This window comes from Carcharodon carcharias, chromosome 23 (assembly GCF_017639515.1).
Source record: "Carcharodon carcharias isolate sCarCar2 chromosome 23, sCarCar2.pri, whole genome shotgun sequence".
NCBI lineage: Eukaryota > Metazoa > Chordata > Chondrichthyes > Lamniformes > Lamnidae > Carcharodon > Carcharodon carcharias.
The window spans coordinates 30,295,576-30,439,754 of record NC_054489.1 but is presented as its reverse complement, the minus strand read 5'-3'; the positions used below and the strand labels follow the sequence as shown (position 1 = coordinate 30,439,754).

The window sequence follows — 144,179 nt, the reverse complement described above, 5'->3', positions numbered from 1 at the left end:
AATATTCTACTCCCTACATAAACATCTCCTACCTCATTGTTGTTCAATCTGTGGCCCTCCATGGTAATTCAAATCCTCGAAGCCTAGACCTATTTGCTAATCTCCATGCTTTTAAAGCATTACACTCGAAATATGAAGAACTGATGGATTTGTTTATTTTAAATTATCATTTGCTGCCTTAGTCTCTTCCCCCTCCCCCAGGGCCTACCATATTACTGTTATGTGATTCCACATTTAGGCAGCATTTATTACTTAACAACTTGCTCCAAACCTTTAACAAGCACACAGCCAATCCTAATTAGCCCAATGCTTCAGCATTCTCCCGTCAATCTTATCTCGCCCATACTTCAAGACTCCTGTCTTCGCCATGTTCTTAACAAACACCCTTTATCCTTCTGTCCTCTTAGGTTACCATCTTATTTTCCAACCACCTCTTCCCTCTTTAAAGACCTCAAATTTGTTGTTACAGCCCATTTCTCAATGAGCTACTCCCCTGTCATTCTCTCTTCAAATCTATTAAATTCAGTTTCTGCCTTGACCTTAGACTTCTGTGCTAAAAGTTACCAATGACATACTTTGTAAATTTGTCCATGGTGAGTTCTCCTTGTCCCATTTAAACTTTCATCCTGACAGGGCTAATTTACTCTGAGAATTACTGTTGGTAATGTCTGGTAAAGGCATTAACTTATATAACATTGCTCTGAATGCTATTTTAATGAAGCAATATCCTATTTAAAATAAAGCAGTTAGGGATCTCTATTAAAATACTGGGCAAGGGAATGCCAAACAAACGTGTCAACTGGTTATCGACTAATATCACCAACAATCAACATTTCATACATCTCATCTCAAATTGCATCACAGAACATAAATAATCTTAAGACCCTTCAGTAATGCACTGCTGTGGTCCACATTCTTAAAATAAAGCTAACAGTACCATTACTATTTGCCTCTATTACGACAACAATAATAATCAAAACAGCAGCATATCTGATATTGGAATGAGGGCTCCGAGCTGTTTAAAACACATACTTTATTCCTACATTTCTATTTCAACAAGACTTTAAAATTTTCATTGTAACATTAATCTTAAGTAGTAAAATAACTTGTATTTTAATAACATTTCTCAAGTCAAGATAATTAAATCAATATATATTTAAGTCCTTGCCCCACATTGAGACACAGTTACATAAATAGTTACAAAATGTCTGTTTTGTATGAAACAATTAAATCCCTGCAGTATCACTAAAGCATCATCCAGCAAGTCGTATCTCTGCATTAATCTTTCTTCCAGAGCCCTGAGGTTTATCAGGAGTAACATGGGACCAGGGGTAACTGCATTGCCTTCTTGACTCAGTAAGAGATGGATGAATGTAGAAAATACATGAGGAGGAGCTGAGGGATGCAATTCATTTTCTAGATGTAGGCTCAACCAATAAACATGACTGAGTGTAAATTATGCTCAACATAAGTGGGATGTGGATTACACTGCATGGTTCAATACTTACTCTATTAGCTCAGTAATTAAAATACGAATTCAATAAAAGTTTTACGCTGTAGCTGAATTAATGAAAGATTTTGGTACTGCAAAATTCTTAGCTATACATCTTCATAGAAATAAAAAAGTATACCATAAAAGTCAGACTATCACAGTCTAAAAATTACCTTTGTGCGAGTGGGCAGGAGGTAAATCAAAGGAGTTTTTGATACCTGGCAGGTTATTAAGCATCAAGTGCCTGGTACAACACATGCTGTGGTTATAGCCAGTCTACCCGATTTAGATTTTATGGGTTCTTTATAGTAGGAAATAAACTCTTCCACAGTTAAGAATTGTTCCTTGATGAATGGACAGTTTTCAACAGTCCAGATTTTTGGAAACATCTCATTGTGATTACAGTACCTTATATACCCCACCCTTGAACCATCTCAGTTGATTTCTATACCAATTCAAAATTCTTGCTGTATACTATTTTCACAGCACTTTTTTTCAGAGTTTGATGATTCTGTAATTCTGCACCACTGGAGTTTAAGACATTGGATTCCAGGAGGTTTTATGGCCACAGTATCGTCTAGAATGACCATGGCTTTGCCCACAGAGCATTACTCTGGTCAAGTTGCCAGAGTGGTGCAAATCCCCCACTGATGGTTCCGTAAAATTGAAACGTTGTAAACTCTGCTGCCCTTCCGCCCCGCCCCAATCCCTCCATCTGAGGGGTTGGGCAGGGGCAAACACTTCGAGTTCACAATTCTGCCCATTCAAAGGAGATTATGTTGCCCGGCAATGGGACGGATTGTACCCAGACCGTGAAGAGGGCTCGGCCTCAGTGCTGCCCAGCCCCGAGCAAAGCTTCCACTGACACAGTGGCGCGGCGCGACCCGGTCCGGTCCGGTCCGGTCCGGCCCAGCCCTCCGCTGCAAACCCGGATAACTGCACACATAGAATACAACTCCCCCGTCCGTCGCTCCGCAGCAGCCTCCCCGCCTGACCTCACCTGTCCCCTAACACCATGTTCCCGGGCCGATGGGAGTCGAGTCCCTGCGAAATGTCGGCTCAGCAGATTCCTCCCAACCTCCACCGCCACCATCAACACACACACAACACGACGTCACCGCAACCTGCGCTCCTCTCACCCAGCCGGGCAACGCCATGACGTCACCGCAACCTGCGCTCTCGGCTCTCCTCTCACCCAGCCGGGTTGCGCCATGACGTCACCTCAAACTGCGCTCTCGGCTGCGCTCCCTCACCCAGCCGGTCTGCGCCATGACGTCACCGCAACCGGCACTCTCGGCTGCGCACTCGCACAGCCGGGCCGCGCCATGACGTCACCGCAACCTGTGCCCTCCACGCACAGACGGGGCTGCGCCATGGAGTCACCGCAACCGTGCGCGAAAGCGAAATGTGTGGGTTGATCTCCCGGACGTTTTGAGCCAATAGCAGCTTGAATGAAAACTTGCTGAGGGGATTGGCCATAGACAGCAGCTGGGAAGATCCAGTTAAAAGAAACACCGGGACCTTTCTGCCCTTCGAGTTTAGTGAATCCCGCCAAATTTGCTTTTAGGTTGTAGCTGGATGCAGCACAGCAAAGCCATTAGCCCAGGTCTTGTACCATGGAAAGAAGGCTTTTGTAACTGCATTTCCGCCTATTAATTATTTTAACCCAATTACCCTGCTCGTTGGCTTAGGATATTGCGCTCTTACTTTGTAATTATTGTCACTCTGCATTATTCCTTTGTACAACTTTTATTCTGTTTAATAAGACTTGCTGACGTACCCTATTTATACTTGGTGTATTATGTGTGGGATTCTCTATTCTTTACTTGATTCATTATCAGTCGATGTTATTCGTTTTATCTGTACCTTTATGAAACAATGTAACTTCATCTGAATAGGAACAGATGGAAATGTGTTTGTACTCGAAAGAGTTACCCTAACTGTCCTTGTTATTCTATTCTGTTTGTTTGCTTTGTCTTAATTACTGAATGTTGAACTGTGCATCTAGTAATCTGATTTTTTTCTTTGTACTAATAACCAAAATCGTTCAATTCAATATATCACAGCTCCTTTAATAGAGAGAGTCATGACTGTTGTAAGGTTGGCCGAGTTGCTTCTATTGTTATAAAAATAAAAAACTGCAGATGCTGGAAATCCAAAACAAAAACAGAAATACCTGGAAAAACTCAGCAGGTCTGGCAGCATTGGCAGAGAAGAACAGATCTTCTCCGCCGATGCTGCCAGACCTGCTGAGTTTTTCCAGGTATTTCTGTTTTTGCTACTATTGTTGATAGACTTAATCAGCAGACACTCCTTGGGTGGAAACATTAAGTTTATTTACAGGTACACAGCAGCAACTACAGGTGTGCTTTCAATTCCAACTCTACACTGACTGCTGAGGTAGCCCATGCTACTCTCCTATTGGTTATTACAGATCATGTGTTCTTCCTTAACAGGTATTATTCTTAAAGGTATGTTACACTACATAAAATCATAATTACTACATTCCTCCCCCTTTAACTTGGCCATACATATATTTGCAAGTACATATTTTTCAAGACAACATAATATTTACACTGGGTAAGGAATTTACAAGTACAGTCTTTCTGGTGGTTTCCTGATACATGTGGAACATTGCAGCTCCACAACTTTCAGATTCTTTGTCAGGAGACTCCTTTTCTGGAGTTTTCAGAGGTGCTTCGGTGGGCATTTGCATTTCTGTATCCTCAACTCTTACAGGAATATCAGACATGTCTGTCCTGGGCAGAGTATCCTCAAGAGGAAACAGACCCGGTCATGATCACTGGTAAAACCAAATCTTGGTGATTTGCCTCTCCCTAAATGGTCAACATGTTTACAAATAACCTGTCCTTCCACCTCCACGTGGTAATTTAGAGGTCCAGTCACCGAACTTATTTCACCCGGTAACAACTTTGGTCCTTCTCCGAAGTTCTTCATGTATACCGACTCCCCCACATTAAATTTCCTCTCACGACTATGGCAGTCCTGTCTAGTTTTCTGGCTTCTTGACTCCTTTCCACCTTCCCCTCTAACTTCAGCATTATTAATCTCAATCTCATCCTGAGACAGCGTTTCAAAATAACTGCAGATGTGACACCTGTTGTTGTGTGAGGGGCTGTATTGTAATGGAAACGAAAGTGTGTTTAGCTTGGTTGCCAAAGAATCACCAGTTAGCTTTTTCATGCCTGCTTTGAACGTTTGAACCGCCCTTTTGGCCAGTCCGTTTGAGGAAGGTACGGTGCAGTTTTTACGTGAGTGATACCGTTGAGACTGATAAACCATCGAAACTCAGCACTCATAAATGTCATGCCATTATCAGAAACGACTAATTCTGGAAGGCTGTGAATGGCAAAACCTTGACGTAGTTTCTCAATTGTAGCAGCCGACGTTGGTAACTTCACCTCATATACGTCCAACGATTTTGAATGGACAATGAGCGGAAACATTATTCCCAGGAAAGGTCTGACGTAGTCAATGTGTAACCGCACCCAGGGTCTACCTGGCCACTGCCATGGGTGGAAGGGAGCTGTCACTGGCAACTTTTGCAGTTTCTGATATTACACACTGTGATTTACTAAACTCTCTATTTCGCCATCCATCCTGGGCCACCAAAGATAGCTGCATGCTATGGTCTTCATTCAGGAAATTCCTGGATGTGCACTGTATACTTCAATTAAAAGTGGCTCCCTTCCTGTTGGAGGAACAATCACATGTGCATCCCACAATAAGATGCCATCCTGGCTGGCTATTTCATGCCTTTCATGCTGAAATACGGTTTCATTCATTCAGATACGGGCTCCTGTGACCAGCAATGCAGCACTTGTTCTCATGCTTGAGATAGGACTGGGTCCCGACTCGTCCAGCCTCTGATCTGTCGAGCACATACCGCTGAGGAATCTAAGAAATCTAACAGTAAAACATGTTCTGGTGGAACTGGGGAAGCTCATCATTTGCTTGTAAAGGCAAACGACTAAGGGCATCTGCATTTGCGATTTGATTGCCAGGCCTATGTACGAAAGTGTATTCGAATGCTGCCAGAATTAAAGCCCCATTAGTATTTCTGTATCTTCTTTCTATGTGCCTTCTTCTTTCTAGCGCAGACTTTAATCTTGGCCTTATATTTGACTTCACTATTGACCAGACTTCTCTCAGATGCAAGTTCAACTTGTCCGAGCTCAGTAGCTGAGTCTTCTAAAATTACATTATCTGTCTGCTTCTTGGAAAATTCTGCGACTTTAGCTTCCAAAGTCTCTTTGGCTTCATTTAGCTGATTCTTCAGCTGTTTTGTCTTTTTTTTGTATTTGTTTTCTGCCTCCTGCAAAATTGAACATTGTTGTGTCTTCTCTGCCAACTCATTCTTCAGTTTGTTCAGAGAAGTGCTGAATTCTTTCTGTTTCTCTTCATACTTTTCCAGAGGTATAAACTTTGACCTAAGGGAGTCTTGTAGTGTGTGAAGGTCTTTTAACAGCTTTTCTTTTTCCCTGCAAAGGTTGCTCACTTCATCTCAAACTCTGTCATCAAGTGGGGTCTCGAGTTTCTTCTACTGTTCTTCCAGGTTCTGGCTGCAGACAGACAAGTTATTTCTTCAGGTTGTTGAGCCCTGACACACACATTTTTCAAAACACGAATGCTTCCAGCTTCCTTTTGGAATCTCAGTGGCCAATCAAGGTTGATTTCCCTTAGCCAATTTCACCTTAGAAGGTTTGATCCTCTGCCTCTCAATACCAACACTGGTAGCTTTGCCGATTGGCTTCCATAATAGATAGTTACTCTACTTATGCCTTTTACTTGAATATCTTCACCCATCTATGTTTTGAGCTTGGCAGCTGTTTCTTCTAAACTTAATTGATGTTCACCATTATTCTGATGTCTGGAGGTATGTTCCCCAATTACTGTGGTGGAAGCTCCTGTGTCTACTTCCATTCTAACAAATTTGCCATTTACCTTGACTGTGACAAATATTGGCTCTGTCTTTCCAACTTTCAGATTAAACAATGAATAAATTTCTGCATTTGTTGATGTTTCAGGCTCTTCTACGTTGTAGATTTCATTGGGCTGCTTCTTTCGTTTACACGTCTGCTTGAATCTTTCGTTGCACTGCCTCATTATTTGTCCATTTCCATTACAGTAAGAGCATTTGATTTTTTTAAACTGCCAATCGCTAAAAGACTACTCGTTTCCACCTTTATTGAAATTATTCTTCAGTTTCGCTGCTAAGTAATTTTTCTTTATTCTTCCGCTAGCAGGGGCTGTTTCCTGCTTTTCAGCAGAGTCTTGCATTTTCATGCCCTTTTCGGCAGGGGTTTCCCACCTGATGTGGAGGACAGCGTCATTTTGCGCACTCTGTATTGCTTTCGAATCTCTTCCATGGCTAGTGCCATTTCTGGTGCCTTCTTGAAATCCAGATTCACTTCGGACAATAATCTTTTCTGAATAGAGTCCTCATTCATACCATGCACTAAACGATCCCTGAGCACATCATTCAGAGTCATACCGAACTCACAATGTTCCATTAACTGCTTCAAATTTGCCACGTAACATGCAATTGTCTCACCTGGGGCTCTACTTCACGAATTAAACCTCAGCCTCTGCATCGTGACAGAGGGCTTTGGTTGAAAATGACCCTTCACAAGGTCCACCAATTCGTCAAATTTTTTGAGTCACTGGGTGCCATCAAATTTGAATCAGATTGTAGGTTTTACTCCCACAAGTACTCAAGTGGATCACTTGCCTCTTCTCTTCACCTGCAATCTCATTCGCTTGAAAAAAGGATGTGAGGCTTTCTATGTAATGAGGCAAATCATATGTGGCTGGTTCAAAAGGATCAATTCTCCCAAATTGCGGCATTCTCTTTAATTCTAACAGAGCTTGCTACTTAGAATCACTGGGCGAAGTACAGTGCCAATTTCTTTTTAACTTTATTTCTTATGTTCAATCCTGTTATCCTCATTGCCAGTTTGTTGTAAGGGTGACTGAGTTGCTACAATTGTTGATAGAGTTGATCAGCAGACACTTTTTGGGTGGAAACATTAAGTTTATTTACAATGTACTCAGCAACAACTACACGTGTGCTTTCAATTCCAACTCTACCTTTACACTGACTCATGAGGTAGCCTGTGCTACTCTCCTGTTGGTTACTACAGATCGTGTGATCTTCCTTATCAAGTATTATTCTTAAAGATACATTACACACCAAATAAAATCATAATTACTACAATGACAAACCACTGAAGTGGATAAAATGATTTACATACATACATTACAACTCTAAAAGGATCTTAAAATGGAGACATTAACCTGCCTTTTCTATTTACAGATAATGACTGACCTGTGTATTTCCAGCATTTTCTGTTTTTATTCCATATTATGCTCCAGTTCTAAAATACAATATTACATTGCTGGATGGCAGAGTTTCCTGGAATCCTTAATTATGACAGTTTTTGATTTTATGCTTTATATGAATCCCTAATTGCATTTGTTATTTAGATTAGCTTTCTAATCTTTGTGCTTCTCCATAAAGGAAATACTTCCATAAAACACACAGAAGCATCGGACGCTTATTCTATTTTATTGAAAATATTCTAACCTAGCTATTCAGTTATAAGCCATTTAGTGAAGCACTTTACGCAGATAGCAATTCCCCATTGAAAAAATGTTTAACTGGGAACAAGTTAGACTGTAATACGTGAAGGCATCAGGAGATTAGAAAAACATTCGCAGAACCATTGCTGCAAGGTTTCTTGAGCAACAAACCAAATGTTTCTATATCCAACTGTGGGAAGAGCTAATCTCATTAAAATTTCCCAAGGCAGGTGTTTCCCTTTGTCAAACTAGACTCCCTGCACACATTAAACAAGTGGACCAGACTGCATGGCTGCACATTGGAAAACAGGGCGAGCTAGCATTTCTGAAAGGGCTCATGTTCTCCCAGAAATGCAAACATCCCCCACCCTAATTTGTTTTGCACCCAAAGACGTTGTGCCCTCATGAGTTGGTACTTCTCACTGAAGTCATGCCACGCTATGGGAAAGCCCAAAAGGGTTCCAATTGTCCCTTAGCTGAGTAGTTGCTATAACCTTTATAAAAAAAGAGTCTTGGCATAAGGAAATCTTAAACAAAAAACAAAATCACTGACAAAAAAAATGTCTTCCATATGGAATCAAAAAAAAGCTAACTAGCTATAAATAAAAACAGAAAATGCCAGAAATACATAGCAGGTCTGGCAGCATCTGTGGAAAGAGAAACAGAGATAACATTTCAGGTCCAGGAACTTTCTTCAGAACAGCAAACTAGCCTCCAGAAATGTAGGAAAGTAGGCCAGACCATTTCCTGTCTTGTGCCAATTTTATATGGGCAAACAGCAAGTTGGGAGTGGATCCTCATCTTAGCACATGGAAATTCAGTGTAGGACCTAGTATGCCTAATTAATGTACGGTTGTGTGGGCTGCCCCTGTCTGCAAGTTTTCATTCTAACAAAATGTGAATTGAGCATGCAAGGTAGGGGGTTGGATTGTGAAACCATCACCCATACCCATGAAGTTCCTAATCACAGAGCTAAAATTCCAAATTTGTCATAATCTCTATGAACAAATACAAATAAAATTATTTGAACAAGGAAAATTGTATACAATTTCCAATGTAATTTGCACTGGTCATCAAATAGAGATTTTTTTGTTCTCTGGCCTACTGCATCACAATCAAATCAGTTTAGTCAATGTCTTTCACATCCGTAACTGAATATTCTAGATATTGGTGAATGAATTTCTCCTGGGAATATAGGTTGTAGATGATGCACCACTTTTCAAAATGGTCAGTGAGACCTCTCACATCAACACAAACTAGTCAATTAGAGAGTGTTAGACACATCTGAGACCATTGTAGCAAGAGACCAATAGAAGAGACCTATATGTCAAGTCTGATTCCTATCTTGTGCCGGGTTATTCAATCTCAGCAGGACAACAATCTGTTACAATGCCTTCAGCATCATGAGTTGCAGAAAGGAAGGAAAACTAATAAGCCAGGGTTCTGATGTCTATCACTATAAAAAATTCATTTGTGCATGTCTAAAAGTTGGGGAAGGACAGAATTAGGTTTAGCTCACTGCCAAAGTTCACACATGAATAAATGTCATGTGGATACTAAAGGAAATGGTAACATAGTGGTTTTGTTACTGGACTAATGATCTGGAGACACGAGTTCAAATCTCAACGTGGCAGCTGGGGAATTTAAATCTAATTAAATAAATCTGGAATAATAAAGATAGTATCAGCAATGGTGGCCATGGAACTATTAAATTGTCATTAAAACCCATCCAGTTCACTAAGTCCTTTACAGAAGGAAATCTAGCATCCTCACCCAGTCTGGCTTACATACGACTTCAGACCCACAGCAACGCAGGTGACTCTTAACTGGCCTAGAAAGCCATTCCGTTGTATCAAACTGTTATGAAAAAGTCTAGCCAGGTGCTCGGGAACACCACCATCTAAAAGTTCCCCTCCAAGTTATATATTACCTTGACTTAAGAATACATTGCTGTTCCTTCATTACCACTGGCTCAAACATCCTTGAACTCCCTCACTAACAGCATTGTGGGTGCATCTACAGTACATGATCTGCAGTGGTTGAAGGCCCTCACCAACATCTTCTCAAAGGCATTTAGAGATGGGCAATAAATACTGGCCTTGCCCACATCACATGAATGACTCAAAAACTTAGGTGAGGTACTCGATGATGACTGGCACACATGATACAGAAACCTAGCAAGGGTAACAGTCAGTGCCTTCAGCAGAGGAGAAACATTGGCAGGCTAAATATTTTTAAAACTATAATTAGGAAGCAACTGCCACTCTTACATGATATGCCAAGGGAAAGAGGGCAGATATTGTGGGCTCTTACCAGAACACACGCTAGTTTTCCCATGTTAGTTAAATAGTCAATAAATAGGCATAATAAATTTTACAGATTGTGAAACATAATCCAAAGTACATCACAGCAACGCATTTTAGTCGCTGCATTCAACCTGGAGTACTCAATCAATGAACTATAAAAAAGTAACTAAGGATTCTAAGCTTTTTCACTTGATATAGCTTTCAAATTTCAAGAGCAAAAACTCCGTAAAACTATTTGGAAGCTGTAGCTGTGGTATGACTGAATGGCATCTTGTTCCAAGATAGTTTCTTAAGGTACAACGTGCAAGATGTTGAAGAGAACGAGGTTTGTCGGTCATTTGTATAATGGATTCGTAGAAAATTTGATGTTTCTGTAAAAAAACAAAAATGACCTCATATAAAGCTGATTCTGTGACCATTGAATATTATCACAAATTAGCTCGATAGGCAATATTAGAAACATTACAGAATTATAAAATTTATAGGACAGTGGGAGACCATTTGGTCCATCATGTCTATGCAATGCTAGCGCTATATCTGAAACTTCTACTCAAATACAATTCCCTAACCTATCCCTGTATCCTTTTTCAGTTTTCCTTTTCAAATATTTATTGAATTCCCTTTAAATGAACTTATACCCTCTGACTCAGTAGATACTTGTGGTTAAAAAATTACAGATTCTATTAACCCTCTTAAGTAGAAAACAATTCTGGCTTCTCCCTTTGGTCTTCTAATGATAATTCAGAGTCCTTGGCCTAGAAATTTGTGTGTGTCCATATTAAAGGCACGTGGAGGGTGCAAGTATCAAGTGAGGGAACGACACTGATCAGTAACGTGAAATTGGTGTCCAATGGAAGAAACTAATTGGCCCATTGGGTCCATGCTGGCTCTTTGCATGAGCAATTTAGCTAGTCCCTCTCCCCTGGCATTTCCCCATAGCCCTGCAAATATTCCTTCTTCAGGTGCTTAAACTATTCCTTTTTGAAAGCCTCAATTGAATCTGCCTCCATCATACTGTCAAGCAATGCATTCCAGATCCTACCTACTTGCAGCGTAAAATAGATTTTCATGTCACCGTTGTTGCTTTCGTCACTTTAAGCCAGTGTCTTCTAGTTTTCAACCCTTCCCCCAAATGGGAAAAATTTCTCTCTACTCTGTTCTAGACCCCTCATGATCTATCAAATCTCTTCTCAACCGTCTCCTTTCTAGGGAGAACAGCCAAGTTCTCCAACCTATCCTCTTAGCTAAAGTCCCTCATCCCTGGAACCATTTTTGTAAATCTTTTCTGCACCCTCCCTAAAGCTGTCACATCCTTCCTAAACAGTGTTGCCCAGAATTAGACAAAATACTCCAGTCAATGCCAAACTAAAGGTTCAGCAAATCTTCCTTGCTTTTGTACTTTATGCCCCTACTTATAAAGACCAGGATCCTGTATGCCAGAAATATCCACACTCACCTAATTTTGGCCTCTTGAGCATCCCCGAATTTAGTAGCTCCGTCATTAATGCCACACTTTCAATTGCATTGGCCCCAAGCCTTGGAATTCCCTCCCTACACGTCTCCGTCTCTCTCTGCCAAGCTTTCCTCCTTTAAGACACTCCTTAAAACCTACCTCTGTGACCAAGCTTTTGTCATCTGACCTAATACCTCTTTATGAGGCTCCATGTCATGTTTTGTTTTATAGTGCTCCTGTGAAGTGCCCTGGGACCTTTTATTAGATAAAGGCTCTGCAGAAATATAAGTTGTGTTGTTCATATACACCACATCAACTGCATAAATTATTTACATTTATCCCTCACCACCTGCCTTTAACACTTCCAGATCATAGAGTCTTACATTAAAGGAATGGGGGGGTGGTGGGTTGGGGCGGGCACCCTTCAGATCAGCAATGGTGAAGCCATTTATATCTCAAGCAATTCCTATGTTCTGAAGTCTGTCGACATTTACACGGAAATGACTCATTTGATTTTTTATGTTCTTCACGAATTGCGTTTTATCTTTTAAAATGCACCCCTTAAAATTAAACATATCTCGTGGTCAGTAACAAATTCAAACCCAAAATTCCACTTGACAAATATATTGAATACTTATTTCTCTCTGTGATTCATTGGTTGGTGATTGGTATCCCTCCATCTGCAAGAGATAATGAGAAATCAGCCCCAGAACTTTCGTGAGGTCAGATGAGATAATTTACGGCACTTCTTTCGATGGCTGAACACGTCAATTCTGGAAAGTAAAGTCTGTCACAAGTGCCGCAGGTGAAGTTGTTCCCTGCTGGTGGTGCAGGATGAACTCTGTTGGTGTCTTGTTTGCAGGGCTGGTGTCAGCATTGGAGCTTCTGAAACCACATATTGTGATGGTGACGAATTTCTGCCTATGGCTGATGTTGCCACTTGTTTGGATTGTCAGCTGGAGTTTCCCACTTGTCCTGACTGATGTTGTGGGCTTTCGTGTCTCTTTTGACAGCATCCTTGATGCGGAGCTTGGGTACAGGCCAGTTGGTCTTTTGGTACAGGCCAGTTCCCCATATACCATATCCTTGGGGATGTGGCCATCTTCCATCCTGTGCACGTGCCCAAGCCAGTAAAGCCTTCTTTGCTTGATTAGCACTAGCATGCTCAGCATGTTGTGTGCAATTAATTACTCACTAACAAAACTGTGGAGCATATGACTATAAAATGTGATTTAACTTGCTGATTACTAACAGGGCCAAATGAACATTCTTCCATCTCTTTCTTGGTAGAATTTCATTTCATTCATGCCATGCTGCCATTGAATTTTACACTAGTCATATTTTTCACTGAATGCTTGCTTCTTGTTATTTATTCTCATTTGGTCAACATGTTTAAAGTTTATTAAAAACAAAACCAAAAATTTTGAGAGTATTTGTGGCACAAAAAATATCCGTATTTGAGTGCATTTGTTTCCTCCACCCATAATTTTTAACTTGATGAATTTTACAATCTGTTTTCAATAGTCAATTTGTGTGTTGCTATCTTCAGATTTAAAGTCCACATGTTGCAGCAACAGGAAACTGAATCAGTATAGGACAAACTGCAGTGCTAATCTTCCGGTTAGTCTTTTACGAGTTTATCATTCATGTAGGTTAGTTATATTTAGTGATTTATTCTGAATTAGTTAAAAATTAGTTTCTTTGGTCAATCTCCAGTGTAATTGTAGGATATATAGAGATTGTTAATGAATGCGTTGTTCCACTATACATACCCGCCACACATCCAGGGGAACTGCCTCGATCCAAGAGTTACAAAGTGGAACGCTCTCATAGGTATTTAACAGAGCTTCCATTGTCCAGGGAGACATTGCACATTGTTTAAGTATCTGAAAGATAAACAAACTCTGCAACATTACACTTGTCCTAATCTGTTGAGTATTTGTTGGTTACTGTATATATATTAGATTTAATGGAATAACACAATTGTTGGAATTGTGAGCATTATGATGTTAGGGCAAATTGTATAAGTAACATGGTCAATGAGTTCTTCAGGTTCCTTTTTGTATGCCATGATGGCTTGATTTAAAAGATAAAGATCTCCCGATGATTAAGTGAAGAGCTGAGCCACACAGACCCAGAAGCTCCCAGGTTTGATTCCTGATCTGCACTCAGACGGTGAGGCAGCAAGTGCCACAATTGATCTCTCAGTGCCCTGGGTAGAGGGGGACAAAGTATCAGCCTGAGTTCTACCCAACGACACTTACTGGAAATGTATATGTATGGACATCAGGTGAGGACTGGACTGGACTGGATCACAAAAAGTTATTATGCACGTATAGTAAGTGATTAGGAAAGCAAATTGAATGATGTAGTTTATTGCAGGGGGAATGGAATATAAAAGTAAGAAAGTTTTGCTACAGTTGTATGGGGAATTGGCGAGTCCACACCTAAAGTACTGTGTATAGTTTTGGTCTTCTTATTTCAAAAAGTGCATAATAATATTAGAAGCAGTGCAGAGAAGGTTCACTCCACTGATTTCTGGGATGAAGGGGTTGTCTTATGAGGAAAGGTTGGACAAGTTGGGCCTGTATCCATTGCAGTTTAGAAGAATGAGAGGTGATTTTGTTGAAATGTAAGATCCTGAGGGGATTTGACAGGGTGGATGCTGAAAGGATGTTTCCCCTTGTGGGAGAGACTAGAACTGGGGGACACAGTTTAAAAATAAGGGGTATCCCATTTAAGATGGAAATGAGAAGAATTTTTTTCTCTGAGGGTCATTTGTTTGTGGAATTCTGTTTCCCAGAGAGTGTGGAGGTAGGATCATTGAATATTTTAAAGTCTGATTAGATTGTTTCTTGAGTGATAAAGGAGTCAAAGGGTATAGCGGGTAGACAGGAAAGTAGAGGCCACAATCAGATCAGCCATGATCTTATCAAATGGTGGAGCAGGCTCAAGGGGCCAAATGGCTGACTCCCACTCCTAGTTTGTATGTTCATATGGCTTGGCTGTGAAGCTTTATATAGTTTAATATCCTGTCAGCACTATGAGGTTCAGAAATGGATAATAGTAATGTTGAGAAGATGCAAAAGTGCATCCACATATAACAATAGCTAGCAAGGAGCCTTTGGGAGAATAGGGGAGGGAAGAACATACATTAAAAGGAAAAACTGCATTTTACTACGTGACAAATAATCACATCATTACTTCAGCACTAGTCAGACTCCATGGGGCTAATTATAAAATTTAACTTACAAGGCACAAAACCAATGGGATTGGGTATAATGCCAGTTTTACAACCTGCCCAATATTACTCTGGATGGGGTGTAAAACTAGCATTGCAACTGATCTTGCTGGTTTGCTGACAGCCAGGTTAAGTTAAATTTCATACCCGCACCCCCCAATGCCTGTTGTTTCTCAGCCTGATAATTTGTTTAACAGCTCCCTGACCCAAGTTAGCATTCACATCACATATTCATTGCAAAGTCTGAATACCTTAGGGTCAACTGGAGCTGCGCCATGGTTCAACAGAGCTATGACAATTTGCTCTGGATGATGTTCCAAATGATCTTCAACAGCCTGTAAAATGCAGTCCATCGGTGTGTAGCCAGCACAGTTCTTGGCATTTACAGAGGCACTGTGTAGCAGCAAAAGATCCACAATCCCAGGGTGCCCATTCCCACAGGCATTGTGGAGTGGTGTGTGATTTTTTTTCCCAGCAGTTTTCACATCAGCTCCACAATTGATCAGCATTTCACAGACTCTGTAATATCTGCCAAAAGCCTCAGGTTTCTCCACATATGAGCAGGCAGCATTTAGTGCAGTTTCTCCTTCTCGGTTCTTCTTGTGACTGTAGGCACAGTAGCTCAGGTAAAGGTCCACATGTTCGTCTAAACCATGTTTTGCAGCCACATGAAGTGGAGTATTCTCTCTGTCTTTGGTCTGCATATTAACTCTGGCACCATGTTCCAGCAGGAGTTTAGCACACCTGAAGTAGACATAGAATTCGATGATCCTGTATCATATGCATTTCCTTAATTTCTGTCATGTTCTCTTACTGTCACTGATATAGGTATTATATGTTGATGTTCAGGTAAATAATAAAAGGACAGTACAAAAAATTCTCCTGACCACTGATATTATATATTACATTTGGTATTTGCAGTATTTTTGTATTCATTTACAAGATGTGGGAGTCATATTTATTGCCTATCCCTGATTACCCCTTTATACAACTGGATAGCTTGTTAGGTCATGTCAGAGGGCAGCTAAGCATCAACCGCTATGTATCTGAAGTCACAGACCAGATAAGGACCAAAGTTTTCTTACGTAAAGGACATTAGTGAACTAGTTAGAATTAATTTCATGGTCACCATTACTGATACTAGCTTTTTATTCCAAATTTATTTAATTAACTGAATTTAAATTCCTCAGCTGCAATGATGGGATTTGAACTCATGTCCCTGGGTTATATTGTCACTATGCTACCATACCCATGGGAATTGTAAGCATGCACTATTTCACTCATGTATTTATTCTACAACTGCCAACTTAAATTCATTAATAACCAATCTAAATTCACAAAGGCTGACAAAGACAACTCGCCATCTAAACTTATATTTCCCTCAGTTGCCCAAAGTTTAAATAGGGCACACTGTAATTAATTAAGTCATAGTTATACAAGGAAAAGTGATTAGGGACTGGGTGACAAAATATGGAAGATTACAGGACTGGATCATACCACTTTTGACAATATTACCACTAATTGGTTACACTTTGGTTCAGATTTATTTTGCACATGTTCTCATCTCCATGAACTAGTCGCTGTGTGAGATGAAAGATGAGCAGCTAAGGAATGTCCGTGTCAACTTGACTCAGTAGTGGCATTCTTGCTTCTGTGGTACAGGGCTTGAGCACATACCCTAGGCTAGCTCTTCAACAGAGTACTGAAGGAGCACTTCATTGCCACAGGTGCCATTTACTGAACAGGATGTTACACCAAGGCCCCTGGCTATTCAGATTATGTAAAGGTGCCTCTAGCACTCTTCAATGAAGGGGAAATTCCTCTAGTGACAAAGCAACCAATTATTCCTCAACCACCAAAATAGATTAATTGGTTATTTATCTCATTTGCAAGACCTTGGATCTATGAAAATTGGCTCCATATTTGGCCACTTGACAACTGTGACTATACTTTAAAATTAATTAATTTGCTGTGAGGCACATTGAGACATCCTTACAATATGTGGCACTCTTACAAGATTGAGTTGTTGTTCTTGCTACCTTTATCCCCAGAAACAAAATAATATGCAGCAGCATCCCCTTCCTCACTTTCCAAGGAAACACATCATCCCACCTTGTTTTGTACACAAGCTGCTTTGGCTGGGCTCAGGAAACTGAGTAAGGAAGTATTGGGAAATGTGCATCTTACTGCCCGATAGTAATACCAATGCATCAATAGGGAACATTTTTATATTTGTAGATTTATTTTGCTGATAAATACATTGACTTACAATTATATTTTTATTGGTGCTTTGACGATATAGTAATTGAAAGGTTAATATCATCTCTGTTACTTGGTTTTTCAATACTGTGTTATATTTGTGTACAGATACATTACACTGTGCATTTCTCCAATGTCTTGAGTTCTAAATCTAAGCACTCAGGGAAAGAGCACACTATACTAGGGATCAGTTGCAACATAACCATGTATAACCAAGAAATAAACTTACAGGAAGGTCTGGGGACTAGTGCACAGGTGCAAAGGAGTATACCCTTCTTCAGAGATTGCATTGGGATTAGCACCAATGCTAAGCAGAAGCTGGGCACATTCTGCATGTCCACTGGCACAGGCAGTATGCAAGGCAGTTGCTCCTCCAGGGGCAGCATTTACATCAGCACCATATCCCAGCAGGTGCTTCACACAAGCAGTGTGCCCTCGCGCTGCAGTGATATGGAGTGCAGATGTCTGCTTCTGTTTAGAGATCAGTGACCAAAGACCTGCAATAGAAAAATAGATCATATATCCATTAACGTGCTTTGCTCAGCATTTCTCATGAGGCTTCAAACAACCACTTGACACAGCAATTCTATTTAATTGGTCATGATAAAACAAAATCTCCTATATGTAAAAAACTTCCTGAATGTACAGATGAACCTTAAGCCAATCAGTAAAACTTCACAATGAAAAGGCACTCTAGTGTAATAATACTATAACTGCAAAATGAGATGAAGTTTGAAAAAGTGCTGTTAATGTAATTACTGCACAGGAATGCTCCAGAAACTCTATAGCAATGTTCTCAGAATTGTAAATATAATGGAAATCATACAATCTATTGACCCTTTCTCTTGTCTAGGATGATGTCAGTCAAAATGTCCATCTTCCTGTTCACCATAGCTCTTTTCCACTTTATTAATGAACTGACACTCCATCTGCACATAGTAAGAATAGCTTTTTGACAAAAAACAATGTAAGATCATCCACTCACTTACCAGCAAACTAATCAGGTTAAAAGAAAAACGTTGTGTTTATAGTTCACTTTTCACAGCTATTGAAGGACTTTTGAATTATTTTATTCTTTCACAGTTGGGTGTCTCTGGCTGGACATGAATTCATTCACTCCCTCCATAAGGGATGGGCAATGTTTAAGGTGGTGGATGGGGTGCTAATCAAGCGGGCTGCTTTGTCCTGGATGGTGTCAAGCTTCTTGAGTGATGGTGGAGCTGCACTCATCCAGATAAGTGAGAGTATTCCATCATGCTCCTGACTTGTGCCTTGTAGATGGTGGACAAGCTTTAGGGAGTCAGGAGGTGAATTACTTGCCACAGAATTCCCAGCCTCTGGCCTACTCTTGTAGCCACAGTATTCACACCGTATGTATTTGGCTGGTTCAGTTAAGATTTTGGTCAATGGTAACCCACAGGATGTTGACAGTGGGGAATTCAGTGATGGTAATGCCATTGAATGTTAAGGGGAGAAGGCAAGATTCTCTTTAGTTGGAGAGAGATGATTAGATTCACTTTTGTTGAATGTAGTCACCTTCGTAACATAGAGAAACACGGCAGCAAAATTGCTCCCATCAAGTTCCTGCAATGAGATAAATGACCAGATACTCTGTCTTTGGTATATTTAGTTGAGGGATGCATGTTGTAGAATAGTACAGCATAAGGGAGCCATTTTGGCCCATTGAGTCTGTGCCAGCTCTTTCAAAAGTGCAATCCATCTAGTCCTACTCCCCCACTCTTTCCCAATAACCCTTCAATTTTTTCTTTTTCAAGTATTTAATTGACGATGAAAGTGGGAGAACTTCCCTTCCCTTCTTCAAATAAAGCCAGGGAATCTGTTACACCTACCAGAGAGGACAAACAGAGTTGAAAGGCAGAATTTCTGATATATTGCACTGAAGTGTTAGTCTAGATTATTTGCTCAGGTCTAGAGGGAAGCATGCTACCACTGAGCCAGGACTGACACCTTAGTTGTTACCATTTTTAAAAATAAAACTCATTACATTACTATCTATTGTTATATTCTAGAAAGCCAGTTGGTGAAGGATAGAATGGAGGCTAATCTTCACGCACTTTTATAGGCATTTATTTACAAAGTTACACATTAAAAACATACACTTTCTAACCCAAACAACCATAGTTTCATCCTTGTCTATTTATAATCTTTAGAATGATAGACCTAAACAGAGTTGGTGTATTTGGTGACCGGTTTCGTGCCTTCGGAGATGGTGTACTTGGCCAGTTCCCCTGGCAGCAAGAAGCGAACAGTACTCTGGATCTCTCTGGCTGAGATGGTGTGACGCTTGTTGTAGTGAATGAGGTGTGAAGCCTCAGAGGCAGTGCGCTCGAAAATGTCGACAACAAAGAAATTCGTAACACTCACGGCCTTGGATGAGATCTTGGTGGAAGGGTGGACCTGGGTCAGCATCGTGTACACATAAGTGGAATAGCTCTGCTTGCGGGATTTCCTCCGCTTCTAGGTGACTTTAGTCAGCGGCTGCTTTGACACCTTGCAGGATGCACTGCCCTTAGCCGCAGCCGCCACCTCAGGCATTTCTCTCGACTTGGACCAACTAAAGTCAGGTCTCTTTATAGGAGTGAATCCCCAGCTAATGACCATCACCAGCACACAATTAATATACATTTAACATCTATGTACATTGTATGGGCACCTAGGATAATATTTATCCTTCTCCCTTCTGTCCTGAGCCTGGAACTAGTTGACTAAAGCCCAGTTATGCAAAATTGCAGCAATGAAACTCTACATTTGAAGCCCTTAACTATGGCAAAATGAGAAAAAACAAGTTTGAAATTATAAACCCCATCATAGCCTTGTTCCCTCCCCATCGCCTTTCTGCAGGGTACATACAAGACCAATCTAATCTGTCCACTAAACTTTGCCAAAAGTAACTATTCAGTATTTTTCATTCTCCTTCCCTGCCACCTAAATGTCTACTGTCCAATGGCATGGTTAGTACAAATGACACTATTTTCAGTAATAGCTGGGCAACTTTGATGAAATATCAGGAAGCCACTTTTCATTATTTTCTAAAGGCTGCCTCCTTGATTTCTTAGCTGTGTGTATTACCTATTGTGGCCATTAATTAATAAAAATGTAAACTGCAGTTGCTTGGTTATCTGTTGAGTCACTTGTTTGCATCTGGCAGAACAGAAATCATTCTAAGTGCCTGTATCCAGTCATTACCATTAGTGTGCATTAACATTTCAAAGCCATAATAAACCAGCCACATAAACAAGACCTGAATGGTTTATCATTAGACACTAAAGTTAAATGATGGTTGGCTGCATTCTCATTAAGCTAAAAGATAGCTTTGTATTTTGTTCCCCTCTGTCCCAACACCAAGACAAAAGAAAAACAGAATTACCTGGAAAAACTCAGCAGGTCTGGCAGCATCGGCGGAGAAGAAAAGAGTTGACATTTCGAGTCCTCGTGACTCTCTCTCTCTCTCCCTCTCTTCCCCACGCCCCACCACCCCCCACCCCCCCCCCCCCCCCCCCCCACCCCACACACACACAGACACACACACCTTAAACCAGCTTATATTTCAACTCTTTCTTGGACTCGAACTCAAGTTCTGTCGAAGGGTCATGAGGACTTGAAACGTCAACTCTTTTCTTCTCCGCCGATGCTGCCAGACCTGCTGAGTTTTTCCAGGTAATTCTGTTTTTGTTTTGGATTTCCAGCATCTGCAGTTTTTTTGTTTTTACCAAGACAAAAGAGCTGTATGTTTCTGCACAGCTACTGGGAAAGCAATTTTAAAACACATTATCTTTTTTATTCTGACTTCTAAATCAGATGACAGACCTGCAGGCTGTTTGACACTGCATCATACTTCTGCTACATCAAAAGTGAATAATATTCTTGAGGGAGGCAGAAGTAGTTTGATTTGGAGTACTGGGCCAAACTCGACCCTCTTCATGAACAAGTTCCTGCTGAACAAAAAGTTTACGACAGCTCCTCTACAAAGCAAAAAAAAGTCAGTGCTAAGAAGGTCTGCCCAGTAATTAACGTCTGCCCAGTTCAATTACAATAACTAATAAACACCTCAAAAAGTATTGGATAGAAAGTTGAACAGTACACTCTGCTCTTTTTGTCATCTGGGGGAGGGGGTGGGGGTACAGTCAAAGGTACCAAGTAACATCCAATAATAGCAGTAGCGAATTCAAAATCAGTCAGTATGGGGCATTGGCTTAAATATTGATGTCGCTAGGACGAGAAAGGTAATGTCTGACTGAACAGGAGAGATGGGGGAGCAGGGTGAGAGTAGGAAACGCAAAAAAAAAACAAGATTCTGAAGCAACAGGAAACAAGGGGCACATACACTAAGAGATATGATGGAGAGCACACTGTCCCAATCAGAATTCTATGAACAGGCCATTCATCTTAACTCTGGTATAACCAGAAAGGATAAAATCATAAAGCTTTGCCACAAGCGACAGAACTTACACTACCTTACGCTGGAAATTTTAGCGTGGAGTATGGAAAAGTATTTATACCTAGCTCTGCAGACCAGCTTAGTTCATGACTGGACGTCTCTATAATCACATTGACCGAGTCCTTGCTTTTGAAGATGCTTCTGATCTTGTCCAAATCTCCATTGCACAGAGCGTCGTGGACAGCAGGATCGTTCGAGATCTGCGGTCCCGTTCTCGATTCCCTGAATGCGGTTTGACTGACAGCCGTAGTTAGCCTGTTTCTGGGAAATCTGTACAAAGCTCTCCTTTCATCCTCCAGACCCTGCAACTCTCTCTGTAACCTCAACGACCTGAGTGTCGAAGCAGTGAAAGGAAATGTGTCCCTGAACATGGTGGAACTGGAGTTGCTGTTAAAGTTTCTCAAAGCTTCCCTGTTCAGCTGCTCTGTGCCCTCGGGGTTGGCTGAAGCCAATGTTGAGTCATGAGAGCAAATAATTTAAAAACATGATCACAAGATCAAACGTCCAAGGGCCACTGATACATTTGGTAGTCTGTGTAACTGTGATATAAACAGATCCAGCAGCGTAGCTGTAATTACTGGTGTCACTACATGCATTTAGGATAGCATAACATAGTCTAACTGAGAGGCGAAAGTAAGTGTTCCTGAGGCCCTGCCTACTAAATCTAAAACATTTTTACTGCCAGCTGGAAACGTTACTTACTCGTGGATTGAATACTGTAATTAAAAGTTTACTTGTGGCTGGGAAATTATATTTTAAGTAATAACAAATCTCGTCATTTTCTAGATTGAACCACACCACAAAAGGAAATGTTCAGATATAAATGCAGGTTTCTAGCCATGTGTGTGAATTAATAGCAGAAAAGAAAATAACACAAATGTACCAATGAATGTCAAGTATACCTCCATCCCGCCACACACCTTTTTCTGTGTGCAAAATGGCAGCAATGCTTGTTTATACTGCACTTTAACATAATTTGTTAAATGTTTGCAAAATCTTGTTAATCTAATGTATTTGCAGCGTTTTGGGATATTTATGAAAGGTGCAATAAGGCATTATAAAAATCCAAGTTCTTCCTTCGACGTCATCCAGCAAAAAAACGTCATTCTCAGCATGGTGTCCACGTTCCTGATTGCTGACCAGTTCTAATACACAGGGATTCAAAAAATCTACGTAAGCTTCCATTATCTGCCTAAGTGCAGAAACCCCTAAAAGTTCATAATTCCCTTACTTCCTATTTTCATGAAGAATAACCCTATTTTTATAGTAGATAAACAGTTCTTGGTGCTGTCCTAAGTGGCAAGTAACATTCATGCCACACAAGTGCCCGGCAATGATCATCTCCAACAAAAGAAAATCCAACCCCTTGTCATGCAATGATATTACCATTGCTAAATCCCCACTGTTAACAACCTGTTGGTTACCATTGGCCAGAAACTGAACTGAACCAGCCAAATAAATAGTGTCAACAAGTGCAGGTCAGAGGCTGGGAATCCTGCGGCGAGTAACTCACCTCCTGATTCCCTTAAGCCTGTCCACCATCTACAAGGCACAAGTCAGAAGTGTGATGGAATACTCTCCATTTACTTAGATGAGTACAGCTCCAACAACACTCAAGAAGCTCGATACCATCCAAGGCAAAGCAGCCTGCTTGATTGGCACCCCATCCACCACCTTTAACATCCACTCCCTCCACCACTTACAGACCATAGCAGCAGTGTGTACCTTCTACAAGATGCACTGCAGCAACTCACCAAGACTCCTTTGACAACACCTTCCAAACACATGACCTCTACCACCTTGAAGGACAAGGCCAGTAGATGCATGGGAACACCACCACCTGTAGGTTCCCTTCGAAGCCACACACCATCCTAACCTGGAACTTATATCATCGTTCCCTCACTGTCGCTGGGTCAAAATCCTGAAACTCTCACCCCAACAATTATGGGTGTACCTACACCATGTGGATTGCAGCAGTTCAAGAAGGCGGCTCACCACTACCTTTGCAAGGGCAATTAGGGATGAGCAATACACCCATGTCCCATGAAAGAATAATAAAAGAGTCTTGCCTTTTGTTAGATAAGAAAGGCTGTGATATCTTAGAGCCAAATATTCTCTGAAAAGCCTGGGCAGGAGGGGGGTTAATTCAAACCACATTAATTTGTCCACTCACACCTTTCTGTTTATGGACGGACAGTTTTTGATTTGCTTCCCCCTCTATAAGCAATGTTGTTTTCTCCAACCCTTCAGTTTTGGTGTGATACAATTTTCTATTCATAACCCCACAGCAAATTCGAGATAGGATGAAATAAAAGTGTAATTTTATTTGCATACATTCAAACTAAGGAGGGTCACAACATTGCCTCCTTTGTGCCCATACAGTAAAGTGGGATAGAGAAAAGAAAGCTTTAGAATGTAGAGACCACAGAGAAAATAAAGATTGTTCCCCATGGGTCCAGAGTCTAGAATCAAAGTCCAATGAGGTCTCCCTTCACTGAGGTCAGTGGGCTGAAAACCCGATGCTAGTTAATTCACTTTTCTGGTGATGTTGACTTCAGATGATGAGATAGGCATGCAGAGCTAAATCAGTCTTGGAGGCAATGGCACAGAAGTTCCAGTAGAAACAGTGTAGATGGGGCCAGATATTCAATCTGGGCAGAGTTTCTTTTCTGTGATGCTGTTAGTTAGGTGGCAAAATGGCAGACTGAGATTTTGCAGTGCAGCAAGGCAATATTACTGATTACACAAGCTAAGGTCCATGTCACAATACTCCTACATATCCAAATTTTCTTTGACAAGGAATGTGTATCCCTCATCTGGGTTCCTGAGATGGTTAAATATCCTTTCAATCCTTAATGATTGGGAAGATTGTGGGGCCCTTTGTCCTAGCCTGGGTTGGCCGGCCTGGGTTATGAAATGCAGATATCCTTTGTCTAGTTCTCTTTCAATTTGTCTCTTCAGAGATAATGAGGCACCAGTTTCTGTGATACTGCCAGCTAGCTCCTTTTGTTTGAGGGTCATAGACTGACATAGCTTCAGCTATTTTAAAAGGTCTTTGTCTAGTTTTTAAAATTTTAGAAATAGCCATGAGGATATCTACAAGTATTTTATAAAAATATACAGGGTGAGGTCTTAGTACCCTCACAAGCCATAAATTGCAAAACCTGTCAAAACCTTCATGAGTGTTGTCATACTGATAGATTTAGCTTTCATAAACAGTAATACATTAGGGATTGCGCTACATTAACACAGAGCTAATTAGTACAAATAATTGTTTCCATGAAATGCAAATCAGTAAGAATGAATAGTTATGCCCACTATGAAAGTATTCAAATGTCAAAAAGGAGTAAACACTTACAAGTGTTTCCAAGACCAGGGTACTGAGCTGAGCTTAGTGTTAAACTGAGGTTCTTAGTATATCTGGTTCAACAGATGGAAGTTTCATCCTGTGGATTCCTTGCAAAATCAAATGATTTTAAAAGGTGTGTATATATGAATAAAGCTATTTCTATGGGGATCATAGTCATCTTTATTACAAAATAATCCCATTAATTGCAAACATAAGAGAAGGAAGCTTTCCTGGAGTCTTGGGATGGTGAGAAGGAAATACCTCTCGTAAACGCCTGGTTATGAGCCAACAGGCCAGACACTTCCAGGTTTGTTTCCAGCTCCATATTGTTAGTTGATCTTTTCAAAGACAGCAACTATTACTGGCTCAGTACCTCTGGGCTAGGGTGTGGGGAAAAATCAGTTAAAGTCCCTCCATCACATTGCTATTTCCTCTTGGAAAGAGTGTTTGTGGGGTCATTGGGTAAGAATGGTTCAAATGTGACGCCCTCAACAGTTAAGTAATCTGCAACACTGAACAATGAAGACATGAGTAAGGTTTTGGATGTTAGCAGCAGCTGTGGAACTAGATCCAGGAAAAACCAATGTCCTTAGGATAGTGGGAAAGACAATGAGTAAAATGAAGTGGGGCAGGAAAAGGAAGACTAGAAAAACCGGTGGTGCTAAAAAGTCAATAACAAAGAAAATACTCAAAATTGAAAAGCTGAATATTGTAGATGCTGGAAATCTGAAATAAAAACAGAAAATGCAGCAAACTCAGGTTAGGTAGCATCTGTATGGAGAGAGAGAAACAGAGTTAACATTTCAGTTCTATGACTTATCATCAAGATAAGTACTCAGCTCCCCTTTAAACTACACCCAGTTCACTGCTTCCTCGGATCCACAAAAGTGACAATAATCCAAGCCCTTGGGTTTTCTACTGCTGCAGCCTGACAACACATCCCTACACTTGTGACAGATGTAATATGACCTTTATTCCTAGCCTATTGCCTATAGCAAACTTCCAGGCATGCAACACAACCCAATATGACAAAAACCTGAGATGCAAACCTTCCAATTTGGAGGATGAACAAGGGTGTACATTTGTTTTTCTGACATCATTGTTGGCTAGTCATCATAGTTATAGAACATCACTGCAGGACCTCGTCAGAGAAGCATCCCAAGTCTAATCATCTTTGGCTCCTTTTGCAAAAAGCTTTCCTTTATCATAAGGCGCAGAACGAGTCTGTTTGCTGATGATATCACCATTATCTCCATTCACAACTTCTCTGATAATGAAGCGCCCACATTGGCTTACAGCAGGATCCAGCCTTATGTTAACAAATGAAGCATGACACGTGTCACATAAGAGCTAGGCAATTACAATCCCTAGCAAGAAGAAAACCAGTCATTGCCCATTGATCTTTAATGAAACTACCATTGCTGAGTTACTCACTATCAACATATTGGAGTCACCAGAAACTTCATTGGGTCAGCCATATCAATGCTGTGGTTGCAACAGCAAGGCAAATGCTGGGCACTCTGCAATCAGTGGTAAACGTGATGACCCCTCAAAGCCTATCTACTAGCTATAAGGCTCATTGTAAGGATGAAATATTCAGCACTCACCAGGATGGCTCCAACTGCAAAAACACTCAAGAAGTTCACCATCATTCAGGATGGATCAGTTCATAGGAACCTAGGAGCAGGAGTAGGCCATTCAGTACATTGAGCGAGGTCTGCCATTCAATATGATCATGGCTGAGCATCTACTTCAATGCCTTTTCCCCACACAATCCCCATATCCCTTTATGTCATTGACAGATTTCTAAATACTAATCTCTGCTTTAAACATACTCAAAGACTAAGCATACACAACCCTTTGGGGTAGAGAATTCCAAAGATTCACAACCCTCTAAGTAAAAAAAATTCTCATCTCAGTCCTAAGTGGCTTCCCCCTTATTTTCAAATTGTATTCCCTGGTTCTAGGCTCCCCAACCATGGGAAATATCTTACCTGCATCTACCCTATTTCTTTAAGTATTTTGTAGGTTTCAATGAGACCATCTCATTCTTTGAAACTCTAGAGAATACAGGCCGAGTTTCCCCAATCTCTCTTCATAGGACAGTCCTGCCATCCTGAGAACAAGTCTGGTGAACCTTTCTTGCACTCCCTGTATGGCAATAATATCTTTCCCAAGGTAATGGGACCAAAACTGCACACAGTACTCCAGGTGTGTTCAAACCAAGGTTCTATACAATTGAAGTTAGACTTCACTACTCCTGTACTCAAATCCTCTTGCAATAAAGGCTAACATGCCATTAGCCTTCCTAATTGCTTGCTGCATTTACATGTTAGCTATCAGTGACTTATTGATGAGGAAACCAAGGTCACTTTGTACATCCACACTTTCTAATCTCTGACCATTTAAGAAATACTCTGCATACATGTTCTTCCTACCAAAGTGGATAGTTCACAATTGTCCACATTATATTCCATATGCCACGTTCTTAACGACTCACTAAGTCTGTCCAAATCCCTCCCAAGCCTTCTTGTATCTTCGTCACAAGCATTCCCACCTAGCTTTGTCATCTGTGAACTTGCAAATGTCACATTTGGTCCCCACATTCAAATCATTGATATATATTGTGAACAGCTGGGGCCCTAGTGCCCAAGTATGATCCTTGCAGTACCCACTCATCACAGCCTGCCAGTGAGAGAATGACCCATTTATTCCTACTTTGTTTTCTGCCTGTTAACCAATCCTTAATCCATGCCATCCTAACCCATGTGCTTTAATTTTGCTAATCAAAACTTTATCAAAAGCCTTCTGACAATCCGAGTACACTATGTCCATTGACTCCCCTTTATCAATTCTGTTAGTAACATCCACAAAATACTCCAACAGGTTCGTCAAAAATGAATTCCCATTTATAAATCCATGTTGACTATACCCAATCAGATCATTATTATCTAAATGTTCATTTATTACATCCTTTGTAACAGATTCCGGCATTTTCCCTACTACTGATGTAAGGCGACCCCATCTGTCATTTCCAGTTTTCTCTCTCTCTCTCCTTTTTTAAATATTGGAGTGACATTTACCACCTCAGTCTGCAGGAACTGTTCCAGAATCTATAGAATTTTGGAAGATGATCACCAATGCATCTATTGTCTCCATAGCTACCTCTTTCAACACTTTGGGATGTAGAATATCAGGTCCTGGGGACTTCTCAACCTCCAGTTCTATTAATTTCTCCAGTACAACCTTCTTAAGAATACTAATTTCCTTCAATTCCTTATTCCCTCTAGTCCCTTGGATCTCTAATTCTGGAAGATTTCTTGTATCATCGTCAGTGAAAACAGACACAAAGTAATCTTTTAGCTTCTCTGCCATTTCTCCATTCCCAATTCTAAATTACCCTGACTCTGCTACATTTGTCTTAGATAACATGAGTATCAGGACAGATGATTGGTCAGAATATAAAGAACAGCAGAGAATGATAAAAGGTTAACCAGGAGAAAAAAATTAGAGTATGAGAGGAAGCTAGCTAAGAATGTAAAAACGGATAGCAAGAGTTTCTACAGGTATTTAAAAAGGAAAAGAGTAAGTAAAGTGAGTCTTGGTCCTCTAGAGAGTGACAGTGGGGAGTTAATAGTAGATAATAAAGAAATGGCGGAAGAAATGAACAAATATTTTGCCTCTGTGTTCATTATAAAGTATACAAAAGACATTCCTGTAATAGCTGCAAATCAGGAGGTGAAAGGGAGAAAGGAACTTGGTGAAATTGAAATCACAAGGGAAATAGTACTGAGCAAATTGATGGAGCTGCAGGCTAGCAAGTCTCTGGGTCCTGATGGACTACATCCTGGGGTCTTAAAAGAGGTCGCTAAAAAAGGTAGTTGATGCACTGGTGTTAATTTTTCAAAATTCTTTAGATTCTGGAAAGGTTCCATCAGACTTTTCAAGAAGGGAGGGAGGCAGAAAACAAGAAACTATAGGCCAATTAGTTTGACGCCTGTCCTGGAGAAGTTATTAGAATCAATCATTAAGGAGGTTATAACTGGGCACTCAGAAGAGCTCAAGACAATAGGGAAGAGTCAGCATGGTTTTGTGAAAGGAAACTCACATTTAACCAATTTATTGGAGTTTTTGAAGGAGTAACATGTGTGGTGGATAAAGGGGAGCCTGTAGACGTAATGTAATTGGATTTCCAGAAGGCATTTGATAATATGCCATATCAAAGTTTATTACAGAAAATAAAGGTGCATGGAGTAGGGGGTAACATGTTATCATGATAGAAGATTGGCTGGCTGGTGGAAAGCAGAGAGTATGCATAAATGGGTATTTTTTGGATTGGCAGGATGTGACGAGTGGAGTCCCACAGGGGCCTGTACTAGGGCCTCAACTTTTTATGGTTTGCATCAATGACTTAGATGAGGGGAGTAAATATATGGTAGCTAAATTTGCAGATAACACAGAGATAGGTAGGAAAGTATGTTGTGAAGAGGACATGAGGAGGTTACAGATGGATATAGGTACGTTGAGTGAGTGGGCAAAGACCTGGCAAAATGGAGTTTAATGTAGGAAAATGTGAAGTTGGTCACTTTGGCAGGAAGAACAAAAAGGCAGAATGTTACTTAAATAGAGAACGGCTGCATGATTCTGACGTGCAGAGGGATCTAAGTGTTCTAGTACATGGGTCACAAAAAGTTAGTATGCAGATACAGCAAGTAATTAAGAAGGCTAATGGAATGCTATCCTTTATTAAGAGAGGGATTGAACATAAAAATAAGGATGTTATGCTGCAGTTATACAGGGCATTGGTGAGACCACAGCTCAAATACTGCATGCAGTTTTGGTCTCCTTATTTAAGGAAGGATGTAAATACATTAGAGGAGGTTCAGAGGAGGTTTACTAGATTGATACCAGGATTGAGTGGGTTGTCTTATGAGGAAAGGTTGGACAGGCTGGGCTTGTTTCCACTGGAGTTTAGAAGAGTGAGGGGTGATTTGATTGAAGTATACAAGATCCTGAACGGCCTTGACAAGGTGAACGTCAAAAGGATGTTTCCTCTTGTGGGCTAGTCCAGAACTGGGAGTGCTGTTTTAAAATTAGGGGTTGCCCTTTTAGGACAGAGATGGAGAGAAAGTTTTTCTCTCAGAGGGTTGAGCAACTTTGGAACTCTGCCTCAGAAGGCGGTGGAGGTGATGTCATTGAATATTTTAAGGCAGAGGTGGATAGATTCTTGTTAAACAAGGGAATCAAATGTTATCGGGGGTAGTTGGGAATGTAGAAATCGAAATACAAGAAGATCAGCCATGATCTTACTGAATGGTGAAGCAGGCTTGAGGGGCCAAATGGTCTACTTCTGTTCCTATTTCTTATATTATTATGCTTCCTTTTTACATCCCTATAGAAGCTTTTACAGTCCATTTTTAAGTTTTTTTACTAATTTACATTCATACTCTAATCTCTCTTTTTCAGTTTCTTGGTCCTCCTTTGCTGTATCCTAAAATGCTCCAAATCTTCAGGTTTACTACTATTTCTGGCAACTTCATAGGCCTTTTAATCTTACACAATCCTTAACTTTCTTTGTTAGCCACGGTTGACAGACTTTTCTTTTGGGTTTTTGTGCCTTGAAGGAATGTATAATTGCTGTAATAATTCTTTAAAGACTATCCATTCACACATTCCATTCCCTATCTAATTACATTGGGAGCACCAGCATCACAAGGACTAAAATGTTTAAGGGGAAAAGACTCACCACCATCTCATGGGAAATACGATTTGCATTAAATATTGACAAGAGTCGCCTCCTATGAATAAAGTTGAGAAAATGACCAATAATATCAACTGTAAAGTGTTTACTGTAATTACAAAATAATTGCACAATAAAATTTTGAAGTTACCCTTTAAGGCTTGAAATAGCCAATTGTTATGTGCATGATGCAAGACCAAAGCCATACAAAGAAATGCTATATCTACATCTCAAATAGAACAAATATGGCAGCCCTAAACCAGAGGCCAGCCATCACAAGGTAACCAATGTAAATTGTATTCTTATTCTTAAAAAAGTAATGAGTTGGAGTTTAATTTGGAAATGATTATGAGGATTTTGTCGCAACAGAGTGTTCAGAGGAAAAATAATTGCACTTAGGTTTGCCAAATCATAAAATGAGAGACAAAATGAACTTGCTTTCACTGGACAGAGAAACGAAAAAATATATTACCTGGGCACTTGAAACAAGATCAGAAAGAACTTGCAATATATTGCATCTTTCACAACTACAGGACACCACCATGCACTTTAAAGCTATTTGAAGTACTTGGACACTGTGTAAAGTGAGAAATGCAGCAATCAATTTGTGTACAACATGGGTCTCACAAACATTTTTGATTGTCTGATCATCAATCTCGTTTAGTTTGAATATTACCCAAAACACTAGCAAAACTTGCTTCTTCAAATAGTGACATAGATCTTTTATATTCAGCTGAGAAGGCAGATGTCCAACAGTGCAGCACTGCCTCAGCATTCGTTTAGATTATGTGCTCAAGTCTCAAGAGTAGATTTTGATCCCACAGGTTTCTTATTCAAAAAGCAAATGCTACCTGAGCCTAGGTTGGCACTTCAAGAAGGGCCTTCTTCTTCTTAGGCAGCCCCTCAGGATCTAGGATGACCTGCTTCCACTCTGGTTAGATGAGTTCTGAGATGGCTGCTAAGTCTAATGTGCAATATGCAGACTCTGCCACATGCAGGGCAGGTGCTGTTTGAAGAGTTGGGTAGATGGGCTGTTTGGAAGTTAGTGCGCTCTCTCTGATGCCTCGACTTCACTGCTGCATGCCCCTAACAAAATCTCTCGATGTGTTTGGTGCCTTCCCAAATGAGCCTTCTCCATTTTGGTCGGTCACAAACCTGGGTCTCATGAGATGGCAGGGCGTTTGACCTAACATACGACATAAGAATTAAGAGGAGGTCATTCAGCCCCTCAAACCTGCTCTGCCATTCAATAAGATTATAGCCGATCTGATTGTGGCTTCAATTCCACTTTCCTTCCTACCCATTATACCCTTTGATCTCCTTGTCAATCAAGAAACTAATTCAGCCTAAAGAATATTCAATGACCCTGTCTGCTTCATAGACTCATGACCCTCTGAGAGAAGACATTTTCAACTCCATCTTAAATGGGAGACTCGTTAATTTTAAACTGCATCCACTATTTCAAGTCTCTCCTTATAAAGGGGAAACATCCTTTCAGCATCCTGTTGGGTCCCGTCAGGGTCTTATATGGTTCACTAAGATAGTCTCTCATTCTTCTAAACTCCAACAGATACAGGCTCAACCTGTCCAACCTTTCCTCATAAGATAACACCCTTGTTCCAGGAATCAGTCGAGTGAACTTTCTCTGACCTGCTCTAATGCAATCATATCCTTTCTTAAATAAGGAGATCAAAACTGTACACAGTACTCTAGATGTGGTCTCAATATTCTATACAACTGTAGCAAAATATCCTGACTTTTATATTCCACTCCCTTGCAATAAACAACATTCCATTCGCCTTCCTAATTACTTGCTGTACTTGCATACTAACTTTGAGATTCATGTACTAGGACACCCAGATCCCTTTGTACCTCAAGAGTCTGCAATCTCTTCCCAATTAAATAACATGATGCTTTTTTATTCTTCTTGCCAAAATGGACAAGTTCACAGTTCACACTTTCCCACATTATACCCCATCTACCAAATTTTCATCTACTCACTTGACCTTTCTACATCCTTTTGTAGCCTCCTTATGTCCTCTTGACAACTTACTTTCCTACCTATCTTTGTGTCATCAGCAAATTTAGCAACCATAATTGCAGTCTGGTCATCCAAATCATTAATATAGATTGTAAATAGTTGAGGCTATAGCACTGATCCCTGTGGCACTCCACCTGTTAAACCTGACCAACCTGAAAATGACTCATTTATGCCTACTCTGTTTCCCATTATGTAACCAATCCCTTATCCATGCTAATATGTTACTCCCTACTCCATGAGCTCTTATGTTTTGAAACATCCCTAAAGTGTTTCCACTGTCTTCTGGGAGTCTACAGCTGCAACTGAGTTCTGGGTAAAGCAGTTGCTTCGAGAGTCTGGTATCAGGCATACAAGCGAAGTCTTGCACAGCAGAGCTGGTTTAAGTGATTAGCGCCTCAATGCTGAGAAAGTTGGTTTGGGAGAGGACACGGCTGTTGGACTGCCTTTCTAACCACCAGGTTTGGAGGACCTTATTGGTACTTCTCCAGTGCTTTGAGATGCCTGCTGTAGGTTGCCCAAGCCTCTTAAGCATATAAGAGTGCAGGGATCACGCTGCTCGGTAAACAATGACAGTCTCAGGATTGTGATCCTTGTCCTCAGTCTGCTGAAGGCAGTTTTTCTTCAGTCTGCTCAAGGCTGTTGTGCTGTGCATTCTGGTTGGAGGACCTTAGCTTTCCACGTGTTTAGGAAAGGACCATTTTCTCATATGCTTTAGAGAAGTCATTGACAATGATCTGGAGCTCAGTTGCTGAGTGAACACACACACAAACATCGTCTGCATACTGAAGATATATGATGGAGTTTGGAGTGGTTTTGGATTGAAGGCGGCATAGGTTGGACAGTTTCCTGTCTGTTCTATAGATTATTTCCATGCCTGTGGGTAATTTGCTGGAGGTGAGGTGCAGTCTTGCAGAGAGAAAAATGGAGAAGAGAGCTGGTGCCTCATTTGACCCCAGAAGACTCCCAGAAGACAGTGGAAACACTTTAGGGATGTTTCAAAACATAAGAGCTCATGGGGTAGGGAGTAACATATTAGCATGGATAAGGGATTGGTTACATAACGGGAAACAGAGTAGGCATAAATGAGTCATTTTCAGGTTGGTCAGATTTAACAGGTGGAGTGCCACAGGGATCAGTGCTATAGCCTCAACTATTTACAATCTATATTAATGATTTGGATGACCAGACTGCAATTATGGTTGCTAAATTTGCTGATGACACAAAGATAGGTAGGAAAGTAAGTTGTCAAGAGGACACAAGGAGGCTACAAAAGGATGTAGAAAGGTCAAGTGAGTAGATGAAAATTTGGTAGATGGAGTATAATGTGGGAAAGTGTGAACTGTGAACTTGTCCATTTTGGCAGCCTCATTTGACCCCAGTCTTCACAGAGATAGTAGTGTGGACAGTAAGGAAATAAACAGAACCAGTAAACAGGCCTGAAACATGAATATAAATTACTCCTTCCCATAGAGCAGTAGATATGTGAGATACTCCAATCCTTACCTGCCCCCATCCACCCCTACCCAGAAACAGTTAATGGTACATCCATAAATTAATTCTTTAAGAAGGATAAAATATCTGAAGGTTAAGAATGCGCACAGATGATTAAACATTGCATTTTGGAATGTGATTCTTCCTATCCTGCTTCAATTATGGATGATGCCTTTGTGGAACGTATTTGGAACTGAACAGTGTCAACTTTAATATTCTGGCATTTAGATGAATTACCGTTTGGAGATTGGGCAAAACTTTCCAAGAACATTTTTCTCCAAGAATCTTTTTTGTAGTTTGTCAATTCTATCAAGAGATTGATTGGATTAGGATAAATCTGCAAGTTGCTCAAGAAAGAAATGGCTGGAGAGGTTCTCAAAGTCATTGCTCTTATCCATTGGAAAATTTCATAAGAAAGACTATTTTAAAAATTTAAAGTTGCATCATTTCCTCTGCAGCTGGTGCAAAGAAACTGAAAAACACAATAATTGTGCATGATGGCCACCTTAGACACCAGATTAAGGCACCCATTAAATGTAGGATATTTGTTTGACCTGAGTCTCAATATCAGGAACCAATATCAGATAGCAATCAACAGACATATCGCTGCTAAAACCGACCATCTTAAATAGCATTACAAATTCTGGGAATAAAAGCCAATTTCACATTGATCTATTATTCTATAAAAGGTGAGTGAAAACCTTTACTGATATGTTTCATCTCCCTATGGAGTGGCTGTATGTTGCTTGCTTAAAACGAATAGTGACCCCTGCCATTTCACCATCATGGGTTGAGTTACCTCTGCTGACACTATTTATAAATCCAGGCCAAATAATCCCAAAATAGAATAGACATATCTCTTCTAAAACAACTTAGGAGCCTGCATTCAATGCACAGTATCTGGGGTGGGGGTGAATGCATAATTTTTTCAATATATGTTCCCAATACTTATGTTTGATCAATATCGCAAACTCAAACTGATCCAAATCTTGATAAGAAAAGATTGTTGATAAATATTAGTGTATGAAAAGCAGATAAGTTAAATTATCCTTGTAAAATAGATCTTTAAAAACCAAGGATCAGCGACTAGTTAGGAAAAGGGGCTTCCTCTGCAATATGAACATTATATAGTCTGTCCTGTTTTAAAGCCACCATGGCACCTTGTTAGAGTTTCTGCCCACTGTATTGAAGAGAAAAACATTGAAAGGTCTATTCTGCAAAAAGATAAAGTGATTTTGCATTTATATAACATCTTTCATGACCATAGGGTGCCCCAAAGAACTTCACAGCCAATTTAGCCCTTTTCAAGTTTAACAAAAGGAATGTGCACAACAAGCTCCTCTAAGCAGCGATATAGCCAGATAATATGCTTTTTCAAAAGTGACGCTGATTGAGGGATAAATATTGGCCACACACCAGGCATAGCTCCCTTGAGTTGTTTCTTTTCACACTCACCTGTCGGGGCAGACGGGGCCTCGGTTTAAACATTTCATCCAAAAGACACACCTCTGACAGCAGAGCATTTCCTCAGTAGCACTGGAATGTCAGCCTTGGTTTCAATACTGAAGTCTCTAGTTTGGTATTTGGATCCACATTGCTGTGACTCAGAGGTTAGTGTATTACCAACTAGGCCATGGCTGACACACTACATTTATCAAAAAAGATATTTGATGTATCAGAAATGAAACAGCCAGGGCTATTACCTAAAGGAAACCTTGTGAGGATCAATTACTCCCCCCATTGAAGAGAGAAGGGGCTTGGGAAAATAACACTGTTGTTGTAGTTGAAAGCTTTAAATGGAGAGAAGAAAGCAAATACAGTTGTCACCTTTTAAAGCAGGAGTATTGATATTGACAGGGTTAGATAATGTAGGGTGGATCAGTTAGAATGTACAGGGCAGAAACATACCATGTAACATGATTTGTCTGCTTATGCATGGTGCACCAAAAAGATTAAGTAACAATCTTTTTAAAAACAGGAAATTAAACCTTTCAATGGCTCCTAATCATTAGCAGTTATATCCAGAATCTCATTCACTAAAATAATCACACTTTAACAAAGTGCTAAGACCTGACTTTGCTTGAAATCAGCACAGACTTTTACATGGGCAAATACAATAGAGTAATAACAGGTGATTGATTTTTCTTGATGATCTGATTTTGCCTGAAATCAGCAGGGCCAAGTACTTACTAAACTGCCCAAAATAGACAGCAGTTATTACGTTATAAGCAGTGCCTTTGTAATTGATTCCTATAGTAATGACATGTTGTTGACGTCCATTGCTGCTACCTGTTGATGTGCCAATGTAACTTGGTTCCTGGAAATAGGAACACCACTAAAGGGAAGTACTTTCTAGGCCATTGCCACATTAGATGGGAACACTATGGGGTAGATTTTATACTTGATGCCAGCTTTACCACCTACCCCAAAATTTTCTGCCTCTTGCAATGAACTTTTTTTTTGCATAATATTTCAAATAATGTTCTCATATTGCATAATCTATTGCTGACCATGCCATATCATATGACTGCTACAGAGGCAGATTTTATGTTGAGATTAGCTTGATAACTAAGGACTTTCCACTGAAAGATTCATTAAGCAAATCCTCTTTTAACGTACAAAAGCAAAATACTGCAAATGCTGAAAATCCTCACAACTTTGATAGCATCTCTGGAGAGAGAAAGTAATGTTTCAGGTTCATGATCTTTCATCAGAACTGGGAAAGTTAGAAATGTAAAACAAAAACAAAAATACCTGGAAAAACTCATCAAATCTGACAGCATCTGCAGAGAGGAATACAGTTGACGTTTTGAGCCCGAATGACTCTTCATCAGAACTAAGGAAATAGAGAAATGAGGTGAAATATAAGCTGGTAGAGGGGGGGTGGGACAGGTGAGCTGGTTGCCACTGGGATGGTCTGAGGGATCTCCACTTCTCCCTCGAACATCCCCATCCACCACTACTCTCCTCCGTCTGGCTGAACTTGTTCTCTCACTGAATAATTTCTGTATAAAATCGTCTCACTTCCTCCAAATAAAAGGTGTGGCTAAGATTATGCCTGTCTCGTTATGGGGTCTGTGGAACATTCCTTGTTCCAGTCCTACTCAGGCCCCCTCCCAAAACTCTTTCTCCGGTACATCGATGATTGCTTCAGTGTTTCTTCATGCTTTCTTCTGAACTTGGAAAAATTTATTAATTTTGCTTCCAATTTCCACCCCTCCATCATTTTGACATGGTCCATTTCTGACACTTCCCTTCCCTTCCTTGACCTCTGTCTCAATTTCTGGTGATAGACTGTCCACCAATATTCATTACAAGCCTATTAACTCCCACAGCTACCTCGATTACAGCTCCTCACACCCCGTTTCCTGTAAGGACTCCATCCCATTCTCTCAGCTCCTTCACCTCTGTCGCATCTGTTCTGATGATGCCACTTTCAAAAACAGTTCCTCTGACATGTCTTCCTTCTTCCTTAACCGAGGTTTTCCACCCTCGGTGGTTGACAGGGCCCTCAACCGCGTTCAGCCCATCTCCTGCGCATCCGCCCTCACACCTCTCTCTCCCAGAACCATGATAGGGTCCCCCTTGTCCTCACTTATCAGCCCACCAGCCTCCGTGTTCAAAGGATCATCCTCCACTGTTTCTGCCAACTCCAGCATGATGCCACCACCAAACACATTTTCCCTTCACCCCCACTGGCAGCTTTTCGCAGGGATCGCTCCCTCTGGGACACCCTGGTCCACTGCTCCATCACCCCCTACACCTCTACCCCCTCCCACGGCATCTTCCCATGCAACCAAAGGTGCAACACATGCCCCTTTACTTCCCCTCTCCTCACCTTCCAAGGGCCCAAACACTCCTTTCAAATGAAGCAGCACTTCAATTGCACTTCCCTCAATTTAGTCTACTGCATTTGCTGCTCCCAATGTGGTCTCCTCTACATTGGAGAGACCAAATGCAGACTGGGTGACCGCTTTGTGGAACACCTTCGGTCTGTCCGCAAGCATGACCAGACCTCCCCATTGTCGCTTGCCATTTCAACACTCCACCTTGCTCTCTTGCCCACATGTCCGTCCTTGGCCTGCTGCAATGTTCCAGTGAAGCCTAACGCAAACTGGAGGAACAGCACCTCATCTTCCGACTAGGCACTTTACAGCCTTCCGGACTTAATATTGAGTTCAACAACTTCAGATCATGAACTATCTCCTCCATCCCCACCCCCTTTCCGACCCCCCTTTTTCCAATAATTTATAACTTAAAAAAAAATCTTTCTTTTTCCATCTATTTTTAAATTTATTTCAATCTATTGTTTTCTCTCCACCTTTTAGCCCATTGCGATCCCTTCACCCCACCCCACCCCCACTAGGGCCATCTGCCACTAGCTTGTCCTGCTTGCTACCCTTAATGTCCCCATTAGCACATTCCTGAGATAATATCACCACCGTCAACACCGCTTTGTCCTTTTGTCTATGACATCTTTGGCAATCTCTTCTTTGCTTCCACCTATCACTGGCCCCCTATCCAGCTCCACCTGTCCCACCCCCTCTACCAGCTTATATTTCACCTCATTTCTCTATTTTCTTTGTTCTGATGAAGTGTCATTCGGACTTGAAATGTATTCCTCTCCGCAGATGCTGTCAGACCCGCTGAGTTTTTCCAGGTATTTTTGTTTTTGTTTCAGATTTCCAGCATCCGCAGTATTTTGCTTTTAAGTTAGAAATGTAATTAGTTTAAGCAAGTGGAAGTGGAAAGAGGATAGGGGGAGAAAAACAATGTCTGTGATAGGTTGGATGACGGGAGATTAAATGGCAAAAGGCTGGTGGTGCAAGCCAAAGAGACTGGTAATGGGACAAGAAAGAAATAAAGACGTGAACAACAGAATGCTGAACAGCAGCCATTTGAAAACAAAAAAACAGCCAAGAGTAAAACTCAAACATGCAAAGAAAATGGAAACAAAATGGGGACAGAGGTTACGTCCTAAAACTGTTGAACTCAATGTCGAGTCTGGAAAACTGTAATGTGCCTAATTGAAAGATGAGGTGCACTTCCTCAAGCTTCATTGGAACACTGCAGGAGGCAGAGGACAGAGACCAGCATGACACCAAGGTGGAGAATTAGAATGACGGGCAACAGGAAGCTCAGTATCATGCTTGCAGACTGAACTGAAGTGTTCCGCAAAGCAGCCACTGAATCTGTGTTTGGTCTCCCCAAGGTAGAACCAACTGCACTGTCAACACATGGTAAAAAATGGCTTCAGCATCTGTGGAATTGCTGGTAATATTGAACACTGTGCAATCATCAGCAAACATCTGCATTTATGACCTTATGTTAGAGGAAAGGTCTTTAAAGGAGCTGAAGACGGTTGGGTTGAGGACGCTACCCTGGGGAACTCCTGCAGCGATGTTCTGGATCCAAGATGCTTTGCCTCCAAAAACCATAACCATCTTTCTTTGTGCCGGGTATGATGCCACCCAGTTTAGAATACTCTGCCCCACCACTGGGGACTTCGGGAGGAGACAGAGGTGGATCATCCACTCTGCACTTCTGGCTGAAGATGTAAATGCTTCAGCCTCGCCTGTTGCAATGACGTACTGGGCTCCTTCAGCATTGAGGATGGGGACGTTCGTGGAGCCTCCACCTATTTTTCATGGTGGACGACACTAGTACCACCCCAATAGCAACAGGTAGTGCAGAGGATATAGAGGAGGAACTTAGAACAATCACCATCACTAGAGAAAAAGTACTGAGCAAACTATTGGGATTAAAGGATGACAAGTCCCCAGGGCCTGATGGTCTACATCCCAGGGTCTTAAAGGAAGTGGCAGCGGAGTTAGTGGATGCATTGGCTATAATATTCCAAAATTCCCTGGATTCTGGAAAGGTTCCAGTGGATTGGAAAAATGCTAATAAAGCGCCCATATTCAAAAAGGCGGGGTGGATAGGAAACTATGGACCAGCTAGTTTAACATCTGTCGTTGGGAAATTGTTGGAATCCATTATTAAGGAAGTAGTAATGGGGAATTTGGAAAGTCAAAATGCAATCCATCAGAGTCAGCATGGTTTTATGAAGAGTAAATAGTGTTTGACTAATTTGCTAGAGTTCTTTGAAAATGTGTCGAGCAAAGTGGATAATGGGGATCCTGTAGATGTAGTATATCTGGACTTCCAGAAGGCCTTTGATATGGTGCCACACAAAAGATTAATACACAAGATATGATAAGATCACACGGAGTTAGGGGTAATATAATAGCTTGGAGAGAGGATTGGCTAACCAACAGTAAACAGAGTTGGGATAAGTGGGTCTTTTTCTGGATGGCAAACAGTAATTGTGGGATGCCACAGGATTCAGTCCTTGGGCCCGAACTATTATCAATCTATATTAATGATTTGGATTCAGGGATAGAAGGTACTATAGCTAAGTTTGCAGATGACACCTGAATAGATAGGAAAGTAAGTTGCAATGAAGAAATTTAAAAAATGGATATGGAAAGGTTAGGTGAATGGGCCAAAATTTGGCAGGAGTTTAACATGGATAAGTGTGAGGTTATTCATTCTGGTCAGAAGAATAAAAAGGCAAATTATTTAAATGGAGAGAAACTTCAAAATGCTTCAGTGCAGAGGGACCTGGGTGTCCTCATGCATGAATTGCTGAAAGCTAGTATGCAGGTAATAAGAAAGGGAAATGAAATTTTGGCATTTATTGCTAAAAGAAGAGTATATTAAAATAGGGAAGTGTTGTTGCAACTGTACAAGGCATTGGTGAGACCGCACCTGGAGTACTGTGCACTGGTTTTGGTCCCCTTACTTGAGGAAGGACGTAGTTGCATTGGAGGCAGTTCACTAGATTGATTCCAGAGATGCAGGGCTTGCCTTATGAGGAGAGATTGAGCAGTTTAGGCCTATACTTGCTAGAGTTTAGTAGGATTAGAGCAGATCTAATTGAGGCATATAAGATGCTAAAGGGGATAGACAAAGTAGACGTGGAGTGGACGTTTCCCCTTGTGGGGCATTCTAGAATGAGAGGCCATAGTTTTAGGCTAAGGAGTCGTAGATTTTAAATCAGAGATGAGGAGGAATTACTTTTCTCAAAGGGTTGTGAATCTGTGGTATTCACTACCTCAGAGTGCAGTGGATGCCAGGACACTGAATAAATTTGAGGAGATAGACATTTTTAATTAGTAATGGGTTGAAAGGTTATGGGGAGAAGGCAGGAAATTGGAGTTGAGGCCGAATTGAGATCAGTCATGATCATATTGAATGGCAGGGTAGGCTCGAGGGGCTGAATTGCCTACTCCTGCTCCTAGTTCTTATTACAGGATTTAAGACCTTTGATCTCATCCATTATTTACAAGATCTCTTGGCTGTCTGTAGCATGCATGCCAGTCCTGTATGATAACTCACTAGATTGGAATATCATTTTTAGGAATGCCTGGTGCTGTTCCTGGCATGCTCTCAGGCACTCGTCAAACCAGGGTTGGTCCCCTGACTTGAAGGTCATGGTAGTGTGAGGAATTTGCTAGGCCACAAGTTACAGATTGCTGTTGAGTACAATTCTGCAGCTCTGTCACACTAAATCTGTTCTGAATCGCTCTCATTTATTCCTGTTTTTATTTGCATGCTTATATGTTACACTGACTTCTACTTCTCAGTGCTTTAGACTTTCCTGGCCTGAATGGTTAAGTTTATTTTAATAAGCAAATAATTTTTAGTAATTGTCCAGGCCTGGGACGTTTAAAATAGCTTTGAAGCAGGAACTTAAATTTCCGTGTGTTCAAACTTTGTGTGGCAAGAGCAAAGGACAGATTCAGTACCATGCACATACTGAAAGGCAGCAGAAGCCAAGTAGAGCAGAGCATAGCTGATGGTAGGATAACAGAAAGAACAGAGAATGGTGGCAATGATCAGACCATGGAAGTTAAGAGCAAAACAAGGAAGAACTAATTTCTGAAATTTTAATTCACTCATTGGGTGTATCATCTGGATTTACGACTTGGTGGAAAAGGTTGGTCACCTCTGATGACCTGACAGCTTGTTTGCTGTTGATGAAGTGCATTAGTCTTTCCTCTTAATAGTGCATTCATAAATGTGAAATTCACAAACTAAGTTTCAGAATAGAGTTTGTAAATTGTTCACTTTAGTAACCAGGCATGTCTGACAAACACCAAGGCAAGACAGGTCCTGGGTTCAAGCCCAGGTATTGAAAATCAGAATGGCTGGAAGAAGCAATGATATGCACACACTCTGACCACTAGCTGGTGCTATTGTCCTTAATGTCAGTCTGTACATTAGTGCAAATGCTTTGCAGCTGCAGAGAGTTCTTAAAATTACCATGCGGTTTTCAGCTTCAAAAGCTAGCCATACAAAAAACAGCTTTAAAATCAAAAGGAGCTGGTGGAACGAAAGACATTCTCAAAACCAATCAGAAGAGGCCAAGTTAACATTTATTGTTTGTCATTATGTGCATCCGTTAATCTCAAACACGTAGGACAACTGAGTGACAAACAGAAGACCAGACACAGTCCATGCGCCAGCTACTCAGTGGAATATCCTTAAGGACATTTCTGTTAAGACAGAGTTCCAGTTCATCTTGCCTAAAGGCAAATGGGTCTTCAGCTCAATGAATGCAGAATGGCATTGGAATCCATGGCAATACCCCTAACAGGAGCAAAAACTACAGAACAAGGAGTCTGGAGGAAGAAGTACAGAACAGCAGAATTTGGTTTAGGATCAACTAATTTTCATTTCCTGTTAATTCAGAACTTGGTCTGCCAATACAGGCTCCAAGTACTTCCAAAATAAAAAGGAACAAAAATATCTCCGACAAAATCCAGATTTTAATAAATGTCAAAAATCAGCACTCTTTTCTCATTCAATATACAGCAAGATTTAGCAAAAAACCCTCAGGCTTCAACTAAACAATTACAAATTGTAAAGTAGATTAACACTTCAGTTCATTTTAAATGCACCAAAAGTATATGTTACAGTAATGTAGGAAGACTGTTGCAGCATATCTGAACAGTGGCATCACCTCCAAGCCTGATTCCTAATCCAGGAGAAAATGTCAGGTCCTAAATGAAGTAATTGCGTAGTCTCATATTAATCCAATTCCCAGTGGACATGGAAGCAGACTTGTAGTTCACAATTATCGGTTTAAGCAGAAACAAAACAAATAAATAAGCTATCCTGGATTCAATTTTGTGTTTCTCACAGGGACTTCTAATGAGGCTCTAAAGCGTGGTGAAGAATTCCTCTGGCAGTTCAGCCATCAGGCAATCAAGACCATCTGCAAAAGAGAGAAACGAAATTTCAGGCAGATAGACTACTTATAGGAAATAAGCGAAGCTACAATCCATAGGTTTCTGCAACTGATACCAGAAAATATCCATTTGCCCAATGGCATTATAGGCAAGGAAGTGGAATTTCTAGACATACATGGATGAAAATCGAGGGCTAAATATTTCTTTGTTGCATAATATTCATAAATTCCTTTAAATTCATACCATCAAACAACCTTGAGCCTTTGAGTGAGAATACTTTGCATTGAAGTGACAAATGGGTGGGGAGGGGCATGCTATGATGCAAACTAAAAGTGAAAAGCACAGACAAGGTGCCAATTACCTCTAGTACAGTACCTTATGGCAATGAGAAACTTGCAATTAGAAATGAACAGATCGCCAATTATCTGCTTGTCAAAACAAAAATGTAAAAGGGAACATCTAGACCCACAGTTCTTGGAGAATCTATTTAGAATTACTACTTGGTGTTTTTGAAAATCAACAGCCTTGAAATTACAAGTAAAGGTTGATAAAAAATCTACAAATTAGCATTTTTTCACATTTGTGCAAAGTTTTTGCAGCAAGGATAGTAAAGAATTTCTGCATTAGAGGCCATGTAGCTGTTCCTGCTGATGCCCGTTTCTCCCACTGGAGTTTATGGTTGTGACCATTGTTGCTGTTATGAAAGTTTGGTTCAGTGAAAAAATGGCCAAGGCTGTTCCATTCTAATAGCAGTTTTTTATAACAACTTGCACTTAACTTTAACATACAGAACTTCAAGGCATTTCATAGGCATAATCAAGCAATAACAGGGGTCTTAAAAGGAGGAGCTAGTAGGAGGAATACCAATAGCTTGGCCAATGAGGGGGTGTTTTAGGGATTGAAAACAAAACACTACAGATGCTGGAACTCTGAAATAAAAACAGGGAATGATGGAAAAACTCAGCAGTTCTGGCAGCATCTGTGGAGAGAGAGAAACAGAGTTCACGTCGAGTCCGTATGACTGCTCTTCTCCAACTTGAAACCTTAATTTTGTTTCTCTCTCCAAAGATGCTGCCGACTCGCTGAGTTTTTCCAGCATTTTCTGAGTTTTAGGGATTTATGTGGGGAGGCACGGGATTCTAAAGCCAAGGGCTTAGATAGCTGTACACGTGACCACTTTTTCATCATCTGTGGTTAAGTGGGAAACAATTTGTGTGTGGGACACTGCTAGGTAGAGACTTGGTAGCAGAGAAAATAAACCATGGGTCATCTTTGTTATCTAGGGGGATCCTGAACGTGAAGTTTTTGACAGGGAATGATGAGACTCAACAGCAGTTTATATGGCCTGTTCAGATCTGAATGGATTGCTAAAACAGCTGTGCACCATATATACTTAAGTTTACATATCAGGGAGCAAAGAGAGAAGCCATAATCAAGGGACTGAGCAAGTAGTAAAGATTTTGCTGGACATATGGGCATTGAAAGGCAAATGAGAAGGAGTGGTTGAGAGATTAATGGCTGCAGAAGCACTGTGTCAAAGGGAAGGCCAAAAAGACTGGCCCCATTTTTAGGTTTTATGTGCTCTTTCATAACATTGTGTTGGTCAATAGACTAATCAGCACAGAAAAAATGATGGATTTGCAAATTCCAAACAAAGATTCCAGAATCCCATGTAATCACAGATTCATAGAATAGGAGGAGGGTATTTGATCCACTGGGCCAATGCCAGTACTCATTCAACCAGGATAAATCCTTTGCCTATTTCCCCTTGATACAGGTTTGCCTTTCAGCTTTAGAGAGATATCACTGCTAACCATGTCAAAATCTTTCACAACCTAATAAACCTCAAATAGGACCCTCTTAACCTACTTAATGTACTCCTCAATGTAACCTATTCAATTTTCCATCACTTCAGAGCTCTAACCTGTCATTCAGGTAACACTCCAGCAAATTCTATGTACACATCTTGATTTCCCATAATGGTGTACACAGAATTGCACCCAATATGTCAAGTATAGCCTGCCAATGGCTTGTACAAATTCAACATTGAACATAAAAGGAAGGAATCAATGACCCCAGAATCTTAGCTGCATTTAACTTTTGTTTTAAACGAGCACTCATTTCAAAGCTCAATACATCACCTCTAGATACCTTTCTTTCCTCCACTTTGTTGTACTTCTTACCATTAGAATGCATCTACTTTTCAATATTATTTTCCAAATTGCACTCTTCCATGATTCTCTGCTTTGAATGGTATCTGCCATATACCTGCCCACCATCCTAGCTAATTACCTCCTGTATTGTTCCTCAGTTTTCTATTCCCCCTAATTTGGTATGCTCAGAAAATAATATCTTTTGTACCCATAGTCTAAATTATTATATAAAAATGGAAAACAAAAGTCCTAGCACAAATATCTCACGCACACCATTACCCACATCCCTCATTTCGGAATTGGATTCGTTAACTTCTTTTTGCTTTTCATCTGTTAGCTATCTATTTATGCAGCTACATCCTCTTTAATATCAATTTTCATTTCCTTCACAAGTGACACTATATCAAACATTGTGCTCAAGAATGATCCAGCTCAAGGGTAGGTGGGAAATGCATTTCTTTTCTTCAATTTAACAAAAGCAGCATGGACAGAAGCCAAGGTACTTGTGATATGCAGTTTGTATAAGAGTTTGTATAAGACACTAATTAGACCTCAGCCGGAATATTGTGTACATTTCTGGGCACCACACTTTAGGAAGGATGTGAACACATTAGAGAGAGTGCAGAAGAGGTTTACAAGAATAGTTTTAGGGATGAGAAATCCAGTTATGAAGATAGATTGGAGAAGTTGGGACTGTTCTCCATGAAGTGAAGCGAAGATTTGATAGCGGTGTTTAAAATCATGAGGGGGCTGGATAGAATAGATCAGAGCAATCTGCTTGTAAAAGGATCGAGAATGAGGGGGCACAGATTTAAAGTAATTTGAAAAAGAAGCAAACACAATGTGAGAAAGAAACTTTCACAGCAAATGGTTCGGGTCTGGAATGCATTGCCTGGAAGTGTGAGGGAGGCAGGTTCAAACAGGGCAGTAAAGAGGGCATCAGATGATTATTTGAACAGAAACAATATGCAGGGTTATAGGGAAAAGGCAAGAGAATGGCATTAAGTCACAATGCTCATTTGTGAGCCAGTGCAGACGTGACAGGCCAAATGGCCTCTTCCTGTACTATGACAATGCTGTGATTCAGCTTCAGTGTTGCACACAGATGCAGAACCTGAACCAGCTACAAATTTAATGAGACAGATGGGTATACTGGCTCTCGAAAGAGTGGAATTCTTTATAAGTCTCAGAAGGGTGAACTAAAAAAAACAAATTGGATAATAGTGTTATGGAAACATTCACAGGAACACTTAGAAAATCTTTCTATTTCCCAAAAGGCTGGTTTAACCCTGCACACACAGCTGGCAAGGATTTTAAACAAACTAGAATTACACAGTGAGTAGGTAATTGATTTCCAAAGCTATTATTTTCAATGTCGAATGTTTTGAAATACATGACCTAGAAAAGAAAATAAGAGCACTTAAATACCAAACGGCAGCATACGTTATTATTCTTAAATGATTTCTCTTATTACAAGATTATATGCGCATGGGGAACGGAATCTTCAGCATGATTATTACCCAAAATAGGCAGTAACAATACAAGATATCTTTTCAAGTAGAGAACCCAGTCAGACCTACTTGCTGCTGACAGCAGAGTACGCTGTTTCCCCATTACAGTTAATACAGGGGGGGGAAAAAAAAACAGCATCTATGTAAAGCTCAATTGTCTTCTCTTTGATCCACCAAATGAATTAATTACACTTTTTCAGTGCCTTTTATTTAAAAAAATACATTCAAGATAATATAGGGTGCTTTACTCAGCCTACATTTTCTAATATTTAAAACCAATACCACAGATATTGGTGATTCCCTTCACATATCATGATGTGCATTTATATCTGTATATGAATGACTATGAAATGTGAATATAGTCATAGAATTATGAATACAATAATGCTTACGGAAAATGTGAAAACTCCTCTAGATAACAATATGCAAATTGAGAGCAAGCCCCTGCACATTCATTCTTGAACATGACTATATTACGCACATTTTTAAAGACAAAACAGAAATAAAGCGCAATAAATTACGCAAAAGTCTTAATACAAAGTGCAGATTCAGGCAATGCCAGGATAAAGTTATGGTTCTAAATGAGGGAATGGATACAGTACCACAGTCACTGAAAATATTCCAGGAGTTTGCTCCAACCTATTATACTAGATCCACTATGATGGTGGTTCTGAAATTGGCTGAGGCATAGAATGTAGAGAAAGCAACTCCATCTGGTGAAGGAGGGATAAATTTTTCATTCAGCAGGAAGCTATTAATAATATATTTTGTATCAGAATCTTGGTGAAGGCATTAGATGTTGTTTAATTCTTAATGAGAGAGTGCTTTAAACAATGGCCAAAGCTTAGCAGTAAGAGCTAATAAATTAATACAAAATTGGTGATGAATGCACGTCACTAAAATAATTAACCAGCAATTGACTGTAATGTACTCTTTTGTACAGCGAGGCATTACTAACCCAGACTCAACTATTTATCTGCAGAAACGGCTTAATTTGTTATATTTTGTAAAAGTTGTTACAGACTGCAGTCTGAGATCCATTATGGAGTTTGTACTTATGAAAATACTGTATTTGATTTCAGATTGCTCCTATCTCTGCATTTATGCTTTAAAAAATGGATTTTTAAAAAATCTTAAAACACATCAGGGCTACCTATTAACCTTCCCTCAGGATGACTATTCACTTTTCTTTGAAGAACTTCACCTAAACATTCATAATAAGTAAATCTTTATAAATCAATTGTTTGGAATAACTTATGAGTCAAGGATGGATGAATGGGAGTGAGCGAGGGATAGACAGCATCATTGGGTGTAACATACACAAGATCTTTTACTAACTTGTATCTTCAGATCTAACCATCTAAGGGGAGTACAGATTATGTTCTTGCAATTTTCTACCCAGATAGTTCTGGCAACACAGGCCATGATAACAGTCGTCATCTCACTCTTATATCAAAGTAATGGGAAAGGGAGAAACTTGTATTTTATATAAAGAAATTAAAAAGAAATGTATGTTGGACGCTTTGAAGTATGTATCTGTAGGTTTAGGATGAGTGGCTACTGATTCATAGACTTAGCAATGCACACTGAGCATTACTGAATCTACAAATTTGATACGATGTATTTTCCATTAACAAGTTAGCATAATATCTACACTGCATCAGAAACTGCATGTGTCCCAATAGCTTAACTTGAAAGTTATCTGTTGCCCACAGTAATTCTACGCTGACATTAAAAACTCACCAAAAAGGCAGCAAACTGGATTACAAACAGCTTGATTTGAAAAAAAAAATCCATAAACACATTAGGAATCAATGCAAATTACTTGGAGATTAATTTTATGGATTTTAAAGAGTTCCATTAAGGAGTTTGTGTTTATGCAAACACTTTGTTCAAGATCATAGGACAATACTGAAATTTACCCCGAACGAATAATGAATATTCATATGCAAATAATTTAAACATTTTCCAGGAACATCTGACCTACCTGCTTCCCAGTCTTCATCACAACGTTCTTGTAATGCAGCATCTGGGTGTAAAGATATTTCTGCGCTTTCCTTCCTTGTACTGGAAGGGAGTGCCTGAGAATCCCACGATGTGGTGCCTGTGCAGGAATTTCTGTTTGTGATTAAAGAATCACATCTAGGTTCAGAAGGAGACTTGACCAGTAAGTCAAAGGGGGATTGTTGAACTTCAATGTGGTTCTGAAAACAAGAAAATATTGTAAATCAAATTGCCTTCAGATGAAATTTTACTTGAAAATGAACTCCACTCAATGAGCACCAGGCTGAGGTAGCAACACTAGTTTTAGGGCAACTACCTGAATCTCTGCATTAACAGTGAGAGAGTGCGAGAAGCAGCGTGGCCTTTAACAGCGAGTGTGAGGGGGGAGCTGTGGGCCATTAACAGCAAGACAAGCAAGAAGCAGCATTGGCTTTAATGGTGAGAGTGAGAGAGGAGCAGTGGGGCCATTAACAGGTGAGAGGCCTTAAAAAGTGTGGAGAGCATTTGTTTGGCATGTAGGATTGGTGAGTATTTCTGGTCTTTAAAGTAAAAGTAAGGTCTTGTGTTTAGGTCTCTAGTCTTTTTTTTTTCAAAAATAACTTGATAAGTATCAGATCGACTCTGGTGTGTAAAAATAATTACAATAAAGTATAAAAAGCAGGGATACCAGAGTAATTAATTAAATAAAATACAATAGCGATGGCAGAACAGGTGACGTGTTGCTGCTGCAGCAGCATGTGGGAGCTGCTGGACACCAAAATGATCCACAGCAAACATATCTGTAGTAAGTGTTTGCAACTCCAGGAACTTTGGTCTTGAGTTAAGGTGCTGGAGTCCGACATTGTGCCACATCAGATAGGGGTAAAGTTATCTGGACACTTTGCTCCAGGTCACACTCCACAGGTTAGGTAATTCAAATTTGGACTGTGATTAGGGACAGGAGGGTGTTACTGCAGGTGAAGCAGGTATGGGGGCCCAGGGGATTGCATTTGAGCAGCCTCGGTCCCTGCAACTGTTCAACAGTTACCAGGTTCTTGCAAGCTCTGTGGATGTCAGAGAAGATGAGCGAACTGACCACAGCACCGTGGTACAGGGAGCCATTCAAGTGGGGGGAGGAAATAAGAACATAGTAGTGGTAGGGAACAGTATAATTACGAGCTGGGGGTGGGGGGTGGGGTAGATACTGTTCTCTGCAGCCATGAATGAGAGTCCCAAAGGCTGCGTTGCCTGCCTGGTGCCAGGGTTAAGGACTTCTCCTCAGGGCTGGAAAGGAACTTGGAGTGGGAGGGGAGGGGTCCAGTTGTCATCGTCTATGTTGGTACCAATGACATTGATAGGACTAGAAAGGAGGTTCTGCTGAAAGAATTTCATCAGTAAGGAGCCAAATTAAAAAGCAGAACCTCCAAGGTTGGGATTACTACCTGAGCCACGGGCAAGTTAGGTCAAGGAGTTAAATGCGTGGCTCAAAGATTGGTGTGGGAGGAATGAGTTTCAGTTCACGAGGCACTGGCACCAGTACTGGGATAGAAGGGAACTGTTCCGGTGGAACGGGCTTCACTTGAACTGTGCTGGGACCAGAGTCGGCAAATCGAATACCTAGGGCTGTAAAGAGAACTTTAAACTAAATAGGTGGAGGGTTCTGGAGAGGAGGCGCATAGGCTAATAGAGCTAAAGGATATGGCAGCATTGCAGGGCAGCTATTTAGGTATTGATACTAAGAGTGTACAAGCATAAAAATCAGCAGCAAATAGGGTCACAGGGGGAAAAAAATTGGTAAAAAAGCAAAATTAATAGTTCTTTACTTAAATGCACATAGTACTCGGAACAAAATAAATGAATTAATGGCACAAATAAAGGTTAATAGGTATGATCTTATAGCCATTACGGAGATGTGGTTACAAGGAGATCAAAGCTCGGAACTAAATATTCAGGGGTATGTGGCTTTTCAGATGGACAGGCAGGAAGGAAAGGGCAGTGGGGTAGCTTTGGTAGTGCAAGATGGAATAAGTATGATAGCAAGAAATGATCTTAGATTGGAAGATGTAGAATCCATATGGGTGGAGGTAAGAAATAACACGGCGAAGATGACATTGGTGGGAGTAGTCTTTGGCCCCCTAACAGTAGCTATACTGTACGACAGAACAAATCAGGAGATAATGAGGGCATGTAAAAAACGCAGTACATTAATCATGGGTGACTTTAATCTTTATGTAGATTCAGAAAGTCAAATTGGCAGAGGTAGCCACGAGCAAGACTTCACTGTGTATTTGGGAGAGTTTTCTATAACAATATGCTGTGGATTCAACCAGGTATCAGGCTATTTTGGATCTGGTAATGTGTAATGAGGCAGGTTTAATAAAAGATCTCAGAGTAAAAGATCCCCTAGGAAACAGTGACCATAACATGGTAGAATTTAGCATTCAGTTTGAGTGAGAGAAACTTGGGTCGGAAACAACCGTGCTAAACTAAAATAAGGGTAATTACAAAGAAATGAGGGCAGAGTTGGCTGGAATGGACTGGGAAAGGAATTTAGCAGAAAAGACAGTTGATGAACAATGACATATTTAAGAAAATAGTTCACGACTCACAACAAAGATATATCCCAGAGAGAAAGAAGGATTCTAGGAAGAGGATAAACCAACCATGGTTAAACAAGGAAGTTAAGGATAGTATCAAATTGAAAGAAAAAACATACAACGTGGCAAAGATTAGTGGCAAGCCAGACAACTGGGAAAGTTTTAAAAACCAACAGAAGATGACCTAAAAAGAGGGAGAAAATAAACTTTGAGGGTAAACTAGCAAGTAATATAAAAACAGATAGTAAGAGCTTCTTTAAATATATAAAAAGGAAGAGAGGCCAAAGTGAACAAAGGCCCCTTAGAGAATGAGGCTGGGGAAATAATTATGGGGAACCAGGCAATGGCAAATGAGTTGAATAAATGCTTTGCAACAGTCTTCAAGGCAGAAGACACTAATAAAATTCCAAAAATACTAAATAATCAAGGAGCAAAAAAGGCGGGGTGGGGGGGGTGGCGGGGCGGGTGGAAATAAATACAATAACTATCACTGGAGAGAAAGTACAGGGAAACTAATGGGGCTAAAGGCCAATAAGTCCCCTGGACATGATGGGTTCTGTCCTAGAATATTAAAGGAAGTAGCTACACAAACAGTGGATGCAATGGTAGTAATCTTCCAAGAATCCTTAGATTCTGGACAAGTCCTACAAGATTGGAAAACTGCCAATGTAACGCCCTTATTCAAAAAGAGAGATGGACAAAAAACACGTAACTATAGGCCATTTAGCTTAACATCCGTCATCAGGAAAACGTTAGAATCGATTATAAAGGATTTAATAGCAGAGCATTTAGAAAAGCATAATACAATCAAGCAGAGTCAACATGGTTTCTTCAAGCAGAAATCATGCCTGACAAATTTATTAGAATTCTCTGAGGTGGTAACAAGCAGGATAGATAAAGGGAATCAGTACATGTAATATAATTGGATTTCCAAAAGGTGTTCGATAAGGTACCACGCATAAGGCTACTTAAGATAAAAGCCCATGGTGTTGGGGGTAGTATACTGGCATGGATAGAGGATTGGTTAACTAATAGAAGACAAAGTTGGGATGAAGGGGGCATTTTCAGGATGGCAACCTGTAACTAGTGCAGTGCCACAGGGATCAGTGCTGGGGCCACAATTATTTACAATATTATTAATGACTTAGATGAAGGAAGTGAATGTACTGTCACCAAGTTTGCAGATGACACAAAGATAGGTGGGAAGGCAAGTGGTGAGAATGACACAAGGAGTCTACTGAGGGATATAGACAGGTTAAGTGAGTGGGCAAAAACTTGATGTAATACGAGAGAAAATGTGAGATTATGCATTTTGGCAGGAAGAATACAGGGGCTGAATATTATTTACATGGAGAAAGACTGCAGAAAGCTACAGCACAGAGGGATTTGGGAGTTCTTGTGCATGAATCACAAAATGCTAACATACAAGTTTAGCAGGTAATAGGGAAGGCAAGTGGAATATTGGCCTTTATTTCAAAGGGAATGGAGTATAAAAATAGGGAAGTCTTGCTAAAACTATACAAGGCACTAGTTAGACCACACCTAGAAAACCGTGAGCAGTTTTGGTCTCCTTATTTAAGGAAAGCTATACTGGCATTGGAGGCAGTCCAGAGAAGGTTCGCTAAATTAATTCCGGGTATGGAGGGATTTTCTTATGAGGAGAGATCGAGTAGGCTGGGTCTGTATTCATTGGAGTTTAGAAGAACGAGAGGCCACCTTACTGAAACATAAGATTCTTAGGGGGTCTTGACAGGGTAGATGCTGAGAGGTTGTTTACCCTTGTGGGAGAATCTAGGACCAGAGGGCATAATCTTAGAGTAAGGGATCACCCATTTAAGACAGAGATGAGGAGGAATTTCTTCTCTCAGAGGGTAGTGAATATGTGGAATTCTTCACCGCAGAGGGCTGTAGAGGCTGGGTTGTTAAGTACATTCAAGGCTGAGATAGGCAGATTTTTAATCAGTCAGGGAATCGAGGGTTAAGGCAGCAAAGTGGAGTTGAGGATTATCAGATCAGCCATGATCTCGTTGAATGGCGGAGCAGTCTCGATGGGCTGAATAGCCTACTTCTGCTCCTAGGTCTTATGGTCTTATATCATGGAAGCAGCTTCAGGAATTCAGGTTTTTGACATGATAGATTCAAACAAACAAAAAGTTGAAAAATATTCTTCAAAGGGTCCCCTAGCCAATCTCTACTCATTAGCCTAATTTGTTAGTTTCTTATCAAAGGGCCTTGACTCACTACTAAATATATATGTGTTGCTGCTGGTACTTCCATGTAGCTAAATGCTCTGTGAAATGTGTTACAAGTCACTGAGCCGTAATATCAGGATACCTTGCTTTATGTGCAGTAGGATACAATGTCAAGCAAGTTTTTAAAAGAAGCTTCCATTTGTAAAATTTTATATTGCATGACAAAGGTTGTATACTTCAAAACAATGTAGGAAAATATACAATTCTGAAATGCATTCTGAACCAATTAAATATTTTGCTATTTATATGTAAATGATTTAAACATACAAGGCTGCATGGTCAGGAGAACTGCATGCAGCAGTATAGGTGCATCTCAGCATAAATCACAGTGATATTAGCACATAGCATTCTGCATCACAAACATGAACAGTACAATGGCAACCAGGAGGAAGGAAGAAGTTTTTAAACTATGTCCAGGTCAAGGTCAGGGGGAGTGCAATGGAGATGACTCTTCCACACAGAAGCACGTCCATCTGAACAATAGGCTTGGAACATGTTCAGAGTAAACCAGGACACCAAGTTAAAAGAGGTAATATCAGAAGTTCTAATTCTCACTATAAAAAGGGATGGAAGTTTTTAATGGAACCCAATTGAAAATAATCAGCATGTATAGGAGACGGGTAAGGAATGACAGATTACTTCACTTGCTTGTGCATTACTGATTTACTGTTTAAATATAAATCCCTCAAGTATCCTTAAACATATGTGAAAGAAAGTATACCCTAAATAGTCAGGCTAGAGTGTGGAGGAAGATTCAGTGGTATCAACATGTAGATCATTAAAAGATGAGTACAGGTGAAGAAGCCATAATAAAAAAGCAATGGGATTCTGGTTTAATATATATGGGCACTAAATATAAGAAGTGGTGCTGACATGATTAGGCTATTGCTGAAGTAATGTGTGTAGTCCTGGTCATCCCATTATAGGAGTGTTGCTAGAACAACGGAAAGGGGCAGTGGCACAGTGGTATTGTCACTGGACTAGTAGTCCAGATAGCCAGGGTAATGCTCTGGGGACCCAGGTTAGAATCCCACTACGTCAAAGAATCTGGAATTAAAAGCCTAATGATGACCATTAAACCATTGTCGATTGTCATAAAAATCCATCTGGCTCACTAATAGCCTTTAGGTAATGAAATCTGCTGTCCTTGCCTGGCAAGTCACTCAATTCTCAAGAGCAATTAGGGGTGGGCAATAAATGCTGGGCCTGCCAGCAATCCCCACATTCCATAAACAAATAAAAAAAAACTTGCACAAATTCTTCCATAAACTTTCACACCCTCCACCACTGACGCACAGTAGCAGCAATGTGTACCATCTACAAGATGCACTGCAGGAACTCACCAAGGCTCCTTCGACTTCACCTTTCAAACACATGGCTACTACCATCTAGAAGGACAAGGGCATCAGATAGATGGAAAAACCACCAACCGGAAGTTCCCCTCCAAGTCACTCATCATCCTGACTTGGAAATATATCGCTGTTTCTTCACTGTCACTGGGTCAAAATCCTGGAACTACCTTCCCAACAGAACTGTAGGTGTACCAACACCACATGGACTGCAACTGTTCAAGAAGGCAGCTCACCACCATCTTCTCAAGGGCAACTAGGGATGGGCAATAAATGCTGGCCCAGCCAGTGAAGCCCACATCCCGTGAATGAATATTAAAAAAATGCAAACAGTTAGGGCTGAAAATCACAGGGGTAAATCAAGGAGTCTGCTCTCCAAATGTTTATGTCCTTATCCACAAAAATAAACAAATGGCTGCTAATTGCCATTAACTAATGTTTTTGTAGCGATTCTCCAGGTTGCACTGGCTCACCTATACACGCCTGCCACCCCCTGCTGAGACTTCAACACCCCAACCCCCAAAGCAGTGGCAGGCAGGGGTGCCAGGTGTGTGTGGCAGGCGGATGGGGTGGGGAAGGGTAAAAAAAGGAACCGGGTGGTATTCATCTCCAAGGGCAGACTCCAACAATCTTTTTAAAAAACTATTACAAAAAAAATGGTAACAGTATTTAAAACTTAACAGTTTTAAAAGTGCCAGTCTGAAAATATTAAATATAGAAAAGGGGGGTATGTCTTCAGTTCATGTTAAAAAGGGGCATGAATTCACCAGCAATACATCACACTGGAAGCCCTTGCTACTTGTCTCGATGCAGGAAGGGGAGAAGGGAGATTTTGCTGCAGCCTCCAGACAATGTAAGCATGGAGTTTTTGGGGAAGTGGCAAATGGCGCAGCTACACTGCTCAAAAAGTAAATCCAGGCCAATGGTTGTTGAATCAATAACAGAAGATCATAGGCTGATGATTATAAGTAGAAACCCAAAAGGGGTAAGAGTTTTTTTCCCCCCCCCCCCCCAAAAGAAAAGGGCAATTAGGAAATGGAATGCTTTGCCATGTGGCTATTGTAATTAGATATGGTTTTATAAACTATAGAAAGGATATGGGGGAGTGGAAAAATCAACTATAGAACCTAGAATCTATTATTAGGAACATGGTGACAGCATTTAGGGTATCGGATGATTGGACACAGTTACAGATTTATGAAAGGGAAATAATGTTTGACAAAAAAACCAACTCCCGTCAAATTTGTGGTTGTAACCAACAGGATAGAAGAGAGAACATAATGGAAGCAGTAGGTTTGGATTTTCAAAATACATTCAATACAGTGCCACAAGACATTATCACACAAAATTAGGGCTCATGGAATTGGGGGAAATAAGCATCGATTGAGGATTAGTTAACCAACAGAACAGACAGCTGAAATAAACAGGTCATTTTGGATTGGCAGGCTCTAACTTGTGGGGCACCTCAAGAATCAGTGCTATTTAGTCTGCATCAATGACTTAGATGAATGGGGCTGAACAGAACAGGGACAAATATGCTCAGAGGGAGATTGGCTAGTGCTGTTGAGGGGTGGCAGGGTGGGGGTTTAAACTAGATTGGCAGGGGGATCGGAACCTGAGGGCAAATTCATAACAGGGAACAGATGGAGAATTCGTGAGTGACTCTGAAAGACAGAAGTAGCACAGGTTAAAAAGTGTATAGCACAGGAATTTGGCAGTGTTAAAAAGGTATATATGTAAATGTGAGGAGCATAGTAAATAAAGCCCAGGGCATAGACACATGGCAGCATGACATCATCACTATAACAGAAACTTGGCTTAAAGAGGGGAAAAAATGGCAGCCCAACATCTCTGGATACAGAGTTTTCAGGCAGGATAGGGAGGGGGATAAAATAGGTAGAGGTGTAGCATTATTGGTTAAAGAATCAGTTACAGCTGATTCAGTGAGGAGAGATCATATACTAAAATGAAGCATCAAATGAGGCCATATGAATTGAGCTCAGGAATAAAAAAAGGGCAGCCACACTGTTAGGAGTGTACTATAGACCCCCAAACAGTGGAAGGGGGTTAGAAGAGCAAATATGTAGACAGATTTCTGATTGCAAAAATAATAGGGCAGTAATTGATGGAGACTTCAACTACCCTAATATCAATTGGGATACGAACAGTGTGAAGGGCATAGAGGGTATAAAATTCTTGAACTGTATTCAAGAGAACTTTTTCTAGACAGTATGTAAAAAGCCCAATGAGAAGGAATGCAATTCTAGATTTGCTCTTAGGAACTGAAGCTGGGGAAGTGGATGAAGTAGCAATGGGGGACCATTTTGGAGATAGTGACCATAATATAGTTAGATTTAGCATCATTATAGAAAAGGACAAAGATAGAACAGGAGTAGAAGTTCTAAATTGGGAGAAAACAAATTTCACAAAGCTGAGGTGAGCTTGCGAGACTGGACTGGATACAGCTATTAAGTATCAAATCAGTGGGAGGCATTCAAGAGTGAGATTCCAGAGGCACATTGCAGACATGTCCCCATAAAGAAAAAAGGTGGTACTGCCGAAATAAAGCAGAAAATGAAAGCTTGACAGTCATAAAAGACTTAACACTAAAAAGCCGAGAGGAGTATAGAAAGTACAGGGGAGAGATAAAAATGGAAATTAGGAAAGCAAAGAGGATACAAAAAATATTGGCAGGTGAAAATCAAAGGAAATCCTAAGATGTTTTACCTGTACATTAAGAGCAAGAGAATAACTAAGGAAAAGGTAGGGCCTATCAGAGATGTACACATGATAACTTGTGGTTGATGCAGAAGGTACGGGCAGGGTTTTCAAAGAGTAATTTGTCTCTGTCTTCACTAAGGATAGGGATGATTCAGACATTCTAATTAAAAAGGAGTGTGAAATATTAGATACAATAAGCATAGTGAAAGAGAAGTACTAGATGGTCTGACATCCATGATCCTGTATCCCAGGCTGTTGAAGGAAGCTAGGGCGGAAACAGCGGATACACCGAGGATAATTTTTCAATCCTCAGTAGATACAGGCGAGGTCCCAGAGGCCAGAAAATTATAGTAAGTCTGACTTCAGTGGTCGGCAAATTATTGGAAAGAATTCTGAGACTGTCACTTAGAAAGGCACAGATTGATCAGGTATAGTCAGCGTGGTTTTGTTGGGGGAAGATAGCGTCTTACTAACTTATTAGAATTTTTTGAGGAAGAAACAAGGATGATTGATGAGGGTAGTGCAGCAGGTGTTGGCTTCGTGGATTTCAGTCAGGCATTTGACAAGATCTCACATGGCACACCAGTCAGGGAAATGCGATCTCATGGGATAATGGTGAAAGTGGCAGGTTGGATCCAAAATTGGCTCAGTGACAGGAAACAAAGGGTAATGGTCGATGGATGATTTTGCAAGTGGAAAACAATTTCCAGTGGTTTTCCACAGGGCTGAGTGTTGGGGCCCTTGCTGTTTGTTGTATATATTAATGATTTAGACTCAAATGTGGGAGGTATGATTGGGGAACTTGCAGATGACAAAAACTGGGGGTAGTTGATGGTGAAGAGGATAGCTGTCGACTCCAGAATGATATCAATGGTTTGATTGAGTGGGCGGGAAAGTGGCGAATGGAATTCAATCTGGAAAAGTGTGAGGTAATGTATTTGGGGAGGGCAAATAAAGTAAGGGGATACTCAATAAACGGGAAGTTATTGAGAGAGGTTGAGGAAGTGAGAGACCTTGGAGTGCATTCCCACAGGTCCTTGAAGGCGGCAGGACAACTGGACAAGGTGGTCAGCAAAGCATATGGAATGCTTTCCTTTATTGAGTGAGGTATTGAATACAAAAGCAGGGATGTAATGATAGAACAGTATAAAATGCTGGTTAGGCCACAGCTGGAAGTGTGTACACAGTTCTGGTCGCCATATTACAGGAAGGACATAATTGCTCTGGAGAGAATGTAGAGGAGATTTAAAAGAATGTTGCCATGGCTTGAAAATTGCAGCTATAAGGAGAGATTGGACAGGCTAGGGTTGTTTTCCTTAGAACAGAGGGGACTAAGGGGTGACCTAATTGAGATGTGCAAAATTATGAGGGGCCTACATATGGTACACAGGAAAGACTTGATTCCACTAGCTGAGGGGTCAATTACCAGGGGCAGAGGTTTAAGGTGATTGGTAGAAGGATTAGAGGGGTCATGAGGAAAAAAAATTTTTGTAACCAGAGGGTGGTGGGCGTCTGGAATTCCCTGCATAAGTTGATGGTTGAGGCTGAAAGGCTCAACTCATTTAAAAAAGGTACCTGGATTTGCATCTGAAGTGCTGTAACCTGCAAGGCTAAGTGACCAGGTGCTGGAAAGTGGAATCAAAATGAGCGGCTAGCTTTTTTCTCTTTTTGGCCAGCGCAGACACGATGGGCTGATAGGCCTCTTTCTGCACTGTAACTTTCTGTGGTTCCATGTAAAAGGTATCCAAGTTCGTTGACAATACAGAGTTAGGTAGGAAAGTAAGCTGTGAAGAGGATGCAAAGGTTAATATATAAGATAATGGCTCATGGAGTTGGGGGTAACATCATAGCATGAATGGAATTGGTTAATGGATAGGTAGCAGTGAGTAGGAATAATAAGGGCACTTTCAAGTTGGCAGGCTGTAACTAGTGAAGGGCCACAAGGATCAGTGGTCTCAGCTTTACACAATCTAAATTAATGACTTTGAAGAGACAGATAATAGTGTTTCAAAGTTTGCTAATGATTCAAAGCTTGTTGGGAATGTAAGCTCTGAGGACACAGAGGCTGCAAAGAGATAAGTGAGTATACAACAATGATGCAGTTGGAGTAAACAGATTCCTGGAATGAGGGGAGATTGATAGACTGGGTCTATATTCCCTAAGTGAATGACCTTAGAAAGGAAAAGATGCAAATACATTACTTTGAACATGCTATTACATTATAGTGCAAGTTACTGTTTTTGTTTTATTGAGATACCCAATTCAGGATCATAGTACAGAACACCAATAGAACTGGAAAAAGAGGGACAAGGTAGTAAATCAAAGTAGTGATTAGTTAACAGCATGGATTTTAAATGCTTTAGGAGTATGAGACAAAGGAGAGACTTGGCAGGTAGGGAGTTTCACAGTAAGAATCTGGAGAAAAAAAAGTAACTAAGCGCCTGGGGTAAGTTTGTTACCAATATCAATGTAGATCCAGTTGCAGGCATAGTGTTAGTACCGACTGGTCACTTCTAACAAAGTTATGTAGCATCTACTCTATTGCATGAAGTACACAGTAATATTCTTACCTGAGGACTCTGAACCAGCTGGTTATGAATGCATTCACTAGCATCTTGTGGATAAATTTTTATCACATTGCTTGGTGTTATATTCAAATAATGATTCCTAAGTGATGGAGAAAATACACCAACCTAAAAGCAGAAGTAAAAATGCATGTTAGTGTTGGGGAAATGCTGGTTTCCCTTTCAAGTTCAGAAATTATATTCAGACTCATTACAGACAAACAACTGAGGATTATTTACGCCCCATAGTAAGACAAGTCAAATCAAAATGTTTAGGTTGCATCATTCAGGAACAACAATATTTTGGGATATACACCTGTAAGAATTTACTGTATTTTACTCAGTTGACAGCCTAAAGCATCATTGATCAAGGTTTCTATATTGTGTAGTACACCACCTCAACAGCTAACATTAGCATCTACGCAGGTGGCAACAACATATTCTAGTGTATTGTTAGTGCACGAGCAGTGTTAACTGCTTTATGCTAAAGGGAAAGACTTGGCAACTTCATGCCACCAGTTAGCTGTTTTCTATGACCAATATACACTTCCACTCTCAAAGCTCTCTCCACTAATCAACAACATTTTTGGAGTTGTCATAATCACCAACCATCCAACTAAGCAAAGTAATCCTAATTAGCTGACAGGTAGCATCAGATCATGATTCATCATTTAGTATTGGAAGGGCCAGCATATGAAGAGAATTTTGAAAGGTAATGAAGTCTCCTCAAATAATTGGCTAAATTTCTAATTTTGCTTCACTAATGTTAACCATTCACTGCATGTAAAACTCACACAGGATACAAGTGGCACTATCTGCACCAGCCCCAACACATCCAATATCATTCCTCAATTGGTGTTAAATGAGTAGTAAAATTAATGACCCAAAAATTCTATCCATAATTCTAACATTTAAATATAGAATTAACAACCTGTTTCAAGAGAAGCACTGTTCCAACCTTTAGATTATTCGGTTGTTCAACTAGAAGCTGTCGGTGAATGGTACCTTGCATCTTTCCTGTGGAAGTAAATAGAAAGAATTAGGTTTCAAGGAAACCAATTTCCAGCAGCCATCAGCACCAAACTGCCAAGTAAGGGACTTTATAACCTCCATCATTTACAATGCTTCAAATTGTACAGATTCCTATGGATAGCCTTTAAGCTTGTTCATTCTTTAATCTTCCTAAAGTGAGGAGAGAAAGCACATTTGGGGAGGGGTTGGGAAGAAAGCCAGCAGATAGTTCTCCAAGTACAGTCAAAAGAAATATTAAAATCTAATTTTGATAACCAATTTCAGGGAAGATACTGCCAAATGAAAAGATGTTTATGGTTAATTAAATTGACAGATCCAGTGCTAGCTGACTTCCATTAATTTGAGCAAGGATCAGATTGTTTCCTATCCTAGATGCTAATTTTGGTACTCGAATGTAAATACAAAACTCAGGAGCAGCTCAGTTATGAGTTTTCAGTTTTGGTCTAGGCACATTTGGAAATTATGTATTTTGAATGCTTTAATTCCTCCACAGATGGATTTAGAAATAATTATTTTGAATCTTAGCAAAGTGTATTCTCAACTTTTAAAAGAAAGACACCTAGACAAAGGATGGTCAATGCAGATAGAAACTGCTCCCCTGTCACACATCCCTTTTCCAAAGGCAAAACACTAGCCAATTCATTTATTCATCTTGGTAATCTGTAAACCACTCTGATCTACAATATTGAAGAGTCTTTGCCATGTATCAGGAATTTTGACCATTCTTCCAGGAGAGAGATTTAAAAATAAGAGTTACACTTAAGTATTGCCTTTAAAGAGTTGATCTACATAGGTTTAAAAAGAAAATCGCAAGCATTGAGAAAAAGTTTATTGAAACCAGGTGCTAATGTTGCTATTTGGAACAATAAGGGAGTTGCATAATCTCAGAGGTTCCCAACGATCATTCACACTATAGGTGGATGAAACATCCTCTTTCGGTTGAACTTCAAATGAAGCTAGTTTCAGAGAGATTATTAAGAGCTCATGGCCAACCTTTGGAGAGTCAGGAATCAAAACCCAGCTTGTTGGGGCAGAAAAACTTAAAAATACATTAGTAGTCAGGCTTTGTTGAAGGAAAACTGCAAAGGGTTTCAATGAGGCACTGGCTGGAAATGCTCAAGGATAGTTAAAAGAAATTTGATTAAGTCAAGTAAGAAACCACTGAAGTGGGGAAGCATGGCAGTTGCACTGATCGTATTAAATGACATCTGGTCATAATTATACTCTATGTGCTCTTGCTGTGAAATGAAACAGCTTAACAATTCACATCAAGCCTCATTTCAACATGCAAAGATTGAAGTACATACGTGAGACATGAATATTGTGTTCGGATTACAAAGGAATATTGTTTTGTATTCTTGGGTGATGCTATTGTACAAGCACATCTATGGCAGTGAGAATCAAGACAGAAGTGATTAATACCACTGAACCCAAGAATGTTTCATAGAAACTAGGAGCAGTAGGCATTCGGCCCATCAAGCCTGCTGTCATTCAATATGATCATGGCTGATCCTCAATCCCAACGTTTATTCCTGCTTTCTCTCCATACCCCTTGATACCCCTAATATCCAAAAATTTATCAATTTCTTTCTTGAATATACTCAGCGACCCAGCCTCCACAGCCTTCTATGGTAGAGAACTCCACAGGCTGACCACCCTGAGTGAAGAGATATCTCAGTCCTAAATGGTCTGCCCTGTATCCTGAGACTGTGGCTCCTGGTTCTAGACTCCCTAACCAGGGGAAATATCCTCCTTGCATCCAGTCTGTCTAGCCCTGTTCAAATTTTATACGTTTCAATCAGATCCCCTCTCACTCTTCTAATCTCTTGTGAATACAAACCCAGTCGAATCAATCGCTCCTCATATGACAGTCCTGCCATCCCCAGTATCAGCCTAGTGAACCTTCGCTGTGCTCTCTCTATGGCAAGTATATCCTTTCTTAGGTAGGGAGACCAAACTACACGCAATACTCCAGGTGTGATCTCACCAAGGCCCTGTGTAACTGCAGAATGACATCCCTACTTCTGAACTCAAATCCTCTTGCAATGAAGGCCAACATACCATTTGCCTAATTGTTTGCTGCACCAGCCTCTTTACTTTTATTGACTCGTGTACAAGGACACCAGATCCTTTTGTACATCCACATTTCCCAATATGTCACCATTTAAATAATACCCTGCCTTTCTGTTTTTCCCACACTGAAGCATATAACTTCACATTTATCCATGTTATACTGCATCTGCCATGTGTTTGCCCACACACACACTTTTCTAAATCACTGAGGCCTCCTTGCATCCTCCTCACAACCCTGCCCAGGTTTGTGTTGTCGCCAAACTTGGAAATATTGCATTTGGTTCCCTCATCTAAGTCATTTATATATATCATGGATGGCTGGGGACCAAGCACTGATCCCTACGGTACACCACTAGTCACTGCCTGCCACCTGGAAAAAGGTCCATTTATTCCCACTCTGTTTCCCATCTGTCAACCAATTCTCAACCCATGCCAGTATATTACCCCAATCCCATGGGCATTAATTTTGCCCACTAGCCTCTTATGTGGGACTTTATCAAAAGCCTTCTTGAAATCCAAATACACCACATCCACTGGTTCTCCCTTATCTATTCTATTAGTTACATCCTCAAAAAACTCCAGTAGGTTAGTTAAGCATGATTTCCCTTTCATAAACCCATGCTGATTTTGTCTAATCCCGTTCATGCTTCCCAAGTGTTCTGTTACCACATCTTTTATAACAGACTAACATTTTCCCCACTACTGATGTTAGACTAACTGTTCTGTAATTTTGTTTTTCACTCCCTCCTTTTTTTTGTAAAAATAGCGGGGTTACATTTTCCACCCTCCAATCTGTAGGTACTGCTCCAGGGTCTTATAGAATTTGGAAAGGTGACCACCAATGCATCCAATATTTCCAGGGCCACTTCCTTTAGTACTCTGGGGTGCAGATTATCAGGCCCTGGAGATTTTTCAGCCTTTAACCCCATTAATTTCTCTAGCATCATTTTTTTTTTTAACTAATATCGATTTTCTTCAATTCCTCCCTCTCACCAGACCCTTGGTTTCCTATCATTTCTGGGAAATTATTTATGTTCTCTTTTGTGAAGACAGAACCAAAATGTGTTCAATTCTTCTGCCGTTTCCTTGTTTCTCATTATAATTTCCCCTGCTTCTGACTGTATGTTTGTCTTTGCTAATCTTTTTTCTCTTCACATATTTATAGAAGCTTTTAGTCAGTTTTTATGTTTCTTGCAAGTTTGCATACATACTCCATTTTCCCCATTCTTGATCAATCTTAATGTTCACTTTTGCTGAATTCTAAACTGCTCCCAATCCTCAAGCTTGCTGCTTTTACTGGCAATTTTATATGTCTCCTCTTTGGATCTAATATTATCCCTAATTTCTTTTGTAAGTCATGATTGAGCCACCTTTCTTGTTTTACCTTTGCGCCAAGCAAGAATGAATAATTGTTGTAACTCATTCCTTAAACATTAGCCATTGCTATCCACTGTCAATCCTTTTAGTAAGGTTTTCCAATCCATCATTGACAACTCGCACCTCACACTCTTGCAGTTCCCTTTGTTTAGATTCAGGATCCTAGTTTCGTATTCAACTTCTTCACTCTCCGTCCTAATGAACAATCTTATAAAATTTTACGGTCACTCCTCCCCAAGGACACAAGAAGATTGTTAATTAATCCTTTCTCATTGCACAATACCCAGTTTAGGATAGCCTGCCCTCTAGTTGGTTCCTCAATGCATTGGTTTAAAAAAACCATCATGTACGCACTCCAGAAAATCCTCCTCCACAGTATTATAGCTAGCTTAGTTTGTCCACTCTATATATAGATTAAAGTCACCCATGATTACAGTTGTAACTTTATTGCATGCATCTCCAATTTCTTGCTTAATGCCTTCCCTTACATCTCTATTACTGTTTGGGGTCCTATAAACAACACCCACCAATGTTTTCTGCCCCTTGGTGTTTCTTCTCTCCACCTAAACAGATTCCACATCATGATTTTCCAAGCCAATATCCTTCCTCATTATTGCATTGAGTTCCTCCTTTACTAACAATGCTACCCCACCTCTTTTCCCTATATACTTCCTAAATACCCCTGGGTGTTCAGTTCCCATCCTTAGTCACCCTGCAGTCACGTCTCCGTAATTGCAACTATATCATAACCGTTTATATCTATTTGTGCTGTTAATTCATCTATCTTATTGCGAATGCTCCGTGCATTAAGATACAATGTCTTTAGGCTTGTCTTTTTAACCTTGTTAGTCATCTTAGTTGTTTTTTTACAATATAACCCCATTTGCTTTTTGCCCTTTTTTCTGCCTTCCACTTTTGCTTCTTACTTTTCTGTCTTTTACTTCTATCCTTGCTTCCCCTTCCTCTGTCTCCCCACTCAGGTTCCCATCTCCCTGCCATTTTAGTTTAAATCCTCCCTGACTGCACTAGTGAACACTTTCCCTTCAAAAGCAGCAGGCAACTTGTGCCAAGCAAGGCATCACAAACAGCATGATGATAATTGTCGAAAATTTGCATTTAATAATGTTGATTGGATAAATGTTGGATAGAACATGGAGAGAACTCTTTTTTGTTTGAAAATTGCCTTGGGAACAGAAACCCAGTGTAAAATCATCTGAAAGGCATAACTAATAGAACAAAACAATAATATTTTAAAAAGGTATTCTTTTGTAATTGTTGGTTAATGATCTCTTTAAAGAGAGAAGCATTAGTCTAGACTGCATGTTAATTAAGCTACGAATTGTGCCACTAAACAAGTATCTTTACACCTGGCAACATGAAGACCTTGGCTGAAAGGTGTGCATGCTGGATGACGACAAGATCGGGTTTGCCTGCAATTATCAGAGTCAATTAGCTTATACATTTGGAATGGTTATTTTGGGGGGCGCGGGGAAGCGGGGTCCCTTGATGGCTTCCAGTTCACCCAGTAGCTACCTGACTATATCGATAGACAGGTTTCAGCTTTGACCTTTGGTCAGTGGTGCAGAGTACCCAATTTCTGTGAGGTAGTGGTAAGGATATTACAACTGATCTTAATGTTTATTGTAAGGAATTGGAATTAGTGGAGCTTCTTAATCACCATCCAGCGATTCCTGGTGGAAGATGTACACTTTCAATGTCAGCTGTGATGCTCCCTGCAGCCAAATGGTGCACAGACTCTACCAAGCCTAATGCATTAATCACTGCCAATCGACAAGGTGTGGCAGGCAGCCAAGACCTTACTTCAGCAATCAATTAAAACCTTAAGAGAGGGAAAAAAATTGTTTTACATACAGGAAGTATGAAAAATAAACAATGACCAAGAATGAAGACCTTTAAGAGAAGGTAAGAAACGGAAAGGAGAAAACAAAGTTAAACGAATATGCAGCTATTAGGCCCATAATTTCTCACAAAGCTAGTTTCTGATCTTAGCTGGGTGAAGCATCACTCTTCTTGCTCAGGATAAAAAGATCAATTGTGGAATAGTACTCAGCATAGGCCTTTTTTATGGACCAAGAGGGGTGACACTGGATTGCACCTAGGCTACCAAACTAGGACCATCTCAACAAAGTGCCCCTGTTAGGACACCAGTAATATAGGAAAGTAATATATGGTTCAAACAAGCTAAAAAAAACTAAAAAGCAACAATTCACAATAAAAGCAAAGGGAACAGTCCCAACTAAATCATAATATTATCCATGCCCGTAAGATAGTCTATACCCTATGGAGCCCATTAGTTACAGAAGACATCAAGTATATTGGCCAATAATTAACATGGGGATAAAGTTGACTATGGGAGATGATCAAAGGGAACTGGGTTAACAGAGTTCCTAATAAATATATGCTAAACCCAATGAGATAACTTAAAGGACGTATAATATTTTTAAAACCAAGTGTATTTTAAAAGTCCAGATTGATCCAAATCAGTCAAAGATAACACACCTTCAATGATTTAGCTTGTTCTAGTTATTGTAACAGTTTCAATTATTAAACTCCGTGACAACTAAAGAAAACTCTACCTGATGGATCCTTAAACACAGCACTGGCATCAGTGTTTGTGCGTGTCAGTGACTTTAGAAGTACTGCCATACTGGGGACCTTGCCTTTTGGGAGCTGCTTTAAGGCTGCCTATAGAAACAGTGAAGAGTTGGTTAAAATATTTGAAAATCTTCATCTATTTCTATAAATTAGAGCAAATAAAGGTCAACGAAACCAAAAATCTTACAGAAAATGAACAAGTGCACTTACTTAAAGCAGCAAAATATGGTGGCTACATTTAGTTTTAAAGAAAAAGATATTGTATTTATACAGCATTTCTTATGACCTCAAGTGCTTTACAACAAACGAAGTACGTTTCTAAGTGTAGCCATCCCGTTGTAATGTAGGGAACACAGCAATCAATTTTCACACAGCAAGGTCTCTCAAATAATCACGAGATAACGACCAGATAATCTGCTTTAGTAATGTTGGCTAGGCCACTGAGAAGTTCAAAGCTCTTCAAGTATAATGATATCTTGTACATATGCTTCCCTCATGGGACCTCAGCTTAACGTCTCATCCGATAGACAGCAGCTCCTACATTGCAGGACTCCAAATTTAAAATCATGCACTCAAGTCTAGGAATAGGACTTGAATCTATGCCCATCCTAAGTCAGACAGTGTGGTTTTGCTGAACCATTGCTGAAATAGAAGTAAAATGGGAATAGTCTTCCATTGCAAAATTTCAAAGGCAAGGGGGCAAATTATCCATGGGAACCAGTCAACCTTGATTGATCTGGAAATTAATAAGGATAATGATCTGGAAATTAATAAGGATAATTGGATATCTTTTAGATGCAAATTGTATTGTGTAGTCAAAACATTAAACATGCATTCAAACTTGATAGAAAGCTAATGAACAGGTTCTCGCTAATAATTTTTGCATCTTTTCAGTGATCACAAATGTAACTCACTCAGCCTCACACTGGTACCAATACAAAAGTCAAAGAATTTTTTCAGAGAAAGTTAACAGATCATCAATTCCAACCAAGTGTTTACATACAACCTTAAACTGAGGTCTTGTGCGATTAATTTTTATAATGGTCTAACTTTCTCCACTTTGGTCCAGCTTCCGGGTGGTCAGAGAACAGGCTTACCCTAGAGGATACATTAAGGGACACTTCCTAAGTCCCAACACAAGGGCTCTGCAGGAATTGCCTGGGAAGTTTCAACTTCCAAAGGGCAATTCCCCAGACCCCTGCCCACCCCTCCCCCCCACAACCCCCACCCCCCCCCACACCCCACCCCCCCCACACCCACCCCACCCCACCCCCCCACACCACACCCCCCCACCCCCCACCCCACCCCCCTAAGCTGTTCAATGTGTTAGTGAATGAAGACTTACCAAAATACGGCAGCTAGTGCCATAAAAGGAGGCGTGGCTTGACTTCCACAATGATCCTACCCAACGAAGGAGGATTCAGAACAGGAGTACTCCAGATTTCTGATAAGGCCTGGTTTAGAAGTCTGGGCCAGAAATGCAGAGCTCCATCCCAGTGCAAATAGGAGCAGAGTGGCAATCTGACAGTGATTGGCACTCCTCGGAAGATTCTGCCCCTTGTTTCAATAAAGATTGGTAAAGTCAGTGTGTAGCACTGACTGGGAGACACCACATTAGATCCTCACTATGTGCTAAGTTCCACAGGGTGGAAGGTGATGTGTTGTAATTGGGACCTGCCAAAGCTCTGGGCTCAAGAATGGCACTCGGGTGAAATACAGCACGGCAGTCAGCAGTGGATCTTTTAGTGACAATCAATGTATGGAGGAAAAGATGGGAGAATGATGAAGTACAGAGGAGTTCTAAGGAGCTAAGAAACAAAAACGAAATGAAACCAGCTCCAGTGGGGAGCATTGAGCCTAATAATCACATTCCATTGGGAAATGATGGGCTTCTCTGGATACTGATTTTTGTTTTTAAAAATGATGCAAGGTGTGAGTGCAGTGAACGTTTGTTAGCAGGTGACAGCAAGATTGTGAACTAGAATGAGAGAAAAGGAAACTGGGACATGAAGCATCTCAATAGACTGTAACAATCTATCCCATACAATCATAATACAAGCAAGTAACCACAACCATTAACAGGAAGGCTTCACTGCCTTCTTTCATCCATTTATTTTTGAGATTAGGCTTTTTCGTACCACGTGCAAGTTGATGAGCACAGACAATCCCAGGATTGTTCTTTTCACACAATTCTGTAAGCTGACTGGTAATAGCACACCCATAATCTGGCCAGAGGTAGTCAGTTTCTCTTGTTTGGAATTATATCATATCATGCAGTATTCTCAATTTTTAAGGCAGTTTTTTAAAAAAATGAAATGTTATCCCTATAAATCATTTCATCTTATGCCCAATAATTATTTCCTATTCTTAATTCCTCTATTGGTGGTGGTGATGAATCAGATTCTTGTACCACTGCAGTTTGTGGTGAAAGTACTCCCACAGTACTGTTAGAGAAGGAATTCCAGGATTTTGACACAGCAACAATGAAGGAACACCAATATATTTCCAAATCAGGATGGAGAGACACCTGAGAACTTGGTGATGTTCCCATGCGTCTGGTTGCTCTTGTCGTTCCAGGTGGTAGAGGTTATGGATTTGCGAAGTGCTGTCAAACATGACTTGGTGAGTGGCTGTAATGCATCTTTAAGATGGTACATACAGTAGGGTCATTGTGGCATCGGTAGCGAATGTTTAAGGTTGCGGGTTGGTTGCTGATCAAATGGTTTTGTCCTGCATGTTGAGTTGAGTGTTGTGGAGCTGCACTCAAAGCATGTTGAGAGTGCTCTATCACATTCTTGACTTGTGCCTTGTGGGTGGTGGAAAGGCTTTTTTTGGGGCGGGGGGGAGGTGGTGAGGTAGTGCAGAATATCTAGTTTTTGACCTGCTCTATTCTACTACAATTTATGCAGTGGTCACCGTAACCAATATCGTCATGGACAACTACACCTGTGACAGGCAGTTTTATGAGAACAGGGTCAAGTAGCTTTTTCTTCCATGCTGGCGCTCTCACCATCAGCTGCCAGATCAGCTCACAGCAATGTCCTCCAGGGCTCAGCTAGCTCGATCAGGAGTGCTGCCATCAAGTCACTTTTAGTGATAAACATTAAAGTACATGCAATCAAAGTACATCCTGTGTTCTTGCTACTTCCAAGAGGTGTTTAATATTATTCAAGAGCTGGGAGAGGCTGGTATGTGGTGTCAATAGCAGGTTCTTCTTCCAAGTTATTCTAAAAATCAAAAAAAAATAGAGGAGTACTGATTCATCAGCTGTGGTAACCTCCAGAATTTCCTTGATCCCACATGGCTTCATGGGGTCCTGAGCTAATGCTGAAGACTCTGAAGGAAACTTCTTCCCAATTCTATCAGTGCCATCACCTCTCACCCAGCTGGTGGCACAATGATGGTGGAGCTTCGAACATTAGCTGAAAGGTATGATTCTGCAAGTACCTGATAAGGTGCTTCAAAGGTTATTGTGGAAAATAAAAGCTCATAGTGTAGTGGGTAACATATTAGCATGGATAGAAGATTGGCAGAAAGCAGAGAGTTTGCATAAATGGGCCTATTTCTGATTGGCAGGTTGTGATGAGTGGAGTACCACAGGGGTCCGTGCTGGGTCCTCAACCTTTTACAATTTACATCAATGACTTAGATGAGGGGAGCAAAGGCATGGTAGCTAAATTTGCAGACTACAAAAGATAGGTAGGAAAGAACATTGTGAAGACATAAGGAGCTTGCGGGCAGATATACTCAGGCTGAGTGAATGGGCAAAATTCTGGCAGATGGAGTATAATGTGAGAAAATGTGAAGTTGTTCACTTTGGTAGGAAGAATAACAAAAGCAGAGTATTATTTTAACAGAGAACAACTGCAGAATTTCAAGGTGCAGAGGGATCTAGGTGTCCTAGTGCATGAGTCACAAAATGTTAGTATGCAGGTACAGCACAATCAAAGCAGCTAATGGAAGCTATCCTTTATCATGAAAGGAATTGAACATAAAAGTAAAGATGGTAAACTTCAGTTATACAGGGTGTTGGTGAGACCACATCTCGAATACTGTGTGCAGTTTTGGTCTCCTTATTTAAGGAAGGATGTGAATGCATTACAGGTGGTTCAGAGGAGGTTTACCTGGAATGAGCAGGTTGTCTTATCAGGATAGGTTAGACAGGATAAGCTCGTTTCCACCGGAGATTAGAAGAGTGAGGGATGATTTGATTGAAGTATAAAAGATCCTGAATGGTCTTGAAAAAGGTGGACATGGAGAGGACGTTTCCTCTTGTGGGCAAGTCCAGAACTAGAGGGCACTGTTCTAAAATTAAGAGTCACCCTTTTGGGACAAAGATAAGGAGAAATATTTTCTGAGGGTTGTGCCACTTTGGAACTCTCTGCCTCTGAAGGTGGTGGAGTCGGTACCAATGAATATTTTTTGGGCAGGGGTAGACAAATTCTTGTTAGGCAAAAGAATCAAAGGTTATCGGGGTAAATGGAATGTGGAATTTGAAACAAACAGTTCAGCCATGATGTCATTGAATGGCAGAGCAGGCTCAAGGGGCCGAATGGCCTACTTCTGCTTCTATTTTGAATGTTTGTATGTAAGTATGACTGTCAGGCTGCTGTGTGACTAAAAACAAAAAAACTGCGGATGCTGGAAATCCAAAACAAAAACAGAATTACCTGGAAAAACTCAGCAGGTCTGGCAGCATCGGCGGAGAAGAAGGGTCATGAGGACTTGAAACCTCAACTCTTTTCTTCTCCGCCGATGCTGCCAGACCTGCTGAGTTTTTCCAGGTAATTCTGTTTTTGCTGTGTGACTAATCTGTGGGACTGCTTTTGGCATAAACCCCCAGATATCAGTGAGGGAGACTTTGCCGTGTTCCAGTCCAATGCATAGGTTAATGCTGGGTGGTCCATCTGCATAGTATACTTTTGACATGTGCACAGGAAAACTCTCTCGATCAATATGTCTCCAGTCCAACAAGGAAGGAAACAGCTTTGCATTTGGTTCTGAGAAATGAAGTACGGCAAATGGAGTTTGTTACAGTAGGCAATCACCTAGCTAACACTGAACAGAACATAATTCAGTTTGAAGCAATTTTTGGAAAGAGACCAGAAAATATCAACGGTAATATTGTTCAACTGGGGAAGAGCTAATTTCAGTGATTTAAGAGGAGGCCTAAGACAGGTAGATTGGAAAAGGTAATTGCAGGGCAAAGCTTCTCAGGAAGATATAATAATGTTATTGGAAAATAGGTGTGTGCGCGGGTGTGCATGCGTGCCTTAGGCAGGCAGTTGTTCTGGAGGCTTTGATGTAACAAAAGATAAGCTAGGTTTGAAAGGTTAAGTAAACAAACATGGGGGCAGCTTAGAATGCAAGGTGTAAAAAGGACATTTTTAAATAAACCAGACCACATTGTTTTCAAAGGAGGGGTGAAATGTGTCACCTAGCCAGGTGAAGGTCAGAAACAGTGGGTTTATTTTTCCCAAAGATTACTGGGTAAAATTAGAAATATGATAAATTTTTTATGTTCAGGGAGGTAAAGTCCAAAGACATAGCGAAACAATGGGAATTTGCATTCAAAGGGGAAAATACGTATAAAGATATGTATTAAGGAGAGAAGGCTGTGTGTAAGGGTAGGCATTTTAAGATCTGACAAGTGTGAAACATCTTCAACATCTAAGCCTCAAGCTGCTGTCTACAGAGAACTGAAGTTAAGGAGTTTGAATTGTCTCTCTCTGAACTTACTGCACTCCATTCTCTCAGGCCCAACCCTGACATTGTCATCAAACCCGCTGACAAGGGTGGTGCTGTTGTTGTCTGGCGCACTGACCTCTACCTCGCGGCTGAGCATCAACTCACAGACACTTCCTCCTACCTCTCCCTGGACCATGACCCCACCACTGAACATCAAGCCATTGTTTCCAGGACTGTCACTGACCTCATCTCCTCTGGGGATCTCCCTCCCACAGCTTCCAACCTGACAGTCGCCCAACCTCGGACGGCCCGCTTCTATCTCCTACCCAAAATCCACAAACAGAACTGTCCCGGTAGACCGATCGTCTCAGCTTGCTCCTGCCCCACAGAACTCATTTCTCGTTATCTTGACTCCCTTCTCTCTCCCCTTGTCCAGTCCCTTCCCACCTACATCCGTGATTCCTCTGACATCTTACGTCACATCAACAATTTCCAGTTCCCTGGCCCCAACCGCTTCCTCTTCATCATGGACGTCCAATCCCTCTACACCTCCATCCCCCACCAGAATGGTCTGAAGGCCCTTAGCTTCTTCCTCGAACAGAGGCCCGAACAATCCCCATCCACCACTACTCTCCATCAGGCTGAACTTGTTCTCATGCTGAACAATTTCTCCTTCAACTCCTCTCACTTCCTCCAAATAAAAGGTGTGGCTATGGGTACCCGCATGGGCCCCAGCTATGCCTGTCTCTTTATGGGGTATGTGGAACATTCCTTGTTCCAGTCCTACTCCGGCCCCCTTCCACAACTCTTTCTCCGGTACATCGATGATTACTTCGGTGCCGCTTCATGCTCTCGTCGGGACTTGGAAAAATTTATTAATTTTGCTTCCAATCTCCACCCCTCCATCATTTTCACGTGGTCCATCTCTGACACTTCCCTTCCCTTCCTTGACCTCTCTGTCTCAATCTCTGGTGATAGACTGTCCACCAATATCCATTACAAACCCACCGACTCCCACAGCTATCTCGACTACAGCTCCTCACACCCCGCTTCCTGTAAGGACTCCATCCCATTCTCTCAGTTCCTTCGCCTCCGTCGCATCTGTTCCGATGATGCTACCTTCAAAAACAGTTCCTCTGACATGTCCTCCTTCTTCCTTAACCGAGGTTTTCCACCCACGATCGTTGACAGGGCCCTCAACCGTGTCCGGCCCATCTCCCGCGCATCCGCCCTCACGCCTTCTCCTCCCTCCCAGAAACATGATAGGGTCCCCCTTGTCCTCACTTATCACCCCACCAGCCTCTGCATTCAAAGGATCATCCTCCGCCATTTCCGCCAACTCCAGCATGATGCCACCACCAAACACATCTTCCCTTCACCCCCCCCAATCGGCATTCCGTAGGGATCGCTCCCTCCGGGACACCCTGGTCCACTCCTCCATCACCCCCTACTCCTCAACCCCCTCCTATGGCACCACCCCATGCCCACGCAAAAGATGCAACACCTGCCCCTTCACTTCCTCTCTCCTCACCGTCCAAGGACCCAAACACTCCTTTCAAGTGAAGCAGCATTTCACTTGCATTTCCCCCAACTTAGTCTACTGCATTCGTTGCTCCCAATGTGGTCTCCTCTACATTGGAGAGACCAAACGTAAACTGGGCGACCGCTTTGCAGAACACCTGCGGTCTGTCCGCAAGAATGACCCAAACCTCCCTGTTGCTTGCCATTTTAACACTCCACCCTGCTCTCTTGCCCACATGTCTGTCCTTGGCTTGCTGCATTGTTCCAGTGAAGCCCAACGCAAACTGGAGGAACAACACCTCATCTTCCGACTAGGCACTTTACAGCCATCCGGACTGAATATTGAATTCAACAACTTCAGGTCGTGAGCTCCCTCCCCCATCCCCACCCCCTTTCTGTTTCCCCCTTCCTCTTCCAATAAATTACATAGATTTTCCTTTTCCCACCTATTTCCATTATATAAAAGAAAAATTTTGTTTTTTTTTACATCTTTTATGCTCTCCCCACCCCCACTAGAGCTATACCTTGAGTACCCTACCATCCATTCTTAATTAGCACATTCGTTTAGATAATATCACCAACTTTAACACCTATGTGTTGTTTTGTACTATTGTTGTTGACATCTTTTGATGATCTGCTTCTATCACTGCTTGTTTGTCCCTACAACCACACCCCCACTCCATCTCTCTCTCTCTCTGCCCCCCACACACACACCTTAAACCAGCTTATATTTCAACTCTTTCTTGGACTTGAACTCAAGTTCTGTCAAAGGGTCATGAGGACTCGAAACGTCAACTCTTTTCTTCTCCGCCGATGCTGCCAGACCTGCTGAGTTTTTCCAGGTAATTTTGTTTTGGTTTGAATTGAATTGTTCAGGGTATCATGTTTCTTTGCCTGGGTCTTTTAAAGTCTGTGTTTTATACTGTTGCCTTAATGGAGGTGTAACTGGGAGCCAGATTAATTAGGGGATTTAGAAATAATTATAGTAGTAATGTGTAGACATATCCATGTGCTTAAAATCATTTCTCTTATTAATAAATGTTTAATCTAGCTTTGTAAAAACCTCTAAGGCTGATGTGAAGGTTACACTTAAAACAAAAGAAAGTTACTGACAGATTAATAAGAGATAGAGATGTACTAAAATTACTGAAAGTGAGTTAAGTCACCTGGTCCAAATAGAATACACCCTAGACTGCTGAAAGGAGCAAAAAGGTAGAACTAGGACATGCATAGGTCACACTCTTTCAATCCTTGCTTGATACAGGAATAGTGCCAGGGGTCTGGAGGTTGCTAATGTTATACCACTATTCAAGAAAGAAGAGAGTGATAAAGCAGGAAACTACAGGCCACTCAGCCTAACACCAGTTGTAAGGAAGTTATTGGAAACCATTATCAGGGTCAAAATAAACTTTTACTTCGAGGGGCATGGGTAAACCTAGGAGAGCCAGGTGGGTTTAGTAAAAGTAAATCATGTATGATTAACTTGATTGAATTCTTTGAGATAACAGAGAAAGTTGATCAAGATAGTGCATATGTTTTATATAAGGACTTTGGGAAGGCATTTGGGAAGTACTATTAAGATGGAGTCCCAAGCTATTAGGGGAAAGTGTGGTATGGATACAAAATTGGCTCAGTGACAGAAAGCAAAGTGAGGTGGATGGTTGGATGTTTTTCAATGGTGCTCTCCAAGAGTCAATAGTGGTTCTATTACTCCTCAATTTTTATAAAAAAAAAGCCTAGAGTCAGGAATAGGAAACATAAGTGTTGCAGATGATATGACACTTGGTAAAGTAGCCGATTATGGCAAGGATAGTTATAGGCTTTAGGAATGAGACAGGATGGTGAAATGGTCATATAATGGCAGATTTAGCTCAATGTGAACAAGTGTGAAGTGATGCACTTTGAGGGGACTGATATCTGGAAGACAGCACACTATAAATGGCACTAGTTTGAAAAGTGCAAATGAGCAGGCACCTTGATATTCATGTTTACAAACCCTTAAAAAGGTGGTAGGGCAAGTTGATAAGGTGGTTAAAGCAATGGGTTACTTGGGGTTATAAATTAGAGGAATAGAATCTAAAAACAGAGATCAAGCTAGAATTATATAAATCCTCGGTTAAGCCTCAGCTGGAGTAATATAGACAATTCTGGGCATCAGGAAAAACACAAAGGTATTAGAAGCAAGATGTTACCAGAGATGAGGGACTTCAGTGATGAAGAGAAGTTGAAAAAGTTAGAACTGCTTTCTTTGCAATAGAGAACATCAAGAAAGTTTAAGGTGAAGAATTTTGATAAAGTGAAAAGGGAAATATATTCCCCTTGATGAGTGGATCAATAACTAGAAGGTTGTGGATTCAAACCATTCAACAAACATCTAGAGGGGAGAAGAGGAGAAATTTTTCAGAATTTCGTAATCTGGAATGCTTCACCCAAAAAGATAATGGAAGCAGATTCCTTAAAAAGGGTATGAACAGGTACTTGAGGATGAGGAACTGACAGGGTTTTAAAAAATTCTTTGAGTATGGGCGTCACTGGCTAGGCCAGCATTTATTGCTCATCCCTAACCGCTCTCATACAAGTTGATGGTGAGCCACCTTCTTGAACCACTGCAGTCCGTGTGGTGTAGGTACAACCTCAGCACTGTTAGGAAGGGAGTTCCAGGATTTGACACAGCAACAGTGAAGGAATGGCAATATAGTTCCAAGTCAGGTGGGGCTTGGAGGGCAATGTGCAGGTGGTGGTTTTCCCATGCATCTGCTGCTCTTGTCTGAGATGGCAGGGGTCACAGGTTTGGGAGGTGCTGTTGAAGAAGCCTTGGTCAGTTGCTTTTATAGATGGTACACAATGCTGTCTGCATTGGTAGTGGCGGGAATTAATGTTTAAGGTGATAGGATGCCAGTCAAGCAGGCTGCTTTGTCCTGGATGGTGTTGAGCTTCTTGTGTTATTGGAGCTGCATTCACCCAGGCAAGTGGAGTGTGTTTCATCACACTCCTGACTTGTGCCTTGTAGATGATGGACAGGCTTTGGGGAGTCAGGAGGCGAGTTACTCAATGCAGGATTCCCAACTTCTGACCTGATCTTGTAGCCACAGTATTTGTACGGCTGGTCCAGTTCAGTTTCTGGTAATGGCAACCCTGGGATGTCAATAGTGGGGGTTTGAGCTATGATAATGCCATTGAATGTCAAGGAGAGATGGTTATATTCTCACTTGTTGAAGATCCTTATGATGGAGGGAAGATCATTGATGAAGCAGCTGAAGATGGTTGGGCATAAGACGATACGCTGAGGAACTCCTGCAGCAGTGTCCCAGGACTGAGATGACTGAACTCCAACAACCACAACCATCTTCCTTTGTGCTAGGTATGACTCCAACCAGTGAAGAGTTTTCCATCTGACTCCAATTGACTCCACTCCCCTGCCCGACACACTGGTCGTCACTCCGCCAGGTCCTCAACTTATCTTTTCAGTTCTGCTCTCATGTCCATGCTTAAACCAAGGCAATGTAATGAGGGCAGGAGCTGAGCGGCACTGGAGGAACCCAAACTGTTCGTCAGTGAGCAGGTTATTGCGGATTAAATGGTGCTCAATAGCACTGTCGATAACCCCCTTCCATCACTTTGCTGATGATCGAGAGCTGGCACGTCCTGCTGTTTGTGGACAGGACATACTTGGGCAATTATTCACATTGTCAGGTAGGTGCCAGTGTTGTTTCTATACTGGAACAGCTTGGCTAGGGGAGTGGCTAATTCTGGAGCACAATTTTTCAGTACTATTGCCAGAATGTTCTCAGGGCCTACAGCCTTTGCAGTATCCAGTGCTTTCAACCATTTACAGATAAAAAGCAGAGATGTAGGATTAAGCATGACTACTCTTCAGAGAGCTACACAAGTGAGATGGGCTGAATACCTCGTGTGCTGTAGGTTTCTACGATTCTAAATTTTTAGGTAGTGGTTTGATACAACTGAGTGGCTTGCTAGGCCATTTTAAAGGACAATTAAGAGTCAACCACATTGTTGTTGGTCTGGAGTCACAAATGGACAAGGCTGGTTAAAGACAGGCTAGAATCCTTCCCGAAAGGACATTTATGAACCATTACAGCTGTTAGGTTTTTATCCCAGATTTATTTTATAAATTTGAAGTCAATTTATTAACTGACATAGTGGAATTTGAACTTTCATTTCTGGATTATTAGTCCAGCCCTCTAGGCTACCAGGCTGGTAACTTGGCCACTATACTACAGTGTCCTAACAATGAGGATACCAAGGAGAACAAGCTATAAAACAAAAAAATGAAAGGCTGGACAGAATGTCATGACTGTAACTGTTATTGCAAACCATACCTTCCGTAGAACCATGACAATGCTATAGCTTCGAAGGAAACAGTCAGCATCTTCCTCATCCAATCTTAACTCTGCTTTCATGGCAGCCCATGGGCCTCTCCCAAAGTCATCTTCAGATTGTTGAGAACTAGGAACCTCCTTAATGTGAAATCAAAAAATTATGCTCAGTGAAGCAATATTGCTAAATATTAAATAGCATTTTTCACATTCAATAAGTTAAGCCCACAGTACAGAAAAATCAAAACAGTATTCTAATCCCCGCTTGTGCTTCCAGCAGTCCTGTTCAGTGCTTTCTTTGTACTCCCTTGCCAGCTCATCAATCTTTAATATTACAGCAAAAATTTACACATAACTTGTAGAATATATATTCACCTCAAGGGAAAGAAGGATGAATGAGAATAGGTCAATGCAAAAATGCAGTTTCTCAACCAAAGCAGATATCTCAGTAGAAGTCACACAATATTGCTGATGCTACTTTAAAAAAAAGCAAAATACTAAGAATGATTTTCAATAAAACTTTTCCTGGTAAACAATTTTCAGTAATTATGAAGGCCAAATGCCCACAATTAATTCATCATCCACTCCTGTCTAACTTTCATTCAAGGCTGCTGCCACTGAGGCCAAAATACAGCTTGGCACCACTCATCTCTCTCCTGTGCATTCTGCAGCCTCAAGTGTTTTCCATTTATTCTTTCACTGGTAGATCAATCGACCATTTGTGCTGTAGATTGCAACTTCTGTCAGTGCCAACACGGATGTTTGCTCAATGCAAAGGCAATCTGCAGCCACCCAATGAAAGTTTCGTAGCTGTTTATCTAAATTGTTGAAGTTATTCCCATATTGATCAGTTAATTGATGCCTTGATATTACTTATCACTATGGTCTGATTATATGAAGTATCTATTGCAAGCAAAAGATTTCAAAATTAAGAATCTATCATCTTTAACATTTAACTCACATGGTCTACTGTTGTGAAGGATGCGCGGGGGTGATAAGACATGAGGAGACTTGATTTTGGTTGCATGGTCATTGTTTTAATTTACCTGAAGAGAGAGCCAGGAGCCACCCAGGAGTGGACCTGGGCACACTAGAGTTTGAAAACGAGAGAGAAGAAGAAAAAAAATCAAACTGACACAGGAAGGCTGAGAGTTGATTGGCTGGTGAGTATTATCGTTTTACTTCCCTTTCTACAAAGTTAGGGAGTTAGTCTAAGGAGCCAGGAAATGAAAATTTTCAATTTTAAAAAATGGAATAAGTAAAACATTGTTAACTTCTCAAAATTTAAGTAAGGTCAACAGAGGGGAAGCAAGTAGTTGATGAGTCTTTTAAGTAGTAAGGTTTATTATCTAATAGACAGAGGAATGGCATGGTAGCTCTGATCTTAGGAGTGAACATCCTATACTGAGACACAACTCCAGGACGCTGGCCATTCTGAATAACCATGTACGGGGGAAGTGTCATCAGCTCAAGTTCTGGGTTTCGGAAATTGAGTAGCAGCTGGCATCACAAAGGTGCAGCCACGAGGTTGAGAACTTTGTGGATGGCATGTTTATGGATGTGGTCACCCCACAGCTCAACAGAATGCATGAAGAGGGGGAACAGGTGACCAACAGGCAGTCAAGAAAAAACAGGCAGATAGTGCAGGAATCCCAAATGCATCTCATTCTCCAACCAGTATTCAGTTCCAAATACTGATAAAAATGACAATTCATCTGGAGAGTGCAGCTAGAGCCAAGTCCATGACACCATGGTTGACTCAGATGTACAGGAGGGGCACAAAGATGACTAGAAGAGCAATAGGAGATTTGATATTAGGGGAACATAAGAGTTTCTGCAGCCGCAGACATGAATCCAGGATGGTATGTTGTTTCCCTGGTGCCAGGGTCAAGGATGTCAATTAACGGTTGCAAAGCACCCTGAAGGGGCTGGGTGAACAGCCAGCAGCTGTGGTCCACATCGGTACCAACAACATAGGCACCAACAACATAGGCAGAAAGAGAAATGTGGCCCTGCAGTCAGAATTTAGGAAGCTAGCTAAGTAATTAGCAAGCAGGGCCTCAAAAGTAGTAATCGCCATATTGAGCACGAGAGCGTGAGGATATCCTCGAGGCATCAAGGATAGAATCTATTTGACTAGACCCAAGGAACAAAAGTGTGCAATTACATTACTTGCTCTATAGTCTACAGGCCACCAACTAGTGGGAACGATGTTGTGGAGAAAATTTGCAAGAAAATTACAGTCAGGTGCAAGAAATGGGGACTATAATTATTTGAATATAGATTGGAACAGTGGTGGTGTCAAGGGCAGAAAGGGGCATATGTTCCTTGCGTACATCAGGAGAATTTTCTACAGCAGTATGTTTCCTGTCTAATGAGAAAGAAGGCATTGCTAGACCTGGTTCTTGGGAATGAAGTAGGCCAAGTGGATCAACTGTCAGTAGGGGAACATCTTGGGGAAGGACAATGATTATCGCATCATAAGGTTTAAGTTGGCTATGGAAAAAGACAAGGATCAATCCAGAATAAGAATATACATGTAGGAAAGCCAAATTCAACTGAGTAAGAATGGATCTGACCCAGATAAACTAGAATTAAAAAGTTGGCAGGCAAAACTGTAACTGAATAATGGGCTGCCTTTAAAGAGGTGGATAGTTTGGGCATAGTCAAGGTATATTCCCATGAAGGGGAAAGGTATAGTAAACATATCCAGATTTGGCATGATGACAAAAAGAGTTAGAGATTAAGATGAAGAGAAAGGGGCTTATGTCAGTTGTCAGCTGGATAATAGAATGGAGAACCGGGCTAAAATAGAAGGCTCAGACGGGAATTGAAAAACAAATGAGAGAAGTAAAGAGGGAATATGAAAAGGGACTGGCAACTAACAAAGGAAATCTAAAAGTCTTCTATAGGCATATAAATAATGAAATAGTGGTAAAAGAAGAAGTGGGGCCGATTAGGGAGTAAAAAGAGGATTCACACGTGGAGTAAAGAGTTGCATGGCTGAAGTGTTAAATTAATACCTTGCATCTGTCTTTAACAAGGAAGATACCATGCAGCACATGGTGAAAGAAAAGACTTGAAGGGTTTAGAATTGATATGGAGGTGGTAAGGGATAGGCTGTTATGATCCTAGAATGGATCCACAAGCTTTTGGTAAGATCAGGTTAGGGCCCAATAACATTTTGTTTGACAAAGTTTGAAATTCAAGATACTTGTTAAGAATAAAGTCACAAGATTCCACAGGTTTTGAACAAACAAAAATAAAATGTACTATCTGAGGTCAAAAAGAAAAATAATTTACAATATCTATCTTATATCATAACATTCAGGGTTAATGAATATATGTGAATTAATAGGCAATCTGTGGTTGAACCCACCGGTGTACAATAAATAGCATATGCAGCCAAGACAGATCCGACGGATTTCTCAGCTACCCAGCCAGACATCGGTAAACACAGTCAACCAATCTCGCTGAAACTTTCAACCTCCCGAGGGAATCCAAACTTCTCATTTTAAAAGCTCAAGCCTCTGAAGTCCCTCAAAGCCGCTCCCACTCAGACTGCCCCAACAATTGCACATCTCCCAGGGCTTCAGTCTCATCTCCCAAAACTCCATTCCCCTGGATTTTTGAGTCTGCATTCCAGCCTCTACTTAAATCGCATAATTTCAGCTCCTTAATAGCCAGCTTACTTCACTGGGCTGGCACTGCCCCTGGATTTAACCAACTCCAATCTCCTCAGCTACACCAAGCTATAAATGGCTCCTGGGCTTCTCCTGAGCCCTAACCCTTTCCAGCAGGGATCCAGTGACCTTCTGCCACTTTCTCAGCTCCCTAGGACTTCACCTGAGCCCTAACTGCACGTAGCTATCAAATGGTTCCCGGGACTTCTCCTCAGCCCCAACCACACAGAGCCAGCTAACAAACGTTTTTGCTGCCTGGAGCCTTTTTGGTATGGTGCTTTCTCCTGCTGCAGAACACTCACTCCTCCAGCAAACACATAGATAAATTGAAGCCCTAGAACTTTAAGCGCCACCCATCTCCAGATAACAGCCAATCAAGGGTCATGAAATGCTTTTAAATTAAGTGTAGCTCTAACCCCAAAACCAAACAACTCTCTGCAGTACATTTCTTCACAAGCAGTGTAGACACCTCATCTTCAGTTCCCCAGCTACGTAAGCCCACTTGTTTTATGATATTACCTTTCTAGCTACTAACCCCTTAAGTCAACATGGCCTCAACCTTTTAAGTATAATAGTCTTCAAGCTGCTTTAGTTTCATTTATCCCATTCTCTACAGTTAAAACTTAATCTTCCCAGAACTAAAAGTTACCTCTGAAGCATTACCATGAATTAGGTGTTTATAACACTGTCTGTACAAAGTTGACAAGCCACCAGGACTGGATGAGATGCATCCAAAGACACAAAGGGAAGCGAGGATGGACACTGCAGAGGCACAGGTCATAATTTTCCAACCTTCATTAGACTCAACAGTGGAGTGGTGCCAGAGGACTGGAGAATTGCAAAATGTTCAAAAAGAGGGGCGTTGAGATAAACCCAGAAGTCCAAAAGATAAGCCCAATAAAAAAATCTGGAATTAAAAATCTAGTAATGATTACAAAACCATTGAGTGTTGTTGGAAAAACCCATCTGGTTCACTAATGTCCTTTAGAAGGAAATCTGCCGTCCTTACCTGGTCTGGCCTACATGTGACTCCAGGCCCACAGCAATGTGGTTGACTCTTACATGCCCTTGAAATGGCCTAGCAAGCCACTCAGTTGTATCAAACCACTAAAAAGTCTAAAAGGAATGGAACCGGACAGACCACCCAGCATCGACCTAAGCACCAGGAACGACAACTGCAAACTCAGCCCTATTAACCCTGCAAGTCCTCCTAACTAACATCTGGGGGCTAGTGCCGAAATCAGGAGAGCTGTCTCACGGACTAGTTATGCAACAGCCTGACACAATCATACTCACGGAATCATGCCTTACAGATAACATCCCAGACATCACCATCACTATCCCTGGGTATGTCCTGTCCCACCAGCAGGACCAAAGATCTGAACTCCAAAGCTGCAGTGAGAGTGACTGCCCTTGACATCAAGGCAGCATTTGACTGAGCATGGCATCAAGGAGCCCTATCAAAATTGGAGTCAATGGGAATCAGGGGAAAACCTCCACTGGCTGGAGTCATACCTAGCACAAAAGAAGATGGTTGTAGTTGTTGGAGGTCAATCATCTCAGTTCCTGGACATCACTGTATGAGCTCCTCAGGGTAGTGTCCTAGGCCTAAACATTTTCAGCTGTTTCATCAATGACCTTGCTTCCATCATAAGGTCAGAAGTGGGGATGTTCACTGATGATTGCACAATGTTCAGCATTATTCGCATCTCCTCAGATACTGAAGCAGTCCATGGCCAAATGCAGGAAGACCTGGACAATATCCAGGCTTGGGCTGACAGGTAGCAAGTAACACTCACGCCACACAAGTGCCAGGCAATGACCATCTCCAACAAGAGAATATAACCATCGCCCCATGACATTCAATGGCATTACCATTACGGAATTCCCCACTATCAACAACCCTGGGGGTTGCCATTGATCAGAAACTGAACTGGACTTGCCATACAAAATACTGTGGCTACAAGAGCAGTTCAGAGGATAGGAACCCTGCAGCAAGTAACTCACCTCCTGACTACCCAAAGCCTGTCCGCCATCTACAAGGCACAAGCTAGGAGTGTGATGGAATACTCTTCATTTGACTGGATGAGTGCAGCTTGGGTGGGGGGGGGGGGGGTTGCTCAGGAGGTGAGTTACTCGCCACAGGATTCCCAGCCTGCTCTTGTAGCCACTGTATTTATATGGGTAGTCCAGTGGTCAATGGTAACCCCTAGGGTGTTGATAATGGGGGATGCAGCATTGGTAATGCCATTGAATGTCAAGAAATGGCTATGTTTCTCTTGTTGAAGATGGTCATTGCCTGGCACTTGTCAGCCCAAGCTGGATATTGTTCAGATCTTGCTGCATTTGGACATGGGCTGCTCTAGAAGGCTTAAGTGAGGAGTGTGATGGAACACTCTCCACTTGCCTGGATGGGTGCAACTCCAACATCACCCAAGAAGCTCGACACCATCTAGGGCAAAGCAGTCTGCTTGACTAGCAACACCTTCAATATTCATCCTTCAACCACTGATACAAAGTGGCAGCTGCATGTACCTTATAGGAGAAGCACTGCAGCAACTCAAGCCTTCAACAGCAGCTTCCAAACCTATAACCACTACCACCTAGAAGGACAAGGGCAGCAGATGGATGGCTACACCACACCTCCAAGTTTCCTTCCAGGGCACTTACCATCCTGACTTGGAAATATATCACCAATCCCTCGCTGTTGCTGGGTCAAAATGCTGGAACACCCTAACAGCACATACCACATGGACTGCAACAATTCAAGGAGGTAGGTCACCATTCAAGGGCAATTAAGGATGGTTAATAAAAGCTGGCCAAGCAAGCAACCCACATCCCTTGAAATAGATAGAATATGGCAATTATTTTTAAACAATCAACAGAAAGCTTACATTATAACATTTCTAAAAGCCAAGAGCATGTACTACGCATGCAGGTCTGCCCGCAGATTTACCTGAGACTGTAGCTTTGGCACTGCACCATGCGTTGGCGTCTGTGGCGCTGAAATGAAGACATTGTCCAGGTTTTTACCAAGATGCTGGAAGACAAGTATGACGAGCAATCAATAACTGGACAACAATGACAGCATGTTTTGATGAGTTATATCAATTCACAATTTAAGCATCAGTTGAAAATGCACTAGTACCACAATAACTGCTGCATGAGCTAAACTTGGGTTTGGAGTTTCTAAATTTTAATTTTGGAATTCAAGTCCAATTACTGTGACAAGGGCACGTTCATACATCTATTCTAGTGAATTGATATGATTTCCCAATACAGGCAGGCATATTAAGGATACACATTCGAGTATTTAAACATAGACCCTGGAATGACATCTTCAGAGTGTTCAATTTTTCTCATTATTTTGTTTAAAAGCACTTAATTCACATATTTTATGTTTCTCTTTCGGTATGCAAGTCAATGACATTTTAATATCTGGTTTGTCACAGCAGAAGTGACTTCAGAATAGCAGCATTGTCACGTACTAAAATCATCTAAGCAAATGTCAATGCCTCTTTGTCAAGCAATGCAGGAGAGCTTTGGGAAAGATGAAGGCATACCATCAGTTTTTGAACATAGCAACCACCCTACCTGGTGTTTGTTCATTCTTTCTATGTGCTGCACTCGGAGAAGCAGGACACTGAAATGCAAGCAGCTATTTCACTTTCTTTTTGTACATTTTGAGATTTCTGAAAAGTGAATGGTGGCTATGTGAAAGTACGATACCATGGCCAATTACACAACACCCATTATGTTGAAATTTTTCCTTTCCATACTTGTTTAGTTTTGAGTCATATGGCACTAGGCTGAAGGACTAGTGTAGGAACCATCTGAGGCAATGCCTAAAGATGATTTAATACAGAATATAATCCTAAAGTATATTGTACCAATACTAAGAGTGACTAATCACAACATTTCTACTGTTTGAGACTGTACTACTGAATATGGAAAATTTACATAGAATTAGCAATGCATCGCCATGAAAGTAAACACACCAGATTAATGACACAGCTGAAAGAAATAATGAAGTTAAACCAAAAGACAAATGATTTCCACCTTGAAAATCAAGAAGTAATCTTCCACCTGGATAGTCAGAGCAGAGGTCAAATGAAGGCAAAACACGAGGTGTAGAAGAAATTATCTTAATTTATGAGAAGTGTGTAATTTACAAGCATCAGGAAAAGGAGAATGCAGAGATTATTGATAGATGTATATGAAAGAGAAGAGGGAATCAATTTATAATACAGGAAGCCCTTGGGCCCATCACACCTTGGCAGGGTTCCATTTTCTGACAACTTCTGTCAGAACATTCTATACCCTCTTTAAAAAAAACTCTATAGCCCTCCCATTATTCTTCCGGCGGCTGTGAATATAATGTTCCCTAGTTATTCATTTACTGCTCATCGCCTGCCACAGGCCTAGTCTGGCAGACCTCTGTCCTTCAGGGCTCAGCTAGTAGTGGAGCTACCAAGTCATTCTTGCTCATGGACTTTGAAGTCCCCCACCCAGAGTACATTCTGCACCCTTGCTACCCTCAGTGCTTCTCCCAAGAGGTGTTCCAATGTGGAGGAGCACTGATTCATCAGTTGAGGGAGGATGGTAACCAGCAGGAGGTATTTCCTTGCCTATATTTGACCTGATACCATGAAATCCAAAGTTGAGGGTTCTGAAGGTCACCCCCTCACACCTGTCCGATCAATGGAGCAGGAACTACCCAGGGGTTTGGATGCTTGGATGCTGCTTGGCTTGGGTAGTGTGCACATGCTGTAGGTCTGGGGCCACATGTAGGCCAAACCAGGTAAGGACTGCAGGTTTCCTTCCCTGAAGGGCATTAGTGAATCAGATTGTCATTAAAAACCAACCTGATAGTCATCATTACTGAGACCAGCTTTTTTTATTTCAGATTTAATTGAAAAAAATGAAAAATTCTGCCATGGTGGAATTTGAGCTCATGTCTCCAGAGTATTTGTCTAGGCCTCTGAATTATCAGTCCATTAATATGACCATTATACTATAATTCCCCAGAATTACTACTTAGAAAGGATCAACAAATGGGATTATTCCATCTTATTCAGATGGTAATTTTTTTTAATACATTTACTGGATGCGGGCTTCGCTGGCTGGGCCAGCATTTACTGCCTATCTCTAGTTGCCCTTGAGAAGGTGGTAGTGAGCTGCCTTCTTGAACCGCTGCAGTTCATGTGGTGTAGGTACACCCACAGTGCTGTTAGGAAGTTCCAGGATTTTGACCTAGCAACGGTGATATATTTCCAAGTCATGATGGTGAATGACTTGGAGGGGAACTTCCAGGTGGTGGTTTTCCCATGTATCTGCTGCCCTTGTCCTAGATGGTATTCATAATTACAGTATGACAAGAATTTTGATTTTGGAGTAATTAGATGGAACAAATCAAAAGAACTGATTAATTACAAAAACAGTCTGCTGTCATACCTGTTGTGGAAGAATTCCAGCAGGTCCAGGAAAGCGTCTTTTTGGCCGCGGCCTGTCCAATCTCACAGCTTCTGGTGTCCGATTAGCAGCTGATACCAACTGAATCAAGTGATTGGTAACAGGTCTTCCCACACAACCTGAATTTGCTGCGGGTGAATACATAGCGCCAACAGCAGCTGATGGGCTTTCTATAGCACACATTAATGCTCGAGGTTCAATAGTGGACATATTTGGTCGTTTGATGTCTCCATTGTGTCTAGGGGTTGAAGAGTTCTGAAGAGGTGTCCTTGGTCTCAGTAGCATTGGATTTGGACAGTTTCTCAAGGCAGTAGAGCTTATTTGCTGGTGTGCAGATTGAGACTGCAGATCTGGAGACACAAGCTTACCTGGGTTTAAAGTATTACCTAGCATGTTTTTGCCTAAATGATTTTGTGGCACCGGTGTTAATAATTCTTTTCCTGATCTAATAATGTTGGATGGAATAGGACTACATGATCCAGTGCTTGGCGCAGCAGTCAACAGTGCAGCAGAGTAACCATGACTTTCAATTATCTGACAAGAATTCTTGGTTTCTCTCTTTGCAACTCCACCAACATTTGAATTGCTCAAAGCTCTTGGACATTGGTTGAATCCAGATGATGGATGATTGATGAACTTAAAAGTTTTGCTTGCATCCTTTATTCCAATCGTTGCTTGACTATTCTTACACGCAATAGCCATTTTGGAATTTTCACCCTTGCCATCATCAGCTTTCTCATGCTTTGGCAACTTTGCTGGTATTTTTGCATGATCAGCTCTTGGATTTATTGGAGAAGGAACAACCCCAGGGGTTAAAACTCTATTCTCACAAAAAGTTGGTCTCTTGGTCTCTGAATTCTGTACATTTGCAGCTTCATTCCACTCCTTACAATCAGACCAAAATAAATCATCAATTTCCTCACATGAGCCAACTTCAGTGCTGTTCTTCTGCTGGACATTACTAATAAATTTGAAGTCAGGGGTTGAGTTCTGCTCATTACTTGGGTCGTTTAACCATGTTAGTGATTTTAAAGAGGCATCTATTGATGCTGGCAATGTTTTTTTTGTAGGGTCATCATCGATCAACACATTCTTTGAAGTAGAGCCATATTCTGATTGGTAGTACCTCTGACCTAAGGTGCCACGTGGAAAGCTCCTGGGTTCATAACATGACCTAGCTGGTGTCCTGAGGACTGAAGCAATGGGTCTTAATCTAACACAAGGGTTTGTTCCGGATGAGTTTGTAGTTGTGCTTTCAACATCCAACACAGCTGATAATAAATCCTGTCCACAGTGGATTAAAAAAAATTAGTTGTACACCACTGGAGAAATTTGATATTTAAAAAAATAAATACCTAAGTTAATCTTCAGACAATTTTAAATGCAAAACAGTTAAGCTGTAACTCATTTTATCAACTAAAAAGAGTTAGCATTAATTCAGGATCATTCACTTAGCACTTGGGCCAAAGATAATTCAACATCATTGAGAATTTCAATTAAAACAAAATTTTGTTTAATAAAGAGCCAAATATTGACCCCCCAACTGTTTGGGCTACTGAAAATAAAATCTAACTGGCAAAGTATCCAGAATTAAATGGGAAATTAAACTTTGATGAATACTATCACTTACTTAGCATTTAAAAAAAAGAATAATTGTTAGGCTTCCAATCAAAATAAGTCAATAGTAAAAAGACAGCATGGTCACATTATTACTTTTTTTCCCTATAGGAATTAGCAGTTAAGAGGTCAGTCAGAACACTAGCCTTTCATTTCCTTCATGAACTATAGAGGGTATCACCAGTACAGAAAACAGGTCATTCAACCCAATAAATCCATGCTGCTATTTATGCTCCAAATAAGCTCCATATAATCCTCCCAAAATTTCTTCATCTGTTTCCATTAACATATCCTACTATTCATTCATGCTCATGTGCTTTTCTAGCTTTCCTTTAAATTGATCTGCGCTATTCAACTGAACTTTTCCGTGAGGTGGCAAGTTCCACATTCCAGCCACTCTGGCTAAAAAGTTTCACCTGAATTCCCTACTGGATTCATTAACAATTATTTTATACTAATGTCCCTTAATTTTGGTCTCCAGCCAACAGGAAACATTTTCTCCACTCCTGCCCTATCAAACCTTTTCATTAATTTTAAATATCTTTAAAGGTCATCTTTTAGTTTTCTCTTTTCTAAAGAGTCCATCCAGCCTGTTCAACCCTTTCTGATAGATTTACTAGAATTATATCACTACTGAGAGGAAACGTTTTGTAGCTCCTCCAATGCCTCTGCATCCTTTTCATCATACGACAGTCAGAACAGTACCAGAATTGTTCTTAGTACTCCAAGTTTGGTCTAACAAAGTTTAACATACCTTCCCTGCTTTTCAATTCTATCAATCTAAAAGGCCAGGACTTTGTCTTTTATTAATCTAGATCATTACTGTTGATGATTTGTATATCTGTAGCCCCAGATCACTTTCCACCACCCTATTTAAACACTTATTTTTCAAAGAGTATGTGACCTCCTTCTTCTTATCAAAATATACGCCCTCACTTATCTTTTTTAGTGTTAATTTGCCATACTATTTTTGCAAGTTTATTAATTTCTCAGTATGCTGTGGCAGTGCTCCTTCATATTAACTGCAGACTAAATTTGGTGTGATTTGCAATTTCTTATTGCAACTCATTTTAGTAAAAGGTGAGAAGTAGTCGCAGCACTAATCTTTGTGGAACCCTACTTTCCACCTTTTGCCAATCTGAACCTTTAGCCCCCAACTCAATTTCTGTTTTGTAACTAATTTGCTGTCCAATTTGCTATTTATCTTCTGACTCATGTCCTGACCTTTAGTCATGAGTTTATTATGCCGTACTTGGCAAAAGCATGCGAGTTGCTCTACATAGCCAACTTTCAAGATGACACCAGAAATCCACTGTTTCATGGACTCCATGTTAACAGGCACAACTTGCATGCTATGCTTCAATGGTAGGCACTGCAAATACTGGGAGCAGCTGTCTACCATCATAAAAGCTCAGTAGCATTTCACAGTGCTTTGACCCAAAACGAAAGGATGGTGTAAAACAATTGAGAAGCTGAAATATAGAAAATGTAGAGGGTGAATGAAGGGAAAAAAAAAACACTTACCAATACAAGAACAAGTAGAAAATGAACAGCATATTGAAAACATGTTTCAGCCCGCAAGATAAAAACTGCTTCTAAGCCATGTTTGATTGAATTCCATATTTTCTTATATCATTATTCTTAATTACTAGTCAACTTTATAGCATTACAAAAATCAAATATGACTGCTATTGGATTTTATTGGACAGTGTTAACAACCAAAATGAATCCATGCCAGCCAAAGGTTCATGAGTGGGACAGCTGCCACTTTCAAATTGGAAATGTTCATTTGAATTTTACTGAATTTACCAGTACTGTACTCCTCTGCAATGTTTCCCATAAGCTGTGCAGCTACACAACCCAAAAGATGTCATGCAGGCCACTCAAATTACCTGCGCACTCCAAAATTAGAAGGTACATTGCTCCTCTGTACTCAGTCTTGCACTCAATTAGCATTTGTGCTTTATCACAGGTTACACTAACTATCCATCTTGTTCTAATTTATAGTAAGTTACTGAAAGGGAGTTACTGTGCATCAATGTCTTTCAGACACGTCATTTAAATGCTTTCTGTCCTATTATTTTGAATATCAGAAATGCAAAATCTAATGAGTTTATCAAATTCGTTCCTTCAATTTCAGTTGCTGACAAGTTCAGTGTTGTAAATCATACTAATGATTCAAAATATCAGTAATTTCTCCCCTTTTTCGTAACTTTTTGTTATAGGCCTAATCAGGATCAGGTTTCTTCAAACAGAAATCCATAACTAAACTTGCAGGTTGATCCATATTTTAGAAATATTCATTTACTTTACCAACAGAAAAGATTCTTCCTTCTGAAATGGAATCCACACCCAAATTTTGGTTTACAAATTAGCCTGTGCAGTCATCAGCTGGAACCATTTTAAAAGAGTACCGAGGTAAGAGACTCCAGAATGCTCAGATGTTCAGGCATTACACTTTGATGAAAGTCTCACAACCCAAATAAAATATACAAAATTGGGATAAGTGCAGAACATAGCACGGATGCAAAATGACAGGGTTACAGCATGGTTAAATGGATGGCATATGGCACAAATTTTGAAAATGTGTATTGGACAATCAGTATTTCACAGGTTAAGTCCCATTTGTTGATTTAAAAACAGCATGTTCAGTACATACTGGAGCTATCTGGAAAAGTCATTCTGAAAATAGTGGAAGGCCAATTTCCTTTTATGTGCCATATAGAGAATGAGAAAACAAAGGAATACTTTCATTAATCAATATGTTGCAGCACCAATTAAACTAGAACAGCACTTACATCATCATCAAACTCTTCACCAACAGAAAATAGCTTCTGGAAACTGCAAGCCTTGAAGACAGAAAAAAGGGAAATTCAAAAACTTTGATGCAACTTCGAAATGCATTGTGGCCACAAAATATTCTGTATTAAAACTCAAATCTTTTGTCCTCATCTGTTTTGTACAATCCCTGAAAATTACTATATAGAAAAACTTTCAATTAAGAGTTTCTGAACAAATTTTGAAAAGATTTTTGAAGTAATAAAAGAAGTTTCCATTTTATGGCCTGGTGACCATGAGACTGGTGCATTCAATCGATAACCTCAATTCTTTCACATTTTTCACAGCCAAAACCCAATTCCATGCTTTTATTCTAAAACAAAATTAATGCTATGGGTAGAGATCAATTCATAATTTACCATATTCACATACAACCAAAACCTTCAAGCAGATCATATGATTTTGCTGCCGAGTCTTGAGTTGAGATACGGCAAGAAAATACATTCTTCATTCAATATATTGGTTTACATGGTACCCCATGTAAAGGATGTTTAAGGATTGATGGTTTGGTGGATGAAGATCACCTATTATCAACACGCTACAATATCAATTGATCAGTAGAATGTTAAAATTGAGTTAGAAATTGGAGTTTTTTAAGTAACACAGCTATGTGTAATTGGAGTTTAAGATTCACCATCTGGGACTTTTAAGATAAATAAATGAAATTAATAGAAAATTATTTAGCCAGTTGATGACTTGATGGAGGAAGAAATAAGCCTCTATCTAAACAGGGAAATAAAGATGAGCAATGTTCCAGAAATTTGTGCTGAGATGATCGATGAAATATAATTGCTCCTTTACTACTGAGGCTTTGTTGCATTCCACAGGTAATAACCCCAAAGTTAAGGTAGAATAAAAGATTGCGACATTGGACCAATACCCAAAATCTTTTGCTTCGAGCACTGGAAAAGATTTCACTTTTTTGAAAAAGATGTGCCCATCAAGGTGAGGGATATTAATTATTGGGAATGGTACACTTGTCATTTCAGGTATTCTGAAGTCAAGTACAGCGCAGTCATATGCAAAGTAAAGGTCCTCCACTCGACTCACCAACCCCACAGCCCCTTAAACACCACTGACATCCTTACCATTTCTTACAAGAGCCATTGTGACACATTTCTGGCTAAAAGTACCTATTTGGGCCTAATTAGAGATAATTCCCTTCACAGAGCACCCTGAAGGCCAGAGATTTCCTTCCTGTGAGCACCCCAGCCTCTTTGCTTGTTTGAATGCTAATAATTTGATTCAGATACTTAGGAAACTAACTGATCTATTCAATATCTTTCCCACCTCATTTAAAAACCTCAGCATAATTAGACCAAATAAATAAAAATTACACTGGCTTCAGGACTGAGATGCTCACTCTTCCCTATCTTCAGGTACTGTTGCCTCTTTAGCCTTAACTGCACCATCACACAACTCACTTTGACAACTTCTGCAGTTGAAAAACACTCGTTTTGCATTTACTCAAGGTAATACTGAGACCCCAGGAGACAATTTACTTTCATGTCAATCGTAGTGAACCATCCCAAAGTGGCAACAGAATAGGTGCAAATGATAGTCTCTCTGACTTTATTCACTGTTACAAAGTTGCTTTCCAAGCACCCCAATCATTGAAATTACTCTTCAATTTTTTTCACTGGCCTGCATCAATATTTAATGCTCTAGATTTCTTACATCAATATTTCATTAAAACGGTACACTTCTTGGGGCTATCATAAAAAATAAATTGCTGCCTTCCAAGAATGTGTGGGAAAGTCAAATCTAACATCTGGTCTGCCCTAGCACAATTACTGAAATGATTATATTTAGTCCGTACAATCATCTGTACTCCAGAAAATGGATTATCACAATAATTAAAGATTGTCACCTTAATATCAACTGCTTCCTTGGCTAGATAACATGATAGAATGGTAACTAAATCCAAATGGAATTCAAGTCCTCATCACAAAAGGTATTACAAATAAGTTAAACCATAATGTGATCAAAATTTAATAGCAATAGGTAAAATTCAACTTAGAATTCATAAAATTAAAATATTTTAAGTTTTTAAAATTTGACAGTGCACTTTAAGCTATGATAAACTATAACCAAATTTAATACTTAAATCTTTCTTTGAGCACTGAAGAGAATGAGGCAGGGATATCTATTTAATATAATTTATACAAGTTGGTAAGCACCTTATCTGCATTTCATGATTGTATATTCTAAATAATATTTGGCACTAAAGATCCCAACACAATGTTATATATCAAATTCCCAAATGGATTCATTATATTTTTCTTTTATTATATCAAACATAATGAATCCACCTTCAAAAAATGTACTGTCACTCATTAATCTTTGGGAAAATTAAAAATGCATTTACAACTACTAAGTAGGCCATTAGTGCTTATATTAGTTAATTGTCACATTTATCACAAAGGTAATTGGGCATAAAATTATTTCAAACTTCTCCCTCTTCAAGGCAATCTACACTGTGGCTTAGTGTAAGATTATAAAAGCTAATTTAAAATCTTAAATTCAAGATAGAAACCAGAGAAAAATTGTAGATTTTTTTTTTGTTTACAAGTTGAAAACAAAGGCCTGATTTAAATCCCAGCACCTACGACGACTGGGCATGTTGTGGATTAAAATATTTGCAACGTGGTACTCAACTGATCCATAACATAATCGCTGCTTTAACCAGTGTGTTTTGGGCAGAGCGAGTTACCAGGCAGAGCGAGTTACCAGGCATTGGGGTATGATGACATCATTCAGTGCCCAAGTGATTTTTATGTGCTGCGCATTAGCACCTGGTGCTAATTTCTTTAACTTAATGCTGGTTTCTTTAATAGAAACAAATGACAAGGAACAGCAAGTCCAGAAAAAGGCTAAGAAAGCAAGTTTTTTTAAAAAAAAATTTCCTTGCAGGTTAGGAGCAGCAGAGGTGCTACCCCAAGCTCCAGAAGGAAATCTTGGTCTTTCCAATTCCTAGTAACCCTTTATTCCCTTGAATGCAGTAGTGTCTGGCTGCAAAAACCACCCCCTAATAAACTCAGACTGCTTGGAAACATTGGTGCTGCCTCTCTTATTCTGCTTCTACCAGTCAGCCTTAATTTTTGCCAAATTTGGGAAAGCGTTGGGCCTGCACTACAGTAATAAGGCCTGGGAGTTAAAATAGACTCAGGCCTTATGCCTGTGTTGAGAGGTGGGTGAGCCTTCCTCTTGCTCAGTTGGCCCTATGCTGACCTCCTGTACCAAGTCAAAAATCAGAATAGAGATTGTGTAATTTCTGATAATTATAATCAAACCAAAAGTGTGCTGTGTATATTGTATCTGAGCTAGAGCTGATGAATTATTTTGGGACATGAAGGACCACCTCAGGTTCCTACCACTAATGAGGATCCTCTATTATAATGTGTCTCTCCAAAGGCCTCACCCTTACCAATCTCTCTACACTCTGCCAGGCCTGCAACCCTCCAATAACCTTCTTTGCCTTTAATTCTGGCCTCTTGTGCATGATCCACTTCTTTTGCCCCACCATTGATGACGGCAACTTTAGCTGTCTTAGACCCCAAGCTCTGAAATTCCCCAAGACTCTGTCTTCTCCATTATGATATGATGTACACATACCTTTAAAGGAGGCCTATCTTAAATTGCTGTCAATCAGTACCAGAGACAGGACATGATGTCAGAGCCCCATTACTTTGTACTCAGTATACAGCAGGTGTAGAAGTGAAACATGTATATATAGCCTCCTTGTTAACACTATTTATATAGACTTATCTTCTAAAAAAAGATTATTTTACCAATCCTTGTCATAAGTTTGGTATGTTCACAGTGAGTAGAAGCAAACAACATTGTCAAGACATTCCTTAAAAACTACTTTTTTGACCAAGTTTTTGGTCATCTCTTCTAGTCTCTCAGTTAGTGTAAATTTTTCAGATTATGCTTCTGTGAAGCACCTTGGGGACATTTTACTAGATTTAAAGGGCCATATAAATGCAAGTTATTTTTTAGATATTGATGAAAGAGTTCCCAATTCTAGAACTGCACAGCAAGTAACACTCAACATATTAAAACAAAGTATTGCATACATTGTACTTATTTAATCAAGGTGTTCTGAAATTATTCACTGAAATTGCCAGAGAAATTCTTGCTCAAAAACATACTTTTCAGAAGAATTTCTGCAGAAAGGAGGCTTTATTTGACTTTAGGAAATTGTGCTCCCTTTTGGCCTGGCCTACTCAATCACATCAAAGATATGAAAAATTGAGCAAACAGGCCTCGCTACTTCCAGTCAACAGTGCCAGGCCAACAGCAGAACTGACAAGTTTAACGAGGAAATAATTACAGTGGATAGTCATGGCTGTACTAAGACCAAGATCTTTTTAGCTGTGTCAGGCATCTGATCACATTGAAGGATATGTCAGGAGAAATTTTGATGGACTCTTGGAAAATGATAACTTTTTAAATTGGATCACCAGTAAGATCATGGCTGATCTGTGACCTAATTTTGTATACCTGGTATTTCACATATCCCTGAATGCCTTGGTTAACAAAAAAATGTATCAATCTCAGATTTAAAATTAACCTTTGATATACCATCAATTGCTATTTGTAGAAGAGAGTTCAAACTTCTACCATCTTTTGTGTGAAGTGTTTCCTAATTCCTAGTGTGGCTGCCATTAGTTTTGACTTCATTTACAGTCTGTTTGAAGGGATCATTAGAGATGCACCATTTAACTATCTTACAAAAGTTATTCACAGATTCCAAACAGAGCACCTGGAAAGATGGTCATATGTCAACAAGCTGGTTTAATTGTTAGGATGTTATAAGGTTTTTGGATATAGGTAGCTCAATTGCAAATCTTGAGTTTCAAAAAATCTTTGACAAGATATCATATAACAGGGTACAAAAGAAAGAAATGAGAGAGAATGGCAGGCAGGTCTTACATAAGATATGGATTTTAAGCTGCAATGCCACGGACAGACAGAAGGTTGATATCAATGGCAGTGGGTCTGCATGGGGGCAAGCTACTAGCATAATTTCCAGGGATCCATGTCCTAAAGTACTGCACACCTGCCTAATTCAGGCATTAGATTAGCAATTCTGCCACAGAGGATTGACTTGGCTCCAATCTAATGTCAAAACTACCCGAATCTCAAACAGATTCGCTTCCTCCCTATCCCTCTTCCACCTAATGTTTGTCATGACTCATTAGATAACTAAGAAGCATAAGTGTGCCAGCCATGGCTCAGAGGGTAGCACACTCACCTGAATCACGGTTCCAGGTTCAAGTCCTGAGTATTGAGAAAATGCTGCACTGTCAGAAGTGTCGTCTTTTGGATGTTAAACTGAGGCCCCATCTGCTTGCTTGGATGGATATAAAAGATCCCATGGCATTATTTAAAAGATGATCAGGGCAGTTACCCCCCCAGCCTACACCTGTTTCTGTCTCTTATTTTCCTGCAAGCCCTGGTCATACTCGGACGGCCCGCTTCTTCCTCCTACCCAAAATCCACAAACAGGATTGTCCCGGCAAATCGATAGTGTCAGCCTGTTCCTGCCCCACGGAACTCATCTCTTGCTATTTTGACTCCATTTTTTCTCCCCTTGCCCTGTCCCTTCCCACCTACATCCATATCATATCAACAATTTCCAGTTTCCTGGCCCCAACCGCCTCCTCTTCACCATGGACATCCAATCCCTCTACACCTCCATCCCCCACCGGGATGGTCTGAAGGCTCTCCGCTTCTTCCTCGAACAGAGGCCCGAACAGTCCCCATTCACCACTACTCTCCTCCGTCTGGCTGAACTTGTTCTCTCACTGAACAATTTCTCCTTAAACTCCTCTCACTTCCTCCAAATAAAAAGTGTGGCTATGGGTACCCACATGGGCCCCAGTTATGCATGTCTCTTTATGGGATATGTGGAACATTCCTTGTTCCAGCCCTACTCCGGCCCCCTCCCACAACTCTTTCTCCAATACATCGATGATTGTTTCGGTGCTGCTTCATGCTCTCGTCTGGATCTGGAAAAATTTATTAATTTTGCTTCCAATCTCCACCCCTCCATCATTTTCACATGGCCCATCTCTGACACTTCCCTTCCCTTCCTTGACCTCTGTCTCAATTTCTGGTGATAGACTGTCCACCAATATTCATTAGAAGCCTACTGACTCCCACAGCTACCTCGATTACAGCTCCTCACACCCCGCTTCCTGTAAGGACTCCATCCCATTCTCTCAGTTCCTTTGCCTCCGTCGCATCTGTTCTGATGACACCACTTTCAAAAACAGTTCCTCTGACATGTCTTCCTTCTTTCTTAACCGAGGTTTTCCACCCACGGTGGTTGACAGTGCCCTCAACCCTGTCTGGCCCATCTCCCGCACATCTGCCCTCACTCCTTCCTCTCCCTCCCAGAACCATGATAGGGTCCCCCTTGTCCTCACTTATCACCCCACTAGCCTCCACATTCAAAGGATCATCCTCCGCCATTTCCACCAACTCCAGCATGATGCCACCACCAAACAAATTTTCCCTTAACCGCCCCCCCCGGCAGCATTCTGCAGGGATCGTTCCCTCTGGGACACCCTGGTCCACTCCTCCATCACCCCCGACACCTCAACCCCCTCCCACGGCACCTTCCCATGCAACCACAGAAGGTGCAACACCTGCTCCTTTACTTCCCCCCTCCTCACTGTCCAAGGGCCCAAACACTCCTTTCAAGTGAAGCAGCAATTCATTTGCACTTCCCTCAATTTAGTCTACTGCATTCGCTGCTCCCAATGCGGTTTCCTCTACATTAGAGAGACCAAATGCAGACTGGGTGACCGCTTTGCGGAACACCTTCGGTCTGTCCACAAGCATGACCCAGACCTCCCTGTCGCTTGCCATTTCAACACTTCACCCTGTTCTCATGCCCACATGTCCGTCCTTGGCCTGCTGCAATGTTCCAGTGAAGTTCAACGCAAACTGGAAGAACAGCACCTCATCTTCTGACTAGGCACTTTACAGCCTTCCGGACTGAATAGAGTTCAACAATTTTAGATCATGAACTCTCTCCTCCATCCCCACTCTCTTTCTGATCCCCCCCTTTTCCCAATAATTTATATATATTTTTCTTTTCCCACCTATTTCCATTATTTTTAAATGTATTTCCATCCATTGTTTTATCTCTACCTTTTAGCTTATTTTGATTCTTTCCCCCCAACCCACCCCCACTAGGGCTATCTGTACCTTGCTTGTCCTGCTTTCTACCCTTAATGTCACCTATTAGCACATTCCTTAGATAATATCACCATCTTCAACACCTCTTTGTCCTTTTGTCTATCTCCACCTATCACTGCCCCCCTATCCAGCTCTACTGGTGTCCCTCCTCCCCCACTTCACTCCAAACCAGCTTATATTTCACCTATTTTCTATTTTTCCTTAGTTCTGTTGAAGAGTCATACGGACTCGAAACATTAACTGTGTTCCTCTCCACAGATGCTGTCAGACCTGAGTTTTTCCAGGTATTTTTATTTTGGATTTCCAGCATCCACAGTTTTTTGCTTTTACCTGGTCAATATTTATTCCTTAGTCAACATCACAAAATAAATTAACTGATCATTGTCACATTGCAATATAAAAGCAAACTACTGTGCATGCTAGAAATCTGAAATAAAAACAAAATACTGGAAACACTCAGCAGGTCTGACAGCGTCTGTGGAGAGAGAAACAGAGTTAACATTTCAAGTCAAATATGATTCTTCGTTGGAACTGGGGAGGTAGGAATGCAATTGGTTTTATGTTGTTTAAACAAGGGAGGAGAAAGCACAAAAGGGAAGGTCTAGGATAGACTAGAGGAAGACTAAATAACAAAGATGTAAATGGAACAAAAGACAAAGGGAGTGTAATGGTCGTGGTAAAGGAACAAAACATTGGTCCAGAGTGAGTATTAATGGCAGAATAGCAAACAGTGCTGAATATTTCCAGCACACCCTCTTTTTAAATCACATTGCAGTTTGTGGGAGCTTGCTGTGCACATTGGCTGCCTTTCCTCCATCACAACTGTAACTGCACTTAATTGACTTTAAAACGCTTTGAGACGTGCAGTGATCATGAAACACAAGATATAAACGCAAGACTTTCTTTCTCAGGCAACAGGTAGCAGCAACTCAACGTGTTATCAAAGAGAAAGTTCAGGGCTGATGCGTTCCAGTGCAATTGTACCATCTCCACCCCATTGTGAAGCACTGTCCCAAATCTTCATCCTCCCCATGAAGTACACCCGCCTCTTCTCTCACCTGGAGTTTAACTCGTTAAAAAATCACACAGTAAGGTGAGCTACCTTTGCCAACTCACCCTCCTTGAGCCGAACCCCAGCTACAATTCCACGCTCCCGCCCCGTGGTCACCAGCCACACAATTTCTTACCATTCCCGAGCGGACCCTCCCTCGCTAGGCCCAAAGCCGCCGCTTATCCTCCGACCACTCTGGTTGAAAGTTGCCGCTGCCGCTACGGTGATGACGTTACCTCTCTCCCATATTCCACCGCGCATCAGACACCCCACCTCTTCCCCCTTAGCAACCGAACGGCGCCGCCCCTCCCTTAGCAACCGAACAGCGCCGCCCCTCCCTTAGCAATAAAGAAGCCCCGCCCGCTCTTAGCTACCGGCTCGCCCATCCACGCCCTTAGTAACCAGACAGAGTGAGGCCTTGAACTTTCTAGGAAAATCCCAGCAAATGATTAACAGGGATGAGGAAATAACCTTTCAACTCATTTTCGAATAATTAAAAAAAAAGGAACTGCAGCTCTGTACCACAGTATCTCAATTTTTACATCAATCTGGAACTTTATGCTTTCTCCACCTGAATACTCATTCCACTTGTTTACCAATCTGAAATGGATTTTTAGAGACACTTTTACAATTACCCTGGATTTGGCAGAGCAACACCAAAGTGGCCTCTGCGGTGCTTTCTAATCAGTGATTTTGCTGGAACTGTTTGAGGCTGTTTCAAGAAACAAGGGACCCAACTTTTCTGTGGCTCTCCATTTCCTGATTTGTACTGCAGGAGGCCGGAGTCACATGATTCATATAAGTAGTCAATTCTTCTTTTAAAGTTATTTAAAAAAATAATTTCTTAAAATAACAACTGTGTAAAATCAAATACCTGATGTATGATCAGGTCATACATACTCATGTTCAAGCCATGTTACAATTTTTCACCACAATACCATCGTGCTGATGTAGCACCTTCAACTATAGCAATGACTCGCAGATACCTTTGGCATAATCAAAACATCCCAAGAGACTTACATGAGGATAATCAAACAAGATTAGCCTGGTACATTTAGAAGGACAAGGAGGGGAGTCACTGTTCCATCAGAAGATTGCGAGATTCACAACAGCCTTCTGCTGATGAAAAATAGTTCAGTTAGTTTATACTTCCACAATTGTAACCAATGGGTCAAGATAGCTTGTTGGCCATCAGTTGAAATCTTTAATTATTTGAAGAAACAACAAAGAGTAGACAAGGGCAATGTAATTGATTTGACTTATATGGACTTTTAGAAAGCTTTTAAGGTACCACATGATACTCATGACAAAGTTTGCAGTCAAGGGCTAGTTAGAAGAATGGATGAAAAGATAATAGAAAATGGTAGACATTAAGGAAAGTTTCTTGGACTGGCAGAAAGTGGGAAGTGGTATCCTGCGCACACCAATCTATTCACCATAAATACAATTTAGACTTAGAAGGTGGAGATATTGTGTTAGTTACATGAAATACTAAATTTCAGTGTATTGCTATTGTGGAAGATTACATTGAAATGCAAGAAGACATATACAGTCTTATAGAGTGGGTACATAAATAGAAAATTAATTTCAACATAATGAATTGTTGGGGTTCATTTTGATAGGAGAAATATCAACCACTTATTCTTTGAAAGATAAGAAACTACAGAGACTAGAGGAGCAAAGTGAACTGGGAATATGGATACATAAATTGTTAAAATAGCAACACATTTAATAAGGCCAAGAAGAGGTCAAGCAAAGTATATTTTCTAAATGAATAAATGATGTGGTTGACAACTGTTTTAACCAACCACTGCCAGATTTGGTTGGACCACATAAAACAATACCAGATCCTACACTCATCTGCAAAAACTGATTGCTATTCCAGGATCATCCTGATATCCATCTTCTTAAACCCCTCCACCCTGTCTCCTCCACCCTCACTTCCAACAACAAATGCAAGGAGCTCATGAAGTTCTTTGTCACTAAGATTAAGACAATTCAACCAGCTGCCTCTGCAGCGTCAGTCCCTTCCATTAGCCCATGGGGCCAGACTTTCTTTAATGTTCCTTCTTGCCCTAGCCCTGAACTCACACCTTTCTCTGGTTTTTCCGCTATTTCTCCTCCTGCCCTTGAGATCCATCTCCTGTTTCATCAATCCTATTCCCACTAAACTGGTGATCACTCAACTTCCCCTCCTGACCCCCATGTTAGCCAATTTTGTAAATTGTTCCCTCTCTTAAGGTGTCCCACTCACCTTAAATCTGCCATCATCACCAATCTCCTCAAAAAATCAATCCTTGTTCCCTCTGTCCTTATAAATTACCATCCCATTTCCAGCCTCCCTTTTTTCTCCAAATTTCTAGAACATGTTGCTGCCTCTCAAATCCATTCCCATTTTCCCTGAACTCCATGTTTGAATCCCTCCAATCAGGTTTTCGCCCCTACCTGAGTACCAAAACGGCTTTGATCAAAGTCACAAGTGATGTTCTATGTGACTGAGACCTCTCTTTTTGTCCTTATTGACCTGTATGCAGCGTTTGACACAGTTGATCACAATATCCTCCTCTAATATCTCCACTGTCATCCAGCTGGGTGGGACTGCTCGCACATGGTTCCATTCTTATCTACTTAATCATAGCCAGACAATCACTTGCAATAGTTTCTCTTCCTGTTATGTCTGCTGCTCCTCTAATATCTATCTTGGCCTGCTCCTATTTCTCGTCTACATACTGCCTCTTGGTGACATCACCTGGAAGGCACAATGTTAGTTTACACATGTACACTGACAACAATCAGCTCTACCTCACCGCCACCTCTCTTGACTTCTCCATTGTTGCTAAATTAATTAACTACTCATTCGACATTCAGTACTGAATGAGCAGAAATGTCCTCCAATTAAATATTGGGAAGACTGAAGTTATTGTTTTCAGACCTGCTCCAAACTCCATCCCTTAGTTACCACCTCCATCCCATTCCCTGGCAACAGTCTGAGATTAAGCCACTCTTTTCACAACCACAGTGCCATATTTGGGCCCTAGATGAGCTTCTGACTTCATATTCATACCATCACTATGTGACGTTCACAACATGCCTGAAAAGCTAATTTATCTATATAAAAAAAGAAACTGTCATGGACAGAATGTATCTGCTGTCTTACTGCCCATAATCAGTCTGCTGTGCATGGAAAAGACGTGTGCCCTTTTTTACCCTTGGAGTGTGTACTTCAGTTAAATATTTCAGAAGCAAGCTTTAGTGAGTTTAAAATGAAGAAGGTTATTTATTCTCACACACTTATCCTGAATTAACAGAGCATCATACATTTGATCTCATGCGTGCACAGGCACACAAAATTGGATACAATAAAGATGGTGCACTTTTACAACTTACAGTTAATTTAGTTCTCTGATTTACAATTTACAGTCTCCCATGTGGCAGGCCTGTAGTTTCTTGAATGGATTTGATGATCTAAAGTTGAAGTGATGGTCTTGTAAAGCGAAGGGTTCATAGCAGGTTGCAAGGTTTCTTATAGTTGAATATCTAAGAGGTTGAACTTTGAAACTGGAACAGGTTAAGTCCTAAAATAAAATAAAATTAACAAGTTAAGTACTTTGGCTGCTTGATAATTTGCAGCTAGTTTCAGAGTCTGGTTTCTCAGACTGGCTGACAACTGATGGTTTTGATGAATCTGCTAGGTCTTAGGATAATAATGGTGCAGCTTCAATCACATGACTGCTCAGTTAATGTACCTCTGAGGCCCACCCAGTCTAATTTTGGATGAGGAGGCCATTATGATACAATGCGAAGTTGCTATCAGCCATTGAGTTTCGATCTTCCCTTTTGTCCAGTATGAAACATGGAAACAGGCAGTCTGGAAACTCCATTGTCCTTAGTTGTTAAATGTACAAATTCCACAAATGGCTGTGAGGAACCCTCACCAATGTTCATATTTAATTAGGTATTTGCTGGAGACTTGGCACTGTCTGTTCTCCAAATGCCAAAAGTCACATAATTTGTGGCAGCCATCTTAACAGCTTGCTGGTGTCCAATTTTTAAAAGTATTGACTGAACGCTCATAATGTAACATGTCATTAATGGGAAAGACAAACGCAACATTAAATATGTACATTGTACTCTAACAAAATGGTTTCTAGAAAATCAGGTGACTCCTGTTGTGGTTTCTGGAGAGACAGAGTCAATGGCCCAGATTGTTTCCCTCAGGTTGGTTGTGCAGAGTGTTATATAGCAGTTGGTAAAGGCTGAGTTGTTTAAATCTCAGAGGGACACTTGAAACAACTGTCATAACCTATATTTTCAATTGGTATGCTTGAGATGCAGCTCTGAATTCAGGAATAAGACCACTGAGCCTCAAGAGGTTTTTATATTAAACTAAATTAAACATTTATTAATTTATAACAAATTAAACACATACACACGTCTACAAATTACTACCATATTAACTTTTAAACAGCCCCCCAAATTAATCATCTTCATTTGTGCTAGGTATGACCCCAACCAGTGGAGACTTTCCGTCTGATTCCCATTGACTTCAGTTTTGCTAGGGTCCCTTGATGCCACACTTGGTCAAATGCAGCCTTGCTGTTAGAGACTGTCACTCTCACCTCACCTCGGGAGTTCAGCTCTTTTGTCAAAGTTTGAACCAAGGAATGAGGTCAGGAGCTGAGTCACCCTGGCGGAACCCAAACTGGATGTCAGTAAGCAGGTTATGGCTAAGGAAGTGCCGCTTGATAGCACAGTTGATGACCCCTTCCATTACTTTACTGATGATCGAGAGTAGACTGATGGGGTGGTGATTGGCTGGGTGAATATCCACCAAGGCAACTATAACCCATAGACTTTAAACAGACACCAGGCAAAGCACGCTTGACCTTATGAATTCAAAATGAGGTTCCTTGCAATTTGTTTCCTTTTCAGACACAGTTGGAGGCTCACAGGCTGGTTAGATCTTAAATGCCTGTACCGTACACACAATCTCCTTTCCCTCTTTATACGTAGCTTCCCCTTGAGTGTAAATTTTCCATGGTATCACTAGGCTTTTAACTTCACATCTTCTAACAATAACATTTTCATCCCACTAATTTTATGAGTAATGTAAGTACATTGCTTGGCATCTCCCAGCTAGGTGCAAGATTTTACTCCTACTCTTGAATGCTTTATTCAAAAAATACAAATGTACATTTTACATTTTAACTTCTTTACTATTTACCCAATTAACATTTCAAGCTACTATACATCAAAACACTCAGACTAGCTAGCTTTAATACAATTAAGACACACACAGTCAAACACATAGACACGGACCCCACTACAACTCCATTTTAAAAATAATTTCCAATAGCATTACAGACATTAATATCTCTTCATGACAAGAGGCGAGAGCATTTGCAGCTCTGTGAACCCGATCTCTAAAAATGTCTGCTTGAACTTCCTATTTTCGGTGCAGGGTTGCCGTGGGGGTGGGGTGTGTGGTCGGTTAAATAGGAGTTGGGACAAGTGGCCCTGGAAGAAGTGAGTGGTCAGAGGCGGGTCCAATGCAGGTTGGACGACTCGGGTGCAGATAAAAACAGGCCTTCTGAGAGGTAGGTCATCAATAGTGAAGTTCCTATGCTTTGGAAGAGACAGCATTGCCTCTCTTGTCCAACTCTTAGCAGACCATGGAACGGATGGCCCATGAGCTTTCCCTATGGCAGAATTGTCATTGTTGCTGCCCAATCAAAGTGTACTCTACTGAACCACTGAAAGCATGGAGTGGATTCTCTGTACACAGCCATGGAAATGGCATTGTCTTGCCACCACTACCTGGTACAGATGTTATATAGTCATGTAGTTAGTTGCCAAGATTCAGTGGTAGATGAATACTGCCATGCTCACAATCCCACCCACTTGTACTCTAGCCACCCATCTATCAAGATTTACCCATACTGTTGACCCTTGACTAGGTCCCTCACAGCTTCACACTGTCACGCATAACAGTGTGACTAAGAGGGAGGAAACCATTAGGGCTGTCAATGGTTGTGGAGCGCAGCATGTACCTTGGAGCCACAGCTATTACATACATGGCACCAAGCATTTGCACAGAGTCAGTTTTTCCACCACACCTTAACAGTAATCATTAATGATATGATGAAAATGGTTTGTGCATGTAAGCATACAAAAGTGCATGAGAGCATTGTAATCTGAATGTCTGATGATCCTTTTTGCCTTGCATTTTTATTCATGGATTGTCACACGGGAGACGCAGGGGAAGGGATGAGTCCAGCTGCCCCACACTTTTCTGACCAGGGCCTTCATATTTTGGTGAAATATGTCGAGAAGAGGAGACTAGTCCTCAACTCTGCAGGCTTTGTAATGCCCCTGCAGCAACCAAGAAGATCTGGATTCAAATAGAGGCCCTGGTGAGTGCAGCAGGAGACTATCAGCATTCATGGATTTAATGCAGGAAAAGGTTCAATGGCTCCAGGAAGGTGAGTAGCTTGGTTCATTCACACAGAGCTGCAAGGGAAGGGATATCTGTATGCTGCTGCTAAGGTATGAGACCTGGTACATACCTCTGCCTCAGCATTGAGGTGCATATGTGTATGCAACTCATGTAGGTGCACACAGAACATGTGAACGAGCACGGTGATGTGCAGATGCAGTGAAGAACAATATCCCTCCATGCACTATATATCAGGCTACCATAAATTCATGTGGTCATTGCAGTGGAAAAAGGTGGAGAACGCCACAGGGATGGCCTAGACTGGCAGTGGATCAGCCTGGCTGGGACACATTTGTCCCTTGGAACAGATGGTCATGGAGATCGCGAGAGTGCATGCACCGCTGTCTGTTGGTGATGGTGAATCGCTGTTAACAGGTGATAAAGGCAGTGTTGAAATTACCTTGGCACATAGTGGTAATGATGGAGTTCATGATGTCAGTTCACTGAGTGCAAGGGGACATTGGCATAATAGAGGGTGCAAGAATGGGGTTGCGTCATAAGGGCAGAGCAAGCGTGGTCACAGGCAATGGAATGCATCAGAACATGCTTTCACAATGAGAAGGACTGTACTTAAATAACTCGTTTTGTGCCTCTTGGTCCCAGCTTTGTTCCCTCATCCTCCCCACACCCAGGGCAAACTCATCCCTCGGGCATCAAGAGGAGGAAGAGAGGTCCAAGAAAGCAGCATCACATCATACTAGCCCACAGTCCACCAACTCAGATACAAACACTTTTGAACAATCTAGCATGCATGTAGAGTCAGTGGCACAAGGTGAAAGGCACCGCACCTGAGTGCAGGAGGAGGTTTCAGAGTCAGAGACATCTGTGCACAGTCCCCGTCGGAGGAGGGAGGAAAGTCACAATGATGTTCCAGTGGGCAAGACCGTGCAGTCTCAGTAGTCACATTTTGGGGAACAGCATTTAGGTAATCAGCAGCAGATATGTGGATATCTGGCGAAGTTGCCTGAGACAGTGGGAGCTCTTGGGCTGTGAGTAAAGGAATCAATCACCATCATGAGTACCACAATGTCCTGGGAGCTCAACCACATGAGCTCTGACCATGAGAGATTGGCCAATCTCATAGAGAGACACATGCAGCAGCACTTGGTATGGATGCAAGAGCTGTGTCTTGGCCGGGAAAGGGTGCAAGCCTCTCTCAGTAGCTTGGATCAGTCTGCTCAGACTATGAACATTCATGAAATTCATGGAATGCATGAGGAGCAGCATACCTTAACAGGATGGCCACACTGTTGGCACAGCGGTTGCTGGAATGAACAATTGCTGCGCACCAACATCTAGCCACATCAACCCTACCAAAGGCCAACCCAGGGCTATGCACGTCACTGAGGAGGGTGAAGATATCAAGAGCTCCTCAACATCCTCATCTTCCTCCACTTGCTCAGCACCTCCACCAGAGCTCTTATCTGCTGCACATGTGCCAGTGACCACAGTTGCCCATGCAGAGATGCAAAGGCTGCAGTCTGAGGAAGTCCCCAACAGGTGCCTGCACAACGAGGCAGGCCACCACATTCCTGATTGCCACTAAGACAGAGAAGTGAGCAGCCTGCCTCCACCTCTTGCAAGGCAACATGAGGGCCATTTTGTAGGAGTGTGTGACAGCAAAGGGTGCCATCTCGTCTTGAGTACTAATGGATTCACTGTAGTTACATATTTCACATGGTACATAGCACATCTGAGCACTTCTTTAATATATTTACTTACACTTGCACATGACTCGGTGTGTGTTTGTACACTAGAGAGCTCAAAAGGAATGGTAACATTAAGAAGGCAGTTCTTAGCAGTAATAATGAGGCCAGCATGCTGAGGTCTATTTCGACGTGCCATTAACAGGATCAATGTTGTTGGTTGATTTGTGATACTTAAGAGGGCTTCTTCCTTCTCTACTGTATCACATAAGATTCCAGTGTTCAAAGGCTCAAGTACTGAGATGCTCCTTGTATCTTTCATTGTCCATCCAAGCTTGATTTTAAGGGAGGCTCAATGATCACACTCCACGAACAAATGCTTCTCACGCTTGAGTGCAGGGCATTCATTGGCACTGCAGTGTTACGTTAGCCTAGGTGTCGACATTGCAGCTTGAGAGAACATGTATTGAGCAGATAATATTGGTTGTCATTCTGTGCTTATTACATTGGCTGCATTTTCATTCCAGGTGACACAGGATGTGTTTTGTGCAATAGACAAAGGTAAATGGAGGCCAGGAATGCTGGATGTGTGCCCATGTCAGAAACTGGAATGGATGGTGTGCAAGTTCTTTCAAATAGCTGTTGTTGCACAGTTATAGGCTCCAAATGCATGAGGTGTCTTAACTGCATGTATACTGCAACATACATTTATATCAGCATGTATAGGATTTGAATTCTGACATTGTGTCACTCTCAGCATAGTGGACATGGTTTAATTATGGACAATTTGGTGGCATGGACCCCTCATTTGCAGTCATTGGCATTCATGTGAGGGGGCCAGGTTGTGAATGACTTATTACCATGTATGTTTGCAATATGATGAGTCCCATGGTTATAATGGTGAAGGTTTCAGCTATATGAATGTGATTGACTCCAATTTATTGATGTTTATTGTCTCCCTTGTTGGGGGTGGGCAGTCCTTGAGTAATTGTGGAGTCAATGTTCAAGGTTCTTTCGGTGGAAGTATGTCACCAGGGACCGGCTGATGACAATTGTTATATCAGAGGACCTTATGAGAATCTATTTTGCACAAGGACCCGTCTGGCAATGATCCCCTCCTGGCCATCACCCCTGCCTCCCAGCTGCTCTGCCATCGGCGGCCTCCTCATCCTCATCTATTTTGGAATCTTTAGGAGCTTTAGATTGTCTCAAAGCCATTTAAGTACTATTCATTTGCAGTAAAACTCCTCATTTAGGGCTAATATTGATGTACCTGGCCCTGAATAATATTTTAAATGGTGTTGCAATTCATTTCACTCCTTTGGGTCACACAGCTCATTTTTAGTATTTTTCTGTGTTGATAGCCCTTGAAATCTTTAATGTATCCTGTTTAACACAAAATGTATCAGTAAACTAAGCAAGGTATATAGTAAATCATGTGGTTGTTCAGAAATAAACATGGTGCCATTCAAATGAGAGTGAGTTTAAAAATTGGTGCTAGCTAAATACACACAGCAATAAGACAGGTTATTTTCATCTTTGGGTCTATGCCAGTTCTAAATAATTTAGAAATGGGTCAAATCCTACCGAATACAGGTGAAATAGAAATAGCAATCATTCACCAATCTAAGCCAATTTGCACAATTATTTAAAGATTTAAATACATCTCAGAATGGCATGACCAGTAGGGGAGGAAAGTTGCTTTTTGGTCAATTTACAAATGTCAGGTACTCCCAGTACTCCAAATAATATCCATCACATTCAAAGATATATGTAAACAAAATTTACCCAAATATCACACTATTGTATGTGTTCAATATTGGTTGTCCAAGTTGTATTGATAGAAGCAAGAATTATTGGACTCCAGACTTTACTTTTTGGGAGATATGATTATGCTTATTTTTAGTTGTACATCCACACAAATGTAGCTGTCTGTCCATATAAAAGTATTTAAAAAAATTTGTTCATGGGATGTGGATGCTGCTGGCAAGGCCAGTATGTATTGTCCATTTATGATTGCCTTTGAGAAGTTGCTGGTGAGCCACCTTCTTGACAACTGACTAGCTTGCTAGGTCAGCACTCTACTGTGTCCACACAGAAATTAGTTTTTAAGTTTATAATTTCTATGCCAAATTGTACTCCAGATCATTTCTCTTTATGCCTCTCTGTCAGGTTGATTGACTGTATCTGGAGATCTTTTTCTTCAGACTTTAATCGAGCTTGGGTGTTGATGGTATGAGCAGCTTTTGGCAGAGATGCTTTAATTATGTTTTTTTGCATGGCTTATATCTTTAAAAAAATCCAGACTGCCCAAATGCCTAAACACTGATTTTCAAAACGGAAGTCCATTTTAGCTCATGTATATATTTTTTGATAGGGATACATTAATTATTAATGTCACGAAGGTTTACAATTAGTTTTCATTAACAGCAAGGTAAATCTCAGAACTCAAGCTGCAATCCCACTACTTGTTCTGTTCTATAAATCTGACTCTTGACAAACAGCACATCTCCAGGTTTTCAGTGTTAATGCTGAATTTTCAAAGTGTGTCCCTTCTAGACAGCTTTTCCTTTTATTCTTTGTGACATAATTTCTCAGTAGAATAACAAAATAATGAAATTCATTCATCACTGCATTGTCAGAGTACCATCTAATTGAGTTACCTCAAACTATGTCTATTGGAGCATTAAACATTGTAGCTGTTAACTGAACAACCCATCATAAATTGTTCATACTACAAACCACTCATAACCGCTCAAAAACACTCAAAGGTATTTATAACTGCCCATTAATGCTCCCAAGTGCATAACAGCTTAAAACCAGCCATAGATGTTTGCAACCTTCATGAATGTTTATAAGTAATTAAAGCTTGCTGGAAACTAGCTAGATCATAAATGAAAGGTTGGACTTATTCTTTCCATGGCTGTTGAGACAAAAAAAAACACAAAAGTGATTGCAATCATTTATCACCTGCATATTGACACATAATTCTCCACTTCAAACATGTGAATTTACTGAGCCTTAAATTATCCAATGGGATATTTGGTGTTATTATAGAAATTGAAAAATTCTAAATTGTTTTAGAATGAGATATTTGTTTAAAAGAAAAATCAGCTTTAGTACTTGTGTAAAGAACAGGTAGAAAACTCCCTTGCAAATGTAAGACAAGTTTTAGGGAGGATAAGTATTTTTTCAAAAGGAAGCAGCCACTCCATTATCCTCAGCTAGTGGGTTAATTTTTTTTTAAAAAAAGCAAATACAATGAACTATTGGAAGTGACTTGATGACTCAAAATTGTGGAAAAAAAGCCCATAACAAAGAGCTGTGAATGGGGAAAAATGTAAAGAAGCAGCTGGATTGATGAATAAAACAGAGGAAGTCTCTGCCTAGACCTTAGATTTTGGTAAGTTCATTTTTACTTTAGATGTCATCATGTTATGTTTAATTATATTTCTATTCTCCTTCATGAAAGTACCAAGTTATACTGAACTATAGGTACAGTATTCACAGACAGTCCTCTGGTACTTTATTGAAGTAGCCTTTATCTATTTTCAACAGTGAGTAAGGTGATTATTCAACAAAGGAAGGTGCTCATCATAGCTAACCCTGATCCTTTCTCTCCCAATGGATCTGCAGTACTTCCAGCAGAGGTTGCTGTTGTGTGATGAACAGCAAGATCTATACTTAAGTCATTTCCCTCATTAACATCAGGATACTGAAGACAATTTTAACATGCCTCCCATTCGGTGTGTGGACACTAAAGTTTTCACTAGCAAATAATGTAAGATAACCAGTTAACAGTCACTTGTAGACTCGCCAGGCTTAACTAGTTAAAGAAAACCACTTTACCTAAGCAAAAGTTATTGTGTCTTCATTCTGCACAGGTTGGAAATATCATAAAATACCATATGGTGCAATTATGGGACAAAAATTAAAGTTTTCTAATGCCTCATTTAATACTCAGTTTGTTAACCATTGTGTTATTATGATATTTGATTTTATAACACCAAGCTCCCTGGACAAATAAGCTCCAATTAACCTAAAGCCATCAAAGGTGACTATGCTCTAATGATGTGAACAGGTCAAACTTTAACATCTGTTCTCTGTTGCCTCAAATCACAGCTTTGAATCAATTGTTACTGGGCCATTTAGTGATCAGATTTTTACCGTGTGGGTCCCAGTTGTAAAATAACACACAAAGCCCTAATCATTGATGGTTGAAATTATGTAAGAAAGTTAACAGTGTATCTAAATTTAGTGGACCATCATAAGACTATGAGAGCACATTGACAATTTATATAGCTTATTTATTGGGAATGCTGAAAGTCTGGGATTTGTTGCCCTTTGGTAAAGGCTCTTTCACAAATGAGGAGATGTCAATGCTCACTGAGCCATTTTTCTGGAATCTCCAGTTGCATGCAATTAAGGGCGGAGAGAATTGAGCCAATGCTGGGAGGGACACCAGAGTCAGGAATGTGTTAGACCCCTACTGGTCATAAGGAATGAAAATCACTCAGCTTTGACTCATTTAGGTTCTTTGAGATGGATCAGACACATGAGGGGTTCTGATTTTTGTTTCTGTTTGAATAGAGCTGTTAATTAGTACACGATTCTAAAGCCCTCACCAGGCACCTTCACCTAATGACTTGAACCATCTCTTGGAAATTTCCTCTGTGTCATTCCATTCTATGTATATTTGTTACTGCTGCATGCTCTCCACTTTCTTGCTTTCCACTTTCATCTTATTCTGGGATACAAAGTTGTGCTTTAGTCCAAAGCTCAGTTTAGGATCTTTCTTGCTACTGATAGGACTGGATCATGCTCCACAGTCCAGTGATGTCCAGTAAATGTTTCAGCTAAATTATGAATATCTTAGCTGTATATTCATTTAGTGACTAGGATGAAATGTGCAATGTCAGAGGTGACAGCTGATGTTTTATCATCTGGGGGTGTGTTTGGGGGGGGGGTACTTTTTAATGTTTAATCGCATTTCTCCTTCATATTTACCCTTGATCACCCAGTGTGCATGGTAAACATATCAGAACTCTTGGTGGATCTGTGCCTAAACTTGATGAGATCTGTCATGCACTGCTTATGGATGTGTAAAAGTTTCAGGGAGAATTTCTCATTGTTTGTTGATGTTCCAAGTAGGTACCTGGGTGATAATCGACAATGGGCAGAATTTTCTCGTTGACGTGAGCCCCGTTGGGCGTGGATTCCGATGTCACAGCGCGCCATTGCAATATTTCAGTGGGCAGGCTCGCGATGATCTCCGATGCGTGCCTGCCATTACTTAACAGGCCAGTTAAGGCCCTTGAGCCAATAATAGACGGTGATTTTTCGGGGCCCGTGCAATATTCAGATTGTCGCACGGGTGCAATGGGCAGGCGGGTAGGCCACATTTTTAAAAACCTCATCCACGGGGGGATAAGAGGGCTGAGTGGGGTCGTGAGTGGTCTCTGGTAGACATTTAATGTTTAAACTTATTGCTACTTGCCTGCGTGAGCAGGAAAACTTCAAATCTCTTCACAGCTGCTTGGACAGGAATCACAGGCTTCAAGTCAGGACTTTGGAGTAAACATCATTTTTGGGGCCTTGCTGATTTCAGGAAGCGTTCCCTTATCCTGGGAATGGGAGATGTGCTGTCAACTGGAGGCACCTCTCCTGAGGAGGAAGGGAGGGCCTGAAGGGGGAGGAGACCAAGAGTCCATACTCAACCTCCAGGGGAGCCACCTTTGGGAGGACAGGTACAGGCACAAGGGGCGCAGGGCCAACAGGAAGTGCAATGTGGAAAGGACCGCAGAAGGCGCCACTATCCTGCTGCCAGGGTTTACAGACGGCAAAGCAGCTACTTCAATATGTCTGAGGTGCAGGGCTGAAGGAGGCTCTGTCTCTCAAGGGAGACAGTGTCTTCCATCTGTCAGATGATAGGCCCTGAGATCTGCACCAACTGTGTGGGTGGGCACCCCATGCCAGTGGCATTGAAGGTCACGGCTGCCCTCATCTTCTATGCCTCCAGCTGTTTCCAGGGGTCGGTGGGTGATCTTTCCAGAGTCTCGCAGTCAGCTGTCCACACTTGTTTCAAGCAGGTGACAGAAGCTCTGTTCAGGCGTGCATTGACTTTCATTCTCTACCGCTGGGTCAAGGCCAGTCAGACCGAGTGAGCCAGAGGCTTCACAGCGATTGCTGGGTTCCCCCACGTCCAGGGTGCAATCGACTACACACATGTGGCATCAAGACGCCAGCGGCTGAGCCCGGTGCCTTTGTCAACAGGAGGAGATTCCACTCCTTGAACATGTAGATAGTGTGTGACCATAGGATGCAGATTCTGCGGGTCTGTGCAAGGTACCCAGGCAGCTCCCATGGTGCTTACATCCTGAGACACTCCCAGGTGCCGAGACTCTTCAGTGCTCCAGCCCGGCTGGATGGATGGCTGCTGGGTGACAAGGGCTAACCCTCAAAATCTGGCTCATGACGCCCCTCTGGCAATTAAGAACAGAGGCCAAGCAGCGGTACAATAAGAGCCACGCTTCCACAAGGGCTGTGGTAGAGAGAACCATCGGTCTTCTCAAGATGCGCTTCTGATGCCTGGATTATTCAGGGGGCGATCTGCAATACCGCCCAGATTGTGTGTTGCTGATAGTGGTTGCATGCTCCACTCTCCACAATCTAACGCTGGAAAGGAGGTCGCAGTGGAGGAAGAAGATGTAGACGCAGATGCTCCGGCTACACACGATGAGTCCAATAGTGAGTCTGAGGATGAGCACACACAGGAGAATGCTGAGGAGATAGACGCTGACTTGGGCAATCTCCAGGGAGGCAGGGACACCCGGGAGGCTTTAATCCAATGAACCTTCAGCTGGTCCACCACAGATGGACCTCCAACACACGCCTGGGCTGCAGACTCCATACTTGGTACCTGAGAGCGACATCTGCCTGGTTAGGAACATTAACTATGTGCCTTGTCAATAAAGCTCACTGACAAACAAGTCACTCATAACATCATGGGTTCCCATCCACCTGCAGAAATAAGTAATCACCCTGAGGCATGTTCACAAATGAAGCATTTAATGAATGTGACAAATAAATTCAAAGGTGTTGAACAGCACACCAAATTATAATCAGAAAATAGCGGGGCAACATAAAACCACCGGTGAGAGGCCCGTGGTGTGCCTAAGGTGCCTTAAGTTTACGTTTTCGGGTGCTACGTCTAAGTGCTGCCCTCCTCACTGGCACTGGCATTCGAGATATCCTGCTCACTGTGCTGTCCTGTTGGCCTTGATGACCTTGGCAGGCATCCTATGGCCTGTGGAGCCTTTGATGGCCCCGCATGGGAGGGAGCGGCCAGTTCCACGGCTGGCATCTCCCCAGTCGCCGTAGCCTCACCAGATCTCATGGTCACTGGCAGAGGGGCGGAGGAGCTACCGCCCTCACCCAGAGCGCCCTGAGAGGAGCCTGCAGAGACGACAGGCAGCTTGTGCGCAGACGTCGGGTCTCTTCAGACCTCCTTGCTCACCGAGCTGGGATACTTGATGCCCAATCCATCTCCCACACTGGCACTGACCAGCTGAGGTCAATGCTGCTGTGAGGGCTTGCAGGTCCGGACGCAACCCCAGGAAACCCTGATCCTCCTAGAGCAGCCTCTCCATGAAAGTCACCACTCCCTCCGTGGAGGAAGCATTGTGCTTGGCCACGATGGCCAATGCATTGTTGATGCTCCGCCTGGACTCCTCCAGCATGGAGACCATGCCACACATAGCCTCAAGTGTCTCCACCAGGTCCTCCCGCAGATCCTGCTGGACCCCCATCATCTGCTACGTTAAGGACGACTCCAGAGGCACATCATCAGCCACCAACTGAGCATGTTCCTGGTTCCCTGCAGTCCTCCGACTGCTGGCACCATGGGCACTCTTTGTCTCTGCCTGCATCTCAAGAGAGTATGAAGTGCCCTCACTGCTGTGCCCCGAGACACTAGTCGACAATCTAATTCCCACTGAGGTGCCTAGTATCTGTGCTGGTGCCTGCCTGGCAGAGATGGTGTGATGCTGGTGCTTGTAATTCTTCTGGGCCCTCAGGCATTAGTGGCAGCCCCTCTGCCTTCTCATCCTGGCCCTGCTCTGATGATGCTGAAAGGAAGAACAAGGATATTTGATTAGTTTAAGTTGAGACAATGTCAATGTGCATGCCTGGCCCCCAGATCAGTATGCGCTCCTCCTTCCATGATGAATGGGAAACCCATGTTGGAAGCTTAAATCACTAATGGTGGAATGGTTGCAAGGACAGACATGGTGACCTCAATGCATGGCACTCATACCTCCCCCTGGCACCCCAACAGCTCCGCTACCGGTGGACCTGGGCACATGGTGCCTTTCCAGCTCCATTGCCTCCTGCTCATATCTGGCTATAATTGCCAACTGTACTTGGCCTCCGCCAGTCCGCATCCACTCTGCGTTACTGTGTGCGGTCTTCTCCTGAAAAGGAGAGAGGAGCATTGATTAGTCCACCGTGTACCTGGATTGCCATTGCCCTGCCACCCCCACCTGAGTGAAACATTACAGGGCTCCAGTGAATCGTGACCCTGGAGTAGCTGCACACTCACATCAAGCAGCTAGGGCTGACCTCCCCTTGCCCACATGCTGCCTCCATCACATTTGCCACCCACACGGCTTCACCTTGCAAAGCAAGGACGCACAAGCATGTGGAACACCACGGGCAGTAGAGCGGTGGGTGCGCTGCCACCTGGAGGTTCCCCTCCCAGCATGTCAACAGCCTGACGTTGACATGTTTTGGAGTTCCAGCACTGCGCCTAGGTGCAGATCCTTAAGGTATCCCCCAAAACAGTACTGTGGATGTCATTCTACCACATGCAGCAGGTGCAGAACCCAGCTCAGCACAACCCTCAGGGTGAACTAGGCATGGGCAATAAATGCTAGCCCACCTAGCGAAGGACACATGCCGTGAATGATTCAATGCAGTAACTACATTCAGAGTTGGGGGGGTGGTGGCGGCCGGGGGGAAGCCTAACTGCTGTGTTAAATGACTCATGCCAACACGGTACTCACCCTTCCCGAGCGCAGGAGGTCGTTGAAACACTTGCGGCACTGAACCCAGGTGCGTTGCACCATGTCTTGTGAACTCATATCTCTGCCACCTCCTCCCAGGCATGTTTGGTCATGTGGGGGGGGGGGGGGCCTCCTCCTCCCGTCTCTGGGAATGAGGATCTTACGCTGTGCTGCCACCTCCTCGATGTGGGTAGCAAGGCACTCGTCCCAGAAGTAAGGGTCACAGTGCCCCGCTGACCTGCCCTCTTGCCTGGCCTGCTCACCATCAGCGCTCTGGGGAGCCCTTCTGTTGGCCATGGTTGACACCCTTTGCAGGGCTGCGTAAGCGTTCTTTAAACAGGCCGCTGGGTTGCCATTGGACCCAGCGGTCATTGCAGTCCTGCCGTCGCCCGCCCCCTCCCGCTGTCCTCGAGAGCCGTGTTTCACACTGTGTAGGACTTAATTGGCCTGCCCACGTAAAATGGCGGCGTGGAGCTGATCGCAGGCGGCGATCAGCTCTGTGCCCAACTGTGCCCGCTCCCAATCGGCCTGCCCGATGGGGAGAAAATTCTCCCACTGTTTTTCCCACATGCCACTGTTTAGTTTGAAATCTTCAGTGACTGTGGGCACTGCAGGATATTGATTGTTTGTTTTATAGATACCACTAACCATATACACGTATGAGCATTTAAAAAAAATTTTGACAGGGTTATTAGAAGGTTGGGTGGGTGAGTCTACATCTCAGAAATATCACTGAGGCATTCCCAGCTACTGTCTTCTATACCCTAATATGTAATACCATTAAGTGGGAGTGACATAGAGGCTACAGTAGGTGCTAATTTTGCAGTTTCTATAATAAAATTGAGGCCACAATTTTTCAGGAGCACTGAATATTGACAGGAGAATAGGAATCCAAAGTGGAGTTAGTATAATTGATATGTACTCCTGGTGAAGTCTTCCACATCTGTCAAGTGTATCACAATTGAAGCCTGACATTATAGCTGGCTGATTAATGTAGCACAGTGGAATGTTTGTAGGTTTCACTGGTGAACTTAGACAGTCTTGAAATTTGAAATTCAGGCCATTTTCTGCCTTTGTTTTTAAGGTAGTAAGCCTGAAGAATTACGACTGTTATAGAGCCCAAGTGAATGATGACCACTCAAAACACTAAAAATCATTTGAAATGTTTTCTTTATGGTGGTTTCATCTCTAACTATACTTATGTATCATAAAAACAAAAAAACTGCAGATGCTGGAAATCCAAAACAAAAACAGAATTATCTGGAAAAACTCAGCAGGTCTGGCAGCATCGGCGGAGAAGAAAAGAGTTGACGTTTCGAGTCCTCATGACCCTTCGACAGAACTTGAGTTCGAGTCCAAGAAAGAGTTGAAATATAAGCTGGTTTAAGGTGTGTGGGGGTGGGGGGGGGGGGGGGGGGGTGGGGGGGGGGGGTGGGGTGGGGAGGGGGATGGTGGGGGGGTGGCGGAGAGAGAGAGAGAGAGAAGTGGAGGGGGTTGGTGTGGTTGTAGAGACAAACAAGCAGTGATAGAAGCAGATCATCAAAAGATGTCACCAACAATAAAACAAAAGAACACATAGGTGTTAAAGTTGGCGATATTATCTAAACGAATGTGCTAATTAAGAATGGATGGAAGGGCACTCAAGGTATAGCTCTAGTGGGGGTGGGGAGAGCATAAAAGATTTAAAAATATTTAAAAATAATGCAAATAGGTGGGTAAAGAAAAATCTATATAATTTATTGGAAAAAAACAAAAGGACGGGGGAAACAGAAAGGGGGTGGGGATGGAGGAGGGAGCTCAAGACCTAAAGTTTTTGAATTCAATATTCAGTCCGGAAGGCTGTAAAGTGCCTAGTCGGAAGATGAGGTGTTGTTCCTCCAGTTTGCGTTGGGCTTCACTGGAACAATGCAGCAAGCCAAGGACAGACATGTGGGCAAGAGAGCAGGGTGGAGTGTTAAAATGGTAAGTGACAGGGAGGTTTGGGTCATTCTTGCGGACAGACCGCAGGTGTTCTGCAAAGCGGTCGCCCAGTCTGTCCGCAAGAATGACCCAAACCTCCCTGTCGCTTGCCATTTTAACAATCCACCCTGCTCTCTTGCCCACATGTCTGTCCTTGGCTTGCTGCATTGTTCCAGTGAAGCCCAACGCAAACTGGAAGAACAACACCTCATCTTCCGACTAGGCACTTTACAGCCTTCCGGACTGAATATTGAATTCAACAACTTTAGGTCTTGAGCTCCCTCCTCCATCCCCACCCCCTTTCTGTTTCCCCCTTCCTTTTGTTTTTTTCCAATAAATTTTATAGATTTTTCTTCTCCCACCTATTTCCATTATTTTTAAATATTTTTAAATCTTTTATGCTCTCCCCACCCCCACTAGAACTATACCCTACAACCACACCAACCCCCTCCACTTCTCTCTCTCTCCGCCTCACCACCCCACCACCCCCCCCCCCCCCCCCCCCCCCCCCCCCCCCCCCCCCACCACAACCCCCGCACCTTAAACCAGCTTATATTTCAACTCTTTCTTGGACTCGAACTCAAGTTCTGTCGAAGGGTCATGAGGACTCGAAACGTCAACTCTTTTCTTCTCCGCTGATGCTGCCAGACCTGCTGAGTTTTTCCAGGTAATTCTGTTTTTGTTTTATACTTATGTATCAATGAACTTACAGTGACACTCTCTGGCTTTTGGTTAATTATATTAGTTGAGTGACTAGTAGTCAAGTTAGATGTAGTGAGTACCTTTTGAGATGGTTATTATTCACACTGCAATATTGATCTTCACCTGTTATATGTTCAGGATATGCTCAATACTATTTGAGGCAAGACACTACTCATTTGAACATTTAATACAAATTTTTATCAGACATTCATTGGGCACTTCTTGTGTTCCTATCAAATTACTCTGTTTACTATCGTAACAGAAGTATTTACCCATTTATTTTGAAAAGGTAGTCTGGTATTTGGCACATGTTACCATGGTCTTATTCATAGCTAGGACTAGAGGACAGCAAAGAAATCAGTGAGGGTGGAGTGGAAAACTAGCTGGGTCGTTGAAAACTTGAAAGAGGTAGGGAGATGAGAAAACAGGGTATCTGGTACAGAATTTCCCCAGGCAGCAATATATACCTGATTTTCACAGAATTTCAGGATTAACATCACTCAGTAGACATTGAGAGAAATAATGACTTGCTGTTTAATATTGCTGGACACGTGACAAACCGTGATACCAGTTGTTCTAAGAGATGTTTTATCTCTGGATGTAATTTCAGATCGTAAGATTGTATCTGGGAGAAAGTATTTCTCTTCAATCAGGAAAAATCGTGCCACGTCTTAAAAGGCCAGAATATACTGAGTGAGACATTAGAGGAGTTATTTACGGACCCATTATCCCATCTCCCACCAGTTTTTGTCTGCAGTGGGTAGGTAAGGAGTGCCAATGCTGGGCCTGGCATGGGGGGAGGGTGTGTGTAGAATTGAGGTTGGGGCTGTGATAAGCCTCACCGCCAGATTTTTCCTCATTCTCTGCCCTATTTTGGGTGGGGTTGCAGAGGACAAAGCAGTCCATAGTCTAGTGTAGTGCACTGAGTAACACTGGTAGATCCTAGCTGTTTGTCACGTAGCTTTTTTCAGCAAGGATCAGCTGCCTGAGGAAAGAAACATAACTTAAGTCCAAGGCTTAGAACAAGGGGCAATGGCAAAACTTCTTAGAACCATTTCTAACATATATTGGTTGACTTTTTGGGTAAAGTTATTTATTTCCAGAATTTTTTTAGTTTTGAATCTATTTATACCTTAACCAAGATCTCAAATTATGATTTCAGATTAAATTATACAAGAATCTGGAACTGGAACTCAAGAATTCATCTATTTTCATGTTATCAATCGCATCACATGAACTGCTAAATGATACTCTAATATAGCAACTGTCAAGTGTTGTTTTGAAAAGCAGCCACTGATTAAACTCTAAAATTGAAATGTCTGCTTACTGTCCCACACAGGGACATTAATTTTTGTGAAGTTCAGCTGACTCCAGAAGCATTTAAAAATGAAGAGTGGGACCCAATTCCAGGATTCCTGCCCCAATTCCTGGTGCCATGTGCCCATTAGGAACTGTAACAGCAGAAACAGAGGGCCAGAGTTTCTCTAGCTGGGCTCCTTGTGAAGGCTTGGCTGAGCTCCATGATGCTAAAATCTATTAGTTCAGTAGGGGTCAGTTTACACAGGCTGAAATGGAGTGTTTGCTTTGATTGATTTAATGTCTTTATGAGGTTATAACGATATTCTTTCTTTGATCAGTTTTTTCAATGTCTACGTTTATTTGGATAGGATTAAGAGGTGTGAAGTGAGGTAAAGCTTCCGTTATTGATATTTTAACGGTTCTCTCTGATTGACACTTAAGAACAGCAGCTTTTTTCAAAGTAGATTTCTGAATGAATGTTTTTTTTTCACTTCAGCATTCCCCTTATTCATTCTGTGCATAGTGCATACCCTGAGTGAGTGGGCATGGGAGAGGATTGGGGTGAATAGGAAGTTGTGGGGATGGGGTGTGCACTAAAGGACCTAACCACTTTTAATACAACTGAGACAAAGTTGGCTGCCTCCAATCTGCTTCTGAGGTCAGCTGGCTGGAAAGTTTCCAACTTGAACTATCACCTTGGTAGCAAAAATTTGGCCCTTGGTCTCATAGCCAATGTCTGCTAGCTCCCTGTACCTCAATGCAAGTTCATAATCCATAGCCTCATTTATAATATTTTATTTTTATAGTCTTGCTTCACTCCACCTTTTTCAATTTTCACTGACCCTATATTTTAGCTCATTCCTCTCAGTTTTCTGAATGACTTCATATAGATCCTTAGACCATGCTTTTGGTCATCCTTGCTATATCTACTATTTCTGCTCAGCATCCACTTGACCCCCTGTGAAATAGTTGGAATAGCTTTCTATGTTAATGTTGGTTTATAAATGCAAGTTCTTTTCACTTTGCTCTTAGTTTCTCATTATTCATGGTCTGGATTGATTCTGGACTATTGAACCTTTCATTATCACATTGCAATTTCCTGTATTTGCATTAATTTTCCTAAATGATTCATTAGCTACCCCGTCATCTTGAACTGTCAGTTGATAGGTGACCCACTTTTTTTACTTTGCTGCTTTTGTTGTTTACTTGTTTACTTGCCCATGCATTGATCAGTGCAATATTTGAGATGGGAACCACTTAATTTTTTAGCTAATTGTGTCTCCCTTCAGTATAACTTAATTCCTGAATCTCATTGCAATACTAACATTTAGGCTCATCTTTTTATGCCTTCTTTCCTCTTTAAACCTTATTACATTTGCATTTCTCTCTTCATCCCAAGCAACACAATTTCCTCCTACCTCTAAATCAGTAAAATACTTTTGCTAATTCCTCTTCACCAAGGTCAAAAGCAAGCCTCTCTCCCCTCCAAATCAGTTTGAATAAGTCTAATCATTTTTGTTTGTGGCAATAATTAATTCCCTATCTGGCTATGTGCAGATCATCCTTCTTTTAACACTGGAAGTCCTCTATCCATCTTCAGTAGGTTTCATTTACAGCGCAGGATTTTGTTGACCTCTCATGTGCTACATTTAATAGGATCTTTTGAATGCCTGCCAGACTAATTGGTATTTCTGTAGATGTCTCATAATTTTATGACAGTTTTACAATTACATTGATTTCTGTGATATCTTTCGGCCATTTGGAGATGGATGACCTTTGGTTAAGTTAACTGACAAAATCAACATTCTCCATATGACTTGAGGCATGCAGGATTGATGAGTTACAGTTAAAACCAGTAGAAATCCAGAATTGCATAATTATAAATATTCTGGTAACTTTAAAATTTGTCTGTGACACTATGGGCTGAAATCTCTGGTTGGCAAGTGGGGATGGGGACCGCTCACCAATGTGTAAAATGACGCGTGGTGATGTTGGGCAGGCGTCCTGACGTCACCGCGCGTTATTTAGATTTTCATTTTGGCGCGCCCACCGAACTGTCAAAGGTCTAATAAGGCCTGTTTAAAAACTAATTTAAACAATTAAATGAGCTGCCCCTCCAAGCTTAAGGTTTCATGGAACCTCATCCATGGGCGGGATGAGGTTTCATAAAGTGTTTAAAAATTCAATAAACATTTTTTTAAAGAAATCATTATTACGTCCCAGCTCATGTGACACTGTTACATGAAGAGACATGTTTTAAAAGTTTTCAAATACTTTATTTAGAAAGCTTAAACTTAAACAAATCCTCCTGAGGCACCTCTACGCCTCAGGGAGATTTCTGCGCTCTTTTGCGCGCAGTACCAACTCGGGGATCTATCCCTGCCTGCACAGGGAGCTCTCAGTGCTTCCAGGTGAGCGTCATGCTGGGCGGGCCTCCAACGGCGGTCAAAATTCAGCCCCATGCATTCTAACATGTTTATCAAACTTCTGAAGTGTCAAAAATCTTTTTAAAGAGAAAGTAAGACAAAGTTATTTCATGCTGAGGCCAATTAAAGGTCAATGTCATATAAAATACCAACCAATCATAATTGAATCTTCTTACAAGTACAGAAGAAAAAGAAGCCAGTTATTTGCCTTTGATAGATCTCAGAATGTACCTATCAGCAATCACATCCGTTTGACCTTGGGATGTAAATATTTACTTTGCAGTTTAAAGGAAAGACTAGGTTAATGCAGCTCTACTTTAGCTACCTAATAGCACTTTGGATTAGATCTTGACTTTTTCCAGTACTGTGAAATGGGTGAGAGTGATTTAGCAGCTTGTTCTTTGCTCCCAATGTAAATCTGGAGAGATGATGTAAAATGGGCTGCTGACTCACTATAACCCATCTTATCACAAAATTTCTGTGACTTGTATGATGTAATGTTCTTGTTGTTATAAAAACTATTGAACAACATTAATATATTTAAGGTTCTAATGTACAATTACAATACAAGAGTCAACAATTATACTTCATCCAAAAGGTATTTGTATCAGCTTGGCTTTGCATCATCTATTGCCTGAAACCTTGGTTTTCTCTTAGTATTTGTGTTTCACCATGATCCCCCAGAACCCAACCAGTCCAAAGTCTCTCAAAAACATAAATTTATTGTCATAAATAAAAACAGAAAATGCTGGAGATATTCAGCAGGTCTGACAGCAACTGTGGAGAGAGAAACAGATTTAACATTTCAGGTCTGTGAAATGTCAGAACTGGAAAATGTTAGAAATGCAGTAGGTTTCGAGCAAATGAAAGGGAAGAGGGTAGAAAAAAGAACAAAAGGGAATTTCTATAATAGGGTGGAGGCCAAGAGAGATTAAATGACAAAAATGTTTGTGGTGCAAAGCCAAAATGATGGGACAAATAAAGAAACAAAAGTTGAATCCAGAGGAAGTGTGAATGGCAGATTCCTGAATAGCTGTCATTTAAAAGAGAAAAAGAGAAAGCAACAAGAGAGAAAAATAACTAAACCAGCAAAGAGAATGGAACTTGAATGGAGTGGGGGGAGGTCATGATCTAAAATTGTTGAATTCAATGTTGAGTCCATTGTTGTGGTTCTCAAGGGCAAGTAGGGATGGACAATAAATGCTGACCGAGCCAGCACCGCCTACATCGCATGAAAGCATATTAAAAAATTACCTTCGTTTCATGACTAATTGGCTATTGTCTGTTTACATGCCTGTATCCAGATAATTGTGGTAATCAACATGTCCATTCAAATGACAAACTAGGATGTGATATAACTGTCTTTCAGGTCAATCCAAAACCCTGATGTGTCAAAAACAGAGTTGAGCTGGACCTTGATGTGCACCATGGCCAGAATCTTCTGTCCCCCACACGCCAACGCCTAAAATGATGCACGGTGACATTGGGCGTGCATCCCAACGTCACCGCATGTCATTCTGATCTTCCGTTTGGCAAACGCACACTGGAGTCAGCTATGTGCCTGCTGAACTGCCAAAGGCCTGTTAAGGCCATTAATAAACTAATTAACCCTATTGAGAAAGCTGCCCATCCAACCTTAAGGTTGGCGGGCAGGCAAAGAGCCCAGGTGGCCTTTGCATTTTTCATGATACCTCATCCACGGGCCGGATGAGGTTTCATGAAGGTTTCATTAATTATATATAAATTTTTATGAAAATTCATAAACATGTCCCAGCTCACGTGACACTGTCACTTGAGGGGACATGTCTGAATAATTTTTTTACATTTTTTCCTAGTTTAAAATTTAAGTTAATCTCCCTGAGGCAGCTCCATGCTTCAGGGAGATTTCTGCACTCTTTTGCGCGCATACGCGAAAGAGCACAGGCCCCACCTCTCCCTTCTCCCCCCACCTGCACAGGTAGCGCTGAGCACTTCTGGGCGTGCGCCATGCTGGGTGGGCCTTAATTGGCGTGCCCACGTAAAGTGGCAGCACAGCTGATCGCGGGCAGCGATCAGCTCCGTGCCCGCCCGCTCCCGATCGGCCCGCCTGACGGAGAGAAAGTTCTCCCCCATGTCCATGCTTCTCTGTACCTGCAGTTCAATGAGTAGGCTTCACTGAATTTTCCAGCAGGATTCTCTTTTCCCCCAATTTGAAAAGTGCATGTGGAAAAACATGGTGGCATAGTGCTAATGTCACTGGGCTGTAAAATTCTCAATCGGAATTTGAGGTACTGTTCCTCAAGCTTGTGATAAACTTCATTGAAATACTGTTGGAGGCCAAGGACAGAGAGAGGTCAGAGTGGGAACAAGGCGAAGAATTAAAATGATAGGCAACTGGAAGCTTGGGGCCACACTTGTCAACTGAAAGGAAGGTATTGCGGAAAGGACTCACCTAGTTTGCAATTGGTTTCGTCACCATAGAGGAGACTACGTCGTAAGCAGTGAATATGGTATATAACTTGAAAAAAGTACATGTAAGTTGCTGTTTCAGCTGGATGGAGGGTTTGGGGCCTTGAACAATGAGAAGGGAGGAGGTAAAAGGATATGTGTTGCATCTCCTGTGTGTGCAGGGAAAGGTATCATGTGAAGGGGAGGTGTTGTTGGGGGTAGCCCAGGAGTGGACCAGGATATTGTGGAGGGCATGATCCCTTCAGAACGTTGAAAGGGGAGGGAAGGGGAAGGTGTATTTGGTACTTAGCTATTTATCGTGGTCATTGACCTAGAAGCTGAGCTCAGTTTCCCACAATTTCTGTAACAAAGTTCTTAGTTCCAGATTCCTCAGGAAAAATAACAAAACAATCCAGTAAGTTACAGTGTGAAACAGAGATAATATGTTTACTGTGCAGTATCAAGCAGCTTGACCTCAAGTAACACAAATCCTTAAGTGCATCCAGATCAGAACAAAATGGCAGACATGTTTTATGCAAAAATATAATTTAAAAAACACTTTAATTCTTTACTATATAAAATAAATTGCATCTAACTTTTTTCACTGAATTTTATTTTTATTTTGGAAATTCAAACACTTTCATTCAATCTAATTAGAGAATCTGGTACTGGTTGTTGTCAAGGGCAAGTAGGGTTGGACAATAAATGCTAACCTAACCAGTGATGCCCACATTCCGTGAAATTAAACAAGGGCATTTTTTTATCTTGTCTAATTGGCTATTGTCTGTTTACATGCCTGGATCCAGATAATTGTAGTAATCAACATGTTTACTCAGGTGACAAGTCAGGATGTGATGTAACTGTCTTTCAGGTGAATCCAAAACCCTGATGGGTCAAAAATGGAGTTGAGCTGCATTTGACATATATGCTTGCCTGTACCTGTAGTTCAAGAGTAGGCTACACTGAATTTTCCAGCAGAATTCTTTTTGCCCCTAATTTGAAAGGTGCAAATGGAAAAACTTGCCCAGAAAGAGGGGCCTGCAGTACCAATGGCTAGGGAGCATAAAATACTGTGAAGCCACTGTTTACCATTCAAGGGGAAGTTGTGGTAACAGTAAAGTTGACTTCACAATTAACAGTGAAGACATGTGGGCAACATTCTCAGTTTTGACAATGATGGATTGGAGGTCCTGCTGAAGGATGTTGACTCTATTTGTGGTTGAAGGCCAATCTCAACTAATAAAACAAGTGTAAGCTTCAGGTGTCTGAACCAGTTACTAGTTTCAAAGGAAGGAGAAATTAGCTGGTATCACGACAAAGGCATAAATAACTATGCTGCTCAATTTTGTTCACATTTCCTGTGGGAACAATGGATACAAGTTGGGACTTGCCATACCCTCAGAGTTACCACCTCTTACCTGATGTACAGCCCATTGCTCTTTCACACACATTCTTTCATTGTATCAAAACTGTACAGCATTCATGAAGTTACATCTAAAAAATAATGACGAACAGCTTCTGATTGCATCCACACCGATTGTGGGAAACTGAGCTCAGCTTCTAGGTCAATGACCACGATAAATAGCTAAGTACCAAACACATCTTCCCGTTCCCTCCCCTTTCAACATTCTGAAGGGATCATGCTGTTGGGAGTTGGGGGTGGGGTGTGTGGGGTGGGTGTGATGCTTGTTCTCAGTGAAATCAGCAACCATAAATGATGAGACTCCAATGACTGAAACACAAAGAAGACAAAATGATTGCTTCCCAAATAATGGCATATGACGTGCATAGCATCATCTCTGTAGCCAGATACTACCTGAATATTAACTCAGTATAAAGTCTTTCTAATCTTGTAGTTCATGAGGTTAATGTTAAGACCTCTGATGTCCACATGGGTGGAATCCACAATGTGCTACATTTGAGTGCATGAGGAGAATCTACAGCTATGATGCCCTTGCAGTTTTCCTCGTAACCTTTCTGATACATACCTTCTAATATGTTTTCAATACTGAGCTCATTGACTGTGCTTTCAGTTACCTTTCTAAATCTGATTTCTATACATCTTGGTTGATGTCCACTGCTCCTCTCTTTTAGCATGTGGGTGAACAGAAATTTTTTTTTGTTTCAACCTTCTCATAGAAGCTACTTTGTTATTTCCCTTATTTTTTAGATTGCTTCCAGAGGACTGGTCAGATGCATTATCCATGGAGAAAGCAGCTCTAACATTCCTGTGACTTTATCTGTCCTTTTTCGTGATATGCTATTCAGTGTCCTTCATCATGCAGAGATGATCAGGGAAAATGTGTCTGAATTGAACTGAGCTCAGTCAACCAAATTGATCAGATTGCCACATCACCACGGCAACAGGAATAAAGCTTAGATAATACATTCATTGCTCTGGAAATCAAAATTCAGAACACTAATAGTCATTTGGACCCGAGTGACAAATATTATAGGTCCCTTGATGCTAGTCAGTTTCTAAAATTTCTGTAATTCCCTGCACAGAAGGCAATATTTTTCTGTTTTGGCTTACATACATACCTATGTAGTAATTGTTGAGAAGAATGTACAACTTTAAAGTAAAAATAATGATCAAATGATTCCATTTCAAAGTGTTCATTATCATTGAATATGCTGCCTTGTTTTGTTGTCTCTGTTAAAACAGCTCATCTATCATTCACAAGGGGAGAGTTGTGTAGTGGCAATGTCACTGGGTTAGTAATTCAGAGGTTCAGGCTAATGCTGTAGGGAAAGGGGCATAGCAGCTGGAATTTCAAATCCAATTGATTAAAAAAATCTGGAATTGAAAGCTAGTCCCAGTAATGGTGCCATGAAACTATCATAGATTGTTGTTAAAAACCCATCTGGTTCCCTAATGTTCTTTGGGAAGGAAATTTGCTGTCCTTACCTGGTCTGGCCTACATGTGACTCCAGACCCTCAACAATGTGGTTGACTCTTAACTGCCCTCTGAAATGGCCTTGCAAACTACTCAGTTCAAGGACAATTAGGAATAGGCAACAAATGCTGGTCTTGCCAGAGATGCCCACATTTCATGAAAGCAATTAAAAAAAAATCTCAATACTGAATTTTCTTTAAACTGGTCAATAATTTCATAACTGACTTTGTTGTGGCAGAAATTACCTCTCTCCATGTGTTTATTTACTTTTGTTTTCTATTTTATGGATTAAAAATCTAATTACTTGTGATCTTATTCATTTCTTATTTTGCTGTGTAAATTCCATTGGCCATATCCCAGGTGTCTATAATTGAAAGCCACATCCCAACAAGTAAACAAAAACCACTGTTTTAAATATCTAATTATTCAGCTTATTCAATTCTTTCTTTTGATTCTGTTAGTCTTGAGTTTTTATAAACTGCAGCATTTTATCATTGTGGCAATTATGTGGCCATCTAAAAGTGACGGTAGACTTTAACTACAGCTGGCTGACTGGAGAGCTGGATCTGTTGGCAAGAGCATAGGTCCATAATGAGGCTGGAACCTCATGCAGCCAATGAGACATGGATATCAAAGGGGCATTATGCTGCAGCTGGGTAATCTGGTCCAGCTGGTAGGTCAGGTTGGGGGGCTGATGGGGAGGGGAGTGGCTAGTGGGGTGGTGACTTGCGGCAGCAGAGCCTATATTATCCTCGAGGAACCTGAGGCAGCATATGTGTCCCTCCTGGCCTCTCAAAAATGCTATTATACTTGTATTTTTGATATCTCTTCTGCACTGCCTGGTAAAGCTAGGCAGAGCAACCATGGAGCATAAGCTTTGCCTAGCTCTGTAATCATATTTGGAATTACGGTCTTGTATACCTCACAGGACACAAATGTGCATATTAAAATGGCAACCATCTGAAAATGGTAGATGGTCCGGCTGCTCAGTGGAAGGCAGCATATACTAGATGGAGTTATTAAATGCATTTTTATAATTCTACCATAACTAGTTTTTATAATGCAGCCTTTGCTGAGAGGGTTGGGTGGTGATGATCAGACATGAATGATAGTTCAAGGAGGAGTAATCCTGACTGTCGTTCAGTGTGCAACCATCCAACTGCCAGTTATCATCATTTGCCTTGAAATGCTACAGTGCACTGTGCTACTTCAGTCATTTTATATTAACTTGCAGAACAAGCCAATGTTATGCTCAAACCACATTTTGGAAACGATCTCTTTTCCTCAGCTTGCCAACTACATTTAAAATAAGCTTTGAACTGTAATAAAACTTTAAAAATTGCACATGCCACATTAAATAAAGCTATGTTTTGTGACTGAATAATTTAACTGATGTTTTATTTGAAGGCCTTAAAAACTTGGTGGAAAGTAGAATTATGCCTTTTGGGTAGAGCACATTGTGAGCAGAGTTTTCTGCCTGCTGGGCGGGCGCGGGCGGGCCCCACCCCCACCCAATCTCCGGAAGGCAGGGAACTGATACCCACCGGAGAAGTGGGCCCTGCTGCCATTTTAAGTGGGCCGGCCAATTAAGGCCCGCCCAGCGTGACATCCGCCGGGAAGCACTATGCGCTTCCTGTGCGGGCAGGGGGGATTCCCCAAAAGCAAGAGTGTGCTCTTACATGCGTGCGCACGAAAGTGTGCACACCTCCATGAGGCTAAATGCTGCCTCAGAGAGATCGCTGACACTTTTAAAAACATTAAAAATAGAAGAGAAAAAAAATCCTTAACATGTCCCATCTCATGTTCATAAATTACACTAATACTTTATTAAACTGTTTAAAACCCTACGTGAAACCTCATCCTGCCAGTGGATGAGGTTTCATGTTTTTTCTATCGCCCGCCGGGGCTCCTGGCCTGCCCACTAACCTTAAGGTTGGACGGGCAGGTCCTTTAATTGTTTTAATGATCCTGTTAATGGCCTCAATCGGCCATTGACAGGTCAGTGGGCACACAGCTGATTTTACTGTGCCCGCACCTTCCTGAAAATTTAAATGGGGCGGGGTGACATCAGGGGTTCCCCCCAACGTCATCCCGCGTCATTTAATGTGTTGGCGAGCGGGCCCCGTCCCCTGCACGCCAACGGCAAAATTCAGTCCTGTATGTTTTTGAAGAATGTTTGGAGTGCAGATGGTGAAATTACGTTTTTCAAAGGAAGTCTTAAGCCCTGGGTTTCCCTGGCCAGCACGACCAGACCCCAAGGCACCACGTTTGCTGCATCCATAAGCTGGGATCCCATATTTCAGAATTTCCCTCCTCTGCTTTTACCTGGAGAACTGTTTGTTCATAAACCCTGGAAACTCACTCCAATGCTTCAAAAGCCCAGGACATTTCTCCTTAGTGGTTCAAGTCTGTGATCTCTAGTTCTGCCAAACTCTACTATTCTAGCTAATTCCCAAGTATCTCCCATTCCTTAATATCTTGCTGCCTTCTGGTACATCTTTTCAACCACCTTCTTCTGTAGCCTGCGCCATAAAGGTCAGAGGTAAAGCTGAGCACATGAAGAGACATATTATATTAATCAAGACCGCTACTTTATAGTGTTCATGGAAAAATAAACATGTAATTTGATCCTTTTTATTATTGGCAAAACTCACAGAATTAAAAAAAATATGTTTTCATTACTCAGTTTGCAGAAGTTTCATGTTTTATTCAGAAAGCTGTAAATTCAAGTCCCACACCATGACATGAGCACATAATCTAGAGTAACACCTCAGTGCAGTACTGAGGGAATGTAGCAGTCAGAAATGCCTTCTTTCAGATAGGGCACTAAACCAAAGTCTGCTTGTTCAAGTGAATGTATATGATCTTATGTCACTATTAATGGGAGAGCAGGGAGTTCTCCAGAAGATGTTAAAGCCATGGCCAATATTGCTGCTATAGGCTTCACAGGCCTGTAGCAGGAGTTGACTTTCCTCCTGTTTCTGAATACAGACCTCTGCCAAGGTCTGTGCACATGTTTGGAGAGCATCGGACCTATGCAACTGATCTGAACCGGGGAATATAAACAGGGTCAGTTCAGGTGGAGTATGGCCAAGTGGAATGGGGGTGGGGATGGGGAGGGTGGCAGGAAGATAATTAGGTCCTAATTATTTCCTTTTTCTGAGCCATTTTCTTAGCAGTGTCTTGAATTGATGGCAACTTTATAATGTTGTTTGGATCTTATGAGATCATAAGAAATGGGAACTGGAGTAGGTCATTTAGCCCTTCAAGCCTGCTCTGTGATTCAAGAAGATCATGGCTGATCTTCTACTTCAACTCCATCTTCCCACACTATTTCCATATGCCTCAATCCCCTTAGTACCCAAACATTTATTGATCTTTGTCTTGAATATATACAATGATATACTTTCTGCTATTTATGCTGCAAATCCTAGCTAGCTCCATGCTATGCACAAAATGCAATTATTTGTATGTTTTCATTCACCATTGGCAACTATCTAATTGAATGCAACATTAAATCATTTTTGAGCTCTCTATTATAAGAAATAAGATAAAATTTAGAAATCGCCTCAGCCTAGTGCTGGAAAATGGGATTAAAATACTTGTTTGACTGGCACAGACTCGACGGGCCAAAGGGCCTTTTTCTTTGCTGTAGACCTCTATGACTCAGTAATTCTTCTGAGATCTGATCAGGCACCAGTTTGAGGTCCATTAAATTAATACTTATTTAAAGTAAGAAAAGTCTGGCCCTTGAAACAGGTTTTTTAATGCAAAATGACCAGTTGAAGAATTTTTATTGTTAAGTAAATCAGATATAAAAGGTTAAGCAGATGAGCAAAGGACTAATCTCAATGCACTAACTTTTGGATGCAGCCAGGAGGCAGTCTCTATAAGACGCAGCTCTTAAGTACAGAGTCTGCAGAAGGCTGACATTCAATTCCTTGCTATTTCATTGCAGCTTTTGTACTGCTGACAAGCAGAGTATTAATAAAAACATGACTTCTCTCCATAATTTATTAGATTTTTTTAATCAACCTTTAGCTCCAAAAATGTTTGTGCAGCAAATTGCTGGAAGTGCAAGTGAATATATGGGAACTGGGAACATAGACACAGGTGTGGGCCATTCAGTCCCTTGAGCCTGTTCCACCATTTTCAGTGAGATTGTAGCTGATCTGTAACTTAACTCCATCAACCTGCCTTAACTCCATAACCTTCTATATCCTTGTCTGTAAAAAGAAAATCAACTATCAATCTCAGATTTAAATCTACTAAATTAGCTAACATCTTCTGCTTTTTGTGGGAAAGAGTTCCACACTTCCACCACAATTTACGTGAAGAACAGTTTCCTAACTTCTCCAGAAAGGCCTGACTGATTTTAAGGTTATGTCCACTTGTCCTAGACTCCCCCACCAGGGGAAGAAATTCTCTCTATCTACCCCAACGATTCCTTTCAAGAATCTAAAAACCTCAATCAATTCACTCTTTAAAATTCCATATTCCAGGAATACAATTACTGTGTAATCTGCCCTCATAATGTAACTCTGGAACCCCGGTAACATTCTGGTGAATCTGCTCTACACTCCTTTCAGCGCTAGTATATTCTCTCTATAGTACAATGTTCAATACCATACTCAAGACGTGGCCTAACCAAAGTTTTGTATAGCTGTTGCAAAACTTCCTTTCCCTTTATGTTCTAGCCATCTAGTTGTAAAGGCTAACATTCCAATATCTTTTTGAATATTTTGTAGCTGAAAAAAATTGCAGAGATATTGGGAAAGGGTGGGCAGAGGGTCTAGTTTGTTCTAGCACAGAGCCAGAATGGGCCTGAGGGATCCATTAGTCATCCACTGCACGGCAACCATTCTATGGGCGGAATTGACTGCTGGCGTCGGGCATATTTGATGGCGTGAGCAGATGATATGACGAGAAGGCCAAAAATCAGTTTCACGATGTCGTGGGCAGAATCTTCTGGCTGGCGTGCGGGTGGCGGAGCCCGCATTCCAGTGCTTAAAATGTCGCGTGCTGACGTCGCGTGAGCGTCCCGATGTCAGCGTGCGACATCGCGATATTTTGGTTGGTGGGCGCGCTATGCAGCAGGATGCGCGCCCGCCATTAATTAAAGGCCTCCTTAAGGCCCTTAACTTGCCGATTGTCGACGATTTTGAGGGGCCCGTGCCAGCTTCGGCTCGGCGCACAGGCCCAACGGGCAGGTGGGTAGGTGATTTTTTTTACAAACCTTATCCAGTGGCGGGATGAGGTTTGATAGCGGTTTTAAAATAGTTTAATAAAGCTTTTGTTTATTTCATTAACATGCCCCATCTCGTGAACTTTTTATTGTTCTTTTTTTATATTTGCCAGTCTTTCAGCGTGAAACAGTGCACTCTGACAGTTGTGGAATCCCCCCCGCCTGCACAGGAAGCACATAGTGCTTCCCGTCAGGCAGCCCATTGGGCGGGCCTTAATTGGCCCACCCACTTAAAATGGTGGCGGGACCTGTTATGGCGGCAGCGATCAGCTGCCCACCTGCCACCGAGCCGGTGGGGCCCGCCCGCCCATCAAGGGCAAAATTCTGCCCCATGAAACCAGTTTGTGATCATCGGCTCAGCCTTTTGATGGTAGGCCATGTTCCCCACCATCGGACATTGGGAACCTCATTGTAATATATCAACATATCATTATAAGACCAGTCTGTCGGACTCATCGCCCCTGCTGGATCATCCGCCCACATCAGTGGGAAAACACACTGATGCAGAACATGTCTCGACAAGTGTGAGGTGCAAAAGTCAGGACTTACTGCCAGGGCTTTGCTCACATTGCAGACATCCGAAGAGCAGGAGATGCTGGAGCTTGAAAGCAACAGCACACTGGAAGAAGGCGCATGGCATGCTGGGTGGTTCCTCACGGACATGGCTCTACTGCGAAGCAGCTCATAGGTGTTGGAACGATGCCTTTGGTGCTCACAATAGATGATGGTTGAGGGAGTGGGAGAGGAAGAGGTGTTGGGGGAGTGAGGTTGGAAGGGGGGGTAATTAGGTATCAGGGAGGGTAGGGTTGGGAGGGGAGAATGAAGGTGCCAGAGTGGGTGAGGTTGGAAGGGGAGGAAATGAAGGTATCAAGGAGGGTAAGGTTGGGAGGGGGGAATGTAGGTGTCGGGGAGGATGAGGTTGGGGGGGAAATGAAGGTGTCAGGGAGGGTGAGGCTGGGAGGGGGGAATGAAGGTGTCAGTGAGGGTGAGGTTGGGAGCGGGGAGGGAGTACAGGGGATGGAACAGATTATGGCGGAGAAGATGGCAACTCGGGAGGTAGGTGTAAGGGGAGGAGTTCAGAGGAGGGAAGGAGTGCGGAGAGAGAGGCTGGAGGTTAGGACTTGGATGAAGCTGAGGGACTGGATGGCTGAGGGGATCAGTCGCTTGGCAGAGCTCCCTGTGAATCAAAGTAGAGGTAATTAGCACATGGCAGCAGAGTCAAGATCAGGTGATAGAGCACTTAGTTGCTTTGAGAGAGGGATGGTGTGCTGCAGGATCCTCAGGTGGATGTTCGCTGCCGACATCACAGTCACCACTGGCAGTGTCCATGCCCTCACCAGTCAGCGCAATGGCATGCTCCTCAAAGTGAGTGAGCGGCTTAATATGGGTCTGGGACCTCTCCCTGCTAATGGGAGCAGGCTTCTCCTTCATGGAAACAGATGGAGAGTGTGTGAGCAGGACACATGGAATATTTGTGTGGTGAGTGGAGCCATGGATGGTATGAGGACATGAGCTCGAGAGGGTATGAACCTATGGAGATGCGAGGGTGTCTGTAAGAGTTAGGTGGCATTATCCCTTAAGGTGTGAGATCCCTATGGATGTGTGGTGGGTTTGTGATTGTGTGAGTTGAGAGTGATGAGAAAGTGAGTTAGCCTGGTACATTCATCCTGTAACGGCACTGGGTGGCTGTCCTTTTTTGCAGGGGATTGGTGCTGACCACTGCTACCACAGCCTCCCATGCTGAATTAGTGATGCTATGCCCCTCCTGTGGCCAGAGTGGGGGCAGAGGACATCACGGTGGGCCTTCATGGCATCCAAAATGCGCTTGAAGGACACGTCACTAAACCTGGCAGTCTTTTTGCCTTTTGGGGCCATGTCTTCCATGCAGTAGCCATGAACTGGATACACTGAGGGGTGTGCTTGTGGCTGGACTTTAAATATTGCACCTGGTGTGATGAAGTGGCGATGTGGTGGTGTGGTGGGGGAATGAGAGCCAGCCTGCCATGCAAATGGCGTGTTTCCCAAGAACGCATAATTAACGTTGCGGGTTTGGGATGATACAGCGTGAAAAGCCGCCGTTGCGGCCGGTGGATAGAATGTTGGTACACCCGCCCACTTACTGCACTTAGTGCAAATCTGGGACGATTCCACCATGTGATTCTACCTGACTGCTGCATTTTAGTGATTTGTATACATGGAGCGTCTAAATCTCTTTGAACTTCTGCTCTTCCTAACATTTTAGCTCCAGTAGCTTTTTAACATTTAAGTAATGCTCAGATGTATCCTTTATAGGACAATAGATGATCTCACAATTGAGTTGAAATCCACCTCCCACAATGTCACCCCTTCACCTATTCTGTCCGTCTCCGTAATTTTTTTTCCCCTGAATACACTACTTGCTATACCAACAATTTTTGAGTCATTGGAAAACTTCAACTTATGGATCTCTCATAGATCCTGATGGGACACTTCTAGACATTTCTTTCCAATTTAGGTACATACCCAATATCCCTACTCTGTGTCTTCCACTGATGAACCAGATCAATAATCTTCCTTGAGCTTTAATTTTAGCTAACACTCTCATATAAAGGACCTTACTGAATGCCTTATTGAAGTTCATATAAGCTACATCCATAGGGTTGTATGATTTCAGTTACTTCAACAAATAATTCAATTAGGTTCATTGAACATGACCTAACCTTTACAAATCAAGTTTGTCACTTTCTAATTAGTTCAAGTTTCTCTTAAGTGCTCAGTTATACTGTTCTTAATTGTAGATTCCAATAATTGTCCAACAACAGATGTTAGGCCAACAGGTCTATAATTTCCCAGTCTCTCTCTCTCTCTCATACATACCCACCTTCTTTAAATTTACATGTTACAGTTACATTTGCAATTTTCCAGCCAAAAAGGAACAATTCAGAATCAAGAACACTTTGGATGCACCTGCAATTTCCTCCCTACTTTCTTTAAAACTCTGGAGTGGAAACTATCAGACCTTGGGGCTTGATAATTCTTTAGTGCCACTAATTTTTCCCCAGTTTTCTTGCTTATCTTAACCTTAAGTCAGTTCCAGTCCTTGATTCATTATCAATTTCTCTGGAATGTCAGGTATATCATCCACTTCCTTTATGGTAATGATTGACACAAAGTACTAATTCATCAAGTCTGCCATTTCCTTATTTTCATTTGGACTCCAGCATTAACTTATCAACTAAGAAGGTATTTTCACCTAGTAAACTTACAGATTTGTAAAGTTCAGCTGTCACAGCACAGGTGCTGCAAAAAATACAGTCATGGTGGTACTGTGTTAGGATTATGGGAATTGCAAAACATGTCCTTACAGTGAGCAAAGCCACAGGAGATCTGGTATATTAAAGTCTTGTGTGTATGTATAGTACACACTTCACGCAAGTGTTAGATTTGCTTTTTGAAACATATTCCTGTCAAACAGTTCCTATCACACTTGGTTGATTTGATAGAACAGAATTTGACATGGTCATAATAAATCCGTGGCCCCGATACTAATACATTGTGGATTACATGGTTTAACATCCCTATTGTTACAGAACAGTGCATCCTTAAACTCAACTTGAAAACACCATAGGAAAACCATGGCATATTGAATACTGAATAGCAGTTGAAGGAGGGAGGAAGGGCTGTTGAAAAAGCCTTTTGTGAATAATTATTGAGTGGCACTCGAATATATGGGACCTTCGCAGCCCTTTGTAGACTGAGTCAGAGAATCTAGCCTTGAAATAACTGCAATGAAAGTTCGGATTTTTTTTATTGGAATAGGATTTAATTTCACAAATGAGGTTATGCATTGGTTGAGAACAGGGAGGGGGAAAATCAAAGTCTAACATTTAAATTCAATCCCTCATAGACCTCTGCATATGCTGTGTGATGGATTTCTTGCTGCTGTTGCTGCTGCTTGGATGAAACCGCATCTTGTTACAATAACTGATCAGTGGAAATTTATGCAGATAAAATCTATAAATGCAAATATGTAAGCATAAAATTCCAATCATTAAGCTGACACATAAATATTTAATGAACCATGAGCTTGTCACAATGACCAGTTTTATTGAAATTTCAAGCACAGCTTTCAGCCACCAAGGAAAATCAGCATAAAAATTCCACTTCAAGAATTTTGTGAATTATGTTTTGATGCAGTGTTTTCTGTCAGTGATATAATTTTTGATTTTAAATGTAACTGAATGACAATCAAGATGGGTAATTACTTGGATAAGTTCTGCTGCATTTATGTCATAAATCATTACTGGGGGAACAAATAAATGTTTTGCTTTTAATAAACTAATTTATTTTGTGACTGTTGACGTACGGATTTTGCAAAAATGCATTCAGTTTCATCATATTCTGTTAATATGCTTTAATAACTGTTGCAATGAGGTATTAAATTTCAGCGGTGAATCAACTGAAGAGCAATGAAGACAAATATGTGCATCATAAATACTGGATGGATCATTCAGTGTAGGCAAGACTTATCTTTAGAGAAGCTATATTTCTTTCTCTCAAATTTATTAATTAAATGAAGATGTTCAAAGTAAGGCAGGCAGATAGTAAAAGAGAGACTATTCAGTGTAAGAATTATAGCTATTACTGTCCCAATACCAAGGACTATATACCACTATCAGACCAATAACATTAACATCAATATGATATCCAATGTGAGACATGATTAGATTTGTATCCAATTTGAGGATTGTATCCAAGCAGAATTGTGATTTTTTTTGAAGTTGAATCAATGGCAACAAAGTATTTATCATCATAACAGTTTCTAGTGGCCGCACACCCAGAACAAAATGTGGAAATCCAGAAGTCCCCTCAGTGATCCTCTGCTCCGCCACACGTTGCGCTGCTGAAGTCCCTGCAGATAGTGTTCTTTCAAAATCACTAAACTGACAGAAACTTTCCCTTTTTTAACATCGATGCTACAGCATAAAACCTCAACAAAGTTACGATTTGTCTATGAAGTATAACTGCTCAACAGCCTCTGCAGCTCTCCTAGAAAACTAATTTTATATTTGTGCATGGTAGAAATCCCTAGTTTATTTTCAAAAAAAAATATTTTTTAAAGTTTGGTATTTCAGCTATATTTCTCCCTTTCAAATTTATAATAAGTGAAGGATAATCAGTGCATTTTACTTTCTAGTTTGCAGTCTGGGAATTGTTAAATGTTATTGGTTGCTTACCCTGCTTGATTATGCCTAAAGATTCCCTTGACTTGGTGCTAGATTCAAATTTATGTTGAGAAAGGTGAAACTCACGCCGCAGAGATCTTTAGATTTTTGTGGGCAGTTTGCTTGGAGGTAATTGATGAGCACCTTTTGCTTTGCTGCCAACTGCAAAATTTAGGTCTTTATGTTTAGATAGTGCAAATGTTGTGCATTCAAACTTGATAAAGGTCAAAGAAGTTGAGTGAGGACATTGTTAGGAAATGCTCATGGAGTGGAGTGTTCACCAATGACCCCCTTAAGTGCAATGTTGTAATGAAATTTTCCTATGACTGCTTCACCTGGGTGATGCCATTTGAAATTTGAGAAGGACCAGGAAAACGAGTTAGTATCTTTTAAACTAACACAAGCTCTGCTGTCATTGGAATAATTAAAAATTCTGCCTAAGCTGAGAAATTCAGCAAAGGGAAGCTGATCTAAAAAAAAAGAGCACAGTTTACATCCTCAATTGGCTTGTTATATTCAGCTTTTAAGTACAGTTGAGGCACTATTACTATTTGACCAAAATGCGGCAATTCATCCTGTCTCTCACTGAGCTCCACTTCTCCACTTGCCCATCAGCTCTTCCTCTCTCCCTTGGAACCTACCTTGCCTCCCTATCCCCTTAGTACATTAAATTTAATATCCTTTCCATTATATGGGAGAAATGGGCTTTGATTCATGGGGCACTGGAACCAGTACTGGTGAAAGTGGGAGCTGTACCATTGGAATGGTCTTCACCTGAACTGTGCTCAGACCAGTGTTTTGGTGAGTCATATAACTAGGGCATAGAGAGAGGGCTTGAAACTAAATAGTTGGGAGCAAGAAATCAAGTGAGGGAAAATGTGATAAATGAAAGTGAGAGGACAAGGCAAGGGAGCAATAAGGGAATTGATAATCTGAGTGTGTCAGGAATGGACAGAGCTTACGAAGTTAAGAGTGTGCCAGCAGAAAAGGCTAGAGTTTGTAAAAATAATAAAAAAGACAGAATTAAAGGCACTCTGTCTGAATACACACAGTATTCAGAACAAATATGAATTGACAGCACAAATGAAGTAAACAGATATGATTTAATTGCCATTATGGAGACAAGGCTGCAGGATGACCAAGGCAGGGAACTGAATGTTCAAGGTATTTGATATTTAGGAAGGATAGGCAAAATGGAAAAGAAGGTGTGGTAGTGCTCTTAATAAAGGATGAGATCAGTACATTAGTGAGAAAAGGCCTATAGGCCACCAAACAGTAGTGGTAATGTAGGGCATGGTACAATCAGGAAATTAGAGGTGCATGTAACAAGGGTAATACAATAATCATGGGGGTCTTCAATCTACGTATAGACTGGTAAACCTAGCACTAATACTGTGGTGGACAAATTCCTGGAATGTATAAGAGATGGATTTCTAGAACAGTATGTTGAAGAACCAACTAGAAAGCAGGCTATTTTAGATCTAGTATTGTGCAATGAAAAAGGACTAATTAATAATCTCATTGTAAAAGAGCCTATAGGGAAGAGTGACCATAAATGATAGAACTTTACATTAAATTTGAAAATGATGTAGTTCAATCTGAAACAAGGGCCTTAAGTATAAATAAAGCAAACTTCGAAGGCTCGAGGGGAAAATTGGCTGTGGTAGATTAGGAAGCTACGTTGAAAGGTATGATGGTAGATGGTTAGCATTTAAAGAATTAGTACATGGTTTACAATAACCCAACAGGAAAGGTGATCTAATCATGGTTAACAAGAGAAGTTAAAGATTGTATTAGACCCAAGGGAGAGGCTTATAACATTGCCAGATAAAAGAGTAAGGCTGAGGATTGGGAGCATTTTAGAATTTAGCAAAGGAGAACCAAGAAATTGATAAAGTTGAAGGGAAAATAAAGTACAAAAGTAAACTAGTGAGAAATACTAAAACTGCGTGTAGGTATGTAAAAAGGAAAAGATTGGCAAAGCTGAATGTGGGCCCATTAGAGGCAGAGACAGGAGAAATTTATCATGGGGAATAAGGAAATGGCAAAGAAACTAAACAAATATTTTGTGTCGGTCTTCACAGAGGAAGAGAACTAGATGGGAATGTGAGTTGTGAGAGAATGCAAAGAGGATTCACTGGGATTTAGGCAGGCTAAGTGACTAGGCAAGAACATAGCAGATGGAACATAATGAAGAAAAATGTGAAGTTATGCACTTTGTAGGAAAAACAGAAATGCATTGTATTTCTTAGGTGGTGAGAGATTGAGAAGTGTTGATGTCTAAAGGGACAAAGGGTATTCCTGTTCATAAGTCATTGAAAGCTAACATGCAGGTGCAGCAAGCTGTTAGGAATGCAAATGGTATGTTTTCCTTTATGATGAGAGGATTTGAGTGTAGGAGCGAAGAACATACAGACATATGAATTATGAGCAGGAGTAGGCCATTTGCTCTTTTGAGCCTGCTCTGCCATTTAATAAGATCATGGCTGATCTGATTGTGACCTCAAATCCACTTTCCCACATACCACCCCGAAAACCTTTGACTCCCTTGTTAGTCAAGAATATCTATCTCTGCCTTAAGAATATTCAAAGACTCTGCTTCCACTGCTTTTTGAGGAAGAATTCCAAAAATTCATGACCCTCAGAAAAAAAATTCTATTCATCTTCATCTTAAATGGGTGACCCTTATTTTTAAACTGTGTCCCCTAGTTCTAGTATCTCCCACAAGGGAAACCATCCTTTCAGCACCTACCTGTCAAGTCCCCTCAGGATCTTATATGTTTCAATAAGATCACCTCTTATTCTTCTAAATTCCAATGGATACAGGCCCAGCATGTCCAACCTTTCTTCACAAGATAATCTCCCCACCATCCCAGGTATCAATTGTGTGAACCTTGTCTAAATTGCCCCTAATGCATTTATATCCTTCCTTAAATAAGGAGAACAAAACTGTACTCAGTATTCCAGATATGGTCTTATGATCTCACCAATACCCTACACAACTGCAGTAAAACATCCCTTCTTTTATATTCCATTCTCCTTGCAATAAACCACAACATTCCATTTGCCTTCCTAACCACTTGCTGTATCTGCCTACCAAACTTCTGTGATTCATGTAGCAGGCACCCAGATCCCTCTTACCTCAGAGTTCTACAATCTCTCTCCATTTAAATAATATGCTGCCTTTCTATTCTTCTTGAAAAAGCAGAAAAGTTCATATTTTCCCACATTATAGTCCATTTGTCAAATTTGTGCCCATTCACTTAGTCTATCTATCATTCCTTTGTAGCCTCCTTATGTCCCTTTCACAACCTATTTCCTACCTATCTTTGCGTCATTAGCAAATTTAGCAACCATTCATTTGATTTGGTCCCTTTGTCCAAGTCATTCTTATAAATTGTAAATAGTTGAGGTCCCAGCACTGATCCCTGTGGCAATGCACTCATCACATTTTGCCAACCTGAAAATGACCCGT

General features: G+C 41.3%; 3 protein-coding genes across 7 annotated transcripts in view; all 3 read right to left on the bottom strand.

Moving 5' to 3' along the window:
* tmub2 (transmembrane and ubiquitin-like domain containing 2) overlaps positions 1 to 2,652 on the bottom strand; it is a 15,419-nt gene extending 12,767 nt beyond the window's left edge. The window contains exon 1 of one of the 2 annotated variants that reach the window (XM_041173455.1): positions 2,493 to 2,652. The gene's annotated coding sequence lies outside the window, so the exon portion shown is untranslated. The remainder of the gene's footprint in view (positions 1 to 2,492) is intronic. The other variant, XM_041173454.1, reaches the window with a different exon arrangement.
* A 4,954-nt stretch (positions 2,653 to 7,606) lies between these two features.
* asb16 (ankyrin repeat and SOCS box containing 16) lies at positions 7,607 to 22,239 on the bottom strand. Of its 2 annotated transcripts, XM_041217493.1 has the most exons (6): positions 21,875 to 22,239; positions 17,584 to 17,851; positions 15,347 to 15,839; positions 13,627 to 13,740; positions 12,489 to 12,534; positions 7,607 to 10,772 (listed from the first exon to the last, which is right to left on the bottom strand). In XM_041217493.1, exons 1-6 carry the CDS (start codon positions 22,182 to 22,184, stop codon positions 10,633 to 10,635), a joined length of 1,371 nt encoding a protein of 456 aa, XP_041073427.1. In that variant the 5' UTR covers positions 22,185 to 22,239; the 3' UTR covers positions 7,607 to 10,632. The 2 variants fall into 2 exon arrangements, with proteins under 2 accessions (XP_041073427.1, XP_041073426.1); XM_041217492.1 differs by lacking the exon at positions 12,489 to 12,534.
* A 21,009-nt stretch (positions 22,240 to 43,248) lies between these two features.
* Positions 43,249 to 101,593, bottom strand: hrob (homologous recombination factor with OB-fold). Of its 3 annotated transcripts, XM_041217500.1 has the most exons (10): positions 101,478 to 101,593; positions 93,036 to 93,086; positions 88,603 to 89,904; positions 86,105 to 86,188; positions 79,469 to 79,606; positions 67,901 to 68,009; positions 61,753 to 61,838; positions 60,828 to 60,950; positions 49,343 to 49,559; positions 43,249 to 43,717 (listed from the first exon to the last, which is right to left on the bottom strand). In XM_041217500.1, the coding sequence occupies exons 1-10, from the start codon at positions 101,478 to 101,480 to the stop codon at positions 43,662 to 43,664; spliced, it is 2,169 nt and encodes a 722-aa protein (XP_041073434.1). In that variant the 5' UTR covers positions 101,481 to 101,593; the 3' UTR covers positions 43,249 to 43,661. The 3 variants fall into 3 exon arrangements, 2 of the variants coding, with proteins under 2 accessions (XP_041073434.1, XP_041073436.1); XM_041217502.1 differs by lacking the exon at positions 60,828 to 60,950; XR_005946678.1 differs by lacking the exon at positions 43,249 to 43,717 and having other exon boundaries at positions 49,424 to 49,559; positions 60,828 to 60,949.
* Positions 101,594 to 144,179: the final 42,586 nt, after the last annotated feature.

Excerpts from the sequence above, each read along its gene's own strand:
- hrob (XM_041217500.1), bottom strand. Across the intron at positions 89,905-93,035 it reads GTGAAGAGTTTGATGATGAT|GATTTATTATCAGCTGTGTT; the intron begins GTAAGTGCTGTT and ends CACTGTGGACAG. Across the intron at positions 60,951-61,752 it reads CAGTGCTTCTCTTGAAACAG|GTTGGTGTATTTTCTCCATC; the intron begins GTTGTTAATTCT and ends TTCTGCTTTTAG.
- asb16 (XM_041217493.1), bottom strand. The coding sequence starts at position 22,184 with ATGTTCAGGGACACATTTCCTTTCACTGCTTCGACACTCAGGTCGTTG. Across the intron at positions 15,840-17,583 it reads ACTAGTCCCCAGACCTTCCT|GTGTGCTAAACTCCTGCTGG; the intron begins GTAAGTTTATTT and ends TGTCTACTTCAG. Across the intron at positions 13,741-15,346 it reads CAGCTCCAGTTGACCCTAAG|ATACTTAAACAATGTGCAAT; the intron begins GTATTCAGACTT and ends TTTATCTTTCAG.